At 45.7% G+C, this 144,179-nt stretch overlaps 4 protein-coding genes and 1 long non-coding RNA gene across 6 annotated transcripts in view; 4 read left to right on the top strand and 1 right to left on the bottom strand.

Annotated features, from left to right (window-relative positions):
- Window positions 1–16,076, bottom strand: part of Mps1 (dual specificity protein kinase monopolar spindle 1) — a 134,547-nt gene extending 118,471 nt beyond the window's left edge. For both annotated transcript variants that reach the window (XM_075695494.1, XM_075695502.1), the window contains exons 1-5: window positions 15,780–16,076; window positions 14,384–14,464; window positions 13,808–13,886; window positions 13,635–13,738; window positions 6,996–7,178 (exon numbers count right to left, since the gene is read on the bottom strand). In XM_075695494.1, coding sequence (XP_075551609.1) covers window positions 6,996–7,178; window positions 13,635–13,738; window positions 13,808–13,886; window positions 14,384–14,451 — 434 coding nt within the window. In that variant the 5' untranslated portion in view covers window positions 14,452–14,464; window positions 15,780–16,076. The remainder of the gene's footprint in view (window positions 1–6,995; window positions 7,179–13,634; window positions 13,739–13,807; window positions 13,887–14,383; window positions 14,465–15,779) is intronic.
- A 24,915-nt stretch (window positions 16,077–40,991) lies between these two features.
- On the top strand, window positions 40,992–69,198 carry LOC142586005 (collagen alpha-1(V) chain-like). The gene is made up of 13 exons (XM_075697251.1): window positions 40,992–41,172; window positions 46,457–46,648; window positions 48,171–48,378; window positions 56,879–57,044; window positions 59,115–59,300; window positions 61,780–61,851; window positions 63,413–63,475; window positions 63,908–63,982; window positions 64,675–64,746; window positions 64,838–64,894; window positions 67,867–67,920; window positions 69,052–69,105; window positions 69,178–69,198. Exons 1-13 carry the CDS (start codon window positions 40,992–40,994, stop codon window positions 69,196–69,198), a joined length of 1,401 nt encoding a protein of 466 aa, XP_075553366.1.
- Window positions 69,199–69,473: 275 nt separating this feature from the next.
- Window positions 69,474–71,572, top strand: LOC142572116 (uncharacterized). Its single transcript, XR_012826004.1, has 4 exons — window positions 69,474–69,528; window positions 70,563–70,616; window positions 70,730–70,783; window positions 71,531–71,572. It is a non-coding gene; the product is annotated as an uncharacterized LOC142572116 (long non-coding RNA).
- A 3,995-nt stretch (window positions 71,573–75,567) lies between these two features.
- On the top strand, window positions 75,568–108,817 carry LOC142585880 (uncharacterized). Its single transcript, XM_075697000.1, has 13 exons — window positions 75,568–75,588; window positions 92,483–92,536; window positions 94,446–94,553; window positions 95,379–95,432; window positions 95,782–95,835; window positions 96,865–96,918; window positions 98,465–98,509; window positions 100,913–100,966; window positions 101,876–101,974; window positions 104,142–104,195; window positions 104,290–104,343; window positions 105,042–105,095; window positions 108,740–108,817. Exons 1-13 carry the CDS (start codon window positions 75,568–75,570, stop codon window positions 108,815–108,817), a joined length of 783 nt encoding a protein of 260 aa, XP_075553115.1.
- On the top strand, window positions 105,047–140,541 carry LOC142572109 (uncharacterized). The gene is made up of 29 exons (XM_075680980.1): window positions 105,047–105,095; window positions 108,432–108,485; window positions 109,535–109,624; window positions 110,847–110,900; window positions 112,091–112,144; window positions 115,293–115,346; window positions 115,833–115,886; window positions 117,177–117,230; window positions 117,844–117,897; window positions 121,517–121,570; window positions 122,476–122,583; window positions 122,782–122,889; window positions 123,895–124,002; window positions 125,789–125,896; window positions 126,644–126,697; window positions 126,817–126,870; window positions 127,580–127,633; window positions 127,940–128,047; window positions 128,141–128,194; window positions 128,755–128,808; window positions 129,812–129,865; window positions 130,605–130,712; window positions 131,975–132,028; window positions 132,336–132,371; window positions 132,483–132,518; window positions 132,609–132,626; window positions 134,229–134,704; window positions 137,065–137,356; window positions 140,290–140,541. Exons 3-29 carry the CDS (start codon window positions 109,613–109,615, stop codon window positions 140,425–140,427), a joined length of 2,412 nt encoding a protein of 803 aa, XP_075537095.1. The 5' UTR covers window positions 105,047–105,095; window positions 108,432–108,485; window positions 109,535–109,612; the 3' UTR covers window positions 140,428–140,541.
- The last annotated feature ends 3,638 nt before the right edge of the window (window positions 140,542–144,179 follow it).

The raw sequence follows: 144,179 nt of genomic DNA, 5'->3' as shown, positions 1-144,179 counted from the left end.
TCAATAAAAGACACAGCATCCAATGGCAAGAAGCTTCATAGCAAACGTTGAAGCAGCTAGGCCTAGCGTAGTCACCGTGGTGGCTACAGCTGCCAACGGATCTGCGTGCAAGAGCGCCGGTTTGAGGCGGCAAGGTAATCAAAAGGGCAGCGGCGGTGGCTTTGATTAATGCCGTTTCAGACCTGCGGTCACAGCGAAACCTCCTGAAAATTGCACAGTGAAGCGTTCTTACGCTTGAAATTTGAGACATTCTGATACATTGACTCTATGGGGTGCGCCGCGAAGCTGTCCAAATTATCGGGAATACGGAAAGTCGGTCGTTGACTGTACACTGGGCGAATCCTCCAACCGACTTACGATTCCTGTCTGTTACTCGAGCCAGCATTACCTCGACTTTCGACCCTTTCCATAAAATTACAGCAAATTTTCGCTGATAGAAGCACAAACTCCCCGAGTTTTCCCTGAGTTTTTCCAGACTACTCAAAATCCCTGAGAATTCCCAGTTTCCCCGGTTGGTAGACACCCTGATTGAGGAATATGGATAGGAAAAACATTGTACAAATGTGTCACGGATATTTCCTTTAATGTGCACAAGATGATCGGTTGTCAACCGCCCTTCTCTGAAGCCACACTGATAATCTCAAGCATTTTGTTCAGTGCAAGAAAATGTATAAGGCACCGATTAATAATTTTTTCAAATAGCTTACAAAGGCAACTTGTGAGAGCTATCGGGCGGTAACTTGCCACCGAGGAAGGGTCTTTACCCTACCTCAAAACAGGAACCACAATCGCTTCTTTCCATGCGCATGGAAGGTATCCGGTAGCCTAAATAGTGTTGAAAAGTGCGAGTAAAGTAACTTGTGTGTCAGTGTGTAAGTTTTTGATCATGTCATACATGAATCTGTCGGGTCCCAGTGCAGAGCTCCCACATGCGATGAAGGCAGCTCTCAACTTGGCAATACTGAAGGCCGACTATATGGTTCGTCCTGTCAGCATTTACACACGACTGGCTCACATTCTATTTGTTTATGTTTAAGGACGGATTGTGAATAATGGGTTGAGCTTGACACATGCTCAAAGTGCTCCCCAAGAGCCTGCCTAGTCTTGTAACGTATTTCCTTGGTCGTTCAACTAGAGGAAATGGATGGATTTGTTGCCCTTTAATCTTTCTTAAGCCATTCCACACTTAAGCCTCCTGTGTGTATCAATTTATACCCAAGAGGAACCTCATCCAGCTTTCTTTCTTTGCTTGATGCCTTGTCCGCTTTCCCTGTGATTTAATATTTATAAACTGAATGAGATTTTCTGCATTTGGCGATCTATACAATACGCCCCATGCCTTATTCTGCCTCTTTCGCGCCACTCTACAGTCTTCGTTCAACCAGGAAACACGTCTTGTAAGTGAACCACCATTCATTTATGGGATAAACTTTTCAGCTGCATCAATAGTAACAGTGGTAAAATGTGCAACAGCATCAACTATACTAAAATTGTCTATAAAATCTCATGGTAGATAAGTTGATTCTTTAAAATGCTCCCAGTCAGCCAACGCTAATTTCCATCGAGGAATATGGGAAGGGTTCCTATGCAGAGTTATCAGGTTTAAAGTTACAAAAGGTGATCACTTTCAAAAAGGTTATTGATGACGTTCCATTCCAGGTGGAGCAAAGGAGAAGCAAAGCGAATTGCTAGATCTATGGATGAATACGAGTTGTGTTGGACGCTGTAATAGGTCGGCTCCTTCTTATTAAACAGGCAGGTACTGGAGGTTGGAAGAAAATGTTCAATGAATTGACCTCTCGTGTCACATAAGTCTCCCCACATCGTGTTGTGGGCGTCAAAACTGCCCACGAGTACGTAGGGGTCCGGAAGCTGATCAATGAAGTTATAGAGATCACTTTTTCCGAGATGATAGGAGGTATGTATATAGAACATACATTGACCAGTTTATTAAAAGGGATTGCCCGAACTGATATTGCCTCAAGGGACGTCTGAAGGGCGACATGTTGACAAGCTACAGACTTGTCAGCAACTATTGCTACACCGCCGGAGGCATTAGCCTCGACACAGCCTTTTTGGAAGATGGTGTAATTGCTAAGAAAGAACACACCTCAACTTTGGATTATGTCTGTGTAGCAGCTGAGGTTATGAGGAAGTCCTCTAGCATTCCATTGCAGCATTTGTGTCTCCATTATGATAAATGTGTTTTGAGCTGTATGTTTAAGAGACGAAGATTTGCTCATGGGCCTTTTCCAGGCACCATGCCGTGAGGTTTGCCATTTTTGAAGTGATCGTGAGAATCTCGCCATTCCTTGGGCGCTGGCACCGCCGCTTGGCTGGTCATTGTGTCCATCGCCTCTTGTGAAGTGCTGAACACACGCTCTTGTGAGCACCATGTTTGACGTGAAGGCCTTGACATGTCGGACGAGATTTTTGAGGCCACCGGCTTGGAGGACCATGGCCCCTTTTGCTGAGGTGGTGCAGCAGTGCCTGCTGCATCCGCTGGGGGGTCAGATAGCATAACTGCCGACTCACTGCTTGTGGGCCAGACAGCCGCCGGAAGCAGTCGTGTTGCTGCCCCCTGACTCATCCCCCTGACTCATCACATCGGCAAAAGTGTTCTTGGGCAGGTAGGATACCCGCCTGTGTGCCTCCTCGAAACTTACATTTTCCTTTACTTTAATTGTTACAATTTCCTTTTCTTTTTTCCAGGATGGGCACGACCGCTAGTATGCTGCATGCTCCACATCACAGTTTACGCAGTGGAGAGAGTTTCCAGACGATTCATATGTATGCTCATGAGCACTGCATTTCGCACAAGTGTGGCGGCCTCGGCAGTTCTGTGAACTGTGGCCGAAATGCTGGCATTTGAAACATTGGAGGGTATTTGGCACGTATGGCCTAGCACGAAGCTTGATGTACCCGGCCTCGATGGACTCGGGCAGGACACTTTAGCCGAAGGTGTGTATCAGGTGCTTGGTCTGGATTTTGCCATCCTGCCTCATCTTAATTCTTTTGACATTGATAACATTTTGCTCACTGAAGCCCTCCAAGAGTTCAGCCTCAGTCAGCATTAGCAAATCATCGTCTGAGACAACGCCCCAGGTGGTATTCATAGGGCGGTGCGGCGTTACTGTCACTTGAATGTCCTTAAATGACACTAGACTAGGCAGCTTTTCGTACTGTTTCTGATCATGGAGCTCCAAGAGATAACCACTTGCCATCCTCGATGCCTTGTAGCCTGGTGCAAGAGCATCAGTGAGAGACTTGGAAACTAGAAAAGGGGAGGTAGTTTGTACTTGTTTATCCGATTTTCCTGATAAATGACGTGGAATCGTGAGAAGCTTGGTCTTTGACATCTAAAGAACTGAAACACATCTTCGGTGTGCCCTCTTTCTTGAGGGCTATCAGAGGAGTGGAGGGAAGGAGCTAGCCACAAGGATATGCGGAGATTTTGGCAGCAACGCAAGCAGCCACTCACCGTGGAGTCCTACAAAGGTACGCTGCAGGACCTGTGAAACACGTTTTGCCAACGCCAGCTGTGCATTACCACTATAATCGAATATGACATAACCTAGGTAGGCTACTCACACAGGGTTAACGCTCGCTGCCTAGAAAATCGGAAGTAATGCAGAAGAAAGCAGAAGACAGGAAAGATTAAAAGTGAAAGAGAAAGACAAAGATTAGTGAGGAGGATAAGAAAAGGCAACTACCAATTTCCCCAGGAAGGGTCAGTCCAGAGGTGCCGTCTACGTGAAGCTGAGGTCAAAGGGGTGTGTTGCCTCCGCCGAGGTGCCTTAAAGTCCAAACACTCAGCACTGGCTCAGCCCCCAGGATCCCCTATTCCCCAGACACAGCTGAGCCGTGCATGGTTAGACACGGGAGTGTTCAACCCTCATGTGCTCGGGTAAGTGGTGTCGCAAAACAACAACCGCCTGCTGACGCAGACTGTGATTTGACACCACATCATGTCACCAAGCAAAAGCCAAGGGGGAAAAAGAAGGCTAGGAAAAGCACATACTATGAACATGAAAGGCAAAAATTTCGAGTGAACCTAAGAAAAACGCAACATAACTTACAAAAGTGGATAAGAAAAAACGACTGCATTTGCTTGCAAGCAGACAACCTTCCTGTCGAGTTTTCAACTGATCTCAGCTGCCATCTTGTTTGAACAGCGAATCAGCCTGCACCATTTTTTACTTGGGTGCAGTCATTGCAAAGCTGTTTTCTTTTTTCTTGCTGGCTTTATCAGAATTGCAATGAGACTTAAGATGGCCGCTGTCCACTTAGCTGTCTATTTAGACATCGAAGTATTGGAACCCAGGCCAAGTTGGCTTTCTATTTGGAAGCCACATACCTCATTCTAGCCATGCCTACAACTTGACTAAATTGAGGCTTTTAATTCCATATTGTAGCCACAGCTGCAGCCAAATAGCGATTGCACATGTGCATGAAGGTGGCGTTTTGAAACTATTTATTTATTTATTTATTTTATTTATAACAATACCTTCAGGGCCAACAGGGCCATTACAGAGGGGGTGGGTGGAAAAAGAAAAAGACTATACATAAAAAGTACAAGCAAAAAGCAAAAATCGTGATGTAGATGCCTGTTCGATGATATGCTTGGCGATGGATGTCTTGAAGGATGGCTTGTCTTCAATGCAGGCAATAAGGGGCAGAAGGTGGTTCCACTCTGCGCTAGTCTTAGGTAATAAAGAATCAAAAAGCACATTCATTTTGCAGCTAGGGATGGCAACTTTATACGGATGGTCAACACGTCATGATATGTATAATGGGATTGAAAAAAAATTCCTGTTTTAGTGTCTGTTTATGAAAGAAAATGCTTTGGAAAAGACTAAGGCATGCAATTTTTCTACAAACTGGAAGATTAGTTGGACCAAGTTTTGTCTTCATTAAAGAAACACTAGCTGTGCAAGAATAATTCGAAAGGATGAAGCAAACTAAGCAATTCTGAACAGATTCTACAGTATTCATTGAAGTGAGTTGTACGGGGTCCAATATGGATGATGCATATTCTAGCTTAGGCCGTATTGGTGTTTCATAGAAAAGTAACTTCAGATGGGATGGAGCCCGAGAGAAGTTTCTGTGCATGTAGCCAAGGGCACAGTTCGCATTGTTAGCGACACATTCGATGTGCATGCACCAGTATAGGTAGTTAGTAATGTCAACACCAAGACAGGACACTCCCTAGTGAAACTCCATTAATCTTGTAATCGAACGTTTTGGACAGATTAGATTGGCGTGAGATGGACATAATTTTACACTTAGATGGGTTAAGAACCACACACCGTCACTTACACTAATTAAATACATTCTCAGGATCACACTGAAGAGTGCAACTATCGTTAGGGTCATTTAGTGCACGAAAAAAACACAGTCATCAGCAAAAAGCTTAAGGGGAATGTTAATTCCAATCAGAAGGTAATTCATATAAATTAGGAAGAGTAAAGGACCCAAAACATTGTCAAACATCGACCCAAAACATCACCATGTTACGACACGTGGCGATGATAACGAGTTGTTAGCCAATACAAACTGAGAGCAGTTAGCCAAGAAACATTCAATCCATTTGAAAAGATTAAAGTCAACATTCAGGGAACTTATTTTAAGGAGTAATTGATGTGACACCTTATTGAAAGCTTTAGCAAAGTCTAGAAAGATACAGTCGGTTAGTGAACCACTATCTAAAGACGATGGTAAGATATTAGTGAAAGACGAGAGTTCAGTCACGCAAGAAAAATTCTTTCGAAAACCGTGCTGAGAAGAATTGAGTAACGAGTTGCTTTCAAGAAAAGAAACGAGATTAGAACATACAATGTGCTCTAGAAGATTACAGGGAATGCTTGTTAATGAAATAGGCCTGTAGTTAAGAGGAGAATTCAGATTACCTCATATGAAGAGTGGAACCACCCTCGCTACCTTCCAATCGGCCGGCATTGAGGAGCATTCAACAGACTGGGTGAAAGGTGCGCTAAGTATACGCTGGAATAAACAGCAGTATTTTTCAAAACGTTGAATTAATGTTGTCAACACTGCAACTGGACGACAACTTCAGGACCTGTATCAATGTTGCAATACCTGTAAAATCGATGACAATGGTGTCCATGGGAAAAAAATCATGCTTAAGCATTTCTAGGGCCACATCAAAAGAACGATCGGTAAACGATTTGGCAAAGGCAACGTTCAAGGCAACACAATGTTCATCACTTGTCATAGTATTCCCAGCGCTATCAGAAATTTAATGACATTTCGTTCTTTGGGTGTGATAATGCTTGCTGGAATGCACGAATAGTGCATATTTTGAAGCGACATCATGAAGTACTGACAAATTTTGAAGTTGTATAAACTCTACCGTACACTTCTTTCGTGCAAAAGAATCACACTTAGCAATTGCAAAGGCTTGGTCTCAAAACGCCAGACCTTTCATCATCAAGCTTATGGTGGCGTCATGACTATGTGCAATGGTATCGCTCATAGAAAAATTAACAAGGGTGGTATTCCCTATTTAATTTTGGAGATACACTGTCACTTTCACAAGATTTCCCGTAACTAGAGCCAGACACATTGGCACCTATGGGCAACAGCGTTCATGGAACACTGCCGAGTGTGTTGTCTAGACCCAGTTCCAGGAACACTGTTGCCCATAGGCGATGACGTGTCCAGTGCTGGGCAAGTGAAATCTTGCGAAAGTATCTTCGAAAGTGACTACCTGAGAACACTGCCCCAAGAGCACTGTGCATGCTCATTCTCGCTGCGCCACAGAAATTACAGAAACAGAGCCAACCACTGTATTCCGACATTGCAAAGCATCCACCTCATGGATGTTGTAAGTGAAACTGGTTCATAGAAACAAGTGTAAATTACCAAAGGTGCTCTGGCGCTGTGGTTTACAGCGTGTGGACCTTCATCCAGAGCAAATAAAAATGACACGTCAGAAACATAATGTCAGTACTCTTAAGCACTACACGACATACCTGGACTGTGAAGGCGGGTTAACTGGAGAAGGTGGCTCTGGAGTCCTTGAATGGCCACTGGAAGAGTCTCCTGCTGTCTCAGAACGACACGGTGTACTCATTCCATTGCCTGTAGCCAATGCCATCTGAAATCCAGAAATGCTAGACACGCTCTTTTCTGGGGTAGTCTTCATGTTGGCGTCGCTGAAAAGGAAATATAAAATTAGGCACTACTGCAGAAATAACTATCAATGTCAGACTTTTCTTTAACCTGATTAACATGTCCATCATTAGGTGCGAACACTCCAGCCCACAAAATTTGCAGCAAATTAGTTATGAATTTCTTTATTTTTCTGTAAGATAAAAGCAATGCTATATTGCCATCTTCGCATCACTAAAGTGATGCAAAGTACTATATACTATATACATTACTTATATTTAATACCGATAGTCTACTTTGGTCATAAATCACCCGCCGTGGTTGCTCAGTGGCTATGGTGTTGGGCTGCTGAGCACGAGGTCGCGGGATCGAATCCCGGCCACGGCGGCCGCATTTCGATGGGGGCGAAATGCGAAAACACCCGTGTGCTTAGATTTAGGTGCACGTTAAAGAACCCCAGGTGGTCAAAATTTCCGGAGTCCTCCACTACGGCGTGCCTCATAATCAGAAAGTGGTTTTGGCACGTAAAACGCCAAATATTATTATTATTGGTCATAAATCAGTATAAAACTGACTGAACTCTGCTGTGTGCACAATTCTTTATTACCCTGTTTGACTGCATGAAATCTGATTGCCTCACTTTTTTTTTCTCATCAGCTATCTGCTCAGTTAACTGGAATTAACAGGCACTTAAACCATTTCTTCATACAAAATAAATATTATTCAGGTTTAAAATCTCTATACATTCTCTTAAAAAGATATGCTATCACTATCAATATGCACCCCAGTATTTTTCCCTGCTAGTCGATATGAGAGAGAGAGAGAGAGAGAGAGGGAAACGTAGGACCATTTGGGTACTTCGTATCTGTCTCCCTAATATTTTACACCGGTAACAAGTCATAAGCAGTGCAGACTGGCATGAAAAGGATACACATGATTTGCACCCAAGACTGACCTTTACATGTTTTCACACTAGAAAGTGCTACTGAGAGGCAAGTTCTTTGATTGGAGTTCTGTACGTACAATCAAGATTGTGATTAGTGCATCCGAGCAGATATGCCATAGTTTCAGCAATGACAACAATTTTTAAATTTTTTTGTACCTCAATGGCCACACAAATGGGGTATTACATTATGGATGGGCTGAGTAGTGAGCAGTAACACAAGGACAGTCTTGAAATGACGCCGGTTGGAGGGGTGCACAGCATAGTTAGGTAGACTGTTTTAGTCTTCTCTTGTCGCAAAAAATTTGTGTAGGTGAGTGGTGATATGCACCAGGCGAGGATACATGGATTTACCATGGTCTATGTGGCTAGACAGGCAATGAGCTGGCATTATAGCCGGAATTGGAATCAGCATTTGATAAAATTTGTGAAAAAGGCAGTCTAGAGATATCAAAGTGCGATTCTCGATTATCAAGACTGGCATGGGATTTAATTTTGGAAATGCTGCGGCATAAAAATATTCAGAAATATAAACGGGGCTGCAGAATTTTGATTTAATTCAAGTGTACGATGAGCTAAGCTGATGAGAATCCCAATAGAGCATGCATATTTTAACTGTGTTCAAAGGGGCCTGGTTGGTTCATCTTTAGAATAAAAAACAAACAGCGCTACACAGGATGAGCGAGTAAAGAGCACAGGACAGAGTATTGTTCTATATATATATATATATTAAAATATTTTAACTTAGGATGGACATATGTAAGGCAAGCTAGTGATTTTACTGATGGGGTCGGTTAAGTTCCGGTGCAGAAAATTTAGAGTTCGATTCGTGGCTTTGGCTAAGCTTATTACATGATGTGACCAAGTCAGATAGCTTGAAATGATTGTGCCGAGGTATCTATACGACCCTTTATAATCCTTTCTGTGTCAACAAAAAGTCTCACCCGTCCAGGAATTTCCTTTTGCCCTCTAGCTACCAAAGATATCAGGCAGTTCCTACGTCATTTTGGTGGGAATGCTGTACAACTAGATGGTGCCAGCTTCTCAGAAAGCCGACTTTTTGTGGGTGCTGCTGGTATAATGCAGCAAAAGTATGTCTTCGCCGAGTTTTAAAAATGGTATGCAACTGCAGTGATGACTGCCTTTTCCAATGCCGGAATCATGGCATTTTTGGATGTTTCTTTGCCTGAAGTAAGTAATTAGACTTGGATAGCTCTTACGAGTTGTGTTTGAAGCTTCTACATAGACCTGACGATTGCAATGAAGCAGTTGGACCTCTGGCGACCTCTCTCACATGAACGCAGTTCAAGACAATCACTTTGCCACTGGAGCCTGTGAGATTTCTTTTCCTCACACCACTAGGAATGAAGCTTTGCATGGAGGATAAGAAAAGCACACTTGACTTCTTTTCCAAGAAATGTCAAGCTTTATGCAGGCTGTTTCTGTGGTCAATTTTTTATTAAAAATTGGCAAAAATTGCAAATTTTCAGAAAACGAAACTATGAAGTTTACAACTCTCTAACTCGGCAAGCGAAAATGATATCAATTCTGTGAATTGCATCTGAGGGTACATCTAACGCAGACAAAATTGATATGTTACACATGAATCTAAAAAATTGAGTAATATGTAAATACAGCTTTTGCAGAACCCTTGTACACAACGTAACAAATTCACGTAAGATATAAATTGACATATAGAATTTGTCTGCTTTGAATGATCTAGTGGATGCCATTTACAGAACTGCAATATCTGTTTTTGATACAGAGATTTTAATTTAGAAACTTTGTGCATCTGTTTTCTTCAAACTTTTGAAGTTTCGAAAATCCTTTTAATAAAAATTCAGGCCCTAAATCGAAATTCCGCTTCCAACAGTGACTAGAATTTAACATTCTCTCTCAAATACAATGAATTTCATTAAAATCGGTCCACGGGTTATCTCAAAAAGAATTTTTGCATTTTCCATGTATTTGAATAGGCCGCGTTGGAGTTGGGCCTGAGCTAAAGCTTCCTCTTAACACAGCCTTTTTCTCTGTACTTACTAATGAGACCAACTCCAGACCTACCCACATCTACTAACATAATTGAGCGTATGTCATCAATTATATTCTCTGCAAACAGCATCACCTCGATCATTGACAACATCAAGCTTTCATCGTCAGCAGGTGTGGATGGTATTAACTCCAAACTTCTAAAATTAAGTTATGGGGTTTTACGTGCCAAAGCCACTTTCTGATTATGAGGCACGCCGTAGTGGGGGACTTCAAAAATTTTGACCACCTGGGGTTCTTTAACGTGCACCTAAATCTAAGTACACGGGTGTTTTCGCATTTCGCCCCCATCGAAATGCAGCCGCCGTGGTCAAGATTCGATCCTGCGACCTTGTGCTTAGCAGCCCAATACCATAGCCATTAAGCAACCATGGCGGGTAACTCCAAACTTCTAAAAAATAATAAACACGCATCTGCCGCCTACCCAACTTTGTTGTTTTCACAGTCATGCTCCTCCAGCATCTTACCATCCGACTGGAAAGTGGGCAAGGTTGTTCCAGTCTTCAAATAAGGTAACAGTGACACCCCATTAAATTATCATCCTATATCTTTAACTAGAGTCCCCTGCAAAATCATGGAACACGTCATATACTCGTATATCATGAACTTTTTAGATTCAATCTGCTTTTTTCACCCTTGTCAACATGGATTTCGAAAAAGATATTCTTGCGAAATGCAGCTCGCCATTTTCCTTCACGACCTGCATGTTAACCTTGACAGTAACCTTCAGACTGACGCCATATTCCTAGATTTCGCTAAAGCATTTGACACGGTTCCTCATAAACATTTGCTACTAAAATTGTCTCAGTTAAATTTACACCCTGATGTGGTAAAGTGGATTGAAGCATTCTTGATTAACCGCTCTCAGTTTGACTTCGATAATAACCATTATTCTAGCAGACATCAGGCATCCTGCAGGGATCAGTCTTAGGACCGCTTCTTAATATATATAAACAATCTACCAACGGATGTATCATGTAACATTCACAAGTTTGCAGATGACTGTGTAATCTACCACACAGTTACCAACACACTTTACTACACATTCATCCAGAAGGACCTTAATATGTACAACAATGATGTAACCATTAGCTAATGAGCCTAAAACCTAACAAATGCAAACTTGTGTCTTGCTGCCGTAACCACTTCAGAGTTACCTATTCCGTCGCTAATGTTGCAATCGAATAAGTCCAATCATTCAAATACTTCGGTGTCATTCTGTATTGTGATCTGTCCTGGCACTTGCACACTACTATCATCATCTCAGCTGCTAATAAATCACTGGGATTTCTTAGGAGGCATCTACGTCGTACTCCACAATAAGTAAAAGCGGTAGCCTATCAATCATTTGTAAGATCAAAACTTGGAGTATGCGTCTCCCATCTGGAACCCACATCAAACTTGCCGTATTTACATGATTGCAAATCGACTCGAATGGCTCCCCCCCATATTGCGTGTGACGGGGGGGGGGGGGGGATAAAGAAAAAGAAGAAGAGCGTACCCGCGGGCGCATTCCATAAGGAAAATTTATTAGTAGCTGGCATGGTCAGTTGACTACTCGTCCTCACTTGTGCCATTGTCCTCACTAGTGCTGCCATCATCATTGCTGCTACTGTCCCATAGCATGTCGTCGTCCAGCGAAATTCCACATTTGCAGCGAAGTGCATTTGCATACATAGATAAGTCCAGGCCAAAAGCACACAACCACATGCAGCAGTCAGGGCGGCTCTTTTGACATGTCCGGTTGGCGTAAGTTCATGGTCTTCTGCCGCCAGCCACTCGTACTCAGGGCGGAGCAGGTCCTTAAAAGGCAAACATTCAGGCTTGTCTCATGACCATGTCGCACGTTGCTGGCACGGACCGATCATGCATTTCAGCAATGTACGCCACTAGCTTGGCCTCCAGCTTCGGAAAGCATCTCGACTTCGGCCCGCGGAAACCTCTTCGCTTGCCATCACAGGTAAAAATTTTGCTTCGCTGCAGTCGCCACTCTCGCACCACCCATACAGAAACATCGAACTTGCGGCCCGCTGCGCAGTGATTTGTTTCCTCGGCGTAAAGGATGGCAGCCCTCTTGAACGCTGCTGTGAACGAGTGCAGAATGTTTAGTGGACTTGGAGCACGGAAGTAGCACGTGGCTGGCAGTCAAGTCAAACGCATGAAACTAAAGAGCTACTGGGAAAAAGAAACACGTGAGCGGTGTCTGCTCTTCCATGAACTATCGATACTCCCCGCAAGCGCTGTTGTTCTGAGGGTGCTGCTGCAAATGGAACAGCGGCACTTCCATGAACTATCGACACCCCCAATGAGCGCTGTGTGCACTGTAAAACTCTCAAAAATGTTGAAAAACCCTTCCGAAAAGTGAGCACAGGATAGCGGAAGGCTACGGGCTAGGGCCGTAGAGCAAACAAAATTATAACTACGTTGTAGCTCCCCTGATATCCCGTTGGACTCGCTTTTTTTGCGGCGCCATGTTTTGGTTTCGATTTTAAGTTGACCCCCCCACTTCAGATTTTCAAACTATAAAAAAAAAAAAAGGTCAACTTACAATCGTGTAAATACAGTATATCATAAACGCACTCGAGTGACTACAAAATTGTGCTACTAGGTTTATTCACTCATCATATTCATATGATATCAGCATTTCATCGTTGTAAGCGGAATCTGGCTTGGCAATGCTCTCTTTCCGTCGACAGATTGCCACCTTCTCTCTCTTCCGTTAATTTTTTTACAGCTCCTTAATCACTTACCGTACATCGTGCCCCCTTCATACGTATCTCATCGCACCGGTCATCTGCTTCAAGTTGCACGCACACGTGCCTGGACCACCACTTTTCAACCATCATTTTTTATTCAAGCAGCAAGAGACTGCAATGGCCTTCCACACGCTATTGCAGCCATCACAAGCCCATATGCCTTTACCGAAGCTATTGCAAGCCATATTCGAAAATAAACACCTGTTTCTAATAGTTACTTTAGTAATCACCCCTTATGTAATACCCCTCCAATGGGGTTTTTAAGGTAATAAAGTGAAGTGAAGTGAGTAGTGTTGAACATCGTCAAATTGCTAATCTTTAGTTTTTTGTTCTTGTATGCCCAATTCTATGCTGATGAAAAGTCTAATTAGTCTGCAACATTCTTGAGAGTGTCAGTTACAGCAGACAAATTGTTCATACCTGGATAACTTTCAGTTGTATAAGCAAAGACAATGGACAGTCTGGTACTGCAACTCTCATGCATGTCATATCAATTGTAATATACAAAGATGGATCATATGAAAACTGAACACCCAGAGTCGTGGACATTGTATAATACTTTGTTTAAAGTTGAGTATCATTATGAAGAAGTGCTGATAGTGTCTTTTTCTTTTTGCAGGTCCATAGTGTCCATGGGGATTATGTTTAAACAAACACAGTTCATAAGATTTGCTGAGCACTGCTCCATTTTAATTTGATCCACCCTTAAACTTGTAATGACAAAAGTGCTTATGGAAGAAAAAGGAACTCACAAAGATGATGGTGACCTAATTGAGGATGGAGTCCTGAAGAGGCCATGCCGTGAGTCAGCATGTCCAGTGTCTGCAAGTCTGTCCTTTCCAGCAGGTGTCCAATACTGGTGAAGAATATTTTTGTTCAGCACAAGAACACTCTAACAACCCACTTGACACACAAGCTAGCTCACCTGGAATGGATGTTGCAAATGTGACAAAGAACTCATTTTTTTAAAGCCATAGTTGCTACTGTGCTTGGTTTTGGATGACCTGGAAAAGAAGGTGCTGGTGCTGAAACTAATATTCACATATCGACACAGCCTTCGTAATTGTATTTCTGCTGTCAGGCTTATGCCACCTTTTTTTTTCCTGGCAAACAATTTTTCTTCATTTCAATCATATGAAATGGTCCTAGTGACAGGGCAAAACACATGCTGTTTCACAAAACAGCACTGCAGCAAGACAAGCAGGAGTTGGAAGCTGCACTATATGAATTATTCTACATGGCACTGAATATTATAGATAAAAAATCTACTGAAGGCATCACCAATCTTATTCCCCTGAGCCAGATTAAAAAGTGAGCGCATGCATGTTCCTGGGCAGCAGCATGTCCAGTAGGTCCATACAGCCTCTAGCTCAGCAGTACAACGTTTTGAAGCAAATCGGGCCCCTTCCTTCCCACTGTAAAGATGATCAAAACATCAAAAATGCCCAACGTTTCCAGCTAATAATCCACAAGTGCTACACAGCCCACCCTACTGTGTTACCTTGGTTGATTAGCCAGCAATGATGAAGGCGAAGCACGGCCTTCAGACAGAGGAGTGGAAGACCACATGATCTTGCAAAACCTACAAGTATACAAGGCAGCCCAAGTGAAGATCTTTGCACAAGAAGAGAAAAGAATGCATCACTAAACTAGTTGAACCAGTTGTTTTAGCAACACTAGGGACAACTCAATCACTTTCAATCGCTGATGGGAAAGAACCAGTCATGGTAATAGCAACAAAAAGTATTCGGATATAGCCGTTCGGTAACTAAATTTGTAAAGCATCGTTGCAAGTAGTCCAGACAAGGTGACACTCTTAAAAATGTACTCAAGAATTCTGAAGTATAAATTTCAAGACGATTACAAAGATTAACACAAGTGGCCACAGAGCTGCACAAATCATTCACATTCTTACAGTCAATGACCTCTGCAACTAGCTATCAATGACTTGTTCCATTGAAGGTATTTCTGCCATCAATGGCACAGAATATTTGTCAAGAAGCTACACCATGAGCTGGCTGAAAAATCGTATTACAAGCTCTGTTTAAATATTAGCAATGGTTCGTGCATTGGTATGAGCATCTAACCACAGTCAAATGAAGCCGTTGCACTAAGTTGTCAAATTCGGTACTCGGCAGCAGAATGCCTCATCTTAAGCATAAGAAAACGTAAGAGCTAATCTATTCAAATACTAGAAAACACAGTAGTAGTTGCGTGCATGATTACCAACAAACAGGCACAAACACAAGTTTCAGATTCATAAATGCAGCCCCTTGGGCAACATTATGAAACATCCGTTCCACAACTTCACTGCCAACATGGCAGCACACATACTAGCCCACCTGGCCAAAAACGAAATGGCCGCGCGTTCCATACAGCGCTCCTACAAGGTGCGGATCGATAGCTTTGGGCTACACGCTAAATACTGCCAGCTGGCATGTCTCAGGGACCTAAATTTTGGGGATACGTTTTGACCCGCCGGGGCTCCTTAACGCGCGCCCAAATATAACAGGTGCATGCTATTTGAAAAAAATTCAGTGGTACCAGAACAGTACGAACCACTCATTTTTTGAATTAGTGCTTTAAGCACCCGGACAATATCGAACACACCAGCGGGAAGGAATTAAGTGATTATAACAGGTTGCTGGCCACTGAATTTTCCAAATCTCGAGCCACGACAAGTTCCAACGTTCAGATATAAGCAATCCAAACTCTCAAGCCGTGTGCGGAATTCCAAGCGAGCACATAAGGGCAATTTCGATGCATCTACCACAGAACGTGCAGAAAATATTTCACTATCCAAGGAGGCGCAAATTGTTTCCAATTCTCCTGTCCTTATCCGTCTAACAAAGAAAGACAGTTTTTAAGAGCAGAAAAGTATCATGAACACGACGTACCGTCAGTGGTTTCAAGCGCTGCCGTCCGCAGAAGCCCAACAGGCACGCGCAGTGCAGCCGAGCGTTCCACGAACGTGCAGTGCGTGCAGCCCCAGAAGCACGTAACTATAAGGTTAAACTCGTTTCATACAAAAATGCACGTCAAATCGTCTCCTAGAGCTTATCTACACTGCGAAATAAAGCCAAGAACATTAGGCTGTCCAATGAACCACAACTACAAGGATTTGAAAACAGACGCCACTATAGACGCCACAACCACAAACGCAAGTAGGTCCCGATGATGATGATGGTAATGTGGCCATCCTTTTGTATCGGGTTATGGTAACCGGGTGGACATGGCAACCACGCCCAAGGCTGGTTGATGCTCTACGGCTCTACTGCCTATCCATTAGAGCAAAGCAAGCGCTTTTGAGGGTAAACGCCACGTATGGGTGGTATTCAATTCCACGTCTCATAGGGGGCGCCGTCAGAAATTAAAACTCAAATCTTAAAGGCTGTGTTTTTACTGCTTGGCGGAAGCGATTTTAGGAGCCGAAAAGATACACGTCGGGTTGCGTTCGAAGCCGTTTGTGGATTTCTCATTGTACGAGCACAATTATTTAGATATAATATAAAATATTACACAATTAAGAAAAGAAACTAAAACATTGTGTGTTTTCGGTTCTAGAGCGTGCATTCATAAAAAGCATAGTCCTCGAAATTTGTTTTCCCTACTCTGAGGGAGCCGTCGCTGGAGCAGGCTGGATCTGGATTTGAAGAATTTGTACCCTCATAATGTGGGTAAAGTGTACTGCGGGCCCGAAACTTTGCGTTTATTATGTGTTTTCGGTCCCGAAACTACGTTTGGCGCATGCAGCAACAAAAGAATGACATTCAAGATCGGGTTTTGTTATGCAGAGAAAGCCGTCGCTTGGAGCTTGGATTTGTAAGCGGTGTCAAATCCACGCCTTGGAGTAAAAAAGAAGCAAATCTCGAAGGCTATGCTTTTGCAAAGTGGAGCAAAAAACAATGTTTGGTCGCTATGTTTTACACACTTTCTTTTTAAAAAAAGTTCATTGGAGTGCACTGGTAGGGTAGTTAGCGCTGGCATAGACACTGGAAACCAACGTTACAGTACACTGTACCAACGTTCTTAGTACAATAAGAACTCACGGCCCGCCGCATAGAGTTTCTAAACACGTACCCTAGAGGGAAATGTGGCGCTAGTGTCTACGGGCTTCAAATACGCAACCCGGTGTGGACCTCGTGGTCTGCCGCAGCGCAACGCCATGCCACTGAGCTCTCGCGGCGGGTGGCTAGCGTGATGGACGGTATATACCACGGAGGTATATACCGTACACATATATACACATAGGTTGGGAGCTGTGCTTCGTTGTACCGCCAACGACAGCGCGATTTTTCAGTAATCTCAGTGTATCGAAATGCAAGCAAAGCGACCGGCGGCACACTTGTGAATTGCTTAATACGGTGTGAATGATGAAAACGGGAACACGTATACTAAACGGCTGTTTACGGGCGCAGATGAACAGTAAGAAGCTGCCCTCAGGAGTATACAGTGAGGGTCCGCGAACCTTTCTGCATTTCGTTATGCGGTTTAGTTCGGCAGACGCGCGTAATTGCGTGGCAGGCAAGTAACATGCAGCGACGTTATTATGCCAGGTAAGACACCACGTCTTCAAGTAAAGGAAAAAAAAAAAGCACCCGCATTTTGATACTTCCACTGCCGTACATGTTACCTGAGTGAACGTCACTTCGCGCCCGCGGCGGTCGCGTGCTTTGGGTTAAAAAAAAAAAGCGCCGTCGGCACCATCGCGCTTGCCGCGCAGTTCCTGGTCCGGCCATCTGGTAGACGTCCCCGCTGGATTTTGCCGACCTCGCCGAAGAGGCTGTCCCGCTCTTCACTTCGTGGATAGCTTGCAGATGCGTGACGCCGGTTGAAGAAAGCTGTCGGAAAGAATGCGGGCACGCGCACGCGTGCGGAAGTCATGCAGGACTGTCGCGTGGGAGACTCCGTGTCAGCGGCGGCATAATTTGAGAGCTCGCTGACTGACTGGCTTGATGCTGGTCCACAGAACCCCTACAATGACAACGTTCACACGGAATGTCAAAACGTTATTGACTGCATTACAAATGCGATAGAAGAATCGCGGTACGCTTCACGACACAGCTATGATTACGCCGTATGTCCGTGGATGAATGAGTCCATACTTGCCCTGCTGAAAAGGAAAGGCTACTGTTATAATAAATTGAAACATAACAAAACTAACAACTGCTACAAAAGCTAGTTTAAATTTTTTCTAAACAAATCAGTTATGCTCATTCGCAACTCAAAGAAGGTCTATTGTACGAACTTGATTAAACGAATAAAGGGCAATGGTAGGCAAATGTGGAAAATAGTAAGAGGTGTAGTAGGATTACAGGATAAACAGTATGTTACTCCCGAAAATCTGTCCCCTCAGATTGCTAATGACTTCAATGATTACTTCTAAAAAATTGGTGACAATATATCTAAACAGTCTGTACTTGGAATTCCCACAACCAGGATCCAGAGAAGTGTCGACAGGGATTTTTTGTTTCGTGAAATAACTCTTGAGGAAATAAAAAGTATCGTAGGCAAATTATCGGCTAATAAGGTATACGGATTTGAAGGTATTCAGGTTAAGATGTTGAAAAACAATATTGATGTCTTATGCGTGCCCCTTTGTCACGCGTTTAACCATGCGATAAGTAGTAATGGTTACCCAAATATACTGAAAGTGTCAAAGGTTATCCCTGTGTACAAAACTGGTGATTCGAACCATCCGAGTAGCCACAGACCTATTTCAATTCTTAGCGTAGTTAACACACTATTTAAAAAGCTAATTGTACTACAGTTAAATGCATTTCTTTTAAGCAATAACGTTATCTGCCCGCAGCAGCATGGCTTTGTTGCAGGTAGATCTACATCAACCGCAGTTTTAACACTTTCGCGTTCCCTTAACTCTGCTCTTAACAAGAATAACGTTGCTGTGTAAATTTTTTTTATATAAAAAAAGGCGTTCGATACAATCTGTCGCTCCGTACTGTTAGAAAAACTGGAATCTTATAGTATCGGTGGAAACGCGCTTCAATTCATCCACAGCTACTTTAAGGCACAAAGGCAACAAGTGGTAATTAACAAACATCATTCTGCTTTCACCGATATCGTATGCGGTGTAGCTCAAGGCTCGGCCTTAGGCCCTATTCTGTTTTCATTATACGTAAATGATTTACCGGACGCACTTGTCAAAAGTTTTGATGTACGCTGACGACACCACCTTAGTGTACTCAGGCGACTCCCTCTCGTCATTACAAGACACGATATCTGGCGAAATGCTAAAAGTAGCTAAATGGCTTTCAGAAAATAGACTGGCTCTAAATACTGATAAAACTAAGTATATCATATTTCACTCTAACAGGAAAATACTAGACTACAGTGAGTTCACTTTGACTCTAGCGAACCGAACTCTGGATCGTGTTGATACATTTAAATATTTAGGTGTTACTTTAGACTGTCACTTGCACTGGAGAGAACAAATTAGCGTAGTCTGTAGAAAACTCGCTTTCAGCTGTTACACACTGGCCCGAGCCCGGCAATATTTTCCTCTTGCTTTGCTTCGATGCATATACTTTTCTTTGTTGCATACCCACATAAGCTATTGTTGTGAAATATGGGGCCTAACCTATAAAACTTACTTAACACCTATAGTGCAGTTGCAAAAACGCGCCCTAAGAATAATAACATTTTCCTCCGTTTATCACCCAATTAGCATTCTGCTTACTGACCTTCGTATTATTTCTTTCACGGCGTTAATAAATTATAAGATCACTTGTTTAGTTCACAAAATACTCAACACCAACTTTCCCTTACCCAACACCATATTTAACTTCCCACGTGCGAACACCAATCAAGCAACTAACTTTAACTTAAACCTTCCTTATTGCAGCAATGTTTACGGTGAACGATTATTAGAGTTCTTTGGCGCTATAACTTGGAACACTGTGCCTGAGGAAATAAAAGTAACCAGAAATTTTGATCTTGTATGTAAACGCTTTTTCTTGTCTAGCCAATAGCTCTTCCTTAAAGAAAAGTACTTGTTCATGTAAACAATGTTCTTACTCATTGAGCAGATATATACTTGGTTGACCTGTATCTGTACTTTTGTGTATTGGACCAGCTACTAGCCACATAGGCTATTGCATGGTCGAACTATTTTGTACGCATTCCTTGAATTGTTTAAATAAAGCTCACTTTTTGATTGATTGATTGAGTGAATGCGAATCAGGGACACGGTTTGCCCCTGATTGTGTTTTTGTCCATCGCTCAGGGGAAAATGGCTCGAAATATTTATTATTTCACCGTACGCATGCACTGCCGAATTAGGCCTGCTGGGCGGCATGCAGTGGAAAGTGTAGCTCAGCAGACAAGCTTACGCGGAATTTCCTGATCGTGTTTTGTACAGCAGGTAACAATGCGGATGCTAGGGATGCGACACCAGTAGCGAAAGAAAAACAAACAAACAAACAAACAACAACAAAAACAGCACACAGGACGCCTATACGCGAAATTTGTTTGTCAGTACAAACTTCACTAATATTCTGGGTCATTTAACGTAGTTTTACTATATATAGTACATTTGCGAGAAGAAAGAAGGCAGGGCCACTGTGATGCAACCATGCCATTTCATGCATTTAATTTTTACCACAGAAGCGCTTTTTCTCGAGGTCTCCCGCCGACTTCCGTGCGTCATTTCCCGACATGGCTCAACGAAGGACAGGAATGAGTCGTCGTACATGTATAGCCGTCTGTTACTACGGGTGCGCCGGTCACCGCACTGTTCCCTGCGGAATTACGCAACGAAACAACAAGCACTACAAAAACATCATCACTGCAACAAACATACTCGTCAAGCGCATCGTTGGTTTAATAAGCTGAAGCGATTTGTTTGGCGCTTTCAAAAGTTTTATTTGGCTCTCTCGCCCGGTTTCGTACTCGGACTTTCTCGGCTACGGCCACGTGATATATCGCGCAACCAAGTTGCCGGGCGCCGTTCTTCACCGAACGCCAACAGGCTCTTTGAGGCGTCCGTGCGGTCGCTCTAGAGCCTTGTGGTGTCTGCAAGTTTTGATGCTGTGGTCGGCGGTGGCGATCTGTCCTGCTTCTCCGCCGCCGAGGCATACGATTTCGGGGCGCGTTTGCGTTTACTATCGAATATAACTATATCCGCTGCGTGTATATTGTCGAGGTGTGCCGAAATAGGTGATGAATGGTAATAATCTTCCATAGGTAACACACATTTAAAATGTTGTACACTTGCAAACCTATTTGCGGCTACTTTTACTGTTCCTCTAGCACCCGGAAGCCGTAGCTTTTGCGGTAGCCTAGTTTCTGTCAGAAATCAACTACAGTTAAAACTCCATCTAGCGAAACCCGATTTTACGAAGTTCCTGATTTAAGGAATAAATTTCCATTCCCCGGCAAGTACCCATAAGGTTCTATGTTGTCATCAAGCCGAATTAACGAAACTAGCTTGTTATAACCCGATTTAACGAATCTTTTGCAGAAATAAAGGAGTAAAAAGAGCTGTGAATTCTTTATAATTTTGACGCAGGCGGGTTTTCATTCGAGCGCGCGCTCTAGCGCTATCGCGTTAAAACATGTAGCCACCCTAGTCACGGCCCTAGCTTTATACTGACGAGGCTGCACGCCGCGCCCATGCACGAAACAACGTACTCAGCAGTCTGTAGCATTCTTACGTACCAGATGGCGCTGGAGGCGGTGGTAGCTGGGCCGCCCTCGCGGACGCTTTACACGCGCAGGCGTAGGTTAGCGTCAAATACAATGCCGCGGTACCTTTTGGCTGTCGCTACGTTACGATACTAGATTTCGAAGGACCTAAAAATTCCTTAGTCGATTTTCTGAACTTACCGATTTAACGACATAATTCGAGCGAGGTCATCACTTCGTTAAATCGAGCTTCAAATGTAGTCAATTTTTTTTTTGCAATAAAAGAATCTATACCCCGCCACACTCGAAGTTCGTGAAAGTGGGCGCGATAACTTATAGACAACAAATGAAACTGATTTCATAGTTTCTGTTGATCCCAGCATGATGCAGGATATAGAAGTGTTAGGTAGGGTAAAGTGCAATGATCAAAGGTTAGTGAGGCTAGTATTCATCTCAATTTGAAGAGAGAAAGAGTCAAATTGGTCGAGAAGAAACAGGTCAACCTAGAGGCAGTAAGGGTAAAAGCAGACAAATTCTGGCTGGTACTTGCTAACAAATATGCAGCCTTAGAACAGAGAGATGAAGATGACATAGAGATAATGAATGAAACCGTAACTAGGCTGGCTTCAGAGGCAGCAATTGTTAGTTATAGGTAAGGCACCAAGGCAACCAGTAGGTAAGAGAGAGAGAGAAAGGCAAAGGAAAGACAGGGAGGGTAACCAGAGATTATCTCCGGTTGGCTACCCTGTACTGGGGGAGGGGCAAGGGGATGAGATAGGTGAGAGAGAGAAGGATAAAAAAGGAAAAAACCTACACACGCACGTACACGCACGTACACACGAACTGTTTCTGTGGGCACTGTCACGCAGCCCGCAAAGACGTTCCCAGTCTTACGCAGTGTCACCGTACAATCCTACGTCACACAGTGTACAGTCACAATCTGCAAAAAAGTCCCGTGCCTTTGAGTACGACAGCAGCACCTTCATAGCGGATCGCGCTGATGTTCGCGTAGGCCAATTTCTAAGGATCTTGTTCTCTGTCTGTCATTGGGCGCTTGTACAGTTTGTCTAGGGTGGCTGAGAGGACTGCTCTTTGCGGGTTGAAACGAGAGCACTGACAAAGGAGGTGCTCAATTGTTTCATTGCACCCGCAGAAGTCACCAAGTCGGCTGTTGGCCATTCCGATAAGAAAAGAGTACGCATTTGAAAATGCTACTCAAAGCCATAGACGCACTAGAAGGGTGCAGTCACGTCGTGGAAGCTCGGGCGGAATACGGAGCTGTAAATGAGGGTCCAGGGTATGAAGGCGTGCACTTGTGAACTCAGATAAGTCTACTGAGCTAATGTCAGGTCACACGCAAGTGCGGAAAGTTTTTTTCGCTGCGTCGGCTCTCGAAAGAGGAATGGCAACGCAGTTGATGCTGTCATGGGCAGATCGGGCAGCTGCGTCTGCTCGATCATTGCCATGTATTCCACAGTGACTAGGCAACCACTGATATATTATATCGTGTCCTTCGTCAACTATGCGATGGTGTACTTCTCTGATCTCTGCGAAGAGCTGCTAATGTGATCCATGGCGCAGTGCTGAGAGTACACTCTGCAGGGCTGCCTTGGAATCACAGAAGACTGACCATGCATGGAGTTGTTCCTCCTGAATGAAATGAAGAGCCGCACGCAGGGCTACCAGTTCAGCAGCTGTCGTTGATGATACATGTGACGTTTTTAGCTGTATTTTGACGGATCTTGTTGGTATCACCACAGCGGCAGCTGAACTTGCAGATGTGACTGAGCCATCTATGTAAACGTGTACGCGGCCACTGTGCACCTCATGTAAAAGTTCTGATGTGGCTTGCTTCAGGGCAAACGACGGCATGTTGGCTTTCTTCATGATTCCTTGGATGGTGAGACGTATTTCAGGTCTGTGCAGGCACCATAAAGGTGAGGATGGCCTTGCTGCAGGCACGTGGTTCGATGACAGTGAGGTACGATTGGCGACAATTATACGAATGAAAGTTGCGTGTGGCCTTTCTGCGGGAAGAGCGGCAAGATGGTGAGAAGGTAGTCGGGCAACGTGCCGAATATGCGCCCTGAGAGCGTCGGTTGCCAAGTACGTATATATTGGGTGATCTCGAGCTATGACAATCGTTGCCGCTGTAGACGCACACCTCGGAAGTTCGCGACACGTCCATAGGGCTTGAGATTGTAGTCCCTGGAGTATACGCAGGTTTGTTTTGCAGGTGTTACCAAGCACAGGAAGGCTGTATCTCGAGAAACCGAGGAACAAGACGTTATAAAGCTGCAGCATTGACCGCACCAATGTGCCCCATGACTTTCCGCCGAAAAATTTGAGGAGATGTATTATTGTCATTAACCTCTTCTTTAGGTATGAAACGTGCGGGCTCCATGATAGGTCGCGGTCGATAATTACCCCTAAGAAGCGGTGTTTCCGTGTATTTGCAACTGCTTGTCCATTGACACTTACAGAGTAACGCTTCGTTGCCTTCCGAGTGAATGTAACAAGGCAGCATTTCTCTGAAGACAGCTCTAAGTTCGGTTTCCGCAAGTACAGTGATGTTAACGTAGCTGCCTTTGGAGCCGTGCTCGTACCTGCAGTCGTGTTACAGCAGACGCCCAAATGCAAATGTTGTCGGCATATATTGATACTCGAACGGTGTTGGGCAAGCATCTGACTAGGCCAACGAGCACTATAGGTTGAATAGCGTCGCGCTCAACACTCCGCCTCAAGACTCCACGGAACGTTTGGTGTTGAGTCGTGGCGCCATCCTCGGTCATCACGAAGAAATGCCTGTCAGTCAAATAACTATGCAGCCACTGAAAAGTGCGGCCACCGATTACGGCTTCAATCAGAGGGATGGCATAATGTGCTATATTATCAGTACCATTCCAGGCACGTCAAAATCATTCTTTCCATTATTTTCCCTACGCAACTGGCCAGAGCGATGAGGCGGTACGATGACAAATCTAATGGTGATTTACCAGGTTTCAGAAGTGGAACCAAGCGGCTGCATTTCCATTCGCGTGGAACCAAACCGTTGAGCCAAGACTCGTTGTATTGATTTAGCAGCATGAGTCGTGCTTTCTGCCCAAGATTGGCGAGCTCCGCATAGGTAACCCCGTCCGGGCCAGGTGACGAAGAGCGCCTGCAAGTCGCCAGTGCCGCTTCAAGCTCCTCCAGCGAAAAAATTACATCCATACGGGAATCCCGTGGCACAGGAGTGGCACTGTAATTGCGCGTTGGAACTGCATGCTGGAAAGTCTCGAGCAAAATTCTTCAGCAACGTCAATTTCGCTGCGACCTTGGTGCAAAGCGAGGGATTTGAAAGGAACACGCTGTTGTGGTAATACGCGAAGCCCACGCACGGTTCTCCATATCTGAGATAATCGCTGACGTGTATCCAACGCAGGAGCGTTGGATCCACGAAACGTTTCCGCAGAAACAGGACTCAGAGAAACGTTTCCATATTTGAGAGCGTAGCGCATCGATGCGGCCTTGATTCTTCTTTTGCGTCCGCCTTGCCTCTCAGAGATCATGGATGGATTTAGTTCTCCTGTATCTTCTTTCAGCCCGTCGGCGAATTGCTCGTAGTCGCTGCAGTTCGGCTTCAAATTCTTCATATTTCGGGAAAGGCTGAAAACTACGTGCAGCCTCTTGCATGGCCTTTTAAATTTCGTGTTCCAGACTTTAATGGTTTCCTTGCTGACCTACTCCCTCCATGTGCGACCGAAACGCCGACCAATCAATTCGCCGGAGGGTCGTGAAGGAGTATTTAGATAGTCCCTTGATCTTCAGGTACGTCGGAATATGGTCGCTTCCATGTGATTCGAAGTCCGGAAACCATTGCACGTTTCTTTGAAGACGCCGAGATACCAGGGTCAAGTCTAGGCCGCTGCTGTACGTAAGCCCGCGTAAGTATGTCGGACTTCCATCGCTGAGGCAGTAAAAGTTGTGCTGTGTGGCAAAGGATGCTAGTCTCCTTCACCTAGAGTCCATCTTCAAACTTCCCCAAAGCGGATGGTGAGCATTAAAATCTCCGGTGAGAATCGTAGAGCCGGGTGTCGCTGATAGCACGTCGTGCAGTCGTTTAGAGTCGAAGCCACATGAAGGAGCAATGTAAACAGCGACGATTGTGAACGTAAGCTTGTTCGTTTTCACAATTAAACAAACGTACTGGTTGTCGTCGTGAGGTGGGACTGGGTGCAACACGTATGTCAGATCACATCTAATATATACAGTTACCTTGCTCACAGCACCACAGGTAGAGGACATGAATGCCTCATAGCCAGAAATGCGTATAACATTCTGCACGTTCGGTTCGCAAATTACGAGGATGGGAAAACAGTTTTAGAAGACAAAATGTCTAAAATCTGAAATTATCGATTTGAGACCACGGGCAATCCACTGCAGTAGAGATGCTTGTTTGACTTCCTTGTGGAAGGGCAGCGAGGGGCGGGCCATGGTGCTATGCGATGCTTTCAAGTACTGGAGTCAGCGCGTCCAGCACTTGCAGTGCGCTACGAGCAGCCGGAGTGTCCATGTTTGTCAGTAGTAGGCGCATGACATTCGTAAGCGATTTCAGCACAGCAATCACTTGTGAATCCTTGTCTCGCATTTGGTCAACTGTAGTGACATATGACCTTAAGTGGCGAGTCATGTGCTATGGCTCTGGCGCGTGGCATGTCTTCGGCAGTGCTGGCCACACCTCATTTGATGAAGCATGAATAGCATGGCCGCTTTTTTCGTTGACATTCGTGCTCTTACTGTAGACAGATGGAACAGGAGGCGGCGTTGCCAGACGAGACATTTCTCTTGAACTGGAAGAGGATTTCGTAGACTTTCGTTTCCGGGAGCGATGTCGCCTTATCGCTGCAGAAGCATCTCTGTGTGACGATCCGTCTCTGGCCATTTTTCTCAAGATTTCTCCGTAGGTAAGCTCTCCCAAGTAACTAAGGACCTAATAAAAAACACAAAGAATGAAAGTGTAAAACTCAAGAGATAAGATATAATTCGCGGAACTGTCAAAACTGATCAACAAGGAGAAAATAAGGGATATTCGAAATATAACGTGAGAAAGACTGAGGAAGTAATAAAAAATGAACTCAGCATGAAATCAGTGAGAAGAAAACTTGGCATAGGACAAGCCAAGATGTACGCACTGAAAGATAAGCAGGGTAATATCATCAGCAATCTCAAAGATATAGTAAAATCAGCGGAAGAATTCTATTTTGACCTGAACAGTACCCGGAGGAGTCAGGACAGCTCAATTAGAAACAGTAATGAACAGGACACGGAAACGTCTCCTATAACTAGCGATGAGGTCAGAAGGGTCTTGCAAGACATGAAACTTGGAAGGGCGGCCGGTGACGATGGAATAACAGTCGCTTTAATCAAAGATGGAGGAGGCATAATGCTTGGAAAACTGGCGGCTCTTTATATGAAGTGTCTATGGACTGAAAGGGTGCCAGAAAACCGGAAGAATGCAAACATTACAGTAATACACAAAAAGGGAGACGTTAAAGAATTGAAAAATTATAGGCCGATTAGCTTACTCCCAGTATTATATAAAATATTCCCAAAGATAATATCCAATAGAATAAGGGCAACAATGGACTTTAGTCAACCAAGTGAACAGGCTGGCTTCAGGAAGGGATACTCAACAATGGATCACATCGATGTCATTAATCAGGTTATCGAGAAATCCGCAGAGTGCAATAAGCCTCTCTATATGGCTTTCATAGATTAAGAAATGGCATTTGAGTCAGCAGAGATACCAGCAGTCACGGAGGCACTACGTAATCAAGAAGTAGAGGAGGCTTACGTAAATATCTTGGGAAATATCTACAGAGATTACACAGATGCCTTAATCCTACACAAGAGAAGCAGGAAGATACCTATAAAGAAAGGGGTCAGACAGGGAGACACAATCACTCCAATGCTATTCACTGCGTGCTTGGAAGAAGTATTAGAGCTATTAAACTGGGAAGGCTTAGGAGTAAGGATCGACGGCGAATATGTGAGCAACCTTCGGCTTGCTGATGACATTGTTCTATTCAGCAACAATGCAGATGAATTACAACAAATGATTGAGGACCTTAACAGTGAGAGTGTAAGAGTGGGGTTGAAGATTAATATGCAGAAGACAAAGATAACGATGAATAGCCGGGCAAGGGGACAAGAGTTAGGATCGCCAGTCAGCTTCTATAGAGTCTGTCAAGGAGTACGTTACCTAGGTCAAATAATCCCAGGGAGCTCTGATCATGAGAAGGAAATTCATAGAAGAATAAGAATGGGCTGGATCGTATACGGCAGACATTGTCAGCTCCTGACTGGAAGCTTATCATGATCATTGAAAAGGAAGGTGTACAATCAGTGAATTTTACCAGTGCTGACATATGGGGCAGAGACTTGGAGACTGACAAAGAAGATCGAGAATAGGTTAAGGACCGCGCAAAGAGCGATGGAACGAAGATTGTTAGGCATAACGTTAAGAGACAGAAAGAGAGCGGTCTGGATCAGAGGGCAAACGGGAATAGCCGATATTCTAATTGACATTAGGAGAAAAAAAATGGAGCTGGGCAGGTCATGTAATGCGCCGGTTAGTTAACCGTTGGACCTTTAGGGTAACAGAATGGCTACCAATAGAAGGGAAACGCAGTCGAGGACGGCAGAAGACAAGGTGGAGCGATGACATTAGGAAATTCGCGGGGCGCGAGTTGGAATCGGCTGGGACAGGACAGGGGTAATTGGAGATCGCAGGGAGAGGCCTTCGTCCTGCAGTATACATAAAACAGGCTAATAATGATGATAATGATGATGAAAAACCAACACTTTCCGATAAGGCACGAAGTATCTCATTTACCCCACGTTTTGCGAATACGACTGTAAATTCTGCGGCGAGCAAAACACCCTGTACCACGTGGTATGGAAACTCGACCGAAACACCGACATTCCCTGATCCCCCATCCCACAACGGAGTAGTGGGATACTCAGCTCACCAGCCTCAACCCCGATAACCAGCGTCAGCTGGTGAACAGGGGCAGGCGGCCAGGTCACATGGCTTCCTGGACTGAGAAGGGCGCCCGCAAGGAAGGCGACCAAACAACTAGGTCTGCTCTTAATAAAGTTAAATCATCATCATTATAATCATGGAAACAATCATAACTAAACCTGAAATGTGAAACCTGAACGGAGCAGTGTCACAGGTGATGTCAGGTATATCACGTTGGTTCGCCTGTTTGGTTCTGAAAAGTTGAACCAAACAGGTAAGCAGCCAGAGAACAAAGGTGCTTAATATTATAGTCGTGCAAGTCAAGCCAATTTTTTGTTTCTCCTCACTGGTGGTACCTGCAGGGAAGTATCTTCTAAAGCAGGGGTTTCCGAAACTGGCCAACACTGTGATGTGTGTTACACGCGAACTAAGGTGAACTATGGGTACTTTGCCGCGAACTGCAAATGCGAGTATATATAGCGTCTTTTCCAATTTACTACCTAGTATACCTATCTCCAGTCTCCAATCTCCTATCTTCACTCCCCGTTCTTTGCTCCTATTAAAGCGAAGCTTTCTTTGCCTCTTCCTTCGACTTTTCCACTGATGCTGCTGCTGTCTTGCACGATGCGTTGGGACGTGGTTCAGAGCGCCACATATACATGGAAGGAGAGTGGCAGAGAGGAAAGGCGACGCGAGAAGTTCGTTTGGACATTTGCACCGCATCGCATGTGCACAATGCCTTCTGGGGCTTCCTGGGCGTCGCCACAATACCCTCTTGACGGCTGTAATTATGCGTGATCCACCGCCAAAGCATTGCAGAAACTGCAGTGCTTACCTTTCTACAAGGTGCAACCGGGGGGGGGGGTGGATAAAATGGTAGGGAGTAGGTAGGGGAGAGCAGACAGGACAATGGGTAGAACCGGCGCAGCCACGAAACTAGTGAATAACAGCCTTGGCACCCTTCGCTCGCAACTCGCATATATAAGGGGAGGGCGGAAGAGGGAAAAAGCGACGTGAGAAGACGAGGAAACGCTACTACTAGACACAAAAGTAGTTGCGGACAAACTGGATAAACTTAGGTTCAAGGTACAGTGCTGCACGTTTCTGCTATTTCTGAAAAATAAACACCATTCAAATTTGTCAAATGGACAACTTACGCACGGTGTGCCAGACTCAAAGCCGCGTAAAGGCACCGTATACTGCCTAGACGACATCGTATAGCACCGTAGCATCTATAGATTTCCATGTCATTTCCACACTTCTGTGCCCACAGTGGTAGTTTTACGGCTATGGCATTGTTCGAGGTCGCGGGTTCGATCCCGACCACGGCAGCCACATTTCTGCGGGAGCGAAGTGGTCGCGAAAGAGCCCCAGGAGGTCATAATTAATCCGGAGTCTGCCACTATACGGCGTGGCTCATAATCAGACTGTGGCGTTGGCACGTAAAGCCCCATAACACAACTAAAGCCTAAAACACTTCTGCCATGATGCGATGCGCCGTGTGAGGGAATGAGAGAGAGACAACATTAACCTTCTCGGAGGTTATGAAGCATGGCGCACAGCAACGCCTCAAGCGAACACGTCTCGTTGTGTGTTCTGTGTACTACGCAGACAAACAGCAGTGGTGCACGCAAGGTAACACTTAACATCAACTTGCCGCCTTCGTATTGCACTAAACGCTGAAGAAATTAAACATTCGCCATCAACGTCACCGCCAATTATCGTCAATAAAACTAAACAGCTCAGAAAGCTTCGCTTACTTCGATTCCCACAGTACGTGGGATCCGCATACTTTTTCTTCCTTGCTCCTCTGTTGCCCCTTATTCATATGTCTGCCGTAATGCTGGACAGTTGCAGTGCGTTCAGCTGGAATTTCTTCACTTCCCAATTTCCAATGTCAGTATAATAAAAAAAAAAAATCCGAGGACGCCTAAGCACTTCTTATGAGTTGTGAATGCGAAAGCATTAAGGTCCAATTGAACGCCACTGAGCGGTCCTTCGAGTTATGAGCTCCTCGTGCGCAAGCGATTCAGTTGAGACGCTTGGTGCGTTTTGATTTGGCCTTACCGAAGCTTGCGCCGACAAGGAACGCGCGGATAACACAGACTACCGAGAGTGAGAGCGAGGACGATGTGGTGCCGCGGCGATGCCCTCTCCCCTCGCGAGTCTCGCAGATGTCTCGTTTCACTGCCTCTGCTCCGTCGAGACCCGAGCCAGCGAGCGCGAGCCAGCGTCAGGAGCGCGCCAGATAGGCTCGTGACGTGGCTTCGCAGCCAATGGGAAGTTTCGCTGCTACAGACGCCGCCGGCTTTTTTACTCAATGGACCATTTGACGCTTTCGCATCAATAACTGCAAGAAAACTAGGTTTCGCAGAATCCAGTGGTTTGGGGTTCCGCGAGCGGGTAAATTTGAATTCAACTGCCTCCATCACTTTAATTGACAGGGATAAATAAGGAGATGCTGGCATCAACAGAAGGTGCCGGCTACTCCTTCTCACATGGGTGACATGGAAATCCATCCCACAATATCACAAAGGTAAAAAAGAGATTATAAAATGAGAGATAAGTGTTGCAAGTACTGCATATAGTGCAGATACACAAACTGACACAAGAGAGAAAAGTGAATAAAAATGACACAATATGAATGGTCCCAAACACTGCAAGCGCAATACAGGAACACAAATTGTCACATTAAAGAAAAGTGCATGCACTGTCCACGTATACCTGGTGTTTGTACGTAAATCTTTAGACGTATTTCAAAATAGCCATTTTGAAATAAAAGTCTAAGCGACGGGTGATACGAAGTAATTAGTCATTAATTAAACAAACATCTAATAATTAACTTAGATTTTTAGGAATATCAGCGGGCTCATCGTGATTGGCAAACTGAAGCGAGCTCTCTGCACGAGCCACCCTTCTTTTTAAAGCAAAGCTTTCTTTGCCTTTTCCTTCGACTTTCCCACTGCTGCTGCTGCTGCTGCTGCTGTGGCTGCTGCTGTCCAGCACACCGCGTTGGGGGGTGATTCAGAGCCTGTATACATGGAAGGAGCGTGGGAAATCCCCCCGCCCCCCCCCCCTTCTCGTTTGTCTGTCACGAGGCGTCGGGAAAACCGCGAGAGCTCCTTATCTAGTATGGCGTGTTCACACTGATTATGCATGATCAGAATGAACAAAAGAAAAAAAGATCACCTCCCCTTCCAGTCCGTGAAGATGGACGAACAGCGAAGCCGTGTTAGTTCCCCCGAGTGTTCCACCATGCGAGTCGAACTTCGCAAGCATTCTATATTGTAAATATTTTGTTTCACCATGCTTTCACCTCATTGTCGCTTTTGCGTGCTTCGCGTGGTGAGCATGCTGTAGCAGTGCTTTTTTTTTTTTTGCGGCATTTCTGGCATCTGGCATTAGGCATCTCTGGTGCACAGCTCGGGGTCGACCCTACGACGACGAGCCCGTTCATGAGCCAATTCTCGCCGACGCTCGCGGTAGGCATCTTCTTCCTCAGAAGTATGCACTACTCGTGGTTTTCCCATAGTTGTAGCTGGGATGGAATGTGCGGAACCACTAATCCAAAGCTCCGTATACTGGGCGCAAGGCCTACCACTGGAGATGCGGGCGCTGCAATCGTTCTGACGATTGGTTGGATTGGTTTGACGATTGACGCGCCTGGCCGCACTTAATTCTTTCTGGCGCAATAAGTGCCGGCAGCCACGCGCTCCTAGTATCGAGTTTCAATCGCTGGGCACTGTTCGTTGGCCGCAAACCGCCAGCATAACATTTGTTTCTTTCGCGGTAGGGTGGAATCAATTGTCGATAAATTCGATGCCGATCTGGCTCGATGGCCGAAAATGCACCGTGTGACAACCGTATAAGATTCGCGTATGCATGAGATAGCATTCTCACAGGGGAAAGGGGGTCACTCCTACCCCTTTCCCCCTGTTGAGCTCATTTTTTACCCTCTCCCGCTAGGTCACGTGGCCCCTCTTTAGCAAAGTCCGACAACGACGGCGCAGGCTACGCATAAACAGCTTCGCTGTAAAAAAACAACTTATTTCCGATTGTAGGCCTCTTTCGCCATTAGCCCACCACTATTGGTCAACATCTTTTTTTTCGGCCTGCGCCTACTTTGCCTGTTTGTCACGCGACGTCACAAAACCACAAAAACTCACCGCGTCAAAGTGACGTGTACGCATTGAAGATACATTAATATGCCGAATGAAACATATATATATATATATATTTTCGGAATAGCCAGAGAGGCTATGGGCCCTATAACGTAAAACTATTCCACTATGTTTTTATTCCAATCTCCTGACGACAAATTTACGCAACCACCGACGCAAGCATCGGGCGGTAACCACCAGCGTTGTTTGAAAAGCCCATCAAATGCGCTTCTCATTTATATGTCACTTTCTTTTGATTTCAAAGCGAATAGCATTGCCTATACATTGAGCAGTTTTTCTTATCTAACTGACGGAGCCGGGGAGAGGAGCACGCTCTAGTAGAGAGAGTTTCGACAGGCCCGAGCCAGCGCAGTGAAAGTAGATAACCGGATGAGGAGGGTGGTGCCGGCGTCTGCGTTTGGTCCGCTTCCCCTTACTTAGCTCGCGCTGGCTGGTCGAGAATCACACCGGCGTGCAACGGAAGGTTAAAAATGTCGCTAAGACAGATACTCAGCAAAGTAGAGTTGGCAGAGAAATGTGGTATACGTGCTGAAAGGTCTCGATAACGTTATACGGCCACGTAAAATCTTTTTTAATACCCAAATAAAAGCGCATACTCCCCGGCAGCGCCGAGTAGCCAGTGCCACAGCGATTGACAGGCAGCGATATTCTACTCCTTTCGGAACGAGGCAGTGCCCGGCTACGCAGAAAAACTTTCTGTTTTGTTCGGCGTATTAATGCGTCTTTAACGCGTACACGTCACTCTGATGCGGCGAGTTTTCGCGGTTTCGTGACGTCGCGTGACAGACAGACAAAGTGGGTGCAGCCCGAAAAAGTTTGACCGGTAGCAGTTGGTGAAACAACGCCTTTTTCGTTAATGGCGAGAAAGGCGTTGAATCAGAAATAATTATTTTTATTTCGTTCGGTCTAATCATGCATAATCAGCGTGCACATATTATATCATATGGGGCGTTTTTGCGATTTTCGTGACGTCGCGTGACAGACAGGCGCGGTGGCTTCAAAATTTTTTGACCGATCCTGAAGGGCTGATTGCAGAATTGGAATAGAAACGTTTGGAATAGCTTTACGTTATCGTGCCCTATACTCCGTGCCCAAAGCAATAGAAGATGGCTGCCCGCCGATCACTCTGGCACTGGCTATATATTCGGAGCTGCTGGTTAGAATGGATTTATGTAGGGGTAATAAAAAATCTTGCGTGGCAGTATAACTTTGTCGAGCCCTTTCGGTCATACTTTACCAGCTCATCTTCCCTGAGGATTCGTTTTAGCGGCATTTTCAATTTTCCGTTGCACGTCACCGCAACTTTTTTGACCAGCCAGGCCGCAAGCCACATAGTTTCATTAAATGATTACTGGAAGAAGCTCTGGCGCTAACGTCTATGCGAACCGCAACCGGGGTGGTTCAGCCAACATGGGAACGATGGGTAGTACATGGATTTGCCAAAACTCCAGCGTTGAAACGGCTTCGCGACTTTGTGACTCATTGTTTTGAACAAAGTACTGCGTAATACATAAGTAAATAAGCGTCAATAATATCGTCCAGCAGCAGGATTCGAACAGAAGACATCTAGCACAGAAGCTCGATATTGAAACCATTGCGTTACGGACTCTTGTATCGATCGACAAGCGTCATAGAACACTCTTATGGATTTCTCGTGGGCAAGCGAGAGCGTAGAGGCTTGGGGCGTTTCAATTTGGCCCCCTCGACAGATTGAACCGCTCAAACTAGTAGCGATTGTGCGTGTTCGCAGAGTATTCTGCACTTAGACAAGTATAGATAACTCTGAAATGTAGGACAATGAAGGCAGATAAAGCGTAATAAACAAAGCCAACAGAACAAAGATCAGGCAAATCCATGTACTACCTATCGTTCCCACGGTGGCTGGAGGATCGCAGCGCCAGAGTTCCTTCTAGTCATTGTTGTACGAAACTCTATGCTTCAAGTTAAGCAAGTAGAAGCGGACCAATCACAGACGCCGGCACCACCATTTTTATTCGGCTATCTACTTTCCCTGCGCTAGCTCGGCCCCACCAAAACCCTCTCCACTCCTGCGTGCTCCTCGGCTCTTGACAGCCAATTAAATAAGAGAAACCCGTCTAAGTAGACAGTGCTATTCGCTTTGAAAGCAAACAAAAGTGACCGCCTAAACACGAGAAGAGCTTTGGATTGGGATGTTCAAAAAAACGCTGCGAGCCATCGTCCGATGCTTGCGTCGGTGGTTACGTAATTTGACATCAGGTGATTGGAATAAAAACAGATTGGAATAGTTTTACGTTGTATAGGGCCCCAGCATGTGGCATCCTTCTTCTGTTTGTCTCGCTTTCAGGTGAAAAGTGTGTCTATATTTGAAATACGTGTCTGGTTCATATCTTGGCGCATCAGCAGTGGGTGCCTTCATGGGCCATCGATGTTGTCCACAGGAGTGAACGCACTTCTGAGATTGTTTCCTCAGAGCCAAACCGTAAAAGTCTGGCAAATATCCCGAAACGGCCACGAAAGAGTGTTCACATTCCAAAGCTGGGCGTACAGTTGGCGTGCGGAAGGGCAGCAGCAGCGACAGGAGCCAGCGGCTGGCGCGAACGCCATTGTGCTCCACTTCGGCTGAAGGTCTCTTCGGATGCAAGTCCCGTCTCTTGCTTCCACGCCGTGCACGCGGGGTCGGCGAGCGACTGCGGCCATCAACGTACACAAGCCGTAGACGAAGAAGAAGGCGACGCAGCGCTCAAAGCGGTACGATACGAACGATGAGTATGGAAAGCATAAAGTGCACAACTGGCAATCGCCGGCGGAGGCCTGCAAGGCGGAAGAAGAGGGAAGGGCTCGGCGCGAGTCATCCACTGGTGCGCGAGAGCGCGCGCCCGGCGCTGCGGGGGCACGAAGAGAAGCGGACGCCACTGCACCCGGGAGTGGGGAAAGAAATCTCTGGCACAGCGCGGCAGGCCCATGTCGTCGCCTCGGACGCGTCGCCGGCAACGCAGCGGCCGAGGTCAGGCCACAGGGGTCAAATCCGCGCGCTCTCGAATGCGCGATTCGTTGACGTTGCCTCGTCCTCGCTGCTGCGCCCGACGCTGACTGCCGGCCGAGGACGACGGCCCCTGAAGCCGAGGAAGCCCGAGGCTCGCCGACTGCCCCACGGGTAAGCACGCCAACGTGTTGGTTAGCGAGAGCCCAAACGTGTCTCAATGGTGCTAGTGTGTGTAGCGCGATGAATGGAACGAAAAGCTTTGGTTCGCGCGGGTAGCATTCAACGACGTATATATTTCACTCCGCGAAATGCGACGCACGTGCAGCGCTTCCGTCCTTGCAGACGGCTTCTAGAAAATAGGAACGAATTCCAGCGGACTCCTTCACGCAGCCAGGCGCTCTCCGGATATGTGGGCACGGAACCGCTTCGCGCAGCTTCGCTTCCGCAATGAAACGAATGTCTCTCCGACATTCTTTTCACTGCGAGAAACGAGTTCTTTTCTTTTTCTTAAATTAGACGTTTTGAGTTACGATATCTGCTACTTCAGCAACAATATGTGCGTTAGTTTAATGACGCATGATCACGGGGCTATGTCGGCGAAATCTGAGTGGTGCCTGGCATGAGCTAATTTCCCCAAAATTGAATTCTTGGCGCCATGCAGCACTCCAGGCAAGGACAAACAGAAACTGACTCGCATTTCCCAATTTTGTTTTTTTTCTGACTCTGACTGTTGCGCGTGCAGTGGCTGATTCGAAAGCTCGTACTGAGGAAGCGGTGCAACTAATAGTCCGCAGTTCGTTTGCACTGCAGGCTCCTCGCAAACCCCGAAAATACGTTATAGATTTTTTTTGGTGAACATAGGCGGCACACAGAAATAAGGCGAGCGAGCCATTCGAGCTCCTTCTGTATACCGTGCTCTGTTGCGCTCGCGCTGCTGGTCCTGAATGAAGCTTACCACAAGTCATGTGGTAAGCTTACTATAACATTGGCTGATCGATTCTGCGTTTGCCGGGTTCTTTCCCGTACAATTGGGTAGAAGGAAATAATTCAAAAACTTATCGCGCGAATTATAAAAACGCTGATCGCGGCTCGCCCCTCTCCTCTACTTTCCAGAAAGAAATGATTAAATCAGAAGCGATGGAATTCATGGAAATCATATCACGAGATAATATATAATAATACGCTCAACCTATATGGGAGATGAGAATTTTCACATAACCTAGAAGTTGAGCATCATTAGTGGGTGTCAGCGGTGATTCACTATAACGCAATATGAGTGATGTTACAACAATACAACATTCGCACACTGCATGACGACAGCTTGCGCTGGGAGATATTTATAGCAGGAGCCATTCTCACCTGAGAGCGGGCATGCTCAGAGTGTTAGCCAGCGCCACACAAAGCAATTGCGCTGGCTAACACTCCCAGGGCTAGATATAGTAAACATATATATATATATATATATATATATATATATATATATATATATATATATATATAGAGAGAGAGAGAGAGAGAGAGAGAGAGAGAGAGAGAGGTTGCACACCACAAAAAGACAAACTCCTAGCGCTCCCCGATAAAGAATGGTTTCATAACATGGATGCAAGTTTTTACGTTGCCGAAATAGCACGGCTTAAGTTCTGACATTGCTAAGGCGTGATGCCACTTCGCATGAACTTATGCTATCACCTTTATGATATTTTTGAAAATGATGATATTAAAAGAGGCAGAAATTTTGTTTACAGATTTATGCATTTATATAACACGTGTTGATGACCTAGTTAGTACATGACTTGGAAAAAACGAACAAAAACGAGACATTGGACTGTACTGTGTCTTCTTGTTTAGCCCCGTTTTTAGCGCTTTTTCCCCAAGCTTCTATATAAGCAGCAGCGTTTACAAATCCGTCAACGCAACCCATCGGGGTTCATCCTTTGCAGATATACATGCGCGCGCATGCACGAAATATGTATTTTCCAACCAGAATATTCTTGTCCACAGACTAGCAGAGCAACCTATCCTTACCATTGAACAGCTTCACCTTTACCACTCCGAAACTCACTACTCGATCTTCTAGGTTTTGGTGATGACAAAAGCACTTCGATCACAACTATACATATGCTCCCGGCGGCTAGGTGGGGGGAGTCGGGAGCCAAGATGACAACAAACTTTCCCAGTAATTCTAAAGCCTTTGAGCTTACGCTCCTCCCCTTGAGAGACCGCACTTAGAGGGATGAATAGAGTCTGTGAAGAACGGCTGAACTTTCGGTTGGAATTGCCAGTATCCACGAATTGAAGAATAAATAAATAAAATACCAAACAAATGGGCAAAAGAGCAAACTAATTGTTGCAGATGGTCTAGAAAAACCCGCCGTCCATCCGTTTTTCATGAACTGAAAAAGGACAGCTGTTTCTTTTAATGATTACTTCGCGCACAAAAAGTAAGGAGAAAGAAAGGCGCTGGAAAGAAAGGCGAGGAGTAAGAAGAGACCTGGGGCGCTATAACGTAAAACTATTCCAAACTTTTCTATTCCAATTCTGCAATCAGCCCTCCGCGATTGGTCAAAAACTTTTTTGGACCACCCCCACTTCATCTGTCTCTCACGCGAAGTCACGAAAACCGCGATAGCTCCCCACCTGATATGACGTGACACACTGATTGTTTAGAACGACAGAAAGCTGAGCTAGTTGGTAAGGATTCATTATGCAAAATAGAAGTGAGGCGTGCAGACAGGACACAAGAGTAGAGAAGTCGGCGTTCGTGTTGTCCACTTCTCTACTCTTGTGTCCTGTCTGCACGCCTCACTTCTATTTTGCACAATGAACACTGATTGTGCATGATTTCACCAACCAAAAGAAAAATAGCTATTCGTGATTCGACGCCTTTTCGCCAATAGCCCTCGGCCATTGGTCAAAAGTTTTCGGGCTGCACTCACTTCCCCTGCCTGTCATGCGACGTCACAGAACCACAAAAACTCACCGCGTCAAAATGACGTGTACACGTTAAAGATGCATTAATATGCCGAACAAAACTGAATTTTCTTCTGAATGGCCGCAGGCTTCCCCGATCCGAAAAGAATAAGAGATGACTGCCGCCGATCGCTCAGGCACTGGCTACTCGCACCTGCCGGACAGCATGGGTTTATTTGCGCATAATAAAGCTTTTTGCGTGGCCTTGTAACGTTTCGAGCACTTTCGGCACGTTTACGACCTCGTACTGCCAACTCTTCTTTGCTGAAGATCAGTTTTAGCGGCATTCTTAACCTTCCGTTGCACACCATCGCGATTTTCGACCAGCCGCCGCAAGCTAAGTAAGGTAAAGCGGGCCAATCACAGACGCCGGCACCACCCTCTTCATCCGGTTATCGATATTCAGTGCACTGGCTCGGCCCCATCGAATTCCTCTCCACTTGAGCGTGCTCCTCGCCTCTTGTCAACGAATTAGATAAAACAAGCCGCTCAGTGTAGGCAATGCTATTCGTTTTTAAAGCAAAGAAAAGTGACCTCCTATAAACGAGGAGAGCGTTTGATTGGTCTGTTCAGACAACACTGTGGGTGACCGCCCAATGCTTGCGTGGTCGGTTACGCAACTTTGACGTCAAGAGATTGGAATAAAAATATAACGGAATAGTTTTACATTATACGGCCCCTGTTGCAACCCAGGTAACAAAGAAGATAAGCGTTGTTTTCCAATTAGACCTTCTAGTGAGTGGTCCGGCCACTGTTACGTCCGGAAGAGGGCGGTCACTATTTTGCAAGTCACCTATCACTCAGTGGCGCTTCCGTCGTTGTGGGCATGCTACACTATTCTACATTTAAAATACAGGAACGAACCTTTGCGCTAGAACTTGGATAATACCATATGATGCAAGTTTCACTCACTATCGGTGACCTGCTGTCCGACTTGCTTGAAAAGATGCTTGGAGGGAATTCTTGCGATCGTGGTGTTGTAGCCCTCACCACGTGAGGCGTATCATTATTTGATCACAGTATAGTGAATCGATGAGGCAAATAGTCCGAAGCAGGGCTGCTTTCTGTGTTGAAGCCTTTGTTAAAATGACGGTATCTGTAGTTAGCAGTAAAATAAAGGACGGCAGCTCTGAGAGATTTGAAAGTGTCATGTTTCCGGACACCCGCCTGTTCTGAAGACTGCAGAGAGGTTTTGTTAGGATGGGCTCTTCGCAGCAAGCAGCACGTTTTGCGATAGGGTATATAGGTTAACCTCAGCTAGGCGACCGGCGATGGCCGTCTGGGGTCGAGGTTTCGGGCAGTGACGAGACGCTCTTCCTTTGTCCATAATTTTTTCGCCAGCTTCGTTTCTCGACGCATAAAATGCGTCGAGAAATTACGAACGTAAGTTTTTAATCAACTAGATTAAACCGGCAAACTAACAAGATCCCTTGAAACGGTACACAGAATAAGATAATTTGGGAGCTTTTAAATTCAAGAAGGAAAGGAAGCGGCCCAGCATCCTGATTTAAAAAAATGGTCAAATAGCGTCACGTGCGGTTGATGTCACCGAAAGCTGTCTGGTTCGCCTTTCTGTCGTTCCCCACTTCCTGTCTGCGCTTTATAGGAATGGCTAAATCAACCGTGAGTGTTAGCGTGTGTCACTCGATATAGGAATTGGTGTCAATATAGAACGTCCACCAATAGTGCGGGTTCTATCTGAAACGTGGCCAAAGTCAAGGCAACGAGGTTTGGCGCAGTCCACGTGTCGTCTCAGAAATTACCTATTCCACTCTTTCACTCAGTAGTTACAAACTTATTGCTGTGAGGTGTGTGCTCACACGCACACTCATGAGCCTCTCATGTGCATACGGCCCGTTGATCCATCCACCAGATACAGCGAAACTTTTCGTATTCAACCTCCAAAATTTTGTTCGTATTATGGTTTATTGATCCACTGCGTACAAAATAAGGGGCGAGCGCTGTGCTTACATAGCTGGCGGCGCTGTGCACGGTTCTGCGTACAAAGCCCACGTTGTTGCACACGCGCGCATAGACCTAACCCGAAGCGAACAGTTGCAATCCAGGACACTTTTCGCTTTGTACAGGCCACTGATGTACGCAGTGTAAACAATAACTGGCCACATCCGATGCAATCAAAACGGAAGAACGTTTCTTAGAGCTTGTGGAATGACGCTTGCGCGTTATGATGTTCGCCATAAGCGCCAACCACAAATCCCCATCTGGCATGGCTGACCGCAGAGTGCCATAAAATACGCTAGCGAGAATTGCTTTGTCTTGCATGTGTGGCCCCGCTCAAGAAAGTTTGCCCTAAACGCAGGCCCCTCTCTGCCTTCGAGGGAAAATGAGCGGCGAAGCCTGCAGCTGCAATCCCAAGTGGGCGGACTCGGAGAGCTGGCGTCGGCGGCGGCACCGGTCAACCCGGGACACCAGTGTCACTGTTTTAGTGCGATCGTCTGCGACCGTGGCCGTGGCATGCCTCCTGCTGCACACAGCAGGAATATTCTCGGCGCAGCTTGTACCAGGCATGTATACATTCCTCTCGTAAGAAAAAAAGCCTTACATACAAGCAACCTGATCCTTGCCATCGCTATCACAGTATATGTTCGACTCAGCCATGCGCTGTGGCGTTGGGTGAGCTTGATGGGATTCCTTGGCCGTTGTTACAATGTGGAGCAGAGCTCCTAGTGCGGAGCAATCTAGGTCGGCCAGAAGTAGAATAAGCAAGGTGGGATGTGAGGGTGAGTAAAGATATGAATGCCGAAGAGGGGTGCGAGCGTTTTTAGAGTGTGTACTACCCCAAATATGATACTCAGGTTTGTCCCGTCTGTTCGCAATGGGCTGCACGACATCGTTCGGTATTGTATATATGTTTGCGCGCGCTACACGGAGGGAAGGGGAAACTGATTGTTTTATTGCGAATAGCATTACCGGCACAGTCAGACCAGCTTTCTTTCCGACTATCTAGCTGTCCACCAATCCCAACAAAAATATGGAACGATCCTGAAGATAGTGCAGTGTGAAAATGTGGGCCCTTCGCAAGGATAAGTGCCACTGGTTATGTGTCTGTGTTCAATGACCCTTATTGACTCGGGTGAATGTGCATGTGTGACTGGGTATGGGCGGATTTCATTCAGACTTCAGAATGCGCGTTCTCTTCTGAGGGAAACGCGAGAGAGGAGCCTGTCTGCAGTATAAGCCTCATACGTGGCGCGTTTCGGCTATTCGCACACTTGGATAGCCATCGTAGATGAGTTCTGCCTGAATTGTTGAACTACCTTGAACCCGTTACGAGGTAGATTTCGATGTACAGCTCTAAACTTTCCGAGACTGTATGACCCTGCTCACCTAACGGGGTCGCGCGATGCGGCTGGAGCTTGTTCGCTGCCACCTCTCTTTATGTGACCCAGGAAGCCGCTGAATTTATTAATTCACACAGTCTCATAGTCGGCTCTTTAATGCTTGCGGAGCTTTTGCCTACGTGATCCAAACGCAATGATGATATATCAGATTTCCTGTGAAATAGATACAGCTGCGTCATCAAGTCATCAAACATGCGTGCCAGTATAACAGGCAACACCGAAGCCGACAAAATTGCTAAAGAGGTGCATCATTCCAGAGGCTTATAGCGCGTTAAAAAGACAAGGACGAAAGTGAGACGTGACACACACAGGCGCTAACTTGCAACAATCTTTATTTCGAGCAAGGGACCCATACATATATACAACTTTTTTGCGTACATCATACATGCGCTGCTTGCAAAAAAAACCCTTACACACTATTGCGCAGGTACGATAACTCTGCGGGAAAGGGCAATTGATGGTTTAGACACACAGTTATCACAAAGCCTATCAATCATTTCTGCTTCTATAATTTCGCGAGTTATCCTACCTCGGGCTTTTCCCACAATGGAACAGTCTCTGTATGCTGGAGCACACGTCGAGTGGCCACCATCATCCACCCCGGCGACAGTGTAGCTGCAATGCCTGCAGTGGGCGTCAAGGAACCCACCCGGCTTTTCTGCTACATTATACCGGTGTTCCTTTAAACGCTCGTTGAGGCACCTTCCGCTTTGCCCCACGTAGTCCTTCCCACACATTAAAGGAAGGTTGTAAACAACTGCTTCTACACATTCAACAAACGGTTCCTGGTGTTTCTTTTTGCACGTGCGCTTATCAGAGAGGCCTGGTCTGGTTAGTCTGCACAGGCATTGCAATTTTGTAGAAGCTGAAAACACAACCCTAACATTCGCACGTTAGCCTATTTTCTTTAAACGGTGCGATAAGCCGTGGATATATGGAATGACAGCAACGCTCCTCTTATTTACACAAGGCACGCTGGCGGAATTATTTGATATCTTCGACTTGAGCAGACCCTCAGCAACGCTAATAAGTACATGTGTAGGGTAACCTGCCAATCGAAGACGGAGGATCTGATCCTCGATGCTTTCGGTCATCAGCTCCGGGCATGACTTACATAATGCGTTTGACAAGCATGTATTTGTGATTCCCCTCTTAACCAACTTAGAGTGCGCCGACTGATGTGGGAGCAGTGGCTTGTTCGCACGTGGCTCGTACTTCCAGCGTACATGGTCAGTGAAGAATAAAAACTTAATGTCAAGAAATCGGATACTTCTGTCAATCGGCAGTTCATGCGTTTAGAGGAGATAAACCCTCGCGTATAAAAGAAAGTGCATGAGTGGTTAAAAAATCGAAACAGTTAGAGCTGCAGTCAAGTAGAACTAAAAAATCATCGACGTATCTAAAAACTTTGAGAATCTTAAAATCTGCAAGCCGACCGCTTATGTTCTTGTCTAGTTCAGCTAAAAATATATCGCTAAGAATGGGAGCTATACATGATCTGATGCAAATTCCCTCCTTCTGTATAAAAGGCTGCCCTTCCCACTGAATGAAAGTAGACTGAAGATAAAAGCTAAGAAGTCCTAAGAAATCGTCATTCGACATCCTGGTGGCGTTCGCGAAGGCAACGTTTCCAAAGGGGTCAATAGAACTCTGAACACTGGAGAACACTGGGTCTGCTCAAGTCGAAGATATCAAATAATTCCGCCAGCGTGCCTTGTGTAGATAAGAGGAGCGTTGCTGTCATCCCATATATCCACGGCTTATCGTACCGTTTAAAGAAAATAGGCCAACGTGCGAATGTTAGGGTTGTGTTTTCAGCTTCTACAAAATTGCAATGCCTGTGCAGACTAACCAGACCAGGCCTCTCTGATAAGCGCACGTGCAAAAAGAAACACCAGGAACCGTTTGTTGAATGTGTAGAAGCAGTTGTTTACAACCTTCCTTTAAAGTGTGGGAAGAACTACGTGGGGCAAAGCGGAAGGTGCCTCAACGAGCATTTATAGGAACAGCGGTATAATGTAGCAGAAAAGCCGGGTGGGCTCCTTGACGCCCACTGCAGGCATTGCAGCTACACTGTCGCCGGGGTGGATGATGGTGACCACTCGACGTGTGCTCCAGCATACAGAGACTGCTCCATTGTGGGAAAAGCCCGAGGTAGGATAACTCGCGAAATTATAGAAGCAGAAATGATTGATAGGCTTTGCGATAACTGTGTGTCTAAACCATCAATTGCCCTTTCCCGCAAAGAGTTATCGTACCTGCGCAATAGTGCGTAAGGGTTTTTTTGCAAGCAGCGCATGTATGATGTACGCAAAAAAGTTGTATATATGTATGGGTCCCTTGCTCGAAATAAAGATTGTTGCAAGTTAGCGCCTGTGTGTGTCACGTCTCACTTTCGTCCTTGTCTTTTTAACGCGCTATAAGCCTCACGATATCTTACCAACAAGCCCAAATCAGTGCTTTACAGTACATCATTCCGCTCCTGTCACACTAACTCAATTCACGAGGGATAATGCTAACATTAAAACAAAACGATTGTGCAAGTCTATAACACAAGTTTACCCCTTTGACGCCAATTCCATGAACAGCCTTCTGTATATAGTTGACGCCCACCTACAGTTTCCGATCTCTGTTGGTGCTGGCCGTGACATAGACCCTCTCATTCGTCATATCAGGTTGTAAGCGGTGCCTATGCAGGTAGATAATTTGGTATCGTACGCGACGCTCAGCTATGCCTTACCGCATGTGCGACAATTCACGGGAGAACGTAGAACGCGTTCTATTAAGCTGCTGTAAGTTTGAACAGCAAAGATGTGCTTTGAAGGCAACGTTGATGATCCTTGATAATCTTTCTTTCAGCATAGGAAAGTTGCTTGCGCCATGGAATGAGACATCATTACAGCGTTCAGCTCTGAAAGGTTTAATACGTATCCTCTTTGCGGAAAGTGACATTGTATCTATGTATTAACACTTTGTATGTCATTGTGTGTTACTGTTATGTCGCAGCATTCTGTGTGGGTCATAGATTGATTAGTGTGCTGTTTTTCTTTTTTATATTGACTGTTGTTGTTTAAGCACGTCTACAAAATACAATTAACGTCGCACAGTTTGTTTGTTTTTCATATCCCCTCATATTATAATTCTTCACTCATTAGACAATCTATAGCTTGTGGCGAAGCAGGCGACGCAACTGTTGCTGACATTTCCAATGTCATCAGAATAAAGGACTCACTCTTCTCACTAACGTTTCCTGTTCACATTGATGGGTTGCAGTCGGTAGGATAGGCCAGTAGTGTTATTCGTGTAGTCGATGACATTTAGTCAACGGCATTTTGCATCTCACCGCGAGATCACAGAACTCGGGGACTGACTCCCCAATCGGCGCGCGTACAAAAGCGTTCACGCGCGCTGCGATTCAATGAGGGACGCCACGGCTCGCCGCAGTTCCGCTCGTTGTCGCGGAGGCAGCGATACTAGAACTGTACTTCAGATCGTAATACATATAGAGAAAAGCGCGGACGCCTGTATAATATATAAAGACTGCGATTTTAAACAACACATATGGCGCACTTAAGAGCCGACTTAGATGCTGTAATCAGCGGTCAGCATCCAACTCTGTTACGAAGGTTTGACCGCAAAGCAAGGCGACATACCATTTTTTTTCACGATTTCCCGTGTTAATTTAAAATTATTCCTACCTAAACAGCATACAGCGCACTCAATTTTATCACTCTAAATCATGGTCTTTTCATTTCCGTCAAGATCTCATGATACATTATGGACGGTCATGACACTGGCCAATGACTGAATAAAGAGAACTTTAGCGAGCCTAGCCATACACGTGCGAGAAGAACATGCTATAACACCCGTAATGTGACTTAGTTCATATACTCTTAGCGAAGCCTGCAAATGCCTCGACTGCGCTTTGCAAAATTGGAGGAATTCCGTCCGGTTTACCATCGAACAGCGGCGCGGCATGTGTATTGTTGTTTCAATGCTCGCGGTGGGGCTCTAACCAGGGGCTCAATAGAACTGAAAATTATCCAAGAATCTACAACGTGCCTTCTCAGCCAGCAGGCTATGACATTTTTGTCATGGCAGCTACGACATTGAACGGGTCAGAGCGGCATTCGTGTACTCGGTGCAGGTAAGTCATTATGAAGCTTACGTAATTACGGAAAGAGCGATGAGCATTTACTGACTCGCTTCAAATATTTAATTACACTGAAATAATCAGTATAGACGTGCGCACGTGTGAACCATGCGCATTCCAAGTGAACTCTCATTACAGAACCCAATTGAAGTTGTTACAGGATTCGTAGACGCGCCTGTTTACACGTATAACGTTAGTTTTGCCTTACTATCTTTTAGGCATTCTTCGTGCAAGTAAAAAAAAAAATCTCAATTGGTCATCAGAACAGTGTGGTGGTTGGACTTGTGTGCCCAGATACTGTCGACCTGGTTGGCCGCGTTGACCTGGGTCTGCTCCCTCCCGGTGTCGAGGTGCGGCCGGGCATCTGCGAGCAGCGGCCGGCTTGGCTGGACACGGACGGCACACCCATGTTCCTCGGGCCGGACACCGCTTACGGCATCTCGCGCGGCGCCAATCTCTCGGTGTCCACGCTCGAAGCATTTCCATGTGCGTGCCGCTGGCTGGCAAGGATTTCGCTCCTTATTTTTGTTTATGGCTAGGCAGTGCGCTCAAGATGCATGACCTGAAACAAAGAAAAAAGAGAAAAAGAGAATTCGGATAGAAAAAAAAAACAACAGGTCTATGCTCCCTAGTTCGGTCACAAAAGACGAATAGAAACAAACAAGGTTAGGAAAGTCAGGATGCTCTTTCTATATGAAGCTATATCTTGTCAAGACCTATCATTTGATAGGTGGACATGGCTTTAGTCCTTGGCAAAGATGACCTGTTCTCCTGTTCGAACAGGTGGAACTACCAACATACTTAAGAGGATAGAAGCTCTAGCTCGGGGCCAGCTCTGACTTTCCTAGTACACGTACTACACGTAAAATGCAGAAATGTTTCGGCATTCAGGGCGTTTCATTCGTTGAGCATTCTACACAGACACTAGTGATGAGAAAAATTGAATTCGGACTTTTCTACAGAAAGGCACGGGCAGCCAGCGATTCCTCCTTAAAAAGAGTTAAACGTGTGCTTACTCATGTACTAAATCAAGTCTAGATGAGTTGCTTAATCGCAAGTATTTAGAAGGCGCTAGGCATAAAGATGGCGCGAAAGCTCGTTGCACGATAGTAAGACGCTCTGAAGAAGAGCGTCACCCGCAGCAGCACACTATATTTCACTATGAAGGCGTAATAATCTCGATGAAACAAACTTGAAACAAGCGATGAAACAAAAGTCAGAACCATCGTGGACTGAAACAAAATGTCCGCAAAAGTGCCTAGACTTTTGTAACGAATATAGGGTGTACTAAATCAACTCACGCAGCTAGTGATAGCGGTTGGCGATTTTCTTTAAAGGCTCTTCGTGGCTGAAAAAGTTGGAAGAGCTTGTGCAGCGATTAAAACAAAGGCTAGTCAGCAACGGGTAAATGTCAGTGCCATGTAAAGCACTGAAATCCTTTCTTAGCCTGTGTTAAATATCTATCGCATACTTCTTTCTTATAGAGATGTTTACACTGGCCAGACGGGATGTTGTTTGAATGAATGGTTGCGGAATCATTACATGCACGATTGCAACACCAAGGTACGCCTTGCTCGCATCTGTCTGCCCATTCTAGGTCGTGTGGTTGCAAGCCTTTCTCAGAGCGCACGCGTGTGAAAACAAGACATAAAAGTTGGAAGGCATGCGAGATCCCCCCCCCCCCCCCCCCCCCATGCAGACCTTCTATAACAAAGAAAAAAAAAGCACTATCGATAATTGGCCTTGTCGGTCCTTTCCATTTCCCATTTTCCGTTATTCTTAATAAAAAAAAATATCAGTTGTTAGCGTCTATCCAGCGTGCTTCGATCTTGTGCGCTGCTCAGACCGACATCTCTCTGCCTTTCAGTAAATAAATTTCTCTCTCATCTCTCTTTCTCGTGTGACCACGTACCATTTGCGATGCAATCAAAACGAAAGTCAACCAACGCGTGTACTTGTGCCAGGAAGGGAGTGCTTGATATGCATATTCTTTCCGTGCGTCCTGCAGTCGGCTTTCCGCGAGACTTCTCGGTGCTGGCCACGTTTCGCATGGAACAGAACACGCGAGGCTACCTGCTCTCCGTGTACGACTGGAATGACGAGGAGCAGCTGTCACTGCACATGGGCGAGAATCTGACGTTTGCGCTGCGTTCCGCCAACGGCAACGGCAGCACCGTCTACTCGGCGGTCTTCACCGAGCCTTTCAACGACGGAAAGCGAGTATCTCTTTGTAGTCTAGTTCTCGGAGTGAATTTCACCGTTCTCTTTGCTGGCTCGCTTATCCCCTGCAGAGATCAGGGTTGCGATTTGGCCTTGTTGGTATGTAATCGCGAAGGCATTTAATGCAGCACAACTAGTGCGTAAATGGACACACACACACACACACACACACACACACGCGCACACACACACACACACACACACACACACACACACACACACACACACACACACACACACACACACACACACACACACACACACACACACACACACACACACACACACACACACACACACACACACACACACACACACACACACACACACACACACACACACACACACACACACACACACACACACACACACACACACACACACACACACACACACACACACACACACACACACACACACACGCACGCACACGCACACGCACACGCACGCACACGATTTTAATTAGTCATAAGAAGCCGACAAACAATGACAGCGAGGACAGCACAGGGGAAATTGTAGTTTTTAATTGAATTAAAGAGATGATAAATAACTAGAAATGAAGGTGGATGAAGAAAATGCACCGACGATTACGATACTATAATGCGAAATTTGAGCGCAGCGCTATGCGTGTTTTCATTTTGAGATATATTGACTGGCGCGGACAATCTGCCTTGTGCGGCACTTTGCAAACGGAGTGAAGTGTGGCGCGACTACTTCGCTAATCGGGAAATTGCGAGAGACAGTGGGTGGGTGACGCGTGGGCGCGATTCACAAGCCACCGCAGACAGACCTCCGCTGATGCAGCGCTTTGTTTCCATATTTCTGACACGCGCTACTCTGGCGCCATCTCGCAGTCATCGCCGCCGCAGAACCCGTCTTGCGTTGCACTACGCTTTTCTTCTCACGCTTTTGCCATACCCTCCTCCTCCGGTTTCCGCCTCATGGTTACGCTGCACCCTGCTCCCGCCCTTTCCTCCTTGCCTCTCTACGCTATCACCGTCTTTCTTCTCCGCGTTCACTCTTTCATCTTTCATTGCACTCGGTCACGAGGGACGCCAAGGCACGCCAACGCTCAACGCAGGAACGGGCACCTAAGAGCTGCCCGCTATAACTGGCCGCAGGTGGGATACGAACCCACGTCTTCGCATTACGCGTGTGAATGAATCAATCAATTTCGGGCTTTTACGTACCAAAACCACGATTTGATTATGAGGCATTTCGTAGGGGACGACCTCGAAAATTTGGACCGCCTGGGTTCTTTAATGTGCACCTCCACCTAGGTCCCTATAACGTAAAACTATTCCAATGCGTTTTTATTCCAATCTCCTGACGTCAGAAGGGTTGAAATCTGGGCCAGTTGGTACATACTTGAACGAAAAAACCAGTCAAAAACACAAAGGACAAGAGTAGAGGTTCACACCACAACGACTGGACTATCAACTGAGGTTTATTAGAATCGGTGTAGTCCCAGCAAGGCCAGCAGAGCATGCGCAACTGCATCATCGCTAATCACATAGCATGAAAAGACAAGAAACGCTTCTATCGTGACCGACCTAGAAATTCAAATTCTTTTTCAAGTAAGCGCACCGAGGTTGTACTAACGCAGTCATCACCTCATAAACTGATGTAGTACGCTTCCAAGATTTCTCGCTCTTCTTTGCCCTTGCCCCTACCAATCAACTTTAGGTGATGACTGCGTTAGTACAACCTCGGTGCGCTTACTTGAAAAAGAATTTGAATTTCTAGGTCGGTCACGATAGAAGCGTTTCTTGTCTTTTCATGCTATGTGATTAGCGATGATGCAGTTGCGCATGCTCTGCTCACCTTGCTGGGACTACACCGATTCTAATAAACCTCAGTTGATAGTCCAGTCGTTGTGGTGTGAACCTCTCCTCTTGTCCTTTGTGTTTTTGACTGGTTTTTTTCGTTCCTGACGTCAAATTTGCGTAACCGCCGACGCAAGGATCGGGCGGTCACCCACAGGGTTGTCTGAATAGACCAATCAAACGCTCTCCTCGTTCTTAGGAGGTAACATTTGTTTGCTTGAAAAACGAATAACATCAATTGCCTACACTGAGCAGTTTGTCTTATCTAATTGGCTGACAAGAGGCGAGGAGCACACTCAAGTGGAGAGGGATTCGATGGGGCCGAGCCACTGCACTGAAATTCAATAACCGGACCAAGAGGGTGGTGCCGGCGTCTGCGGTTGGTCCGATTTTCCTTACTGAGGTTGCGGTGGCTTGTCGAAAATCGCGGCGGTCTGCAGCGGAAGCTTAAGAATGACGCTGAAACGGATCCTCAGCAAAGAAGAGTTGGCAGAACGAAGTCGCAAACGTGCCGAAAGTGCTCAAAAACGTTACACGGCCGCGCAAAACGTTTTGTTATACGCAATTAATCCCATGCTCTCCGGCAGGTGCGAGTCGCCAGTGCCTTTGCGACCGGCGGCAGCCATCTTTTATTTCTTTCGGAACGGGGCAGCCTGCGGCTATTCCGAAGAAAATTCAGTTTTGTTCGGCATATTAATGCATCTTTATCGCGTACACGTCAGTTTGACGCGGTGTGTTCTTGCGGTTTTGTGACGTCGCGTGACAGGCAGGTGAAGTGGGTGCAGCCCGAAAACTATTGACCAATAGGCGAAGGCTAATGGCGAAAATGCGTCGAATCAGCAATAACAATTTTTCTTTTGTTCGGTCCAATGACGCATATCAGTGTGTACGCGTCATACCACATAGGAAGCCACAGCTGTTTTCGTGACGTCGCGTGACGGACAGGCGAAGTGGGAGTGCTTCAAAAAAGTTTTTCGCCCATGGCGGAGGGCTGATTACAGAATTGGAATAGAAAAGTTTGAAATAGTTTTACGTTATAGCGCCCCTAAGTACACGGGTGTTTTCACATTTCGCCCCCAAAGAAGCCTGCGAACACACGCAAAGTGCCTCGAGTGGCAAGTCCCGCGGCAATTTTGCGTGCATTTGCGGACTTCTTTCACGCTCGGAAGAACACTTTTATGCAGCGCGTATTCAGCAACAGAAAGCTGTATCGGGAGCTTTTAATGTCACTACAATTTTCTCATTTACACTTTTAATCTAATTATAGTATTTAAAAAGTTGATTAATAATTTGAGGCTAATTATCTAGTTAGGCGGTATGAGAAAAATAAGTTGAGTATCTATACTAGAAAGACGCCGGACTCGAATCTTATTGATTTGAAAATAATGTTGACGCTCTCCAAGCGACAGCAAGCAACATTACCTTGGTTCTGCCCAGCCACGTGGCATTCGCATATATTTGAACCTGTATATTTGAACCATATATATATATATATATATATATATATATATATATATATATATATATATATATATAACTCTCTGTGTGTGTGTGTCGTGCTCTTCTTTTGCTCAGGTGCTACTACACTGAACGCCTTCGCATTATAGTCTCGTGGTTGATTGAATGTGAAACGCTATCCTTGGAAACATAGAATTTCTCACTATTTTACCTACAGGGAAATATGGCGCTGCTGCGCTGTGGTATGCATGGGAATGCCGGTATATTGTGACTTCGGATTGGCATCGTCCTCATAGAACCAGGACACCTGCCTGGCAAGCAGCGTTCAGTTTGTCACAATGACTCATTATTTACTAAAACCGCACATAAAAAGCTGTTTTAGCTTTATTATTACACAAAAACATGTTCTATTTAATTATGAAAATTTGTTAATGCATGTACAAATATATGAAACGTATAAAGTATCAGCCGGCCGCTAAAGGGGGAGGACAGACGACAAAATTCGCGCTCGCTTTGGAACAATTTGTTCTTTTTTCTTTCTTTTCATCGCTTATTTTTGCATTGTAGGTGAGTAAACGTCATTGGAAGATGTAATATGGTTGAATGAAAACCTTTTATGAAGATTTTACTTTAAGAACGCGTTATTTGTGTAGACATATCCACGTTTTAGACGAAGCCTCTTGCAACACCAGCCAACACAAGCCTCGCAAACTCATATATATACCGTCATTCCCATGACGGCACAGCGCCCCTTAGGAAACTCCCATAGGCGGTGGCGCCAGATTTCCCTCTAGCTGTTACAGTGTGAAACTCTATGCTTGGAAAGAAAACAATCTCACGGTTCGCGGCATCGTCTGCTCAAAAGATAGGTCGTCCGTCGATGGGCGACTATCTCGAAGACTTTCGTTTGTGGTGGCTTCTCCACATTTAGATGAATTGTGGGGAGAAGTCCTTCTTTACGATTCTTTTCATTTTGCAAGTGCTAGCTTACATATTACCTGTAAGTATGTAGATATTGTCGCCACCCTCGTCATTCTCTTTGAGTGTTGTAAGGAACTTATATTGGGGATGGATTTCTTGAGAGAGTACGGTGCAGTGATTAATGTCCGTGACCTCGTCGTCCCATTTTCTACGAGCTCAGACGACGTCGACCCCGCGGAACACCAGCGACCCCGCTTACGTATCGCCGACGACGACGTCACGCTTCCGCCGCGAAGCTGTTCCCTCGTACCTGTAATCTGCGTCAACTTGAACACCGGGACTGGCGTCGCTGAACACATCGACGCACTGGTACTGAGTGAAGGGGTTTCCATCGCCAGGGCCGTAATTAACGTACGCGACGGGCATGCTGAACTCCTGCTGACGAATTTTACCAGGGAACGTCGAAACATTGTTAAAGGCACGGCTGTTGCTTACTTCGACGAATTTACTTCAATACAGGACTGCCTCTCAGTGGAGCACGCGACGTCCACCGTGGTTATGCCTGCCCCTGTGGTTGACATCAGTCCCACCTTATCGCCCGTGGAACGCAACAGCCTTCTTGAGCTCATCGATGAGTTTAAGAGCTGCTTCTCATCCACGTCACGAGTTAGCCAGACGCCGCTCACCAAGCACCGTATTGCCACCGAAGCCGACGCCAGACCAATTCGGCAGAATCCTTATCGTGTAGCACCTAAAGAGCGCGAGGCAATACCAACACAAGTGAAGATCATGCTTGAGGACGGAGTTATTCGGCCCTCTGAGAGCTCTTGGGCATCGCCTGTCGTATTGGTGAAAAAGAAAGACGGCAGCCTGCGCTTCTGCGTCGACTATCGAAAACTCAATCAGATCACAAAGAAAGACGTTTATCCGCTACCGCGTATCGACGATTCACTGGACAGGCTACGAAACGCACATTACTCTTCGTCCATGGACTTGAAAAGCGGCTACTGGCAAATAGGAGTTGATGAGAGAGACCGTGAGAAGACCGCTTTTGTGATGCCCGACGGACTTTATGAATTTCAGGTGCTCCCCTTCGGTTTGTGTTCTGCGCCGGCAATGTTTCAACGACTAATGGACACGGTACTCTCAGGCCTCAAATGGCAAACCTGTATGGTGTACCTCGACGACGTGATTGTTTTCTCCATCACGTTCGTGGAACACTTACAGAGACTAAAGACGGTCTTTGAAGCAATACGCTCAGCCGGTCTAACTTTGAAACCTGAAAAGTGCCATTTTGGTTTTGAAGAACTTCAATTTCTCGGTCATGTTGTTAGTTGTGAAGGTGTCCGACCTGACCCTGATAAAATCTCTGCCGTCGCTAATTTTCCAACGCCATCAGATAAAAAGGCAGTGCGACGTCTTCTGGGCCTTTGCGCCTACTACCGACGGTTTATCGCGGAATTTTCGCGTGACATTGACATTGACATTGACACATCTTACCAGAGAAGATGTCCCCTTTGTGTGGGGTGAAGACCAGCAACGGGCTTTTGATGACCTACGGCAACGGCTGCAGACGCCTCCCGTGCTCGCACACTTTGATGAAGACGCCCCTACGATTCTTCATACCGACGCTAGTAATGTCGGCCTTAGCGCAGTGGTTGTACAGCGGCAGGACGGCGCCGAAAGAGTGATTGTTTACGCCAGCAGGACGCTATCAAGCACGGAGGCTAACTACTCTACTACAGAAAAAGAATGTCTCACACTGGTGTGGGCCGTCCTCAAATTTCGGCCATATTTGTATGGTCGGAGTTTTGCCGTTGTCAGTAATCATGATACACTTTGCTGGCTGACTAAATTAAAAGATCCAGCTGGTCGGCTTGCGCGCTGGAGCCTTCGGATCCAAGAGTTCGACTTCACGGTTGTATACAAATCGGGGAAACGACACGCCGACGCCGACTGCCTTTCTCGGTCTCATGTTGAGACTGCCGTGCACGACGATGATGACGCGGCTTTTCTAGATGTGCTAGATACTGTGGCTGTTTCACGCCAGCAACGCGAGGACGCAAAACTTGTTCCTATTTTCGATTACTTAGAGGGAAGAACAAGCAGCGTGCCGAGGTTATTCGCCAGATTGCTGCCTTCATTCTGCTTACGCTACGACGTTCTCTATAAAAAGAACTTTTCACCTAGTGGCAGCAGCTACCTACTCGTCATTCCCGCATCTCTTCGCGACGAAGTCCTACATGCCTGTCACAACGAGCCGACCGCTGGTCACTTAGGCTACACTCGGACATTGACAAGAATTAGGCTAAAGTACTTTTGGCCGAGACTTGCGTCGATCGTGAAACGTTACACACAGACATGCCTGGATTGCCAGCGCCGCAAAGCCCTGCCCGGCAAGCCAGCTGGACTGCTGCATCCTGTTCAGATACCGCAAGCGCCGTTCGAACAAATTGGCATGGACCTTTTAGGTCCGTTTCCACTGTCGACTGCCGGAAATAGATGGATAATCGTCGTCACGGATTACCTTACTCGATACGCCGAAACAGGTGCTATCCAACGTGGAACAGCAGCCGAAGCAGCGCGATTTTTCGTCGAAGCCGTCGTCCTAAGGCATGTCGCTCCCGCTGTGGTCATAACAGACAGAGGATCTACGTTCACGGCTGCGCTTCTAGATACCGTGTTGCGACTAAGTGGTACCACTCACTGAAAGACCACGGCTTATCATCCCCAAACCAATGGGCTCATAGAACGTATGAATAAGACTCTGGCAGACAGGATGAGTATGTACATCGACGTCGACCACAAGTACTGGGACGATATTTTACCATATGTTACATTTGCGTATAACACGGCTCGCCAAGAGACAACACGCGTGACGCCTTTCAACCTCGTTTACAGACGCGAAGTGACAACGATGTGGGGCGCAATGCTGCCACACGAGTGCGGTGACGACGAGACTGGTGCCGAGGAGTTTACGCAACGCGCAGAGGAAGCCAGGCAGCTTGCGCGTTTGCGAATCAAAGAACAACAGGAATACGATGCCCGACACTACAATCTTCGGCATAGACCCGTCACATACAACGTCGGTGACCAAGTGTGGGTCTGGACTCCGATTCGTCGGCGGGGGCTGTCTGAAAAGCTCCTGCGAAGATACTTCGGCCCGTACACAGTTCTGCTCCGCATCAGCGATGTGAATTATGAAGTTGTCCCCGACAGCCATAACTGCTCCAAACACCGGCGGCATCTGCCCGAGGTTGTGCTCGTGCTTCGTATGAAGCCATACATTTCCTAATAAAGGAAATGCATTTCCTGCTCTGATAAAGTGCTTTCATACGTCCTCTACGCCGGCTTTCCCGTCTCCTACTAGGCTGCGACAATATGTGCAACCGAGAGCGTTGCCATCGCGACGGTATAAGCGTCATTATAAGTTAAATGAGACAGAGAAAGTGTAGGTAAAGTAACATATGACAAAGCAAAGTAAAACAACGTAAAGTAAGCTAATATGCGATAAAGTGAGGTAACATAAATCAGATAAATTTACGTCTGCCGATATCGAAGTACGGTAATCTTTATTCTGAGATCGGCGCTCACGCCGACTGCACCAAGACGCGAGGGACTTTCACACGCATATGAAGCCGCACGGCTCGGCTAGCGGTACGCACCCCGTGCACTGAAGGCCGATGGGCTTCAACATGGCAGAGTCACCTGACGAATGGGACGTGTTGACAGAAGACAGGACAGGCGCGAAAACATGGACGGCTATCGCCCGCGACACTTATCTGATAGGGTACAGCTATTAATCCCGAAAATTTTCGGTTTACCATGACATTCTCCTCATTACAGTTAACCTCCCTTGCAGAGCGCCCAGAATTGAGTAGAACTAGAATGAAGCTGCTTGACCCAGCTATCGAGCTAGCGGAGCTTCGCGCTTGAATGCTATTATTAATCCTCAACTTTGCTTCTTCTAAACTGAAGCTTGGTGTTTAAAAGCACAAGGGACTAACGCTGAGGCTATTGTTTTCATAGAGCGCGAATACTTGAAGCAGAATTGTGAGCTAAGCAGAATTGTGAGCTACCGATTCAATTTCTTAAGTCTATGTCTGCGTACTGGCACTTAATTCTCCGTCGTGTTTAGCGATAAAGGTGGCACAGGCGGTCGCTCCTGTTTTGTAAAAGCTGACGCAAAAGAATGAGCTCATGTGCACCAGAATTTCGAGCTCGCGTGCAATGAACTGCAGTGTGGGGCCAGCTCACAAAGAGTGATGCCCTCCTGTGATCCCAAGTGCAGGTGGCACCGTATGGCGCTGAGCGTGAAAGGGGATGCGGTCACGCTGGTCAAAGACTGCGTGGTGCGCGAGACTGAGGAGATGGCCCGCTCCGACGACGTGCTCGTCGACACCTCCGGTGTCACTCTGGTCGGACAGGCGTTGGACATCAATGTCGACCCCTTCCAGGTACGGTCATGTTCTTGTCACCGGATGGGTGTACCGACGCCTTTTTTTGGACGCTGCAGCTATCTCGATATCACACATAGTATTAGTGACACAAACATTCAACGGTTAGCGATTAAATGAACGTCTGCCACGTCGTCGGGGGCCCTCAGGTGTCAAATGCAGCCGTCGTCGGGAACATATGCTCCACTCGACGTGTAACCATGGAGAGCTGATTCGCGTCGTCTGGCTTCGCATACCCCTTACCTCCGTCAACACAGCGCTGAAAGCACTGGAGAGAGAACGAGAGTCTTAATTAGCTAGCAGTTATACCGGGCCATAGAAATGGAATAGGAGGCCCAATGGACGGTTTGGTGTCCGCTCTGGTCACATGTCGAATGGGGCACATGTTCTTCCACAGAGACTGCGATAGGCGTTTCTCAGCGTGCAACATGTTATTTATGCACGAATGCTACTGCAGTTGGGCGCGAGTGGAAGGTGGCTGCCAAATATGTGCGAGCGCGAGTGAAAACACTTCATTTATCAAATAGAAAATAAAGCCGAATCCCTCAGTAAAGGACCTCGATGGCTCTGTCCCTTAGTGCTGCCTTGATAAATTCGGTCATGTAATTTTGGTCCAGACAGGTGATGGCCTGAGTCAGCCCCTCAGCTGTGGATCTGGAGGGGGTGAATGAAATGGAAAGTGGGGGCTGTGGGAGTAGTGAGGCAAAGCCTCGTAACCTCATTTCTCTATATTGTAGACATGTTACCGTTCTCCTGGTTTTATTATTCCACGCCGCAGACTTTTTCCAGATTATGGCATGTTATGGCTCGTTGGACGTTACGCAGTAGTACACGCTCATCAAGTACTTATCTGCGTTGCGGGAATGAATTTATGGGAATCACAAAATGGGTTTTGCTTGCGCTTCCATGGCGAATAAAAGTGAAATGAGTGCGGTCATAGGCATGTGCACGCGAGAAACGCCAGGTCACGTTTATCTTTTAAACTCGACACCATTACTGCATAATCTTCTATGAGAGCCACAGATAATATATGCAGATAGATGACTGGTTTCGAAAAGTGAGCCTCTTTATACAGCACTCAGAGCGCATCGTGTGAACAATACCCTCTAGGCGCCGAAATGACGGGGTGATCTGGTCTTCGACAGGCTACCGTGCGAGAAATGCGTGCATCAACAGTGTTTCACTCCCCCAGTTTAAAAGGTTGTCTAGAGTCAATGAGACACCAGCAGATGTTGCCATACAATGCCGGATGCGCACATCGTGTGCACTACTAAGACAAGACTGACAGGCCTGTACAGACTGACGAGACATACAGTTCCCAGGGAGATCAGTCATCTGCTAAGGAACAGTGATGGCTTGATTTTTCGTGAAAGTGAATATACTGAGGGGAGGGTAACAGCGCTAGCCAGACGTTAGCAGTTTTGCCATCTGATCGCAAAAAAAAAGAGAAGCCACATCAGATTATACACTACTTTGAGAACAGACCAAAGAGACATACAACACCCCCTTTTCCCCATTTCCCCTCAGGAAGTAAAGAATACAAACGCACACACACAACAAAAGAAACTAAAGCTGGTCGCAGTGGGAGCGATTGCTGATTAATGGAGTTCCGCGTCCCAAAGCGAATATGAGTTATGAGGTGCGGCAGTGAAGGGACCGGATTAACTTACCTGGGGCTCGTAATATGCGCCGAAGTTTTGACACACTCCGGGAATTCCTCTATTTTGCGCTTTCATCAGAATACAGCCGACGCGACCGCCGTATCGAACCAGTCACCTTGTATTCAGAGGCAAGACGTGCCTCTGAGCCAGGCTGGGTGGATGTCGTGATGCTGTTTATGCAGGCGCGAATTGACACATATACAGAGAGACGGACAGACAAGACGACCGCTTGCTTTGTTTGCCCTTCTGTGTCCTATACACTAGCCCGACAATAAATACTTATACGCAGCACTATTGCATTGAAACAGGGACGCACGCTGGGAGGTACCTTTAACATACGACATAAAAAAAAAACTTTTGCATCGATCGGAGCGTGATCGCGGCGTGTGGCGCTCGCGCGTGCCTACAGGGAGACCTGCAACAACTGCTGGTGGTGCCTGCGCCGGACTCGGCCTACGAGTTGTGCAACAGCTACGTTCCAGGATGCGCCATCCCGCTGCCGCCGCTAGACGCCGACTACGGAGACCCGCTTTTCAATAGGACCGATCCTGCTGAGAAGGCGCCGCAGCCGGGTCGAGCCTACTACAACGAAACAGTCAGCTGCTTTATCTTGCTCACTAACCCACTTACCTCGCTCACTTGTCTCGCTCACTTATCTCACCCACTCACTTAATCTCACTTTCTAGCCTTGAAGTATAATTTTGGTTTTCAAGTCTAAAACGACTCCGTCATCATCACAAGCTAACTTTCATTTTCAATTTGTAAGGTTCCTAATTTGTGAAAAGTGCAACGAGGACTTGCCTGATAAGTTTTGAGCTCTTATCGTCTGTATCTTTACACAGGACAGATAAAAAAGAGCACTAGCGGCAGATAGAGCGATTCCGCTACTTCTGGCGAATTACTGGAAGAAGCGACAGACTTTGCCTGTACGACAAACCACAATCTGTAATTAGTTTGTTAGTAAGGCACCACGAATTGTTTTGTAGTTATTTTCGGACACGTGTTGCAACAGCGGCAATGAAGCCAGGTATTTAGGCAATTATGTTCATTTTGAAGGATTTCTGAGACTGACGCCAGCTTAGAGACATCTGTGCCCAAAATGTGTTGGGAAATGGATTGGCGTTTCACTTAGTTTTATCCCGCAGTAAGCAAGCGAGGCTTTGCAGATGAATAACAGTGTTTTGCATCACAGACACTTTATCCGCCTGAAAGCCGAACAAGAAGAGTAGGAGAGTTATGTATAGCCTAACAACTTCCAACGTTCGATTGTCATTGACTCTTTCCTGCCTTCATGCTTAGATATACCACGAGCAGTTTCAATGCCACGGCTGCGGCATGACAGCCTCGTGCAGTGTCTTGTGGTCCCAGTAGCCCTCGTCGCCGCTGGTCTCTTGCTTTCGCAGTCTTCATATCGGCGTTTCAGCTGGACATCGGGCGTTCTTTTTATGTATAGTGCATCGACCTCCATTCATGATCTACGACGGTTAGGTTTACGTGCTGCGTACTAGGATGATTTAAAAATAGCAAGCGGCGTAAAGGCATCGTATTTTACAACTTTACAACCGAAAAAGAACACCGGGAAGAATATAGATCCGGAATACCAGCAGGGCCGGTGAGAAGAAGATGAGGTGCTTCGTCTTGCGCTTTTTCTTGCTCGGTGATTCTCAGTGTACACAAACGAACTTGTCATTTAGCGCAGCATGTATAGAGCGGTTGTCAGTTTAGAGAAAGTGAGTGAAAGGCGAAATAGCTTGACAGCGTCACGTACAGAACGCGCGCAAGCACCTGATGCTTGTTCGCGTGTTGCGTGCGGTGCACGTATATGCAGGCTTGCAGTGACCTGCGTTTATTGTTCCAACAATTTTAAGGAATTTAGTGCTTACTGCTACTCTGTCGTCACTCACAGTTTGCACCAAGGCTGCATTTTTTGGTCCGCATCGTTAAACAAAACAATTGGAACCGTTGTTTGCCTGGTTCGCGCTCCACAGGCAGCGAAACTCCACGTCACGCAGAGGCTCTCTTTTGCGATGGCGAGGTGCGCTTACGGCAGTTTCCTAATATTTCTTTTCTGCACGTGCCGGAGAGACAAAAATGTTGGCTGTTTCACTGAACGATTTACATTTAAAAAAATCAAGCTTACTGTGAAGTTTGAGTAAGAAGAGGGCAGCGCGGCCTGCGCTAAGTATTGCTTTTAAATTTGGTAGAATGGAAACGTATGCCACAGTGTATCTTATCACGACTTCTTACGAACGATACAGATTTCATAATAAGACACCCATGTTAGTTGGAAAAGTATGGGAGAGGCCTTTGCCCTGCAGTGGGCGTAGCCAGGCTGATGATGATGATGATGATGATGATGATGATGATTGATGATGTTGTTGTCGTTGTATTGGCACGTAGATGTTCATACTGCAACACTTCATTATCTGACAGCCCACTGCCACGTTTCAGGAGATTTTGCAAAGGGAATCCAACGACGACCATGGCTAACGAAAGGGTGGAAGTCGGGGCCGATGCGATCAGAGGTCTGCTAGCAAGATGGCCGCACGTAATTCGTCCAAACATTCGCGCATGCGCGTGAGCGCCGGTGATATTGGTCTACAGCTATTAATCGTCCGTTGGCGGCGAGCAATTTTCTCCACCTTGCGTCGCTGTCTTCGATCCCGTTTATAGCGTCGAACGTCAGTTAGCGCTTGTGATTTGCTTGAAACGATCAGCTCAGCGTTCTTCAGCCGAGTACCAGGATTTTGACACTGAACATAATGCTGATACTCGTCGCCGCAGTTCATTGCTCCTATTCGCCGATATCTGAAACTTTCAGATTCCTGAGCAACAAGAATAAAGCCTTAGCAGGAAAAAGAAACAAATCATGCCGTGAAAATCCCACTCCAGCGTGTGTTTTAGCCAAATTTGCGCGATCTGTGATGAATTTTAAAGACCGATTGTTTAACCTGCAACAATAGACAAGACTGAAACAAAGGATAAAACTTCATTGAACGACTTGCTTGATACTTATTTTATCTGACTGGTTCGGTTTGTAGGAGTATATTTTTTGTGATTGAACCACTTTGCAGACTCCGTATTATCCGGAGGGAGGGGTAACACCGATCCCACCCTACTACCCAACGATCAGCTATCCCACTGAGGTACGTTGCGCTTTTAACTTATGTCAACGTACGTGTATTTCTCCTGGACAATTTAAACAGTCATCATTGCTCTTTTGGCCGATATATGAAATATTCAGAACGATTATCCTTCAGAACGTACGTCGTATAATACACAAAACGTATGGCTCATACGACCAAACTTCTTTGGTAAGACAGTAGTGGTGGAGCTCAAGTTACTTCGCGAAACATCGATTACAAACAACAGGGAAACCTTTGGGTTACTTGCCTTATCAACACCTACAGCGCAAGATTGAAAGAAAGCTTGCACAGGCCAATGTAAAAGGAGCCAATGACAATGTACATTTTAAGAAATTCGCCATACGATGTATGGCGTTTCGCTCAGCTAGAACCGAGTCTAAGAAAGAAATGGCACATCGTAAAGGAGTAAGCGGCCACCGGCAAGTTGCTCGCCGTTATAATGTGGCTACTAGGAATGTTTTCTGTTGCCCTTAGATTACATCTAATCGGATAAGTTCAATTAGTTCGAATCTTAATTATAAAATACTGACTATCAATCTTTGGATATAATTTGAATATATTTAAATATGTAGAACGTGTTCGGAAACGACCGATGGGGTCGCTTAGTGACGTCACTTTTTACGCACTTCCTTTTCCCGGACTGTGAAGAAAGTCCGAGAAGTATGAGAACGGGACGTCGACACTCGTTTGTGGACCTGGAATGTTGCGTTCTCACAATTTTTTTCCCAAAAGGAAATAATAATAAAAAAAGCGCCTGCAGGCCTCAACGAAGCAGCTAGCTGGCTCTGCCATCCAGAATAAACCATAAAGCCATGTCACCAACTTTATTTTAGCGGAGCGACGACCGCAACGTATAAGCGATAGGCCACCGATGGAAGCCCATTGAAACATTACTGTTCGCTTATTTTTCTCCCATCATGCGGATGTCGTTCACAGAAAATGCATTTGAGCGTTGCAGTCCAGGTCGTACAAACGAAAAGTGAGGCTCCGACTTCCCCCTCCTTTATTTTGTTGCATATTTCGCGTGTTTTCTTCAACGTCCGGAACAAAGTACCACGTAAAATACTGCCTAAAGGAAGAAACTCCAAAGGATGATTCCCATAAACGTCGCATATAACAGTTGCAAAACAGAATTTGTGCTCGCACGTTTACGTATGACCATTCCTGTCAATCTACAAGTTTCTTTACGTACGTCCCCTTGGTCTTACACTACTGTAACGGATTGAAAACTGATATTTTCCTTCTTCTTAGATTTCTTGCATTTCTTCCTTCTGTCCTTTTTCTCTCTCTACATATTTGCTGAGTCTCAGCACATGACGACGCTGCTCATTTATGCACGCAGCGGCAACCGAAGAGGACCAGAAGCGTATTACTAACGTGGCTTAACGTCGCCCCCTCCCCCCCCCCCCCAAAAAAAAAACAACAACACCAGAATAGTCTGCAATACCAGATATCTTGTCTTTATCGTCAGTGACTTCGGCAGAGTGATCATGCTGAAAGAATTGACGGTAATAATTGTGTGTCCTGAAATACCCCCATGCCTTTATGCCACCATACTCAGGGACCACCGGGCCCTCAGGGTTTTCCTGGTCCTGCTGGATTTCCTGGACTTAAAGGCGACAAGGTAAAGGAAGCGTAGGCAAGTGCCCGGTCTGTGGCCCTCCGCCCCAATGATGGCCGTCTTCGTCAACTGTCATTGGGAAAAAGTTCTTTTTTTTTAAACTTCATTTCTGTAGAGGAGGCGGAAGGGGTTATCAAGGCTGAGCAAATTTCTTTTTGTAGAGCTTCGTTGCAGAATGATGTATTACGTTATGTGACGCAAAACACCGAGTTTATTTTACTAGACGACGAGCCCGAAACAACTACTGGGTGAACACGATTTAGATTACTAGTACTGTACACCCTATCACCGTTGTAAATAGTGCGCGTTCACACTAACTGCATGCTTGCTTGTTGAACGATGCTCCTGGTTTGCGAGAGTTGGGAATTATGCATGCCAACATGGCATCGATACGCAAGTCTGTGTGTGTGTGCCGCATTTTACGCGATTTTGCAGGGAGACCCGGGAAGGGACGGACTTGCCGGCACGGCGGGGCAGCCTGGAGCCCCTGGACACATCTTCATGATACCAGTACGTAGATGAGAGCGCATGCCGACAAAGTAGTGATTCTACCGTTAATGTCGCTGGTTTTGCCAGCATTACAAAAAAAGTCACGTCGCCAGGGATGGCTAAATTGCTCGAGAGCCACAGGTTTAATCTGTGATCTGTAATCTGAAAGCCACAGGTGAATCTTGCTGCGGAGCAATGGACTTTGACAGAGCCTACTTGGCTCTACTGAATTGTTAACGGGTAAGCAAAAACTTCATTGTAATTTAAAATAACCAATCACTCAAACTCACAAGTTTCGAGAACTTTCACTTCCCCAAAATAAGATAAATACGAGAATATGCCTTGAAGTGCGCGACAACAGACTTACGGGGGGGGGGGGGGGTATTCGCTGATGTTTCTGCGCGAAATTCGCCAAATGGAAGTTAGGACCTCACTTCTTTCCTGTAGTAATTAACCAAAATTTCTCGCTGAATGAATGTAACTGGACTTCTGAAAAAAAAAAACGTGCTGAAAATATGAAGTGATCCAGTTTTTCTCTTATATTGTCCTTCCAAACATATTTGTCGATATGGTATCTTCGACCATGGTAATTGAATACGATGCGGAGTTCTCACTGTATTCGTATGCCATTGGGTAGTAAAAAAATACAAAGCGATGAGGAAAAAATAAACTAGTTGGAGCCGCTGTGAGTTCTCATCGGCGTCTCCTTTCAGTACCAAACAGCGGCAGACACCAAAGGTCCCGACAACACCGAATCGCTGCGACAGATGCTCAGCCAGCACATGGTCAGTTCGGTGGCTTCGTATGATTGAGCCGGTGTTTTGCTGCTGCTTCCAGCACGATTCCCATTGCCAATGTATTGTTCATTCTTTTCAGCTCGCGATGCGGGGCGCCCCTGGACCAATGGGCTTGACTGGTCTGCATGGGCCAGTGGTGCGTATACCTCAGTGACAGCACTTTTTACTTCTTGTCTTTCTTTCCCCATTCTCTCTTCTTACACACACACACACACACACACACACACACACACACACACACACACACACACACACACATATATATATATATATATATATATATATATATATATATATATATATATATATATATATATATATATGAGTGGCTCTGGCTAATGCACTCAGCGCTACATCTAGTATACATAAATACCCAGTTTAGTGGATGGATTAATGGCCATCGCTGTAGCGCAATTGGTAGTGCATCGCACGATTAATGCGAAGGTTGTGGGTTTGGTCCCCACCGGCGATAAGTTACCTTTTCGTCCACATTAATTTACCCTTTTATTCATTATTTTATACATTTCAATTTCAACTGCGGCTAATTATACCTCGATGCTTTCCTTGCCTTCATTGCCTGCTGGCTTTATAGGGCCGCGATTAACAAAGAACGAGCCCCTATGTTTATCTTGTTCTCGTTCACACACACACACACACACACACACACACACACACACACACACACACACACACATATATATATATATATATATATATATATACATATATATATATATATATATCTTCCATTAACGAGGTGCTGAACACCCAAACAGCTTGCTATGTACTTGTGAAAAGTAAAAAAAAAAGAAAATGTGCCAGGTGAACAACTTTTCGACCTAAATGACATAAACTTGCGAACATCAAGAGAGAGATAATTTAATTGAAAGAAGGCTGAGAGGCCGGCCTGAGCTAAGGCGCTCTAGCCTGCTACTCTGCACAGGGGGAGGGGGAACGGGGACATAAAGATGTGATTAGGGATGATGAGGACATAGCAAGAGGGATGCGCAAAGGTGAAAGCAAGTTCAACACTCTGATGACAAACATTCACAAATGTCATCCATGAAGCCACAATCAGGCTTCGCATCAACTCTGTAGTGACCAATTCGAGTGCACTTAAATATAGAGGCGCTAGGACGAAGTTGGTGTGTGGGCCTCCCCTGCGTGAAAGCACAAGCGCCAAAGAAAATCTTTATAGCATATAAAGAGCTGCGATAAGCGGCTCTAGCACGGCGAGCACTTGTAGGGCACTTTTAGCGGCCGGAGTCTCGAGACCACCGAGAATCACGCGCATTGATTCTACTAGGTGCTTCAGCATTTTTTGTACACTCTCCTCAATCCCACGGAGCAATCAAGCCTAAGGGCTGAATGGGAGGCTGATTAGTCAACTTCCAACGTGCGGCCCGTTTATACGAGCGTTCAATGGCGCGTCTTCGCGATTCGTAACCATTCAAAGAATGAACGCGAGCGATCGCTCTGCTCATGTCTTTATTCCGTCTCTTCTTTGGTACTTTTAATAGTGTGCAGGCAAGATGCAGCTACTTTTGAATACGGAAAGACGTAAGTGCAAATACGAACACAAATAGAACGAAAAGGACAGCAACGCTTCGTTCTACTCGTGTTTGCACGCCTGCCTTTCAGTAACACGACCCCCCCCCCCCCCTCCCTACCTTCTTGCTCAGCTTTCAGTCGTACTGAAGAACGGAAACTAAGGCACATGGTTAGCTTTTGCCGGACTTTCCCATGCCTCTCCTGCTTCCTCATACGCAACGTTCCGTTTGATGTAGTCGTCGCGGATAGATCTTGGGGTGATGGATGATGCGAGCGGCCTATACAAAATTACCTAAGGTACATTATATTGTGCATATTTCTACTCAATGTGAGCCTTTCTCACTATTTAATTTAGGTTGTATTGCATGAAAGAAAGTCACGAGTTTTACGTGTTTGAAGCCGCGCATTTATTTATACGTATTTATTTATTGCCTAATAACGCCGTCACTACGTGCACTCGGACTTTGGATTGCGTCACACGGTCCTTTCCGTTCTGTTTAGTGGGGACATGCACATTATATTAGCACTGTTATGGCTGCCACCTGTTGTTACTGGGACGGGGTCTTCAGCTACCTTGAACAGCGTCTGCTTGCAGCTCGAACCAGAGTGACCATTGGAGAAGATCCCGCAGGGAAGACGAGATGATGTAAAACAAATAACATTAGTTTAATACATCGTTACGGGTAAGCGGTGCGCTCCAAGACAAAAAGTACAGAAACGTTCGGCGTGCGTGCTTCTGCACGTAAGGGCAGCGAAGATCTCTGTTCGTGGCGTCTCACTGGCCTTCTTATACCCTACACCATCCGGGCAACCTCATTCTCTCTTGCTCCTTGGTAGAGGTCCTTGTCAGCACCCTGGTCAGAGCACACAGAGAAATACGGAGAGAAACCACTATCTGGCGTATAGAAGGGTTGAACGGAGGACAGAAGAGAGTACGATTCGCATTGGTGCATAATCCTGTCGCACACAACCGACAGACAAGTATTTTCATGTTGACGAACTTGGCGATTAAGTACGTCGTGTCTCAGGCGCTTGGCATCCGTTCCATTCATCGCCGCACACAGTGAACCGTAACAGCCCTCGTAATTGAAGAGACATTTGGTGATGCTGAACTGAGAAATAACTAAGCCATAAAATGAAAAGAGACAGAAACATAGTGGACGAGTAGAACGTGCGCTAAGCAATGAACTCGCATTCCAACATCCCTGCGTCGTTGCTACAGCATCCCAGCGATACACGCATTTGTGTGCACTGCGCCACAGACGTGCGCCAACGCCTACGCATGCACGCAAACAATGAAAACGTCAATTTCTAGCATTATTTAGGATGGTAAGTGCGGCCCAATGAAGTTAGTTAATTCAGACTGTACGACGTACAATTGTAAGAACGAATGTCGAAGTTGGCGAAGAGTTGGCGCTGGAATGCGAATACCAGTGTAGATTGTGGCGGTATAAATGTAGTCACTAAAAAGGTTGTCTCAGGGCCTGCTTTCCGTCAAATTATATGATGGTAATAACGCCATGATGTGTACCAGCAGCATGTGTTCACTTGTTTCAGGGCCCCATGGGACCACAGGGCGACAAAGGAGAGCGTGGGGAGCAAGGGGCTGTGGTGAGTAATTAATTACGCGATGTGAATATTTAATGCTTACGCCTTAAACGCCATGCATGCTACTATAATATCGCAAGTAGTTCGCTGAACCCTATCGCATGCCGGCCCTATTGTTGCACGCAGTGCTACATATCGATTGGGGCTTTTCGAGAGTATAAAAAATGCGCGTTTTGCCCCCGAACAATTGCGCCTACTGCAACAGGGCCGAGCGCCGAGTAGGGCATCGGGTCACTGATCAACTCGTTGAAGTTCACCAAATGTTTGCCGCGTGAAACGCAGCACGTGAACGGGAAAGCTTTCAATACATGGTGGCGTAGTGAGCGATCGCATTTCTGGGAACGAACGTGCTTGTGGGTGTCGCTTTTCGGAAGAATCTGGGGTCAAATTCACGAAGCTTTTCGTTCGTAAGCGCTGTTTTTCATTGGCTGATCGCCTTCGCTAATAATATGTCCTACATCACTATTGGCTGGCACGAAGGCTGCTAGAGTAAGAACGTTTTGCGAATACGGACCCTGGTCACGAAAGCCTAGCTCAAGGGTTCCACTGCGGCGGGGGACTGCGCGCTGTAGAATGAAAAGGCGCGCCATCAAGCTCATGTTCGCCATGCCTCCAACAGCGCAAAAGCAGGAGCCAAAACAAAGAGAGGAGCTATTAAAAAAGACGCGCGACATCCTGGATAGGGAACTGTTGTAATTATTTCTACGTGCTGACAAATAAGTTCTCTTTTATTATGGAGATAAAGGAATTAGTTAATTGAAAGTAGAAGCAATGCCCATGAGCGCAGCAGCCATCGGGACAAATCGGGACAAATTTGCCTATCAGTGTGCTCAAACTAAATAAAAAAATGCAAATGTTCGCGTTCGACATCGCAAACTTGGCAGAATAAGTTGTAAATGTTGTGAGCTTCCCACGGTTCTTCGCGCCTTCTGGTGTGTCTTATTTGGAAGCCACGACGAAAATATGTACGAACAAGTGAATGTAAGGAGAAGGCAGACTGAGACAGCAATATATGCACCACCTCGCTGTGAGCTTGGCGGCAGTTTATTGGTACGTATGTAGACACACGATTGAGCGAGCCGCCGAGATGTTTCAATGCAGTGTGCGTCGCACACTTGGTGCGGCCGCTCGCAGGGACCACGAGGAATGCGGGGCCAGCAAGGAACATCTGGAAAGCCGGGAAGACGGGTAAGCGCTGTCGCAGGGAAGTCCTGTGTTCTGTAGCGCCTGGCGCGATTTTTCTACTGCGTTCAAATGCAGCGTGATAAAAGCGGAACTTAGCGCTAACAGCTGAGCGTCAGATTTAACCAACAACGAAAAGCAGGTTACAATAATTGCGAAAGCCTAACAATAGATGGAAAATTGGCTGCGAGGCTGATGATAATTTAACAATGAGTATTGACTGATATTTTCTGCAGTAAATAAATAAAAGCGCTATGCGTATGTAAAATAACCATGAAAAAGTCGCTCCTTTCTAAAAGCGCTAATGAGAACTTGTCAACTTTCGAGTGATCACTCTCCTTGGGGGCCTGATTTGTGACTGTTATTCGGCCGCAGGGACGAAGTGGCAAGGACGGGGAACGTGGCAAGCCAGGGCCTCCAGGGTCAAAGGTCAGTGCCCAAAAGAAGCATGTCATTCTGCCATGTAGGGAATTTGCAAAAGAACAGATATGTAGAATATGATTGTTATTCAACTTTCCCTCATGTACATTAAGGCGAGTTGGATTGAAATAACACGGCTAATTTTATTCGAAAAGTTAGATCCAGTGTGAACAGCAATAGTTTACTATGTGAGCAGTGAATATATCAGAACGAAAGAGCGAACAGATAATGTAATCTATGTGAACAGCAAAAACTATAGAGCAGACAGAACAGGTGATGAACCATCGTAATATAATCGGGGCTATTCAGTGCTGTCACCTGAGTGCCTAATAGCCTAGGCGTTTGAAATGCCACGCCTGCATTTTCCTGCTTTGTGCCTTCAAAGAAGCCTTGTGATTGCGTTTTCAAGAGGAAAGGATGAAAAAAAAACCGCATGGGATACGTGATGCACAAAAATCACTTCTGCTTTGTTCATGTCATCGTTGGGTGATGCAAATTTGTTTTGTTCGCTTTTTGCGAATTCGGTACGTCCCTTAGGGATGTCCCCTTTGTGGCATTGTGTTTCCAAGAGGGGAGTTCCCCACTGCATCTTTAAAGAAACGTCATGTTTTATTAAGCCTACCATAACGCTGCTCTATAGTTGAGCGCGCACCGGTTTCTATTGGCTTAGTCGTTGTCGCGTGTCAACGGTCATGTGACTGTGAGCCGGCGAAACACTCCCTTTAGTGGTGAAGGGCCAACGAATGCGGCTGAATGTTGAGAAACTGGGCATAAAGGTGTGAAAGGCTTAGCCGTTTCACATCGACGATACAGCTTTCTCTGGAGAGTGAATAGAAATTAGGAAGAATCGCGGGAAAGGGAAGCGTACACAAAAGCAAGGACGAAAAAAAAAGAAATGTTGCTTCGCGCAAGCTCTAACTTGGGGCAAAGTGTTGGCTCTGCGTGGAACTTTGCAACTAAGCTACAGATAAGATATTTCGTAGCCCGACGTAGGTGTGTCCTGAAGTTTAATTTTTTGCTTCTTTTTTTATTTTGTGGCACAGGGCGATGTCGGCCTGCCGGGTCTTCCAGGCCTGCCGGGAGAGAAAGGTGAAAGGGTCAGCATTGCATCAGATCTATTCGACGTGATGTTTAGCATTCTGATAGGGCGTCTTGAGATGACGAAATGTACACATTTCCTGGCCAAACTACGCCTGCCTTACCCTTGCAGGGTTACGTCGGAGCTCCAGGTGACCAGGGGCTGGTTGGACACGAAGGGCCTGCGGTGCGTAGTCTTCGATTTCTTGAGTATTACTCGTTCAAGGCAGACTAGTCTATTGAAGCGGCCCATTAATTCTTTGCTCGAAAGATGGGAGCAATTGAAGAACGTTGAACACTGTTCTACGCATAGTCCACGTATTTGAGGGAAGCGGGGTCCATATTCACAAAGCTGTTGATACCCTAAAACAGTTGTAAGAACAGGCGCCCACCTAACAATGCCAACTTAAATATGATGACAGGCTAATACCAAGGCGTTCTTACGAAGGAAGAGCTTTGTGAATTTAGGCACAGTTTTTCTAACACTGCAATATTGAGTCGAACACCACGTGGAATCCGCAAGAAGATTACAAATACTGATGGTTACTAGTGGTTTGTTGTGGAGTACGTCACTCTACTAACTTATTCAACGTCTCCAGGATTCGCGCCTCAGGAAGATGCGTTCCTTACGACGGACGTAAGTGTCTTAAGATACAGTTTGTACGGCTATGTTCATAATGGACCCCGCAACAGGATTTCTGCACGAGATACTTTGTATTAGCCATACCACTTAATGATCGTTTGTTCAAAATGATGACGTGGCATGACTCCATAATAATGCAATTAACTGTTTTACTTCTCTATCCCCTGGCAACGAAATAAACTCCTTAGATCATTATGAGGGTATAGCGCGCCCATTATTGGTGAAGGAACTCCATATATATGTTTGCAACAGTGCTTAACACTTGCTTTTCTCATCGGCTGCAAAACACAGGGTGACGATGGAGCTACTGGGCTGCCCGGACTTCCAGGAGAGATGGTAAAAATTCAGATTTTATTCATCCTTTTATTTAAGCTTTCTGCTTTCACGCAGCGCGTGAAATTTCAATCATTTACGGCCAGTGCTTGTTGCTCATTGCTCTGTCCAAAACTTGGGCGCAAAGGAGCCATTACTCAAATAGTCAACATTTAGCTTTCGTGCGTACGCTTCTAAGCAAAAAAAAAAAAAGAGGATTAAATGAAAAGCGGAAAGTGAAGATACGAACCAAAAAGCAGGAAGCAAGAGCAGCGTATTCATGAGTTGTTAGTCATAATTACTACAGTTTGCATCAGCAAGAATCGTGGCAGCAGTCACTGAGCATCTCCTTCACACTTTTTCTCAACGTGCCAGAGTCAGATTTTCGAATTTGAGCGGCTAAAAAAAAGAGAGAGAGAGAACGCTTTTAAGGAACTTGACTCCCGTCCTCCCACATCTCCACTTTCTCTCGTCGCTGCCCGCTTGTGTAGTCTGTTGAATGCCTTGCAGCGTAACTGAAGGCTCTTATGGTACAGAGTTTTCGTAGCTTTCACCGTGTCTTTAGCGTTTAGACTGAATGCACGGGTTAAATACTGCCTTCCCGCAATAGAAATTCTGACATGTTGCAGTTCCTGGCAGCACGTCTATAAAAAAGATATTGCCTGCCACACTGTGACTGTGCGACCACCACATCCTGGCCGTTGCTACTGTGTATTTGTGAAACATCGCGTGTTCATATAAATTGCTTATGTCTTGCTTACAGGGTCCACGAGGATTTCCAGGCCCCCGGGGATTCGTAGGGCTTCAAGGACCACCTGTGATTACTGACACATCTTTGTTATTCTCTTAGCGGTATCGAATAACAAACAAAATGTCAAAGCTGAAAGTTCAATCTTTGTTATTTTACAGGGCATACCGGGATCCGAAGGGCCTGTGGGACCGAAGGGTAGCACGGTACGATGAATGGCAATTTGATTTAGTTTTTTTTTTCAATTCTACTCTACCGCTTGCTTGAATTTCATTTGAAGGAATGAAAAAAGAAAGTTGGTGCTTTTACAAAGATGCCAGTTAAAGTAAGAGGACATAACCTGAGGCTTGAACAGGTGCTATGAATAAAAATTACTATGTCGTTTAATTTTTAGAATTCATTTCTGAAATAACAAATATATTGCTTACCGAGGGAATATGTTTGGTGCATGCAAAAAAAAAAAATGTTGCAGGCGGGTACGGCGCTATCTTTTGATCTCCGAAGTATTTTCTCATGACGTAAATGAATGCGGCGATGACTTATAAATGAAATAACTTTCGGCTTCAAAATGTAATGAAATTCAAACTGACAATTTCTTTGATGTTTTCTCGCTGATTAAAGGCATATCTAGAAAGGTCGCGAAATCTTAGTAGTAACACGATGATATTATCGACGCCGCGAAGTTGACACGAGAGAAAATGAGAAAAGGAAGTTGTACCTTCAGTTAGTGTTTACTCCATTGACAGGGTTTCTTTTCTACGCAGAACAAGCAGTGGGGGAATTTAGAACGATTAATGTGCCAATGTATCCTGAGTAACGAAACTTGCTTAAACGATATCGCCGGAAAAAGGGAACAATGGTATCAACTTTGGTTGGCCGCCCGCAGGTACAATGTTAGAAAACTTGGGTTGACCGAAACCCATCGTTTTTTGTGAATATCGGTTAAACACAATTTCAACCGAAACTACCGCCCACCCCATCGGCGTATGGAACAGGAAAAGTCAGTCAAACACGTGAAACGGTGAAGATATAATGAAGAAAATCCAATCCATCAAGCAGTTGCGATAACGTTAACGCGAATTAAAGATTTTGAAGATTCAGTGGCGTCTTCATCTTGAAGACTTCACTAATTATCCTTGTGAGGAAGGTAGCACTATACGGAGTTGGTAGTATATTGCAGTCAGGCTGCCACTACTGCTTCGTTTGCACCGCCAGGCATAAGAGTCCTCAAATGATGCCTTTGTTACCAGCTCTGAGGAAACAGTTGAAAATACAGTCGGTGAAATTCGTGGCGAAGGCATAAATGTTCCTGTTCCAGTGTGCGCTATCGTTTCGAATCAGACGACAAGGGGTGCAGTTGAAAGCATGCATTATTATTTTGAACGCGGGGACTGCGTTGAAATATTGGGGATACTTTCGCCCATGAACACAATTAACATTGCGTAAAAGAAGCTACACCATTAGAAGCCGAACGCATGTAAAGCGTCTTTTTTCCCCCACAGTAATATCAAGGCACTCAAAAGCTTTTCGAAACCGATTCTTGATTATTTTTGTGTCTGTCGCGTAAGTGAAACTTCGGATAAAAGTTATTTTTAGCCGGAGTCTACTGCACTTACGCGGCTTGTGTCTCCAGTACCAACATTTGGTGATTCAACATGAACAAACGGTGCCTTGTATACGAAATACTGACTTTAATGATGTTATTTACGACCGCAATAACTCTGGCGAGTAAATAAGAATTGGCTAACCAAAGATACTCCAATTTCAGGGTCCTCCGGGTGGACCTGGCCAGCCAGGCCAGCAAGGGATGCAGGGCGCTGTGGTAAGCATTCGGCATCTCGCGCCGTTGGTCTTGCCTGCTCGTTCGGCAGTGGCTTTGGCATATGCGCATATGTTCCAGGCATCTGCTGTAGCCTTCGAAGTTGTGGTGAACTGGAGGCACAGCTGCTGTTATCGCGCAGCCTATGGCTGCCCCCTTTTTTACCTATTTTGCAATGTAACGCGTCGGTGGAAGTTTTAAGCCTCCTTTTGGCTAAGTGCGACACGTTATTTGCAATTTTGTGTGCTTGAAATTCAAGATTTAGCCTTTCATGCCGACGCAGAAAGCCATGCAGAGACTGCGTTCTAGACTTTATGTTCCCATTATGTTTATGGAATGGCTTACTGTTCCGTGTGAATTCGACATGATTTTCGTAACAATAACACAGAATGCATGTGAAGGTACTTCACTGCACGTGACATGTTTCTCTAGGGAACACAGAGCTTAGAGGCTTACAATCGGTACGGTTTTGTCAATATAATAGCGAAGTATAATACAAGCTGAACGTTTAGTCGTAAGAAAAGTTTACTTGACCCAAGTTCGCAGTATGTAATAAGTACAGACCTGGGGAAAGAGGGTCACAGCTTCTGTCCAATTTTAATACAACACAATTACCGCAGTATGCACTATGCTTGCTACAATATGTCACCGCGTATGCGCACTTCTTTTCTATATTGATCCAATATACCTTCTCGGAAAGCTTTAAAGATTCACTTTTCGACACAGAAAATCCGGAATTCACCAATTGCCTCAAGTGTATATATGATTATCACGTTCACTCGCAGATTACAGTTATTTTTATTCTCTTTTTCCCCCTACTCACCTGTGGAATCTTTTAATCCACTTCCCCCTCCCATACAGAATAGCATGCCAGTTGTTATATTCACGACGGCAAAAATCTAGTTTCTCATAAAGAGCTTCTCTCTCTCGCTTGTTCAAAGCTGTAGTCCAGTGCGAATGAAAATGACGAAGTCAAGACTGTTTTGCACAGCTTTGTCTTTCCCCTTCTCTACGAAAATCAGAATTTTATTTTAATATTTTTCAGTAGCTTCAGTCACTTATATGCTGCGATTTTTTCTTCTTTTCATATCGACCTGCCAGTGCCCAACTTGTGTTTGAAATTATTTTTCCTTTCGATATACCCTGACAGCTCGCATTCGTGATTCCTGATTTTTGGTCAGTCCTCCAGACTGGGTGTGTTGCACTGTCACATAATTGTCTACTCTACTCATCTGCACTGTTGATGATCGGGGAATTCCTGCTATGAAGTTCTATGCTGGATTCCGAAAGCTTCCAATGTTCTATTGCAGGGATCGCCAGGCCCTCAGGGATCTCCAGGACCACTGGGACCACCGGTATGCGGACTGTTTCAAAACAAAATAAACAGTGAAAAGATGTGATAACTTGATATTTGTTGCTTATATTACCCTGTACCGATTCTGTGGATTAATGACGTACGGCATGAAGAAGGTGCGTTTTGATCAAGCAGGCAGGCAACCGTTGATAGAACAACGTTCGTGGTTCAGCGCTAATATACACGATTGCCAGATAACCGAACGAGAGTTAATTACATTGGCTTATGGATGCAGACTACTACAATATCACTGTCTCTGCGCCCTTTAGGGGCCAGAAGAGCATGTATTATTTTGTGATTCGGCTCTCTAACGTTTAAATCACTGGCTAATCTCAGTGATAGGTAGGTGATAATGTAGCATGCAGTGCTCATCCAGAGCAGGAAGTGAAAGTTTAGGACGTGACTATGGCAGGTATCGGAGTTATAACTTCATAACGAAAAAAAAATGTCGCTTTTGTATTCCTTGATAATCTGACAGTTGTGTTGGCATAGGGAGAACTCTCATATAGTCAGATTGCGACAATATTTTTGGAGAGCATAAGTCAGGTACAAGTGGCATACTTGGGTTTAATAGAAATGTTAACTTACAACTGCTTTTCAGGGGCCTAGAGGAAAGCCAGGCCTTCCAGGTCTCCCAGGAGCGGATGGAATGCCCGTGAGTAGTTGAAGGGAGAAACCCGGTGAACAGTATGCAAATTTGTTTCTTAATTGAGCTTTAGCGTGCTGCCGGTTATGTTACTCTGCTTGCATGCAAAGACAGAAAAGAAAGACAGGTTTAGCTTTTAGGCTGAGGTTTAGTATCATTTTCCTCCTCTCATTGGTAATATTTTTGGGGTATGGCACAATTTTCAGTAAACGGCCGTAGCAATAGGTGACCACTATTATATTCGAGTAGAGTCCCACCCTGCCCGCTTCTATATGGCTTCTAGAAGTCAAGTAAAGGACGCTGACTCTGCTGATTTGTATTTCGAAATGTGAATTCAACGATAATTGACGGGGACACAAATTTGGTCTTTTCCTGAAGAAGTAGCAACACTGATGTACAAGTTGTCTTTACTGGACGGCGGACCACATATACGTCAGTTTTGGCACAGGACCACTCGAACGTACGTATAGAGCAGCTACGTGAATTTTCGCAAAACTAAACACAACGCTTAAATGCTACGCCGAAGCTGCTATCATGCTGACAGCTCGTGTACTGGAGTGCTCTGTGGAAGGCAGTTAGACTCTGTCGTGAGACATGGTGAATAGGTTTAACCACTATGTTTGACATTGAGCCCCACTGCCTCAGCCTACTGTTCAAAAGCTTGAAGTTGAGGCCCTACATCCTTACGTACTGTTTATTTAATATTTGTTCTTGGAACGCTCAGGCCCATGCTGTGTAACGCTGAGGCTAGTCACAAAACGAGTTTATGTTTGAAAGAGCACAAGGAAGAATACCGACATGCTGTCGACGGTGATCCACGCTTATCGTGAACGATACGACTTCTGACAGTATATAAAGACAGTGTTTACCAGAAGAATCAAGTTCACGCTAACAACGACCGCAAGCCAAGTTTTGAAACTTCTCGTGGTAGCCGTGGTTGCACATAAACTGAAAGCATAAAACCAATACCGCAGCCCTCAAATAAGTAAGTGTTCATGCTGATTGGCTTCTCACAAGTTTGAGTTTCTAGGATGCTCTGAACCCTACTACGAAAAATGAGTCCGAAACTTGAAAGACAAAAAGGGAAAGGCGCATGAAATAAAATGAATTTGGGCACAGTCGAAAGCGCCTATGTAGCATGCTACTTTGCCTGAAAATTGCTGATTAGGTCTTTTTGAAATGTTGCAGGGACCACCAGGAAGTGCTGGTTCGCACGGCGGAAAAGGAGATATGGTAAGAAGTGCAATGTAGTTACACCTGCACGCGCGTGAGGAAACAGTCATATTTTTCATGCTGTACAGAAGCCTCGTTAGTTCAGGACAGAAGCGCTTGCAGGACCAGGACCGTTGTTTTGTAACGATGCTTTCTCCTATATTCTATGCCACTCTTATAATCCACCGTTCTCGGCCAGTTGATCGTATTGATGACGCGGGTGGAGCGTCTCTCTGACCACCGACGAAGGAATAGCATCGGAAAAGGCATCACTACAAAATCGCCGCCCAGAAGGGCTCTAAAATGCCCGCAGAACACTTGCGTGGCAGATAATGCAGCACCGGTGATAGTGCACGAGGAAGTGTTGTGCATTCTACTCACACTTCTGCGAGCGACTGAATTGATCGACTCAAGGTCGCATATATTCATTTCATGAAGAGAGACGCTCAAGCAGAGAAATTGCCTGTCAAGTCTGAGAGGCCAACCTATGCCTAGCACACGCGCGAGCGTCATCCACAATGCCTCGCCTTGCGCAAACATGTTGATCTGGTAACGCTTTGCGCAGCATCAAACGAGGCTACCATAGCCAGCTACCCGCAAAATGCCTCGTATAACAGTGATTCGCACACTGTGCGTCATCTGCAAATTGTAAAGGAGTTGTATTAACGAAGAGCCGATGACGGGTACAGCGATTCACCGAGCGCCGTCTCCAAGCTCGAGCGTCTGCTGCACGCAATGCTTTTTCAATATTGCTGCCTCTGCACAGGTGTTCTACGTCTTCGTTGAAATGTATATTACACATATTTTAAATTACCAGTATACGGCGGCGACCGCTTCTGACTGAATGACGACGAACTCATAAAGGAACCTTAAGCCACTCCGAGCTCGAAAAAAATTTTTTTTATGTATAATAGGAGCTTTTTACGATGAACATATGGCCGCAATACCTTTTTTTCTCTTTTTTTTTTGAAATGCTGCAATAGCAAAGTTGCAGGCGTTTGGTTAACGACTACGCGGCCTCCGCAGTTTCTCTCTCACCATCGCTACTCTTCCCTCGGGCTCCCTTTCCTCACCGCGTACTCTCACTCACTCTCACCAACTCCACGCAGTGCAGGGAAAGCTCCAGATCGCACGCACCAGCGCTTTAGAAAAAAAAAAAACAGCCTTTAACTTGGCGCTAAAAAGACGTGAGACAAGGACGAGAAACACAGAGAACACGACGCTGGAATGAACAAGCCGAAAAGGTGGACGAACAGGGCCCAATGTGCTAGAAAGTAGCACTGTTACAGAAGAAAGTTGGGCTGTAGTAGGTGTCTGTTTCCGAATTGAGACATACTTAACTAGCGCTAAAAAGACGAGGGACGACAACGAGATGTACGCAGGACGATAGCGTCGTGTCCTGCGTTCCTCGGCCCACATCTTTTACAGTGTAAGCTGTTATAGGGGCTCTAGCCGTTTCGGTTGGCGATGCTGTCCGCCGCCGCCGCCTCCACCGCCGGCGTCCGTAGCAGCTATCGTCGGTAATGAAAAAAACCACAATAACCAGATCTGGCCGGGATCGAACCCGGAGTCACGCCAGCGCTTGCTAGCATGCAGCGGAGAAAAATTCGCCGACGATTACGATACTCCCTAATGCGAAATTTGAGCGCAGCTCTATACATGCTTTCATTTCGCGTGTCACTATTTTGTATTATTATTATATAGGTACGCGGTTTATATTAGGAAGAGAACGCGGTGAGTAGCGCGCTTTGTTTCCATAAAGACGACGCGCGCTACTCTGGCGCCATATCGTAGCCATCGTCGCCGCACAGCCCGTCTTGCGCGGCACTATACGCTTTTCTTCTCACGCTTTCGTTCCGCAAACGACGAGAGCGGCTCTTTGTCGCGGGGAAGTCGTGCCGCCAGTGTCAGCGGCGACCTTGGAGAACAGTTATTTTGCTTGTTGTTCAAGCAGCATGTCTCTCGTGTGTTTTCCTGCGCATAGAGTTTTTGTAAAACGCAGGCGAAAAAGAACGCTACGCTTGCTGCTTGCCGATTTAACAAATAAAACATATCTGCCTGTCATATCTGCGCCCTGTTGCGCTGTTCTTAGATTTACATGAAGTATACTGAGAGAAAACAAAATGGAGCGCAACATTCCGTTAATGTTTGCGTCTTGCTCGCGTAACCGAATGCGGAGTAATTGGTACAGGATCTTTTATTGGGTCGGACCTTGGGCGCCAAAAACGGCTTTATTTAACTATTATATATTCTAATCTTTAGCCCGTAAGCCGCGTTCAATTTTCTTGCCTGTCCATACCTCAAAAAAAAAAAAAGGAGGAGGAGGAGGAATAAACTTTATTAGTTGAAACGAGCCGACGGTAAAATCGTCCGAGGTGGGCGGCGTCCCTAGTCCAGGATGCCGTGGGCTTGAGCTGATAGCTTGGCCCTGCTCACCAGGCGATGCTGGTCTTCAGGGCTCGAGCTTATCAGTTGGGCCTCCCACTGCTCGACGGTTGGTCCGGTGATGGGCGGTGTCGATGGATTTTGTTGACATTCCCATACCATGTGGTAGAGGGTATTAAGCGTAGAGCAGAAGGCGCATTTGTGAGTATAGGTCGTAGGGTACATTGCGTGTAGCAGGGTGCCGTGCGGGAATGTGCCGGTCTGTAGTTTTCGGAAGATCACCGCCTCTTCTCTTGTCAGCTGGGGATGCGGGGGTGGATAGATCCTTCTACCCAGTCTGTAGTGGCTCAGGATATCGGCGTATCTTTTCGGGACGCTATCTTGTTGGTCTACCGGTGCTCGTGAACCTGGTGGGATAGCCCGGAGAATGTGATCTCGGGCAGCGGCATTAGCCGCTACATTACCCGCCAGGGACTCGTGTCCCGGGGCCCAGACAATGTACACCTCTGGAAAATTGTCTCGCTTTTCGAGGATGCTCAGGGCTTGTTTGGAAATGCGGCCCTTTTGATAATTTCTACATGCTGTTTGTGAGTCGGTGATGATCGTGATTAGATCTTCCTCTCGCTGGCCCGTAGTGGCCGCCAGGGCTATCGCCGTTTCTTCCGCGCAGTCGATGTCTGGAGTGCTTACCGAGGCCGCTGCTACCTCTTGTCCTTGGCCGTTGATCACGCTGATAGCGTGGGCTGCTCTGTTCTTGTACTTCGCCGCGTCGGTGTATCGGACTTCTCCTTGTTTTGGTCCTTCGTAGGCCTTACGCAGAGCTTTCACTCTCGCTCGCCTCCTTTCTCTGTGGTATTCAGGGTGCATGTTTCTCGGGATGCTGGCCACCGTGATCTTCTCCCTCAGGGGTAGAGGAACCCGCTGTTTTCTGGACTCATATTCGACTGGGTAGCCCAGTCTTATTAGTGTGTCCCTACCCGTGCTGGTGAGCTTGAGTCGCTCTATCTGGCTCGTCTTGTGGGCCTCTACTAGTTCCTCCCAAGTATTGTGGATGCCCAGGCTGAGTAGCTTCTCCGTCGACGTCGTCGGTGGAAGCCCCAGTGCCAGCTTGTAGGTCTTTCGTATTAGGGTGTTCAATTTGTCTCTCTCGCTGTTCTTGAGACCCAGGTACGGGGTGCCGTAAGTGACTCTGCTGATTACCAGGGCTTGTATTAATCTGATTGTGTCCTGCTCTTTCAGGCCGTGCTTTTTGTTTGTCACTCTTCGCACCAAGTGCGCGACTTGGGTAACTGTCGCTTGCAGTTTTTTAATGGCGGCGAGACCGGCACCGTCCTTCTGGAGAGTGAGGCCCAGAATACAGAGTGTGTCCACCTTGGGTATGTTGATTCCATTTAGTGTCAACGTTGGGTCAGGTGTCTCCTGCGGAGGCCGCCCTCTTGTCCTCTTTTTGAGGATCAGGAGCTCCGACTTTTCCGGCGCGCATGAAAGACCGCAGCGGTGCAGATAATGCTCGGTCCTGTCGATGGCTTCCTGCAGGGCGTCTTGTTGTTCGCCCGCCGATCCCGTGCACGTCCACATGGTCAGGTCGTCTGCATACATTGCGTGACGGATACCCCTGATGTTCTCCAAGAGGTTCGGCAATCCCCTCATCGCTATATTGAACAGCAACGGGGAGATCACCGACCCCTGGGGGGTTCCTTTCTGCGGTATTTGGAACTTCTCGGTCCTGAGATTCCCCAGGCCTATGGTCACCGTTCTACCCGTCAGGAAGTCCCGGACGTAGTTGTATGTCCGCCGTCCGCAGTTGGTGTGTTGTAGGCTGTTTAGCACTGCTTCGTGTGAGACGTTGTCGAAGGCTCCCTTCACGTCGAGTGCCAGGATGGCACTCTTGTGGAATGTGCTGAGGCCGTCGATGACTTCTTCTTTCAGCTGAAGTAGAATGTCCTGGGTGGAGAGGTTAGGCCGGAAACCGAACATAGTGTTCGGCAGGTGCCCACCTTCTTCCAGATAGGGCGAGAGACGATTGTGGACCATGTGCTCGAAGAGTTTTCCCGCGCACGACGTGAGAGAGATCGGACGCAGGTTCTGTAGGTTGATGGGCTTGCCGGGTTTCGGGATCATCGTTACGTCCGCGTGCTTCCAGGAAGCCGGTATACTGCCGTTCTCCCAGCTTTCATTGATAAACTTTAGTAAACTCTCCGTTGCCCCGTCGTCCAGGTTACGGAGGGTCTTGTTGTTAATTTTATCCCTGCCGGGCGTCGTGTTTCTTGTGAGATTTCTTAAGGCTGCCACGATCTCCGACTTGGTGAAAGGTTGGTCTAAATCCGGATTGGGTTCCCCCTCGTACTCCGGGTGAATGACCGGCTGCGTCTTCCGTTGTTGCTCGTCTCCGATGTATTTCTCGGTGATGGCTTCGAGCGCTTCTTCTTCAGTTCCCTGGAAGTTGTGTATAAGTCTTTGTATGTGTTGCCCCGTGACAGTTTTTGATTCCGTCTTCGCGAGAAGGGTCTTTAGAATGGCCCAGGTCTTTCGGTTGCTGAGGGTTCCCTGTAACTGGTCGCACATTTGATTCCAGTTCTGACGTCCGAGTTTTTCAGCATACTCCTCCGCCTGCCGCGAGACTGCGGCAATGCGGATCTTGAGTTTGCGGTTTCTCTTCTGCTTCTTCCATCTCTTCAAAAGTCCTCGCCTGGCCTCCCAGAGGTGAAGTAGGTGTGGGTCGACTTCGGGATTGTCCGCAGTGAGTTGGATGGTCTTTGTGTACTTGGTAACCAAGTCCATCACGTTCTTGGTCCACTCCTCGATGTCCTCTAGGCTTCTGGGGTGTTCGTGGCGCGGTAGTTTAATTAGCGGCAATAGTGGCTACAGCATTGAACTCTTAAATTGCAGCTCACGGGTTCAATCGAGGCCGCTGAATTCGATGGGGACGAAATGTAAAAGCACTCATGTACATGAATGTGCATGTTAAAGAGCCCTGCGCGGTGAAAACTCAAACGCCGTGTGTGCCTCATAATCATATATAGTTATTTTTCCACGTAAAACCCCAGAATTTTTTTATTAAAGAAAAGACGGTATCTGTGTCCTTAGGCTCTTTTCTAGGGGTCTAAACAAAATGAAATATAAAAAAATAAATTATGGGGTTTTACGTGCCAAAACCACTTCTTGATTAGGACGCACGCCATAGTGGAGGACCCCGAAAATTTCGACCACCTGGGGTTCTTTAACGTGCACCTAAATCTAAGTACACGGGTGTTTTCGCATTCCGCCCCCATCAGAATGCGGCCGCCGTGGCCGGGATTCGATTTCGCGACCTCGTGCGCAGCAACCCAACACCATAGCCACTGAGCAACCACGGCGGGTTGAAATATTTTTGAGTCGGATTTCCCAGGAAAAAAAAAAAACAGGTTGCGCTTATATTTCAAACCTACATGTAATGCCGTTCCGAACTGTACGCCAGCTCAACTTAGCAGCTCGTACCTAAAAACGGCTGCTTTCAGGTATCCGGTGCACTAGCATAACGACAATAATGACGCAGTTAAAGGAATGACATGTCTCGGATACCCATGGAGATGCATATCAGATTTGCTTTGTTCATTGAAGGAGATAAGTGTGCTATAACATGCGCCACTCAGTTTTAATGGGATATGAAAACATGATGTAACTATAAAAAAGAAGAGTCCTTGCCTGAATCGAATTAGCAGATTTACAGACTGCCCCGAAACGGGGTGTTTATATTGTTTGGCAGCTAGGGACGTGTTAAGCAGAAGTCGTCAAATCCCATGCATTAATTCGCTCACGAACTGGTGGACCTCTGCGCAGCAGTCGCGGCTCGCCAGCAACAGAATCATTCGGAACGCTCCTCAGTTACATTGGACACACCCTCGAGAATCGAAAGTGCTGTTATGCATTACACTAAAAAAGAAACGACTATTCGATCATGTTGACACGTGTGCTTGTTTATCTTTCTCTGGTGACCACCGCTGATCGGCTAACAAATGGTAAACATTATCACTCAACACAAGACGCGTCTGCATGATTTGGAACTTACGCGAATGCTATCGTTCACTCTACCCGTTGCGCATGTCCTCACCGAACCTTGTATTATCACATTGCATGCACGACACGAATTATACAGTAGTTTATGGAAACCACGCATGCACCAGCGATGACACTAGAACATTCGCCGAGTGATGTATAAAAGTCGACGCGCTTGACCCGCTGATGAGATCTTCGACGATCGCCGACTGTGTTCGCCGCCATCGCTTCACGTTGAATGTTGCTTTCTTATATGGGCACATGTTCGCCCAATAAAGAGTTCGTTTCATAATTCACAGTTTTGCTACGGTGTTCTTGAGAGCCAGTACAACATGACATTTGGTGGACGTGCTTCTGCGTTCATGTAACAGACGTCCCCGTCAAACCCAAGCCATTCTGCAATACAATGAATTCAGGAATCGCATACGATCTGAACAGCAAATAGCATTCGACGAGACTTTTCTGTGTCTACTTCATTTCGCTTGCTGGCACATTGAAGAAGATTGCCAGCCCAACCATGGAGATCGAATTGCTCTTTACGTCCCAGTGGCCCCGATTCAGTCTGATATATGTCATATCCTTTCTCTAACACGGCTGTTCATATTAGCGTCCAATCATTGCCATGATTCCTTCTGTCGGAAAGCTCATTTGCGCACTTGGGGTCACTACCATCTAGAGTGCACTAGGATTGTACACTATAGTTCCATCCGTGATAAAGATCCAGCCACAGGCAGTCGGTCGAAGCTACCGTGCGCGCTCCCAGAAAACGGCACCACCATGAAGAAAGCTATGGTGGTGCCGCGTTTGTCACTCCAAACACGCTTATTAAGGTCGAGAGTTACCACTTTTTCAATGAGTGAACTTAAAGTAGCTGACAATTTTTCTATTATATGATGCTGATGATCATCAGCCTATATTATGTCCACTGCAGGACGAAGGCCTCTCCCTGCGATCTACAATTACCCCTGTCCTGCGCCAACTGATTCCAACTAGCGCCCGCAAATTTCCTAATTTCATCGCCCCGCCTAGTTTTCTGCCGTCCTCGACTGCGCTTCCTTTCTCTTGGCACCCATTCTGTAACCCTAATGGCTTACCCGTTATCTAACCTACGCATTACATGACCTTCCCAGCTCCATTTTTTTTCTCTTAATCTCAGTTAGAATATTGGCTATATCCGTTTGCTCTGATCCAAACCACTCTCTTTCTGTCTCTTAACGCGATGCCTAGCATTCTTCAATCCATCGCTCTTTGCGTGGTCCTTAACTTGTTCTCAAGCTTCTTTGTCACTTTCCAAGCTTCTACCTCATATGTCAGCACCGGTAAAATGCACCGATTGTACACCTTCCTTTTCAATGATAATGGTAAGCTTCAAGTCAGGAGCTGACAATGTCTGTCGTGAATGCTTCAACCCATTTTTATTCTTCTATGAATTTCCTTCTCATGATCAGGGTTTCCTGTGCGTAATTGACCTAGGTAAACGTACTCCTTCACAGACTCTATAGAGGCTGACTGGCGATCTTAACTCTTGTTCCCTTGCACCCCCGGCTATCATCATTATCTTTGTCTTCTGCATATTAATCTTCAACCCCACTCTTACACTCTCCCTGTTGAGGTGCTCAATCATTTGTTGTAACTCGTTTCCGGTGTTGCTGAACAGGACAATCGCATCTGCAAACCGAATATTGCTGAGATATTCGCGGTTGATCCCTACTCCTAAGCTTTCCCAGTTTAATAGCTTGAATACTTCTTCCAAGCAGGCAGTGAATAGCATTGGAGAGATTGTGTCTCCTTGTCTGGCCCCTTTCTTTACAGGAATCTTCCTACTTTTGTTGTGTAGAATTAAGGTATAGCTGTGGAATCTCTGTAGATATATTCCAATGTATTTACGTAAGCAGTCTGTATTCCTTGATTACGTAATGCCTCTATGACTGCTGGTATCTCCACTGAATCAAGTGCTTTTTCTTAATCTATGTAAGCCATATAGAGAGGCTGATTGTACTCTGCGAATTTCTCGATTACCTGATTAATGGCATGGATGTGATCCATTGTAATCCCTTCCTGAAGCAAGCCTGTTCCCTTGGTTGACTAAAGTCCATTATTGCCCTTATTCTATTGGATATTATCTTTGTGAATATTTTATATAATACTGGGAGTAAGCTAATGGGCCTACAACTTTTCAATTCTATAACGTCTTCCTTTTTGTGGATTAGTATTACGTTTGCATTCTTCTAGTTTTCTGGCACCCTTGAAATCGACAGACACTTCGTATAGAGAGCCGCCTCTTTTTCAAGCATTATATCTCCTCCATCTTTGATTAAATTGACTGTTATTCCATCTTCTCCTGCCGCTTTTTCCCTGTTTCATGTCTTGCAAGGCCCTTCTGACCTCATCGCTAGTTATAGGAGAAGTTTCTGTATCCTATTCATTACTGTTCCTAATTAAGCTATCCTGACTCCTCCGGGTACTGTACAGGTCAGTATAGAATTGTTCCGCTGATTTTACTATATCTTCGAGATTGCTGTTGATATTACCCTGCTTATCTTTAAGTGCATACATCTTGTTTTGTCGTATGCCAAGATTCCTTCTCACTGATTTCATGCTGCGTCCATTTTTTACGGTTTCCTCAGTCTTTCTCACGTTATAATTTCCTATATCCCTTATTTTCTCCTTGTTTATCAGTTTTGACAGTTCGGCGAATTCTATCTTATCTCTTGAGTTGGACACTTTCAGTCTTTGTCGTTTCTTTATTAGGTCCTTAGTTACTTGGGAGAGCTTACCTACTGAGAAATCTTGAGAAAAATGGCCAGAGACGGATCGTCACATAGAGATGCTTCTGCAGCGATAAGGCGACATCGCTCCCGGAAACGAAAGTCTACGAAATCCTCTTCCGGTTCAAGGGAAATGTCTCGTCTGGCAACGCCGCCTCCTGCTCCATCTGTCTCCAGTAAGAGCACGAATGTCAACGAAAAAAAGCGGCCATGCTATTCATGGTTCATTAAATGAGGTGTGGCCAGCACTGCCAAAAACATGCCACGCGCCAGAGCCACAGCACATGGCTTGCCACTTAAAGTCATATGTCACTACAGTTGACCAAATGCGAGACAAGGATTCACAAGTGATTCACAAGGATTCTCCTTGTTTATCAGTTTTGACAGTTCGGCGAATTCTATCTTATCTCTGAGTTGTACACTTTCATTCCTTGTCGTTTCTTGATTAGTTCCTTTGTTAATTGGGAGAGCTTGCCTACTGGTTGCCTTGGTGCCTTGCCGTCTGCTTCAATTGCTGCCTCTAAAGCCAGCCTTGTTACGGTTTGATTCATTACCTCTATGTCTTCTTCATCTCTCTATTCTAAGGCTGCATCTTTGTTTGCAAGCACCAGCCTGAATTTGCCTGCTTTTACCCTTACTGCCTCTAGGTCGACCTGTTTCTTCTTGACCAATTTTACTCTATTTTTAAATTGAGGTGAGTCCTAGTTCTCACTAACCTATGATCACTGCACTTCTTTACCCTATCCCTTCTACATCCTGCACTGTGCTGGGATTGGCAGAAAGTATGAAATCAATTTCATTTCTTGTTTCACCATTAGGGCTTCTCCAGGTCCACTTTCTGTTGCTACGCTTCCTGAAGAATTTGTTCGTTATTCGTGGCTTATTCCTTTCTGCGAATTCTACCAGCACCTCTCTTCTAGCATTCCTAGAATCGACGCCGTAGTTGCCAATTGCTTGTTCACCGCCCTGATTTTTCCCAACTTTTGCATTGAAGTCGCCCATTACTACAATATACTCAGTTTGAACTTTTCTCATTCCCGTCCCCAAGAGTAGGGTAGCCAACCAGACGCATTTCTGGTTAACATCCCTGTCTTTTATCTCTTTATTTCCTCCTCCTCCCCCTCCTCTCACCGCTAATTCAACAACTTCATAAAACTGATCTACTTTATCACCATCATGACTAGATGTTGGATCGTAGGCTTGTACTGCCTTTAATCTATACCTTTTATTTTGTTTACGACTACTGCTACCCTCTCATTAATGCTGTAGAATTCGTCAATGTTTCCCGCTGCGTGCTTATGGATTAGGAATCCTACCCCGTATTGCTTCTTATCTGCGATACCTCTATAGAAGAGAATATGGCCTTTAGTCAGCATTGAATAAGCCTCACCAGTTCATCTAATCTCACTAAGGCCAATGATATCCCAAACAATGCCAGATAGTTCCTGGAAGAGTCCTGCTAAGCTAGCCTCACTTGACAAAGTTCGGGTCGTAAATATGCCTATGTACCATTCGATTTACCAAGAAGTTTAGTCGTCCGCTTCTCTTCTTCGCACCACGCACTTAATAAACCTGATTTATTTCGCTATAATATTGCTTTCTTTGATTATTGTCCGTGCTGTTTAATATTCCATTTACAAGAAGAAGTCATGAAACAGCACGATGAAATTTTTCTCACGTAATCTCATGTTGCAGCTCGGTGACTGCTGTGACAAAATTATCCGTTATTTTTAGAAATCTGTGTTGGAGGCAGCAGTTCACCGGGCTAAAATTAGAATTCCTAACAGCCGACAAGGGCCATGGGCGCATGAAATCAAGTAAAGAAATAAAAAAAAAAAGAAAATGCTGTACACGCTCTCAACAACGAAAACAGGGCGTCCACGCAACGAACGCGCGCTCGCTAGCAGACGACGCACTTCATAATGACCGCAAAATTGAAAACGTCGTGTTGTATAATCCATGCCTTAAACATACATATTTCGCAAAATGGTGTAAACATAAACTTGCAGTTTAAACGAAGCACTATTTTAAGCGCGTACAGTGCGCGATTGGCCTCGGCGCCCTAGCGAAAGTATCCCAATGGATGGATAAATGATACGAGCGTGCCCTTTGGAACGGGACTCTCGCAGCACCCTCGCGCAATACTTCCACACGCGGCGCCTCGACCGCGTGTGTACTCGACCTCGTTCTAGTACACTCCACCTCAGTAGCTGACGCCGCGGACGAACGTAGCCCTCCCCACCTCACGCCACCCTGCCCCTGCCCCCCCCCTCCCCACCTCAAAGCACAGATGAGATCGCCCACGCTGCGGCGGATGCCATGGCCGGCGGCAACTCAGCGCATGCGCAGGTCGTTTCCTCTCCGCTACTCCTCCACTTTCCGCCTCATTCTTTCTCTGTAGCCTCCTCCAGTTTCCTCCTCGCGCGCTCTTCTTGCACTTACCGTGGCGCTCCGCGTTCGCTTTCATCTTTCGCTGTGCTCGTTCGTTCGGTTACGACAAGGTACGACACCGAGGTACGCCGTGGCCACGGAGCAAGAAACATTTAGGAGTGGAAACTCCGCTGTTTGCGGCGACCAGAAAAAGTCACATGCCCGCGGAGCCGTTATCGTGCTGGCGGCGCCTGGCGGCCTGGAAAGAAATCACCGCCGTTGAGAGCGCGCTGGAGCCGCCTGCCCGGGCGCTGCATTTTTTTTTTCTCGCTGCGGCTTCTACGACGCGCCGCATGGCGCCGCCACTGTATATGGCCCCGCCGGCGCATATAACAATTGTGACCTTATGTGGTCGCCCGCGCTCGCTCGCGCTGACGGGAGTTTCACCTCCCAAATGTCTTACTCCGTGGCCGTGGCACGTCAACTCAACGCAGGAACGGGAGCCTAAGTTCTGCGCCCTAAAATGCCCCATAAACGCGTCCTAGCGCGCGAAGAGACACGCAATGTGACATGCGCGCCGCGTACCGTTGATACGTGCACATTTTGCACTGCTGTCGCCTATTATTGCACCAGGTAGAATGCCATGTAGCAGATGCACAGGAAGCGGTGCAAGGCAATTAAAGAAGGTTTGAGGAAGAAAAAGAAGTTAAGGAGATGTATACAAGAATGCTAGAAAAAATATATATTGCGTACCTGATTAAATCAAGCTGGCTTGGTGACTATGCCACCGCCGCGTTGCAAAGGGGTTGCCAATAAATTATCATCATCGCCATCATTTGCATCGTATCGTGCCACTTGCATTCCGATGTGACATGCGCGCCACGTAGCGTCTATACGTGCGCCCTTTTCATTGCAGTGCATATTATTACACCAAGTAATACGCCATGCAGCAGTCGCACGGGTAGCGGTACAAGACAACTAAAGGAGGTTTGAGGAAGAAAAAGAAGTTTAAGGAAATGTATACAAGAATGCTAGAAAAAAAAAATATTCTATACCTGATTAAATCAGGCTGGCTAGGTGACTACATCACCGCAGTTCAAAGGGGATGTCACTAAATCAGCATCATCGCCATAATTAGCATCGTATCTTGCCACTTGCATTCCCATGTGACATGCGCGCCGCGTAGTGTCTATACGTGCGCCCTTTTTATTGCAGTGCATGTTATTACACCAAGTGGCACGCCATGTAGCAGTAGTATAGTGTCCCTGCATATGCTCCTGCAGGCGGTAGCGTATACAGGGACACTACGGTGGCGAGGGTAGCGGTAAAAGGTAGATAGAGAAGTCTTGAGGAAGAAAAATGAAGATTATGGAGATGTATAAATATTCATGTACTGGAAAACATGTATGACATACTTGTTTAATTCAAGCAGGCTAGGTTACTGTTTGTCACCGTCCCGTTTCAAAGAGACTGCCATGAAATCATCATCATCATCATTAGCATCGTATCCTGCCATTTGACACGCGATGTGACATGCGGGCCGCGTAGCGTCAATGCGCACAAACTTTGCATTGCATTAACCTTATATTTCACCAAGTGTACCGGAATGTAGCAGTTGCATATGCCATATGTATGCTGCATGCAGCTGGACCTGGTTAACTCAAGCAGGCTAGGTGACTGCTGGTTACCTCCCCGTTTCGAAGGGAATGCCAATAAACCACCGTCATCATCATCATCATCATCATCATCATCATCATCATCATCATCATCATCATCATCATCATCATCATCATCATCATCATCAACAACAACAACAACAACAACAACAACAACAACAACAACATGTAGTGCCACGGGTCGAGGGATGTCACATCTGCGCTACGTAGCCTGGATACCTGTTTGGTACGCCTGATGGCGCCTCCTCGCAAGGTACGAACCGTTGCTGAAGAAGCGAATCGTTGAGCTACTCGCGCCGCTGCAACCAAGCTACGCGCGCCGCTGCAACCAAGCAACATTAGGCAACATCGGGCCCGGTAGACCGCCGTGCAAAGAGCAGGACAAGCCGCAGCTCGCCGTAGAGGCCGGCGGACAGTCGAGATCGTTCTCGTGAAAACGACGAGACGAGGCTTCGCCGCGAAGTTCCTGTAGTGCGTGGTGTCGAAAATGGAGCTCCTATGAAGCCGCTCCTCCAGCTTACGCTGTGACGGCGCTGTGCATGCCGCGCAGGTGTGTGACTTTTTTTTTTTTTAGCGCTCTTTTGTTACATACCTGCATATCTCAATTCTGAAATAGACACCAAAAAGCCTAACTTTATTCTCTGATAGCAAAAGTGCTCTTCCATTGCCTGCCCCTAGTCGCTGAATCGAAGCTTCGCGGAAGGACCAGTGATGAACAATGCGCAAGCCAAGCAGGTTAAAAAAAAAAAAAAGGCTCTGGAGTGGAGATCACGTCTCGAAAAAGCCAGGTCGTCGCAATCGTACTCAAGGCCCGAATAGACATCAGGAAATAGTGGAAACTAGGAAGCACATTTTCCCACTTTTTTGTGTGTTTTAGACGGCTAATTGCGCCGTACAGATCCCACAGAATTGCTATCTTCATGTCAGGGAAAACACGGGGAAGGCGGAAGATGACAATTCAAGACGATCAGCAGAACGAGCACAAGGTAAAAGCGGGAGCCAATGTTTCGACAAGTAGATTTGTCCTTGACCTTGAAAAAGACAAGTCCACTTGTCGAAACGTTGGCTCCCGCTTTTACCGTGTTCTTGTTTTGCTCATCATCTTCATGTCACTGGTTTTAGGAGGAAGTCTGAACGACGTGGCACATTTTGTCAGAGATCATGACGCCGCTGTACTCAGTCAAATGCAACATTTAAGCTAGAAACAAAAAGATTTTATTTTCCAATTACCCTAGCCTGTACATTATCAAAACAAAAGCACTAAATGACTCCAGCTGGCATGGCGCTCTTCCAGATGTTGAGTCAAGGCGAGAGCTGGCTTCACCTCTGCTGATAAGAAGTTGCAAGAGCTGCCACTCCAGAATTGTTTTTAAAACCTCACTGGGGCAAGGCCGCCTTCTATTTCGGAGCACACAGCCGGCTATCGTCACGTTGGCGCCATCGTACCTCGTCGACCGACCGATCGACAGGTTTTACCGTGGTGACGTCACGCGCAAGGTCCTGCTCGCGTCACGATGTGCAACGAAGGGACCGGACAATGTCGGGGAGGAGCACGTGATCGCTTTCTCGAATTTGTAGCTTTCATGCAGCGCGTGTATGGCGCTGCCACGTTCGCCCTAAGATGACCGTTGCGGTATTTTGTACAACTTGCGCGTGTTTATTTAAAATATGTTCAAAATCTCAGAAATGGTTTAGGGGCCCTTCAAGCGTGGCCAGCGCGTGCATTAGCTCTATTTACTACTACTATATATACTTGCCTCATTTTTTTCGCCATTTCGCACTGTAGCGTAGCCAACAGGGTTTAGCCTTGTTAACATTCCAACATGTTTCCCTTGTCACTTCTCCCACCCATTCAATAGAGGCGGTAACATTGTGCTTGCCGTTACACGTCTGATAACATCTCCAAATCTGTGCGCAGGGGCATGCTGGACAGCAGGGGCCCACGGGATTCCCAGGTCCTCGGGGCGTCAAGGTATGAGCATGAGCACTCTGACGTCACTGGTGAGCCCGCTCGTTTTCATTCCAGCGCCGAATGCCTTGGTTTCTTATAAAAACAAAATGTGCGAAAGAAGCAAAAGTTTCGTCGCTTATGTCATGTACATGCAGTGCTGTTTTGCAATTCAAGGCCGACCGATAGGGTAGCTCGTTTAGTGGGATCTTGACAAACGCAATAATTAAAAGAAAAAAAAAAGAGAAACATGAGTACATTCGTGTGGGACGTAGATTGTGCAGTAATTTAATATTAAGTGACGGCTTGAAGCGTTCAGAAAATGAAATACACTGTAAATATACTTTTAACTATGAACATTATATATCACGTTATATTAGCCCTCACATGTTGAGCTACACCAACAAGAGAGAACGTTGTACAAATCAGTGCATTAAATCCGTAGAGCGCCCGAAAAGAAATCTAGTTATCACGAAAAAAATTAGTTGCTCCATGCCATTGCTCAGTGACCTCTTTATTTGTGCAGTAAGTAATAATCTTTTACACAAAGTAGATTTTCCACAACAGTGAAGTGTGGTTAACGAAGGACACGCATCGTCCCGATAGGCAGCTTCTACATGCACAGCCCCTTTACCAGGTAGGCACGCCACAGTATTCATAACAACTCTGTATCTTTGGCGAGAATCGAATATTCGAAGCAAACTATATCAAATACTGAAATCGAAAACTTTGATCCAAATGTAAGCTGTACGCTTTACACTCGAAATTCTCGAATATTCGCCGTCTTAATAATATCATTCCTCAGTACTCCCATTCTTTAACTATTTATTTTACGTATTAAACGATATAATGAGGATCCGATTATATTTTTCTAAAGTAAGGAACATTGCCCATTGCTTTAAACGTTTCGCACGAGGAAAAAAAATATATGATAGCGTGTTTTGCATTGATCATTTTCCTTGCGGCCGACCCCGATATTATCGATAGAATGGAGACATGCGAGCCAGTGACACAGGTTAAAAAAAAAGAGAATCTAACAAATCCTCACAAAATACGGCCCCTGCATTGTATGTTTATGCCTCCTATATTCTCGTATTTTTTTCTTTCTTGAAATGCAGGGTGACGATGGTCCACGAGGGCCGCTAGGTGACAAAGGCGATAAGGTTCGTGTTTCGTCACACTTTCACGCCGAGTACGCTTGTTCGTGCACAGTTTCTGTCTTTCCGTCACTGTGGTACCAAGGAAGTGCCAAATATTACTGTTTGGGCTTTAGCAGAAACAGTCGAGTTGCCAGACCTAACTCGATCATACAACTGGGCACCCACACTATAGAAGGCTCTCAAGAAGACCGGCAACTGGATTGCATGCAATGGCTACTGCGCGGTCAACAAAGTGACCGTGCTGTAGACGAAATGATGCGGAGGCCATGTCACTGTCACTGCGACGGTTGTTGTAGCTGAGCATGTTTTCGCCAAATCACACAAACAGAAGAAAACAAAGAGTACATAAATAAAGACCAACGTGACGTTGTAGGTTGGTGTAAAGAAACCGCGACGAATTTACCGCTGCAGACGCGCAATAATTTATCATCGTCATCAGTCTATTTTCATGCCCAGTGCCAGGACGAAGGCCAGTCCCAACGATCTCCAACTATCCATGTCTCGCGCTAGCTGGTTCCAACTTGCGCATGAAAATTTCCCAATTTCCTCACTCCATCTAACTTTCTGTCGTCCTCGACTGCACTTGCCTTCCCTCGGCACCCATTCTGTATAACTCCAATGGTCCACCACTTATCTGCCCTACGCATTACATGGCCTGCCCATCTCTTTTTTTTTTTCTCTGAGCAGTAATTTCTTGGTTCTGACTAGGCAGGCGCGTCTTCGAGGAGTGAGCGCGCACTGTGTGCAAGTGCGCGTGACAGCTGTAATCGCAGGGCGCACCGGGCGTGGACGGTCAAAAAGGTGACCACGGACTTCCTGGTGACGGGGGTCCTCCGGGTACCGAAGGCGTCCAAGGAATAGAAGGTCCGGAAGGCCCCAAGGCAAGTATGCGTTGCGCCTAAGGTGTATGCTCCCACGCGTACAGGTAAAATAAGAAAAAAAAAATTACGCACATTGAACGCACATTTTGTAATATATGTGAAGCGATTAACTGAGTGATATAAAACTACTCATCCTCAGCAACGCGTTTTGCAGCATAGCGATTGCGTGCCTTCCTGGCAAATCAGCAAGACGGGGAAATCTCGGCTACACGCGACCTGCGTGATTCTCGCGAGTGCAGATTAAATTGCCTCCGGGATCGGCCCACTTTTCATCATGCAATCTCTGGGATTAGCCCAGTTTACTGTTGCACTATCTCCAAGACAGACCCACCTCACTGGGCAAAAGAAACCTACCGAGCAGGCGCGCTAAATCACCTGGAAAGAAGGCGTGGAACAGTTTCGCTTCAATAAAGGAACTGCGCGCGTGTGAGACGCATATCTGTTGCACCGAGAATATTTAGGTACCGTTAGTTTCTTTTTTAGCTGCGTAATTCCAAAAAACGCAGAGTCGGCTACTGGCGCATCTCTAGGGCTATAGTACAGATGGGGCTGCACATAAGGCGGATTCGTTATATGAGTGCTGTTCTTCGTGCAAGCAAGCCAGAAAGGCAGCAGCAACACTCATAAGCAGCAGCCATGGTCAGCAAAATAAGCTGAGGGTTGAAAAAGCAAGCCTCGCTTAAAAAAAGAAAAAAAAGGTACGAAAGAAAACGCATGGCCGTGAAGCTTGGTGAAGCTCTAATAGTGTTGTATGTTTGCGTTGTTTTCTTCTCACATGCGTGTCTAAAAGCTGTGCGCTCTTTAACTCCTTGAAAACTCGCGCAGGGATTTGAAGGACCTCGAGGAGAGAAAGGGCCGCCAGGAGCACCGGGTGAAAAGGTTTGTTGTGTCCTTATGATGTAACGATCCAGGCATCGTAGTAATATATACACAAGGCGACGAATGTTCTGATAACATGAAGGAGAGTGTCATAACATTTCTGAATCGAGCTACTGAAGGTCCATTGGTTTTTAAAGGAAAATCGGAGAACAACTGCAGCCTGTGTTTTTACACCAGATATGCCTAAGCTGCTGTTTTAACGTTCAGTTCCTGTTAAAGACCGCTTCGATTCCGACATTCGCTCGTTGGATATCGTTCTGCTTGAGAATGATCGTTAAGCAAAATGCCTAAATCTTTCTATCTTTTTGGTGCTTACTGTTGATTAATATCTCCTCGTTTCTCCATCCAGGGTAAAATGGGCATTCCAGGATTCCCAGGATATCCGGGAACGACAGGACCGAAGGTGAAGTAGCCACATATAGCAGGAACTTTAGTAATAAGATCACATTGGCTGTAATTAGCCGCGGTAATATTTTGAACGCGTGCAATGTTTCTTGAGAAACGGCGCACTGAGATAGAGAAATGCAGGACTTCCCGCTAAACTATTATCACTGAAGAAAAAAAAAAGACAAATAAACATAAACAAACACGTGTGATTGATACCATAATACACTGCACTGACTTCATTTCAAGTGCATTTTAGTGTACCAGGTCGTTACACATTACTTGCGTCACTAGCTTAGCTTATCGGAAACGTTAGCATTAGAGTGACCGTCAAGCCTTTGTTAATAGGTTTGTATTTAAATTTGGCCTTCAGGAGAAGACCAAGCCTATGTATACCTACTAGTTGATTGAGCTTTTTGAAAGCTTTTATGACCACTTATATTGTAGTCCCGTTGCATAGGTCTCCCAAATAAACGTCAATATTGTACATAGCCCTACCTTATTCTAGGAGATACTTATCACACTCTATACGTGTCCTCATATATCTGTCTAGTGTGTGAACTTTCTTTTCGTAATCCACGCAAAAGAAGTGTTCGCCATGTACCGCGCATACCTATAGGCTCCTGTCTCCCCTGAGGATTAAACCTGTTGTTCTAGAAATTCAATAAGGTAATTTTTGTTGGAAGAAGCCACTTACTTTGTGAGAAACGTTCAGGTACAATTCGTGCCCTTGACCAATGCGCAATGAGGATTGAAATTGATCTTTGTCAGCACATGTTTAGAATTTCAAAGGACAAAAAAAAAAAGACAGGATAAACTTAGAGGGTGCATATGCGCTTTATAGAGCGGCGCTTGCTTCGTTAGCTAAAGACGTGTCCTTGAGCGCTCGACGTGTCTTCTGTGTCTGTCCATGCTTTTTTAGTTGTTATTCTTGCCTCTTGAAGTTCGGAACTCTCTGCAACGGTTTCCCTCAAAGGAATGTCACTGATACTGTCAGTGTGCTAAGGCTGTTAGCGCCCTACCCGAACTTGAGAATGTTCCATTGCAGGGCGAAAAAGGATTTCACGGAAAGACCGGAGAGAAAGGTGACAAAGGCGACCGGGTACGTGTGTGCCTTAGACTCACGTTCTTGAGGCTTATATTCCAATATACGCATGTTACGGAACTTTCGTACTTACGTACACTCATTACGCCTCCATTACGCCTCCATTACCATCCATTCCACCTATCACTTTCGGTTCTCACCGCCTTCCTCCAAGTTCATGTTCATCTTTTTTTGGTATTCTACTTGATTGTAATTTCAAATATCACAATCATATTGCTCACATAAAAAAGAAAATAGCTCATGGTATACGCATCTTAATTAAAACACGCCCTTACTTCTCACGTGCCACATTACTCTCACTTTACCACTCTTTTGTCCACTCTCACATTACTTATGGCATAATATATTGGGGTAACACCTATAATACTCATACTGCATCTCTCCAGACAGTTCAGAACCGAGCCATAAGAATAATTACTTACAACCCACGCTTTTCTAATGCCACTTCCCTACTACACGAGAATAACATTCTTACCATATCTGGACTCACTAAATACAACCTAGGTATTTTTTTCTACAGATTTGTGAATAATGAGCTACCATCGATCCCATTTTCGCCTTCTAACCTGATGATTCATAGTACCACCAGATTTGCGTTGAATAACAATTTTCTTTTACCAAGAATCCGTACTAACTATGGTAAGCAGTCTGTAGAATTCTCTTCCATATCAATATGGAACACGCTTCCTTTCACAATAAAAAACTCAAGATCTTTATCACATTTTAAAAGAGAACTAAAAATGCATTTTTTATGGACAGATTAACGACAAGGATTACTGTAGTCGGTCATTGTTCGCTTTTTTCTTCTCTTTTTTGTTTTTCTTTTTTTCCCTCTTTTTTTCTTTTGTTGTTGTAAATAAACTGCTGGTATTTTGTTCGCGCACAATTTTGCTGCTACCACGAGATATGCTAAACCTGGTTATTTTTTGTAATCAATCATGTATTTTGTTCTGTAACCGTTCTTTTCTTGTTGCTTGTATACTTCCTTATTGTATGCTGTTGTTGCCTTTAGATGTTAACTACAATAACCGTTCTTGTACAGGAGGTCCCGATACAGTCTTTGACTATGGGACCTCCTTCTGCATACTAAGTACTTGTAATTGTGACCCAACTTCTAATAATAAATTTTTGATTCTGATTCTGATTCTAGTCATCCGACTTAATTTCTACATCAGAGTCACAAAAAGGATAATTTCTTTATACCATCTTCCACTTCTAGTGAACAAATCGGTTACCAAATGAATAAGTGGTAATCAGAAGAGCACGTAACACGCATAAAGGACCACACTGTTTAGCTTCATACTTGTTCTTATGAATCTCGAAGAAACACTCCCACTAGGCGCGTAAATGACCGTAGAAACACCACAGCTCGAACACAAAAGCATTAAATCAGATGCTTTGAGAAAACCTTTAGAGCAGAAATTGTTGTTAAGAGCCAAAGACATTACACTATAATTCATTTTTTTCCTTTGTTTGTGCAAGAAACTTGAAAAGTGGTGGCACAATAGGGGAATAAACGTGTCGTCTTTCTTTTCTTTTCTAGGGACCAACCGGGCCACACGGAGAGCGAGGACAAATTGGACCGCGGGTAAAAAAAAGAACGATACTATCGAAATTTCTGTCGTGTGCTTGCACTAGCTCTTGAATTCACTTTACAGGCGATGAACCACGAAAAAATTAGATACATAGAGCGAGCAGGCATTCATGACCTGCTTTGTAGTGTGGTGATGCATATGTAGAATGGGGGGGCGGGGCAGGGGGAAAGGTATTATTTACATGGATTAAAATAACCAGGTGTATGCATTGTATGATGCTAGTCAGCTTATAACTTTTAGCGGACCTGCAGTACGTATTCACTGAGGTGTTCCATGTAGCCTGTGGCGAGTACAGCCACGAAAAGGGTGGGGAATACCTCAGGGGATCCCGACGGCCTTGCAGTGGACATCGTTGAACGGGATGGTATGCTGATTCTTTTTCTCTTCGCCCTAATGTTCAGCAACTATCGTCAGAAGCTTCGCCATTGTCAAAGGTCATGGTGTCGTCGGTGTTAACGCTGCTTTCGTCGTCATTGCACTTCCGTATCATCCATGAGTCGATGCACTGGTGCTAAATGATGTAAATGACGTCAGAATCAACACCCCCTGGAACATCCTGGCAATAAATGTGGAACACGCGGCCGCATTAGAGACCTTGCAGCAGGTCACCAGCCTCGAGGGTATGCGAATCTGCTTACCAGTGGTGTAGCCAGAAATGTTTTTCGGGAGAGAGGCAGGTACTTGACAAAGGGCGGGGAGCGTGAGATGGGGGGCTTGGCTGGCCTCACACTACCATACAGATTTCAAGTTGAGGGGTGGGGGTGGGGAGGTACATGTACGGTGTGTCACCTCCTGGCTACGCCACTGCCACTCACCTATTCAACCCTGCAAGGAGGTCACCACTGGTGTTATCTACGACATCGACGAGACCATTTCAAGTGCTGATTTGCCGATACTCATAAGGCCAGCTACAGATGAACCTGTTATCACACACTTTTCTCGCATCGGCAGATCACGTTTTGTGAAAGTTACTCACTGCCGGCACACGTCGAGGTAGGCCGTTTCCGGCATCTAGCCCGTCCTGTTACACGGTGACCATTCCAATGCAAGAAATACACGAACCTTGAACGCGTAAGCAGCGTCTCTACAAACGCGACAGCATGCTCCCACTGCTCCGAGCTTCACAGCACTAACAGCTGAAATGTCACCCTAGCTATTTTTCAGAAAGAAATGGACATCTTAAAGCATAGGGTGAAGGACCACTCGTCTCACGGAGAAGCGGCCGACGTATTTCGAAAATGACGCAGACGGCGCTCCTGTCACAGACATTCATCAAGGTCTACTACAACTTATAGGATGCGTAAGCGACATCCGTCGTCGCCGCCCCAGTGTCTCCTAGGCCAAGCAGATCTGGCGCCATGGACAAGGAAGCCAACGAGAAGGGAGCTGCGGAGAGCATGATTGCCTGATCCATGGTCTACATTCCAATCTCTGATTTGCAATCCACAACGATAGCATGAAAATTCCAGGGCACGACGAACGCGTGGAATGCCCTATTTGTTCTTGTGATATTGCCAGAGCAAGACCGGCAGGTTGTCGTCATACTGCAGTCATTGGTTGATGCTCTTCCTATGCTTGTTACTAAGCTGCACTGGCCAGCCGACCGTCAGCTCAGAGCCAAGTGGAAAACTAGAGACACCATGTTCCGTATGTGATCCTTACGCCGGTGCAATCTTAGAAATCGGCTTCCAACCTGATCGATATCCTTCCATTACACTACCTGACTACGTAGCTGATTCTATCGCACGTGGAGCTCTCTCAAGCCCTAAAAAAATTGAAAGGACCTAAAAAATTGTTCAACTAAAAAAGGAGGCCCATTCGCTGAATATTCAATAACTTTGTATGCCGCCCAATGAGCCCTGCATGATCAAGAAGCTAAAGCGCTCGGAGACCACACTACTTTTACGAATCAGAACGGTTTCGGCGTACACGTCAGCTTAGTAATTTTAGACTGGGAACAAGGATGCCCCAATACGCGCAGACTGCGGCGAGATCGGCGATGCGGAGCATTTTTATATGTGGTCCTGCTGGCGGTACAATGAGGAGCGAAACTTTCTACCTGACACCATGAAAAGGAGAGGATTTCGCACGATTGTGCAGATCGCCTCGTGTTTCCAGAAGGTCACCAGACCATCTGAAGAGAAGTGCGTGAAGGCCATCATTCTTCGTGTGTAATCACATAGGACGTGATTTTCGGTGGAATTTAGCACTGTTTTTGTAAACATAGCGCTTTTGAGAGTGTTCCGGAGTTCATGTAACATTGTTAAAAATTATAACTTTGGGGTAACCACTGGCACAACGTTGTTCCAGTCATGATTCAAATCACGATTCAGTAAATTGTGGCGAATGCTTGCTGTTTACTAAACGTGCTGTTCATCTTCTTTTACTCCCTCAAGGGGAACAGGGGACAGAGAGGAAGAGTCGGAAAAAGAGGGGCGCCCGGAGAAAAGGTGACCACTGCAGATCTTATATAGTTCAAGTCGAACGCTTTATTTAAAAAAAAAATGTTACGCCAGCAATTGCTGTAGTCTTTGTTTCTACCGAAAAACTTACTGAACAAACTCTTACGTTTTCTGTTCAATCGATGGTAATTACCGACGATGCATTATGTAACGCCGTAGGCAATACACAGGAATTACGAATTAAATGCTGAATGAAAAAAAAATTTACTGTGCGGTGTGCTGAAGTGCAATATGCGCGGCAAGTTGGTGTAGCACTCTAGGAAGCATGATACCTAGTCAGTTCAACATGTACTACTGAAAATATAACTGAAAAAAAAAAGATTTGAAGGGTTTCTTAGTGTCTGCTTCCTAGTGATGCCATAAACTTAGGGTGAACAATCATGTGTGCATCTCACGTGCGCGTAAGTTAAAAAAAAAACTGCGTGCAGCGCCGCGGTGTCACTATCGAAGGAAAAATACCTACGGTGATCAAGGAGGTTATTGTGTTTTCGCTTTTAGTGAATGTTGGAAACGTTTCAAAAGGATGATGCACAAGCCCACTTGCGGTAAATGTTAAAGTGGCGTTTACACGTAAGACGCATAGGAAGTAAGACGACGGCCTTGGGCGTACGTACAGCAAAACTCCCCCTCCATTAAATTCTCATTACCACAACTTCATACATAGTGAACCCGGATTTTGGTCCCATGGCAAGACAAGCTGGCACTGGTTCTAGTTAAATTTATTTTTTACATTTTCGCGCTGCATTGCTGAACATTGTTGCCGTGTTTCACCGTCATGCTTGCTTACTGTTTCTGTCACACGACTAGCTGGTGGCCATCGCAACATTTACGTATGCTTCGATGGTTTGGTGCTTTATGCTTCTCCAGGCCGACCTGATATGCTCTACGCCATTTCAGGGCAGCACCGGAGAGCCGGGACCTCCCGGTATTCCCGGCGAGAGAGGGCCCCAGGGCCCTGAAGGCGCCAGAGGATTCGTGGGAGTGCCAGGATCGCCCGTGAGTTACACCAACGCGTCCTCGTTCCAGCGCGTGTGAGAGAGGAAATAGAAATAAAAAAATATTGGGTCAAAAATAAATAAAAAGAAGGTAGAGAGGTTGTTCAGAGATGCTAAGTCTTTATGCTGCTATTCCGCACAAAGAGAAGGTGGACGGAGAGAAAAATATGAAAGTGTGGTGGTAGAGATGACGAGTAGCTACGTATACACGTGATGACCGGCTGCGTACACATGTTCACCATGCTCCAGTTTGTACCATCTACGCACTTTAGCTCATGTCTGACAGTGTCGGGCTCTAGGAAATATAGCCAGGATCTAGAGTCGAAACCCGTATCCCAGAGAGGCAGGCAGGGGTGTACCTATTTCGCACTTGGCTCGGTCGTTCTCGCGCTAAGCTTCCAGAATCTTTTTGTTTGGAGAGGAGGCGGCTCTCCTCCTGTCGTAGTCAGTTGCCGCTTTATGTCTGTCCTGTAATGACTTGAATAACTGAGAAAGATATACGCGGAAGGGGGCCGATGCTTACAGGTCTATAACTTTAATAGGCTTATAGCCTACATCGAAGCACCACCTCCCAAAGCCTGACTTTTCCGAAAGCGGTGTTCCGCTTAAAAAATACACGGATATAAAAATTGACGAAATGTGAAAAGAACAGTAGGACAAAACCCGCAGGAATTAAAAGAATATATTCTGCAGCCACAACTGTAATTACTGTAATGTACTGCTGTGGTTACGTACGTCGACTTTATGGTCTATTCTTTTACAAGCCGATTTTCTATCAAGTTCCTCGTTTCTCTTCATATAGGTTTTTTTATCTGCACCAAATTTAAAAAGAAATGCCTGTGGCCGATAGCACTATTTTAACCCTTTATCTGAGTTACTCCATGAGGCGGCCATTACTTCTACGAGAAAATAGACTGCTTAACTGCACATTAGCATAATTCTGCAACTTAACTTTTCGATTGATTATTATTTTAAGGCACATATTTTAGGCTAGAATTGTAGCTAGTGAGTTCGCAAGACGTATTCATTCAGAACAAGTTCTCTGGACTGCAACAGCTTTGAGATATTAATGTTCAAAGTGGTCCGACGAAATTCAACGGTGGTCGGGTTACTTTTGTGCTTCAGTGCGTAAAATAGCATTTTCTTAAAAATGGTAATTGGAACGCGAATGCATTTCGTCGGACACTGGGGAAATTAATACCTCGAAACTGGTGCAGTACTGAGAATCTGTTTCCATTGGATACGCCTTGCGAAGTCACCGGCTAGAATTCGTAGACTGAAACAGGCGCCGTAAAATAATTACGTAAAGAGGTAATTAGCGTAATTATGTCAAGTATTCAGTTAAGTATTTTGATTTCTCCTTGATTCTAACCCTTGATTTAGATGAAGGGTTAGAATTGTGCTATCTGCCACAGGCAAATTTTGAACAATTGGTGAAGCTAAAAAAAATGCATCCTGTATGGTGTAGCTATCCTTGAGTGCAATGGGGTAAGTTTAGGCAATGGATAAGCTTCAGGCAACGTCCAGCACATCTCGCGGGATTCAGGTGCAAAGAGTTCAGTTGACCTACAGTAAGTACAAGGGAAAAGGCTCGCGTGCATGACGTGACCCTCTGCCAACATCCCGCGTGGTGGTCAGAACTTGTTGCTCGTATCGTAGGCATATAGGACGCAGGTCTTCCTCATTCCACAAGAAAAACCACGGACCACGATGTGGCGTCACCGTAAGTCTGACGTTAGAAGTTGAAACATTCCGAATTAAATACACCCAACGCGACCTGGTGTGCATTTTTTTGTTTACTTCAGACAGCTTGTATTGTAACATAAACTGAAATCTGGACAGGCCATTCGTCTTAGACATTCAAAGATGAATAATCTTTGGGAATCGCGTTTTTGTGTGTGTGACATGTATGTACGCTTTCTTCATCAGATACTCGTTAGTTGCGAGTAACGCCGGTGTCTGTCAGTCTCCATTCTATCTGCGTCTATTGGCACTTTGATCTTAAAATCCTGTTTTATTTGTTGGTGACATTATAATGCCATCCCTGGAAGCGCTAGTTCCTAACGATTTGAGAGCTGTTTGCGGCTCTCTGTAGTCTTGTTTAAGAAAGCAGAATCTACAGACTCGGGCCGATGCCTGCTCTTCTCTTTCTCGCAACCACGACGCAGGGTGCGTCAGGAAAGGATGGGCCTCCGGGACCTCCAGGGGAGCGAGGGCCACCCGTAAGTTTCCGGTGTCTCAGTCGCGCCGCAAATTTACTTTTGTGAGTTACTCAATTTTGGCAGGCACCAATAACATTCCTTGTACCGTTTTCAGGGTGAAACCGGCACCGCGGGACCTCCAGGCCCACCTGGCGTCATCGGACCGGCGGTACGCCCAGTGCCATTGCGTTCCCGCGTCCGCCATTAGTAATTTTCTCACTAAACTTGCCACCGTACCTTAAAAAGGCAGTCGTTTTTCTATCTCTATAACATACGCCATCTACCGAGAGGAGCATGCTTGTAAATGGCGTCAGATGCTATTGACACTTAATAACACAATTTCCAGCAGGGGCAAACACTCCAAATTTCTCGATCTGACAGTCCGCAGCGATATATAGCTATAGCTCTTAGCCTGTAGTCGGGTTCGTAGTGTCCATGTCCGAACTACAATCTTTTTTTAAAATTTTGACAGTATATATATTAACTGAAGCATGCATACTAAAAACTTCGGCTATTAGGAGATATTCTTCCTTTTCCTATACAGAAGAAGCAAAGCATACCTTCACCATTATTTATTCACTAACGCTTCCTTTACAATTTCTTCCTCACTTTATATACGCGTACTTCGAAAGTGATTCCAGACAGTGAGTACAAGTTGGCTGACACGACACGAGGCATTGTAGTCGCGATGCAAAACATGAACTGGCTCAGGATTTCTCGCAGCGTTGTAAGTCTTCGCAGGTAACAAAGACATGACAAATGAACTCGTTTTTTCAGTTTAGATACTTATACATTGTGAGCACATGACCGGCGCAATTGTGCGCGCTATTTCATTTGTTATAGAATAGGTTTTCTTATTTTTTCTAGGGGCCTCCCGGTGAGACCGGAGCATCCGGCGACATCGGACCTCCTGGTCGTCCGGTGAGAATATGCTGGGATGTAATGCTGCCTTGTATTACGATAGCAATCACGCAGACCTTCGTGACGCGTTTTCGTCGCCGTCGCTGGCGCCGCCGTCACCGCTGTCGTGCGGTTCCGAGTACGAGGCGCATGCACAGCAGTTGCGGCCTAGCTCACCGAGTCGCCTTGACTCGCGCGCCTCGTGTTGGAGCCTACGCGACGGTTGCGGTTGCGAGGGAAAGTATGCGAGGGTGCGACGAGGAGCTTGGTGGTTTGATGCGCGCCATCTTCCCGCGCACCCAGTGATGGAGGTCACGTGATCGTGCCCGCGCTGCCCGCGTGTTCTCACGCACACAATTCCCGCGCACCGTGTTTGGAGGTCATTTGAACTACGGGTGCCAGGGCGAAGGGCGGCTATGAAAGTGCGATCCTTTTGATAAGGGGCCCTCTAGCGTAAAAGAAAGACGTTTACGTTAAAGGACTTAAGTTTGGCCGTGTTTCAGGTGTATAACTGACATGTCTAGACTCATTTTGTCTCGATAGCAACTATATGAACCCTCCAGGCGCGTTTCTGCCGTATAAAGTCCAAGGGCGATAACATCGTCACTGTGCGCCATATGCTGCATGTGCGAGTGAAAGCCGGCCAGGGTGAGCCGACAATGGCGGCTCAATCTCATGCGCACAAGAGAGGAAATCGGGGAGGAAGCGCACCATGTGAAGCACGCCGTCTTCCGCCACGCGCAAGGCATCGGGGGAGGGAGGTGTCCGGCGGCTGCCGCGTATGGCGCGGCCGCGCATGGCCGCGCGGCCCCTATTTTGAAGGCGAGCTGCAATGTGGACAGAGTGCGCCGAGTGCTCATAGCTTCGTGTGCGCTGTGTTCTCGCCGCTTAGTTTACGTTGATGCGAATGGCAGCATGAAGGTCAATGCACTTGCCGCTGCTGCCGCTCCTCCTCACGCCAGCATTTTGACAGCGAGTGTCCGCGCTCATCTAGTGAGATGCGTTTATATTTGCCTCCGCGCGTGACACCATGCTTGTTACTTAGTAGGTGATTGTTTATGAGTTTATACGGCCTATCAAGCTACTGTTTTTACTTCGTAGATCTGTCTACTAATTTGCTAACTGTTCTTCCATATGACTGGTGCGTGGGAAAGACGATTCCAGTTCACAAATCCGGTGACACACTTACGCAGCAACTACAGGCCTATCTCACTAACAAGCATTTCATGTAAAATTCTTAAGCATATAAAATATTCGCATTTGGCTTAGTTTTTAGAATCCAACTCCTTTCTTGACCCCTGCCAACATGGTTTCCCTAAGTTCTTTTCGTGTTGAACACGGCTCTTACCATTTATTAACGATCTTTTTGAAATTTCTGATCTAGGTACCGACATCGACTGCGTGTTTCTTGATTTCGCCAATGTTTTCGACTCTGTGACCCATGATTTACTTCTTAAGTCAAGTTGACTGAACTTAACCTTAATGTAAAGGTGCTCGAGTGGATAAAAAACTTTTCTTTCTAACAGGACGCACTTTGTAAACGCCAGTAACTGTAATTCTTGATTTTCTAATATACCAGCAGATGTTCCTCAAGGCTCAGTCCTGGGTTCACTTCTCTTTCTAATCTATATTAACGATCTTCCGAACTGCGTTCTTTCTTCTTCCATAAAGCTATTCGCGGATGACTGTGTTCTCTACCGTAAAATTACTAATTCTTCTGATTCTTAAGAAATGCAGGACGAACTTAACCGCGTAACTGAATGGTTTACTAATTGGTACATGCAACTTAATTCAAATAAATGTAAGCCCACGCAAATATCTCGGAACGCTGCCATGCACACGTACTTTGGTGCTCCTGTGACGTCACTTACCTCTTAAAAGTAGCTCGGCCTTCACATATCAGATAACCCTTCTTGGCACTCCAATGTTGCCTATGTTTTATAATAACGCTAACTGCATGCTTGGGTACATACGCCGTCATTTTTGCTTGGCCTCTTCGTCCCTGAAGTTGACTCTTTAAAAACCTTTATTTCGCTCCAAATTGGAGTATGCTTCAGCCATTTGAGATCCGACTCAGTCTTCATTAGTTTCTACTCTAGAAAGTATTCAAACCGAGATGCACGCTTTATCTTGTCTAATTATTCTGACGATGCAAGTATCTCATCAATGAAACGAACTGATAACTTACCTGATCTTTCGTCACGCCGTAAATATTCCCGTCTCTGCCTTTTTCACAAAGTTCATTTGAACTCCCCTTTTTGCCCCTCCGTCTTACATTTCGTCCCGCACTGACCACAGCCTTAAAGTTGGGTGCCATGGTGCCGTACAAACCGTTACAATGACTCATTCATCCCTAGGACAAGCACGGATTGGAATCGCCTTTCTGCATCAGTCGCACTGAACACCGACTTTACCAGCTTCAAGACCGCTGTTCAGAATGCCGTTTGTTAATATTTTTGGTTGTGTTTTTACAGCATTCTTTTGTTACTCTACTCCTTTACTGTAGCGCCTTCAGACCCTGAACGTATGTGAAATAAATAAATAAATAAATAAATAAATAAATAAATAAATAAATAAATAAATAAATAAATAAATATTTCGCCTGTCAAGCAAAACTGCGACTGTTTTTGTTTCCCGTCAATTTCTTTTTGAGTGGATTCCCTTCAAGCTCGTTTCAAACATCAGACATTGAATGTAGCCTTCAGTGGTGCACGTTTAGTGAGCTCCGCCAAATATTCGTATTCTATACACCGTACCGAGCTCAGAAAATCAGTTTCCCTTTAGTCGGCGTGTAGATCGCATAATGTCAAGGCAACTTGACTGACTTAGCACTGTTGCAGGCACAATACAGTGCATTTCAATCGGTTTTAATCCGTTCAATGTTAGTGTCGTAAAGAAAAATTAATGCAGGAAAGCTTTTGAGGGGAAATTATTTCTAAACTGCATTGCGTTAACCGCGGTTATAGATAGATAATTCGAGACACTTTTTAAAACTTCTTTATGGTATTGAAGCCCTAGCGTACAGATATTAATGTTTCTCAAGCCGTAACTGCGAACATTTCTCAATAGTGTAACGGCTCGGGCTAGTTGGTAATCCTTGCCTCAGTGGCTGTGGCGTTCCGCTGCTAAACCCGAGGTCGCAGATTCAATTCCCAATGCGTGTATCACCCTTTCTGCTCCGCTACGCTAAGACTTTATCCAAATGCGGATGGCGTACTGCGCCATGTGTGCAATAAAGACGCCAACCGATTTTCTTGGGTTTAGAGCCCGTTTAGTCGAGTAATAAGGCCCTGTGACTTTATTTTGGAATGTATGCCATTTTATTGCTACCTTTCTTTTGAACTGTCTGTTGCCCAGGGCGTTCCTGGTGAGACAGGCTTGCCCGGACCTGCGGGAAAAGAAGGTCCAACGGTACGTTGCTCACAGCTACACTAATCGCAGTTTTGTCGATGCAAATTCATTGCTGCCTGCAATCTTCGAAGTTGACCTTCGCCGAAATTGTGGAGTTCAACGTTGAATACGGCGAAATAGGTTGTGCTGTGGAGAGGAGTGTTGTGTGCGCGCTGTGGAGAGGAGTGCTCATTACATCTCCTAGCTTCATGACCATTTGTAATAGCTATGCACTCAGTACTTTGTCAGTTGGGTTGCACGTGCGCGCGTTGCAGTTTGCATTTGCGGCAGCTTTACAGTCCGAAATAGGCGCAATGATGTTCGAAAGAGATGAGGAAGACTGTGTTGACTGAGAGGAGGCTATTAGTGTTTGCACTACAAAGTCGTGAGAGTTAGAACACCATTTCAGTCAGTAAAACCAAAGTGATGTTTGCAAGGAATTGTTGCATTGTCATGGGATATCGGGCCGTTTATGACGTGCACGTTAGACTTATTTGCTTGGAAATTTCTGAGTTTCACGTACCTGATCATGTGAGCAACCACTTTCATAACTGTATAAATATGGTTTGCAAGTGAATTCTAACTGCTGCATCTAGCGTCTTCACTGCATGTGTTTGTTACTCATACGTGGAGGTTCGTCCTGTACAAAACTGCAAACAAAATTAATACGGGATCTCCTTGCTACATTTTAAAGGAGTTATTACTCCTTTTTTGATACCGGCCGAACTATTGACTGATGAAGCTAATTGACCAGGGAAAGGCAAACAAGAAAAAAAAGAGAGAGAGAGAGAGAGAATCTGCCATAGCGCCCATGCATGCACCTCTTAGTACTATATCTTGCAAACCCTGACTTATGCCATATGTCCCACTGGGAAAAAAGAAAATCTAGTGCAAGAAGAGAACTTGCATGTAGAACGACATCATCGCGATAAGTTGCGCTGCGACAGGTTTAAGTCGAGCTAATGCTTTGTGTTACGGTACGTTGCTGAATTTTCTTGTACACGACGAATTATATTTATAATTTCATAATCGTTCTGTTCTTTTTCTTACTTTTGTGTCTGTCCTCTCAGGGTCCTGTTGGCCTTCCGGGCAACAAAGGCCCTCCTGGGCCTCCAGGCCCTCCTGGTTTTCCGGGAGAGAGGGGAAACATGGGGCCACCGGTGAGTGCCGTGACTGCTTGGAAGCACGACGAGCACCCGACGTAGCGGCGAACTCTTCGTTCGTGCGCCTGTAAAACCTATTTTAAACCGACTAGCCGCCAATCCAGTAATATTTGGTAACTTCGTAGCCACCACTCTGCATATTCCTGTCGATGACGCTGTATAGAAGACAAAATGAAAACTTCCTTTCCTGCGGCCGGAACAGTACTGCGGACGAACAACACGGCCAATACTCAGTAAAGCCAAATTCAAGTGACGATCGTCTTGATTTGTGTATCCAGTGACGTAACCCGGCGTCTGGTCTGGACCGTATGCGACCTACGAATCGGGGCTCGTTACGAAAGCGCAAGCAAACCTGCCGCACTTTCATTACTTCCTGAGACAATTGAGCCTCTACAGTTTATTACGCTCATTTTCTGAAGGAAGGCGAAGCGTCTCGAGTGGGCAGTACCGCTTCTAGTTTTCTTTCACGTTCCGCTCTGAGGCCAACTGTCGAACCAACTAGCCCATCAACTCATGTTGGTATAGTTCAGTTTGTTAAAAAGGACCGTGCAATATTACGTGCGCTTATGCAGGCGGTTATTGCGCTGTGGATTCAGCTGAAGCGTTTATTTCCATATGTGAAACATGACACAGTAAATGCAACGAACAAGCGAACACTTGGTGACATTTAATACATATTACAAACTCTTTGAACGGTTCATACATTTTATTAAGCATTCAGCGCTTTGTACGTGTCAAGAGATGTGAGTTCAGCCTGCGGCGTATCACAAGTAAAGCATTACCTTGAACTTTGCAGAGAAGTCGCGAATAATAGTGGAGACAGTAGAGCAAGATGCTCCGTTGTGGTAGACAATATCACGGGGGAAAGCGCAAAATTTTGTTGCGGATTATACTGTGGCGTGATAAAAGCTGAAGTAGTTGAATGAACTCTTCACGGTAAGCGAAAACATAGTTATCGATTTACGAATTATGCTTGGCAAATGATACCTCTGGGTTTAAGTCTGCAAGCAAGTCATATGAAGCCACGGATGTTCGTCCTCTGTAATTATAATGCTACAGTAACGTGATTTTTATTTCCGTACGGGTTAACGTAATCAGTTATCCCGCTTCCAATAAGCTCACGCGGTATTACATACAACGATGATGATGATGATCTCGGGTCGAATCGGCGAAAAAGGTGCCCACGCTCTTGACCTATTGTTTTCTTTTTTATTGACAGGGTTTCCCTGGTCCTAAAGGGGAAATTGGGCTTCCAGGAGCGCTCGGGCCACCCGTGAGTATACATCCATGTATGCCATCGTGTAACTCGTCATATCAATAATGTATGGGAGTGTGCGCGGCATTTTAAAGGACACCCCGACAAAAGAACTTATTTGATGAAAATTAGATAGAAAGCATCACATAACCATGTAAGCCCCGTACTAACGGCCTAAAACTGGGCGTGTCACCCACTAAACGGCCCAATTTTACCTGAGTGTGTGATAAGGGAGTTGAAACGCAATTGTGGATTTGAAGAACAACGTTTATCTCGAAGTGAACTTGTCAGCGTAGAGGAATTGGGACAGAGCACGTTCTAGCTCCATGGTCGGCCTTGCGTGGAGTATGTGATAGAACTCGACTTTTTCAAAAAAAAAAAAAAAATTCTTTTCTCATGAATGTAAGTTGTAGCCACACAATTGTCCAAAGAAACTTCAGTGAATTACGAGCAAGACTTGCATACAAATGATGTGCGTTGCCCATTTTACAATGCACATGCACGGTGTAGGTGCTCCCCGTTGTGTATAGATCCTTTCGCCAGAACGGATTTGTTCGGGAAAGCATGAATTTATCGTGATACCGCGCTGTGTGTATCTAAAAATGAATGAAAGAAAAGAACAGCTTGAGGGCGCACGTTACTCTAGAAACCGGATTATTTCAAGACGAGTATTTAGAATAATTGTTGCACGCCAGACATAGTCCTCTATAAAGTTTCCTTGACTGTATGGAATCGTTCACCGCACGCCATCGGAAGTGAAACATGTAGAGCTGTGGGCGACTATGGCTGTGCGGGAAGAGCGCGCTTGAAGCAATCTAAATGTAGGACAACTGGCTTCCATGAAACTCCACGGTGCGCAGAGACCTGACGCAGTTCAACCTGATGCGCATACCTGACGCAGACCTGATGCGCTCATGGCCCACCGCAGGAGAGGAGTAACTGTTTGAAGCCATAGCCGGCGCTCCGGGGGATGCGGTTAGATACGCTTTCATAGTGTCGTAAGAAGTGTGGGGATTAGGCGGCGTGGTGCGAAACGTGACGCGAGCTGTAAAACGTAGCTTGCTTATTGCAGTGAACGTTGTCTTTTGGTATGTGCCTGCTAAAGGTTGCATTAATTTGTTGGAACGCTAGTTCCTGATGATGCCTTCCCTCATTGGTGATTCTGTAAGATTCACATCGAATAAACATTTATGCCTGTTTTCTTGCAGGGCGAGAAAGGAGACATTGGCCTACCTGGTGACCCCGGACCTGCCGGTGAAAAGGTTGGTATCTTGAATGCTATCACCGGTAGCCAGATAATTAGAAAAAAAAAAACACCGCATGTTGCAACGCTACAAAAATATGCCAGAAACGATAACAGTTTATATATATATATATATATATATATATATATATATATATATATATATATATATATATATATATATATATATATATAAATGAATAAAGTGCGTCATTGAATTCCACTTCTCGGTGCACGTGCAGCCAGACAGACAAGTGACTTATAAAACGTCACACCAATTTTAGATTGACTATTACGCACAAACGGGATGGTCTTTTTAAGCTGACACGTTTGAAAGAAGGAGCGAGCCTTCGCATAGACCTTTGTCCTCCTTTATGTACTCGGTAACATCGCCGGCATGTTACCTGAAAAACTAACCGTTTAGGTAAAAGCAGTGCCCCTTTAGAGGGTAGTTGGTTATTATGCATCATTTTGGCAACTGATAGAGATTTTGAATGAAAAGATAAATCTTAACTATTCGCCTACAGGTGCTGCAAAACTAAAAACAACTATTTCTACGTTTTTTTTTGCGAATCTATTACTATTCTCCGAAATACATTTTAAGCTGAGAAAAGAGCCAGAAGACGCGGTACTCTGGTGTTACCAAACGCTATAGTTCGTGCGAAGAGCTGTTTAGTGTTGCGATGCATTGTTTTGCTGACCCCTATCAATGATGGCGAGTCCCGAACGCTATAACGGCCAATAAGGATACGCTCTTACGAAAACGTAGTTTTTTTTAACACTGATTTTTTTTATCACTTTCCTGTACAGAAGTACGACTGTTGTAAAGAGGCCATGGTATCGAGTATCTGGCCTTGGGATGTTCATGTTCCAGTTCGGCCAGCGTATTAGCTGGCCATAGGTATACGTGGAATGAGAAACTACACAGAGATGCATGATTTCGTCCATCCACTTTTTTCTCTCTGATCTCTCTGATCTCTGATTTTCTCTCTGATCGTCACCCAGCTTCTTTGTACCCTTCGTTTCTTATCGTGCTGGTTCCATACTTCTATACTAAAAGTTCTTAAACTCAAAGCTCACATTTCTGTACACTTAAATGCAGTACGTATACTCGTATTTGTTTCCATATTTGTTATTTAGAATATTGATTGTTAATAGCTTGAACGTTTACATCCACGTTGAGAGAGTAGAAAGTTGGGCTTGTTATGAGGCATCATTAGAAGCTTGAGAAGCCGTTAAGCACCGCTCAAGGAGCGACGGAAAAGAAAATCACAGGCCTAACTTTAATGGCGCATTCACATCGAGAACCTTCGCATCGCGCGAGGCGCCGCGTGATTATCGGCGACAACACGGGCGCACTTTAGACCGGATCTCTGGCCGCATGCGACGAAATGTTCGTTGCCGCCGGCCAGCTTCCACGAGGCGCGCTAAAATTCCCGAGGTCACTTCTCGTAGGTTTGTTTAGAATCTATATGCTTAGTTCAAGAGTATTTCGTATGTGTCTACAGCATACATAAAAAATAAAAATAAAAGCACAACATACCCTGCACACGCAGGAAACGCAGACGTTATATTACGTGGAATAATACGGCAACGTGCTTTAAAAAAAAATTACGAACCGCACTCACGTCTCGTTGGGCACAGTGCCGTTTCAGCATCGCATACACTCGCACTGTAGCTACAACGACGGTATACACTAGCCCACAACATCCTGTTGATCGCGCTCACAGCTACAGCGCGTGCATGACTGTACTGCCGGTCTCGACTATTCTCCACGTCGGGCAAGACGGCGTAGTGCTTACCGGTTGCATTGCACCATACATACATACACATATCGCGCGACAAACCGCGTTCTTTTTCGCAGACCTATGCATCTTGCAACGGGCTGGAAGGATCACGTTAATTTTCTGCAATGTAAGAGAATAGAGAGAAAAAAAAGTATGCCACGTACTCACGGTGAAAGCCCGATTCGGCTCGTACCAACGTGGGAAACACACACGCACGCTTAATCCACAGTTATTTTAATGCACATAACGTCCACGTACTGCACAGTACACGGGCTCGAGACTTCTCTTCGCACGAAGCACGGCACAAATGCAGAAAACACCAGCAAATATACTTGGAAACAACGACGTGACCGGTCACGCCAGCGCTATTGGCAAAATAGCTTAGCGGATGTTTACAACTAAGAGTAGCTTCCGGCCCTGTCGCCTCCATTATCTCGCAATCCTGCGTTCTCATTGACTTGCGACAAGCGACGCCTTTTTTTCTTCCCGGCGACTAAAATTTGTCTCGGATCTATAGCCACGACGAGGGTTTCTTTTTTTTTTTTCTGTCGGGCGATGTCGCTTAACGTAGATTTTCCGGTTGCCGATGTTTTCGTCAATAGGACATTTCCCAGTGTGAACGCGGCATAAGAGAGGAGGAGACGGCGGTATGGTTTAGAGAGCAAGCTGGCGTAGCTGATATTCTTATTGAGATTAAGAGAAAGGAATGAATCTGAACAGGTCGCGTAATGCATAGAGCTGATAACTGGTGGTCTATCAGAACAACAGAGTGCGCGTCAAGGGAAGGCAAACGTAGTCGAGCACGGCAAATGATTAGTTAGTGGGATGACAGGAAATCTGTAGACATAGGATGAAATCGACTAACTTAAGACAGGCGTAACTGGGGACAGATTGCAGAGACCTCGTCTGGCATATGACATCGGATACAGTGATGATGATTATGAACAGCAATAAAGACGTACAGTATAGGAACACAGGACGGAAAGGGGCAAACGCGTGTGCTCACCGGTCCATTTTGTATTCCTGCGCTGCGGGTGCATATTATATTATATTATATATATATATATATATATATATATATATATATATATATATATATATATATATATATATATTATGGTTTACTTTTTTATATCTGGATTGGCTGCTGAGGCCATATAATGCGGCTCTCATCGTTTACTGCCGGATTTCTGTTCATGATTTTTTAGAGTATTGCAGACATCTGCAATACTTTGCGAAACAGGGTAGCTAATACCTTCGAAGAGTCTCATGTGGTCATGTGGCAACACAACGTGTACATTATTCTTACGGCGTCCGCCTTACTTCCCCCACAGAAGTGTCGAAGCTCTAACCACGCACTGGCCTTCTTTTCCTCTACAGGGACGCAGCGGTCCTGTCGGTCCACTAGGGCCAGCGGGCCCAAAGGGAGACAAGGTAAGGAGGCGTGTCCGGCTAACTTCACCCCTCTCGTGGTGCAGACAATTTCTACTCATCAACTGCTTGCGGTGATGCCATTCCACCAAACACCCAGGGTATTCTTTTTTTTCTTAAATTGATAATGCTTCTCCATGGGACGCGGCCATCTTGCAAATGAAGGACCATGGACTTGGTTAAAAGAAAGTGTTATACAGAAAGACATTTCTTGGAGAAAAATAACAAAAAAGCACAGGAGGTTCGCTGGCATGTGTGCTCCAATGACTTTCTTTTTTTTTCTTGGACGAAATCGTATTTAAGAGGTTCTTAGACATGGTTCAGATTACGCGTGATAAAAGCAGCCATTGATGAAGCAGCGTGTTTTCGCAACAAATTTCATTTGACGCGCATGCGACAATATTATAATTTATGTCACAGCGAGAATCTAGTGACGGCTCACCACGTGAGAACACTGCTACGTTTTTCACATCATTTTTATTACTTCAGGGTGACCTGGGAGGTCCTGGTCCCCTCGGCAGAGACGGACTTCCGGGAGCCAGGGTGAGATATCAAGAGTTTATATTGTATAACTGGTGCAACTTTTGGAATGACCGATAACGTACGTTTAATTCCTGGTTCCGTTACGACGTCATTGAGGTATTTAAATTTGCTATTGTGTGTGTGATCATTTGTACACGTCTTGCGCCGCGTATTTTGTTCGAGTGTGGTGAACGTCAGTGTGGTTCAATACAAAGATTTGATGCATTTGCTCTTTTTCACGGTGTATTCAGTATTGTTTTCAAGTAGTTAACTCTAAGAACTATAGTTCGACGTCCATCTTCGAGCCTCTTTTGCAACTTTTGTAAAAGAGACCTTTATAACAATATTGAGTGAAACAATTTGGAAGTTGCATGTGGCCCTTTTACTAAAACGACGCATTCAAGACAAAAGACGTCAGAGACTCGTTATTTCTCATGTTCTCCAATTCATCACTTGCCTGTTAAAAAAGAAGGGGGGATACCATCATAATGAGCACTTTAGGACGGAGCACATGGCTGCATCACGTCTATAAGGTCCAGTGCTGTAATGTTTTCGATTGAAAGGGCATCACAAGCTCGCACATATCCTAGTTTAGGTGGGTTATAATATACATGCGCATCAACGTCTACAAGCCGTCGACAATAGCTCGTCCAGGTCTCTATCTTGGGCCCGCTAATTCTGTGATTATCCAGGTGATAGCCGCCATGACATACTTGATGCGGGTCTCAAATCTTCCCTGTGTGTGCGTGCATTGGTGCATTGCTCCATGAAAAGTGTTCTTCTAAGTTGGCTTCTCCACAGTAAGAATTTTTATGGGGAGAAACGCGCTTCAATGAGCTCTTGACCTCACAGTTGGCAGCCTGGGTTTTTGAAGTGTATGTCTGTGTAGTACGTGAATGGGAGAGCTGCGAACAGGGCTGTGATGAACGCCGCTAGGAAGACCCGAACAAACAAAATCGCACCAGCCAAGGTACCTAACGACGCGCTAGTGATTGCGCCGTCCCGACACCGGGTATTCGTACGCGCTAAGACCATCTAAAGTCTCTTGGGACACTCGGCTCTGCACGCGCGGTGTGCTTATCGCTGATGAAGGTCGCAATATGCAGTATCGCGGCAGTCATGTGATTATCGCTTGTAACAATAAATATGTAGCTACGAAAATGAACATAGGAATATACTCGCTTCGGCCAGAGTGAAGTTCACGACCCGAAATACAGTTGGCGTTCATTGTTCATGAACCTGCACGTAGACTTGCTGTTTTACGCTGACCGCCTTCCCAATTAATGCCGCTACTTCTTTGGCCGACGGTAGGGACTTCCAGGACCGCCAGGACCCGTTGGACCACCAGGAGAGGACGGAGACAAGGTGGGTAAGAACGAGAGCCCCGTGTTACTCGTAAAATCTTCTAGCGTATCGAGCCCCCTTTAGTTTCTGGCACTTTTAGGCGTTGCGCACACAAGGAGTGTTTATACTCGGCAATGTGTGTTTCTCGCTGTGCGCATTTCGACGTAAGTTCCTCTATACGAATGTTGTTTCTAGCTTCACGAACCTGTTTCTTTCGGAAAGATTCATGAAGCTTAAACCTTGAATGTACATGTTTGATGAATATCTTCATCTAATTCAGATCTCTCGCCATTGCCATTGACATTTCGCCATTGCTATCCTAGCGCTGTATTTCCCGAGCGCACCCATACAAACATCATCCAGATGTTTTTTTTTCTGCATACGGCACAAAACTGGAACGACCCACACCGCCATGTAAAAAGATGGCACCTACTTTAAAACAGCCGTAGAGAGTCATTACTTCACATGTTAACTGAGAACGGCTGCCTTTTTTTGTCGCTCACCTCTCACGTAATATCTCTCTTGGGCACTCGAAATATGAATAAATGAAAATAAATGAAATGCTTGTCCGTCCAAAAATTGAATTGAACCTCGCCCGTTAAAACACTTGCTGTCTTTTTTCATCCTTATGCAGGGAGACTCCGGCCTCCCTGGTCAGAAGGGCCTGAAAGGTGCGAAGGGTGATACGGTAAGTTGCCTCATCCAAAGGCCACATTTTATTGCTCGCGAGAGTACTGGTGATAGTAAATGAGCTTCAGTGCTTTTGGATTGCGGTCTCTCCGTACTACTGTGCTACTCAATCCGAGGACGAGAATGCCAGCCATTTTCGATATGTGATGTGAACTTAATCAAGCAGTTCGCTAGCGCGCGAATTTCAGTGCCATCTAGAAAAAGTTTCCTCGTCAAGGAACTGATGTTACGGGCTTGAAATTGTAAAAGAACAAAAACAAAATCGCCATCGTATATCATAGCTGTGTTTGCTTTAGTGCAGTACAATAAAGGAACAGATGTTCCTCGCGATATCATTGGATAAAATTACAAATTTTTTGGAAAAAAAAGAAAGAATTGCAATGAGACGGCCTCGGAAAGCGATAAACAAGATATTTCTTCACAAAGGGAGATACAGAAAGAAAGAGATAGAGAGAAAACGAGAAATAAAGAAACAGCACTTAGTCTGAGGTGGTACAAGGAGGTAACTAGCGTTCTCAACCAGTCCTCGTGGTAAATTTTCAGAGTTCTTTTTATGAAAGTTCTGTTTGGAAGGCTTAGGAGTTTTTGTTCGACACATTCGTTCCGCACATGTGCTCTACATGTGATAGTAATCTTAAATGTAATAGCTCAGTCGGCGACACATTACTCGTGTGCACCACCGAGGTAGCAGATGGCATCGTAAGCGACACATATTACCGTTGCACTTTTGCCTTTTCTCTGGGAAACCGCACAGACTGACAGGCTTTCTACTAGACTGCATGTTTGTGTCACTCTGCGCCGACCAACTGCTTTGAACATGGTATCGTTTAAGATGCTCAAACGGAGGCTTCATGATGCTCTCTTCTATTCTTTGGAGTGCGTCTGTGTTGGACATGTTTTACTTGAAAAGCTATTTGATGACGTTTGTCACGAAATTCTATATTGAAAATTTTTAGCATACCGCAATTCACCGTTGTCATTATGGCGGATATTCCGCAAGATATCATATAACTTACTTATACTACAGGCTTTGTCTAGCTTTACAAGGGTAATATAAGAGTACAGTAAAAAAAAAGTTACCGACGATTACGTTACTTCCTAATGCGAAATTTGAGCGCAGCAAATAAGCTGTTTCACCTTTTCGATAGATTGAGGCAAAGAAATCGAGCAACACATGTATGTGCTATCACAGAATTTTTTTTTTATTTTTCACACGTATTCCTTTAACAAAGACTCCACTAACAGTTCTTGACAGTCATGAAGGAAGCTTTGTGGTCGGAGAAATAGACTGATATATGTTCGACTTGGTACACCAATGCTTGATTCTCAAAGACGAGATCTATACAAGTGCCTCGCGAGGTTGTCACAGCCGTGGGACGCGTTACGAGCGAGAGGAACGGGATGTTCTCCCGCATAAGTGTTAGGAAATTGCTGTTTGTCTTTATGTCAAGCCGCCACCGATCTGGCTCTCTGATTGCCACCGCACAGGGCGAACGGCAGCGGCAATTTCGGCTCGGGCGGTGCACATATACAGATCCGCCGCCACCGATCTGGCTCTCTGATTGCCACCGCACAGGGGTTGCATTGGAGGAGGAGCGAAGAAAGGAATTAAGTTCGAGCCGGCGCTTTGACAACCGGAGACTCGCAGGAAGAGGGGGGAGGGGGGCGGCGTGTACACCCAGCGGCAAACGATGGGGGCAGAAGCGCGCGCAGCAAGCGGACAACACGATAAAGGGAGGAGGGAAGAGATAGCAGCGACTGACTGATGCCGCTGACGCCGATAGTGAGTCAACCCCAGCTGCGGAGTTGGTTTCAGGGACAACGCCGCCGATGCCGACACAAACAATATGATACCTCGCTTCCGCAACGCTAAGAACCAGGTCTAGCCGTGGGAAGGTGGTCACGTATTCGTCGACGTGCCGGGGCCTACGTGAAATAACCGGCGCGTCGGCAACTGAAGAGCACCCTATCCGCCACACAAGAACAGGGGGGGGGGGACCCTTTCCTCCTCTTTCTGCATGGCGGCGACGGTGTTCTATCATCATCATCAGCCTAGTTACGCCCACTGCAGGGCAAAGGCCTCTCCCATACTTCTCCAACTACCCCGGTCATGTACTAATTGTGGCCATGTTGTCCCTGCAAACGTCTTAATGTCATCCGCCCACCTAACTTTCTGCCGCCCCCTGCTACGCATCCCTTCCCTTGGAATCCAGTCCGTAACCCTTAGTGACCATCGGTTATCTTCCCTCCTCATTACATGTCCGGCCCATGCCCATTTCTTTTTCTTGATTTCAACTAAGATGTCGTTTACCCGCGTTTGTTGCCTCACCCAATCTGCTCTTTTCTTATCCCTTAATGTCACACCCATCATTCTTCTTTCCGGTGTTCTATGCAGTCACGGTGTTCTATGCAGTCACGTTATCTTGACTCTCTAGCGGCGTCAGCGGCATCCAGCGGTATCAGTCGGTCGCTGCTAGCGCTGGGGGGATGAAAGGGGGGCGGAGCTGGTTACGAGGCCGACGACAACGCCGACGACGACGCGAAACCCAGGAACGGACGCCAAAGAGCTGCGCTCTAAAATGCGATGGATATTTATGCGGCGTACACTGACGTTTGACTTGTAGTATATTTGACAAGAAGTTTCCCAGATAAATTTATACTATGCCGAGGGGCTGTAAGAGGCCGCGGCAAAATGCGCGTTGGTGGCTATCGTATGTATGAAGTCGAACTGTTTCTTGTGTTCTGCTTAATTGCATCATTAGTGAGGAATAATTAACCAATTTCACAAGCATTAACCTTAGAGCAAAACTTGCAATGACAAAGTTGTAGAGCGCTTTAGCAAATATTTAATTCAGCATATTCAAACTTAATACTTAGACACGTAGTCCTTGTTTTCTGCTTCCTAAAAGAAAGCCGGCGAAATATGACCCCCCCCCCTCCCTCCCCGAACAAAAAAATATGAAGTGCTCGTTTGCGAGGACGACGAATAAATCGTGGCAACGACGGCATGATGACGCTAGTTCGGTGGCTGGCATAAGATAGCAAAGAGCTGCTATCTTTGTGAGAGGAATGCTGAGTTTGGCTGCTGCGCGCCGAAAGCCGCGTCGTGAACGGCTGCGCCTCACTGGGCCTCGAATTAGCGCATTTCACTATAATTGAGACTATTATATTCATTCCCGCAACCCTGAATACTGCCAATCCCACCTCCAAATATTCGGCTCCGTGTATCCCATAAAAACAAATTCAAGCGCGCCCTTAGAACGCTACTATACAGTTTGACGCTACGGCTACTATAACTCGGTTACCTCGCATACTATACTAGCTACTACCTATACTATACTATACCATACTATACTCGCTACGGTTACCTCGCTACTATAACTCGGTTAACTCGGTTACTGTGGTACGGCGCGCTGCGCCGTACCACAGTTGCCAAAGTCTGCTCGTAACCGGGCTGTCGCACATTTGAAACACGGTTACCGTTCTCCTTTATATTCGAATCACCCCGAGGTACTTTAAGCAGGAACGAGGTGCACTACCGAGTGCGTACATTCTTCGCTCAGCCCAGCTGTGACGCGTGACTAAAATACTCCAATATGTTTCGTCGATTCTTTCAGGGACCCCCCGGTGTGGCTGGGCCTCAAGGACTGAGGGGAGAGCCTGGCGTACCAGTAAGTTCGCGACGACGGCTTAGCATTTTTCCATCTGTGCGCTGAGCTTCTAGGAAAAAACAACAGCTTTGCTTTGTGCTACTGAGAACGGGGACTGCCGGCCGCAGTTGCCGCATCCCTTCGCGAGCGGAATGCAAGAACGCTCATGTACCCTGGATTGGGGGCCCACTTCGAAGAACCCCAGGTGTCCGAAATTAATCTGGAGTGCCCCGGACCGGCGTGCCTCGTAATCAGGTCGGCATTTCGGCACGTAATATCCCAGAATTTAAATTTAACAATGCCCTAACTGCAGGTAGTACTTTTTTGACAGTAGATAATAAAATTTTTTACAGGAGTAAGATATTTCTAACTAATGATTTATATCTCTAGTGAATGCATTGTGCGGCATGAGCGCATACAGTAAGTCAGTGGCTATACTCAAGCGTCATAAATTGAATGCAATGACCTGCGCTGCCACCATCCATACCACCTATAGGCTTCGATATGCCGTATTGTATGCTGTTTAGGAGTCAGTGCTACAATGTACATGTTCCTCAGATGTAAGCAGAAGCCTGGAAATCCACGTAATTTCCCTACTTACATCCACCTTGGTAGGTGGTATGAGGCTTTAATTCACTCGTGCAAGCCGTGGATTTCCTTTATCACGCCGTTAACGACCGAGACTATAAATAGGGCGTGTGCGGAATACAGAAAAAAAATTTAGCCAGGCTGAATAAACCCTTGGTTCTTGTTTCGATAAAGGTGAGCTACCTGCTGCTTCATAAGTTCATTTTGCTTGACTTAATATTTGCAGAACCACTGGCCGCATTAATGTTTATTTTTTTGAAGACACTTCGTTGTTTGAACGAGCAGCATGAGCTTGGCCTGTCAACGAGCCTTCCCCTTCGCCCACCATCACCGTGCAGGGCGCAGAAGGCGAACCAGGTCCTCCGGGTCCCGCCGGACCTCGAGGGAGCAAAGGAGAGGATGGTCCCATCGGAGCCGTTGGCACTGCCGGGGCCCCCGGATCACAGGTAAGGCTTTTCGTGATCCATGCTCCACGAGTAACGTGTGGTATAAACCTCCCTTCTAGGCTAATGCTCTTTTTTTTTAGTCAGTAAAGCTTTAGGGAGAACATTGTGTGCCAGCGTTAATAATCGCCAGTTGCTTATAAACAACGGAGGAGCTTTCTCTGTCGAATACTGGTGTCGAACGTGTCCGTGGCTCTACAGGGCCTTCCTGGTCCCCGCGGTGGGAAAGGTGACAAGGGAGACGTAGGCAAAAAGGGGCCTCCTGGACTGGCGGGAATGCCGGGCGAGCAAGGCCCTGCAGGAGCCAAGGTGAGAGCCTCGGTGCCTTTGTCCTAAGCTTCTGCTGAATGCTCGCTTGTTGGGCACCTGGGCTTTCGTAGTAGAGTGTGTGTCAGGAGTATGACCAAGATAGGTTGCTAAAGTCAAAGTAAAACAACAACAACGCAATATGCAGATCCGGCGAAAATGTTGGAATCTACGTGAAGCGTAGCTTTAATCAGATGGTTAGTTAAATGCTGTACAACAAAATGCGATGCCTACAAAATTTGTGTTTACCTTAATCTCGTGCAACGTGTAATCTCATGCGATGTTTATGTTTATGCACCCGACAAGTTTATTCTCATTCAATGTCGGTGTCTATGCATTACACCATTCCCAAGATATACGGAAATCAAACACCAAATCAGGTGAATGACTATGCTGTGAAACGTTCACTCAGTGATGTCACGAAGCCGAAGACGATGTATGATGCTTGTCGAGGGAAGAATGGTGAAAACAGGTGCATACGCAGAGAATTTCAACATATGTCTAGCTACATTTACGGATTTTATATCGTTTCTGTTACAGGTGGCACATACCCAAGCATTCTGAAGAGAATGAGTTTAAAGAGGAACATTATTTTACAAAGGGCTGCAAAACGGCAAAGAAAACCTTGCTTTAGAAAGGCTGTCGACGCTCTTACTTTCATTATTGTAACACTTAAGTCACTTAAGTCGAAATGTTTCTTAAATCTAGCATAGGAAGTTTATTATGGCAATCAATGGCCCTTTGCATTAGCACACAATAACGCAAGCCTAAGACATCGCTGTCTGACTTCAGAAAGTGATTGTTTGCGGTGAGAGTGGTGCACGTTTCGGAACCCTTGCGTGCTAAGCCGATGTGCGATTATTTCGCGTAGCGGTGTTCAACGGATTTGCGCCAACAAACAATGAACTCACATATTCTAGCTCATTAAAATGTGTCTTGGTACAGGATTTACTTTAAACAAGGCAGTTTTGTAAAAGCGCAACACCACGCAAATTTTCAATTAAACAGGGCGGCGAAGGCATCCCTGGTTCCCCAGGACCCGAAGGTCCTCAGGGTCAGAAAGGTGACGACGGACCACCCGGCCTTCCGGGCTCTCCGGGCAAAGACGGCGAACTGGTGCGTACTGGAAGTGCCTGTTCGATGCGCTCATTGTCATTTTGTTGTTTCTTGCTTCTTCAGCACTGTTTTTCTCAAATGTAACCACTACCACATACGTGCCGTGGAGATTAGCAGACAGAAAGAAGCAGAATTGGGCAGTTATTGCACTTGTGCGTGTGCCCGACACCGTGATCATCTAACATTTCCGGCTTGCCACCCGAGAAACTCAATTTATTATAATATTTAGTTTCTTCCTGGTTCCCTTGCTATCCAGTCTTGTGTTTCCAATAGTGCGCTTTCCTAAAGTCGGTTCACTTTTTGTGTATATTGATAAAAGGGTGTCTCTGCTTGAAATTCCATCATGTTCATCGCGTACGGTTGCTAAACAGCCATTTCTGGAGTAGGACGCTCTGGAATTCACCCGTGATATGACCGCTTTGGTCTTGAGTATAGGTAGCACTCTCTGCTCGAGAAAATCCTCTAAACAAGAAAAAGAAAGTATTGATTCACGGAAACACTTAATCCATAAAAGTAATAAATATTTTCCTTCAGTCCCCTTTCTCTTGCATAACGACTACTAGAAATATCCGTGCACAGACGCTTCGCGAAACATTGGAAAACATTTTCTTTGCTTCTGCAGTGTAACCCGCTGCAGACATCCTCTTGTCCGCAGGTTGTACTTTCCTTCTGGAAACTGCGTCATGTTAAACATTGTGAAACCAGACAACGGACGCGAAAAAAAGAGAGACGTAGGCAAGTGCTGTCAACGTCCCCATTTTTTGCGTCCTTTATCTCGTTTCGCGCTGTTTAACCAGATGGAACGCCAAGTAGCCCGGTCTCATACCTTACTGGAAATTGCGGATGTGTGATTTTATTCGTTGGATTTTCAAAGCTTTTCCGGAAAGCCAAAGTTTCACAAGAGCCTGAAGCTGCCTGAAGTTAAATGGATGTTTTTATTTAGCTTGAAGATAAGTGCAAAATTTATGAAAGGCAGGCGGGTTACTTGGACGCGCACACGCAAGTGTAAGCTGACTACTACACTTTCTCGGCTAAAGAAAAAAAAAGAAATTGTTCTTCACTGGCTTCTGGCTGGCATATTCTACATCATTCATTGTTTAGCAGTAGTCACTTAGAACAGAACAATTTTCGAAAGCATCGAGCACAGCAATAAATAAAACGCAAAGTATGTTGGGATCTCTCTGTTTGATAGCGACAGTATAATGCTCGTATACTATAGAGACTATTACTGCCGATTGAAATCATTCCTGCTGCTGGTAGGGCTTAGCAGGAGGGGCGACGCTTGTAACAGACGACGCTCGAATGGCTACTTTATTCTAGCCTAGATTGTGATGGACTGTATTCCTTCTACTACGTCAATTTCGCATCACGGGTGTTGTGAGGCGAGAATAGTCAAAGACTAGCAAGGCCGTTCTCGACGCGCTTGATGTTATAGACAGAGCTACAGTGGTTAATGTATACATAAGCAATGTGTCGGATAATTATAATTTCTTTTAAAAGCGTAACGCTTCGACTCGGTCTAGAAACCGCAAAGAACGAGCGCAAAGAAATCCTTTGCAAAGGCGAGTGAGAGACACATCTCGAGTGAAAAACGATGTTGCGGCAAGCTTAATCTGAAAGGAGACATCGAATAGAACTGAAGTTTGCCATTTCACTCAAAGGCGTCTAGCGTTACGTCAACGATGAACGTTGATACTATGAGGTACACGTACAGCGCAGTGTGCGTATGTTGCATGCCGGACAATTTGCATTGTCCTGCACGTAAGTGGCGATTTTTCCGTTTCAGGGACCAAGAGGTCCTCCGGGCCCAAAAGGCGAAGAAGGGAAGCCCGGTCTTCAGGGCGTGCCTGGTGTCAAGGGACCTCCAGGGCTCGAAGGGCCGAAAGGCTCACCCGTGAGTCGATGCTGTTTTCCTTGACCTTCTTTGTCTGTGTATCGATTTCATTCTCGTCCAGAGCGCGAGGAGCGCGGCGTATTTCAGACTGCAGGGCGCGTGTTGCGCACTTTGTGCGTCTTTACGCCGCAATTCTGGGCAAATACAGTCACTGTCAGAGCTTTTGTCGAAGTTCATCGATAAACCTTTGTCTGAAATGCTTCTCTTGGGATTTTTGGACGGACTCTCACTGTCACCGCGATATTCTAAAGTCTATCCTCAGATCCTCGCACGAGAGTGGCCAGAAGTTGAGATTTTGAAAAGTCTGCGCGGTTCATGTTCATTTACGACCATTTTCATCCCCGTCTTCAATATTTTCCAATATTTATCATTTTACTCATATATCCCATTCCCAATTCTGAGTAGTAGGTCAGAACTTTGATTAAAGCCGACATCCCAGCTTTTCAATCCTAATAAGTGTTTTTCTTTCTCTTTCTGCTCACCAAAGGCGAAGAACACTTCTCTTGATGAAGAATAAGAACTTTACTCTCCCTCTCTTTCTCGCCATCTTAAGCTACATGCACACACACACACAGACAGACAAAGAGAGAAAACATGGGAAGGGATAAAAACGCCTGCTGGCATGTTTCTTTTTTTTACTGGTGACAGCCATGTACGTACGTTCAGTATGTTTATCAATCTACCGTGCAGTAGCGATTGTCCGTCCTAGAGTCGTTTGCACTTATTTCTCTCTGAAACTAATTGCAGGGTCCTCCGGGCTTTCCGGGGCCTCCGGGTGAAGCTGGGCTGCCGGGGATAAAGGTGAGATGACAAAATGCGCTGGTTGGGCGCGTCGTGGTCAGTCTCGTTTTATCATGGTTTTCTTTTTCTAACAGCATGCATACCTGCTCATATTTTCTTTTGTTTCTTATCATTTAAAGGGCGAAAGAGGCATTGACGGAGTCGACGGCCAGCCAGGCGAGCCTGGCCCTATGGTAATTTTCTGACCCATTTTTTTTTTGTTGTTGTTGTCCTGCGAACACGTCGTGAAAGGTTGGTGCCGCGATATCTTTCTTTTTCTCACTTTTTTAGCAATATAAATTCCTGACCTCATGATATCTCTGGAATTGTGGGCTGGTGGTTATGGGCTGACAGAGCTCCTTTTTGCTTTTCGGAAGCTGGACTGTAATGTCATTTTAGCTGGCGATCCAGCTAAAAGAGAGGCTGTGCAATTATCGATAGTTTTTCTCAAAGCTAGGCCTGCCTGGGACTATAGCGTTACTTCTACTTTTATCACCGGTTTCTTTTTTTTAAAAATAACTTTGGGGGCACTTTACGGAAAAGGGGAAGGAACTGTTCTTTCAGTGTTACTTTACTTTATTACGGAACACAACGAGACCCCAAACAACTAGCGAGTAAAACGATTTAGACACAAGGAAAACATCCATTCAGCACAAAAGTCCATCTCAGTGTGCACGTTACGTATAGGCAGCGTTGCGAAATAGGTTCTTCGTTACGGGTACTGTTTGGTATTTTTCGATGCGCTTTAACGCACCTAATAGATCATCGTTATGCCTCAACACTTTTATAACGCTGTTATCCTCCGGATGGGCTTACAAGTCTTTTGCGTTGTTCAGTTATTTTTTTGCGTTGCGGAATTGTCGCGGGAGTAATGGATAATCTTAATCTTCTCGCATTTTTCAGGGATCAAAAGGCGAAATGGGCAAGATGGGAACACCCGGAGCACCTGGAAAGCAGGTAAGGCTGCACTTGCTCTAGAGAAATATTTCCTGTGCCGGGGGGCCATGCACCCATTTCGTTTATTTGCACTCTGCTCTGTCTAGCACGCTAGGTAAACGTTCCTTTACTCAGTTTCTTCTTTTTTTAATGCAAAAAACTTTGTCGCGTATGCTAAGTGAATTGCACTTAGTTTTGCTGCTGCAATATGCTCTTCCTCGGGTGGAAGATAAGTGGGTCCTCTCACTGTGTACTACGGCTGCCCAACGATGTGGTGTTATCTGCTGCGTCACTAAACATTCACTGTCGCTTCCACCTGCGACCCAGGGCCCGATGGGTCCAGCGGGCCTCCAAGGGGACGTCGGTCTTCCGGGAGACAAAGGTGACAAGGGCCAGATGGGGCCACTGGGACTACAGGGCCCGACAGGACCACCGGTTAGAGCTTCCTATTTCTTGGTCGTTCCAACTTTGCTATTCGGGAATCGATTATCACGTGAGAAAATTAACGTTTCTCGGTTCTTATCGCAGGGCCCACCCGGACCAGCGGGAGCACCCGGCCTGCGAGGGTCACCGGGCCCTGCAGTGAGTATGCCAACGTTGTGCGTCATAATTTCGTGGAAGCTGTTTTGATTTCAAGAGAACGCGGTTCGGATGCGGCGATTTTGGGGTTGCCAGGTGTGCACGAGAGCCTTAAGGAGTTGTTATATAGTAATGTGGAACAGTATGTGGGCTGGGTTTTAGTGCTCAGGGGAGAGGTATTTCGGCTTTTTAGCGATTGCGAGGGCTAATGACAAGAAAGCTTAATATATGCCATGAGTCGCTCCCGTTGACTGTTCAGGGAAAACACGGGGAAGGCGGGAGATGGAAAGATGGAGATTATATATATATATATATATATATATATATATATATATATATATATATATATATATACACACACTGTGGCGAGGAAAGCATATGTCGCCTTGAAGAAGACAAGTCCACTTGTCGAAATGTTGGCTCCTGCATTCACATTGTTCTCGTTTTACTCATCGTCCCATTGACTGTTGACATGTATAAGTGCATTTGTACCCCTTGAATTTTCGTGTAAAGAACGAGCGAGCGGTTGCGTGTTCTTACAGGGCTCGCATTTTCTTTTATAGGGTGACGTTGGAGCGCCTGGCTTAGTGGGGCCACCTGGCCAGCCCGGAAGTGTGGTGCGTATATAAAGCAGCCAAAAAGTATCTGTCCACGCTTTTCTGAACCAAGTTCATATAAGAGACCGTTCTCGGAAGAAAATATATCGTGTTCAGAAAGGTGAAAAGGTTGAAAGCAACCTGGGTCTGCGACCACGTTTGACGGTTTTGCTGAACCTTTTTCTACGCTTCAGAGCGCCATTCACAGTCTATATTTCCCTGTTATCATCTAGTTTTCCTCTCTTCCTGCTTCCGTAGTGTGATCTATAGGAAGCTGGACGCAGTGCTGTTTAATCTCCACGCCTTTGAATCTCTGTCCGTATTATTTATTTGTCTGTTCGTTTGTTTCCTACCACTGAACCACCGACGCTGTTTGTTTACTTATTTGTTCATTATGAATTGGAAAGGTTCACCATAGACAATATGTCGCCGGCTTCTCCACAACTTTGAGTTCTATTCAATTTTATTGACAAATATTAACAATACATAAAATACCTAGTGAATTGGTAAAGGAATGGACGAAAATGATTAGCGAAGTTAAATGTTTCAATAATTTCACAGTTCAGTCAAACGCGAGGCCGGGACTTGCAAGTGGAAGGAAAAAAAAAAGGGGAGAGGGGTAAAAAGTATTATATATCACATTCCTCACGCGCTGACGTATATAATGTAAAAAATCTTCGCGTGTTCACAGACTTTCTACGGACACTTTACAGACAGTCACTTCAAAAGAAGAAACACACAAAAGAAAGAGTTTTTGGCGCAATTTTGCAATACCACACGGAAAACATCCTACATAACCAGCGCTCCAGTGTACTAAGCAAATCCGACAGGATTCATCGTAACCAGCGTTCGAGCCCCAAAAATAAACGCGCATAAATAAATAAATAAATAACCCGGGACCTTGAGTAATGTGATCGCGGAAGATAATTTTGTGCTACACAACGCCACTTATAGATATTTTCTGCACTATGCGCACATTGACTTGTCCTGACCTCTAATTGTCTGATTGGAATGTTTCTTTTAGGGCGCACCGGGCGACAAGGGCATGAAAGGTGACAGAGGAAAGCGGGGCCTCAAGGTATGATTCACGCAAGCAGTTCTGCCATGTCAGACGAACAAGAAAAACTAACTCTGTTCTCTAGATTTCTTTTTTCCACGACCCGTTCACTTTTGGTTTAAGGGCGTAAACGAGTCTGGAACGTGGGCGCCCGCCCGTTTTATCAGCCAACAATTTTTTCCCCACTCGTTTCGAAAGCACTGCTTCGAAAGTGCTGGTACTTAAAAAAAAAAGCAACAATAACATCGCGACAATTCGTTCTTTCGGACTGAGCGCCTCTGCATACACTTTCGCGGCATTATCTGTGTCTCACAAAATCGAATGGCGACTGTAAATGTGTCAATTGCCAGTCGAGACGTTGTGTTAATTTGCATAACAGTCTGCGTGCAGTTAAAGGCTTCTGTGAGCAGGTTTAGGCCTGTTTCGTGTAAAGCGCACGCCAAGTAAAAACATTAAAAAAATGCGCGCTTTTTACACGAATGAATATAGTACTTCCACGCGAGAGATTCCGAGGTCGGCATTAGCCGAGCGCAATCTCGAAAAAATGTAACCGCCAGTTCTTCACGTGGACAGAGATACTTATGTGTAACTAGTGTTAATTCAATGTGTGCGTCTTCAGATATGTGCCACCTACTAACGCAATATAACTGCTATATCAGAATTTAGCGACTTAATCTGTCGGGAGCGTCTGACGCGTACAGATTTCTGCCCGCTGTTTCTTTAGGGCTCAACTCTTGAGATCTATATTGCTAAAATGCAGGGTCACAGTGGCCTGCTAGGAAGGACAGGCGTCAAGGGCGACACCGGTGAAAAGGGAGAGAAAGGTCAACGCGGTGACACCGGACCTCCAGGACCTCAAGGACCCCAGGTCATTACCAAGCACCCTGTACTTTTGTTACTTGATTCACTTTTACTTCGTGTCTTCTTTCTGTCACAACAGGTGAACGCAACTTTTTTTTATTTTTTTCAGTGTGTATATGAGCTTTATCATTGTAAGGAGTATCGGTTGGTTTACGAGACATTTTCACATGTTACAGAAAAAAAGAAACGATTAAAATTACAGTTACTTCATTCAAAATTGTAATTGATAACAGTTACTAATTACTGTCCCACGAAAGTAACTGTGGAATTACTAAAAGTGATCGATTACTTTTACGTTACATTCTTTCACGCTTTTATTGACATTGAACAGATACAATAAACAGAACCAGCTGGGCTGACACTTTCAGTGCATCCTTTGCAGTTATTCACACATTGCTCATCTTCAATAATGATTGCATTTAAAAAATGTCGCCAGTCGTCTTCCCTCGTTTGTGTTGGGAAGACATCAGCAGCGACACTGAAAACTCGCCCGATGTGTGCGCTGAGTGGTAGAGCGGTGTTGTAACGTATACGGGTCTCGTTAACGTATACAGTTAGCATCTGGCTCCTCTATGAAGCGCAGGGCTTCATTGTTGCCGATACTTGAAGAAGACGCTCCCGGTTGGGCCAATGAAAATTGAAAAAAAAAAGCCATCCGTATTTTACTTACCGGCATTTTCGTCATATAAATGGCCGTCGCTAAACGCTGCATACCAGCACCGGCTCAATTCGTCGGCTAGAATTTGGTGGAGCTCCGAGATGAGAAAATAAATGCTCAGCTCCTCAAGATCCGCGAGGCTGCTACGTGGCACGATCACGGCCACTCTACTGTAGTTCCCGCCGAATTCATGTTCTCAAAGCTTTGCCGCTTGTTAGAGCTTGCCTCGTCAGTAAAAATAACTAGTTACATGTAATTGGTTACTGAAATAAAAGTAACTGAATTACAGTGAGCGTTACCGAGTAAACAAGGTAACTGTTAAATTACACAACTGCCGTAAATGTAATGGATTGCGAGTAATTGATCACACGTAATTCGTTACGTACAAGTATGATTTATGGTGACAAGCAGTCGCTTCCATAACCTCAATAATAGGTTTTGGTAACTCCCTGTTGTCGATGTTCTTTAAAAATATTAATCGCTGAATAAGGAAGATTATCAGCGCTGCATTCTCGCATGAAATGCCGCGGTAGTTTTCGTTATATACGAATGGTTACAAGGGCTTTCTAACTGACATGTGGGCTAACACTATTTATTTCTTGTTTCTTCAGGGACCCATGGGAATGGAAGGAACTAAAGGCTCGGACGGGCCTCAGGGGGAGCCGGTACGTGCCGAGAAATGAGCACTTTGGTTGTGGCGATGACAAGGCGTACATGTAAGGTCACCTATAAACGACGAATCCGCAGTATCCTATGCACTGAACATTTGATAGTACTATGTGCTGTGGAATCAGAAATTTGTTACTAGATATGACTAAGCTTGTAAGCGCGTCGTGACAGAACAAGTAGTAAAAAAAATAGCTTATGCAATGTTGGGTCTTTGAATTTTGTCCGATATATGGACCCGTTGGGTAATGGCCCTGTTGGGGAGGATGGGTAATCTCTTGATATTTTCTGAAACGCCATTTGCAGGGACCCGAAGGAATTCCGGGGCCTAAAGGTGTTCAGGTGAATAAGAAAATTACGTGGTCATAAGCGCATGGGTGTTCTTTTTTCTTTGTTGTTTTTGTTCTTTTGCCCTACCGTCCAACGTAATAATACTTATTTTTGCTTTTACAGGGACCAGCAGGAACGAAGGGTGAAACAGGACCACCCGTACGCAACGAACACATTTTTCTTTGAGACGTATCATGTATTACTAGCCTATAGCGTTCGTTTCTAATTTGAGTTTCTGCTCTCTTTCAGGGACCTATTGGACCTCCTGTAAGTAGTATGTTGCGGAAATCTACATAGCCGCATGCTATCAGCATGCGCCATTAGTTCTGACTTCCGATGAGAAATTGTGTTTAAACTTCCCCCGCTTTCTTTTAATATAATTGGGGTGATTGACGTCTGATGACCTTACTTATAACTCTTCTGCACCTCTTGAATGACAAAAATGTAAATGCTATAGAGGAAATAAGTAATCCAAGTTTGAAGTGTAACCTTGCAAAATCACTGTTCACATTCTAAAGCGTTCCTGTTGAGCTCTTACAGCTTTCAATAAACATTGTGCAGGAAAGCTATATAGAACTTCAATCAGAACTTTTATAAGGGATATCAGCCGCAATCTTATAGTAGCAACCTTTAGTGAACTCACGCCTGAAGAGTGTTGTTCCAGAAAGCGTTTGCGGAATTGCGTCTGATGGTTACTGCGATAGCTCAGTTTAGAAATAAAAACAGAAAACGCGTTCAATGGGGCGGATCGACATCCTGGGCGATTTGGACTGCCTCTCAATTGACTCGTATATTTCGACAACGTCAGCGGCGTGACATAAAATGCTTAACATTTCAGTCCTTGCGACTTATTAGTCTTTAACTCTTCCTTCTGGGTCACTTAAGCCTACCTGAGTCTTGATCAGGAGCCCTTTGCCCGAACAGCAGCAAATCATTTGGTGATTGAGATCCACTTCTCTACCAATCACTACAGACGGCAAAGACTGTAGATACTAGTTGCAAGTAGGTGTTTGAAGCTGCAAAACTGCACATTGGATCAGCTGTTATAAATGCGGACGAAGGGTGGACACAGTGGTAGACTGAACAAGCAATCAACCTTCATCAGAGCGGCTACCTTGAATATCCTAATTATAGAGCCCAATACCCTCTCAAATGCAGTGGACCAGCGAAGTAAAATGCAAGACTGCGAAGGAGACTTCTTGGATTAGTGAAAGCATCCACGTCATGTGCAAGCACCACTTATATAGCCTAGTGCTCTAAATATTTTGCCGCAGTGTCCTAATATCTCTTGGTGAACTTTACTCAAGTTAACATCGTTTTGCCCGCATGTTTAAGTGGTGCACTGCCACATTGCAGGCCTGCGTTTTAAATTAAGAAAAAGTATGTTAACTATAAAAAAAAACACTTAGAATTATGCATGCATTTCAAATCAAATCACAAAGATTGGGGTCAGTTTCCCAAACACACGCTGTTCTTTAAAAGAAAAAAAGCATGCATTACTGTTTGTTTTGAAGCTCTTGTCCACGTGCCTAGATAACCATGAAACAAAATATGGAGTTTGATATGACTGAGTGGCCACGACTGCAGCCGTGGCAACACAAGCAATCGTGCTTGTGCAGGAAAGATCGCTCGTATTGCTTAGACACGGCGTATTGCCTAGAATGTTAGGGTCATGATGTCGCCACTTCGGCGGTGTCGGCCTTCACGTCCTTCTTAAACGTCACGAGAGATGGCTGCTGTCAACCAGTGACTTCGGTGAACATGGGAAATGCACGTTGATTTTCTCGTGTTCTTCGCCTTGCGCACCGTGTCCATACCGCATAACATGCCAAACACGCTCCTGATTTCCATTCCGTATCCATTACACAGGGCCCGCCGGGCGAGGGACCCCAGATACCTCCAGAGATGTTGTTCCAGAGGGACCGCCACAACAGGTTCAAGCGCAGCCTTGAAAAACTCGACAACAGCAGCGTCGAAGACGATCACGCCGTCTCCTCTGGTGACAGTGACGACGACGATGAGCACAACTCGACGATGACAGCGGAACCGCTTAGTGAAGCATCGTTCGAGAGGATCAACCGGACGCTGACGCACATCTTCGCCAACGTGTATATCATGCGGCGGGAGATTGAACATATCCGGAGGCCCGTGGGCTCGCAGCCCAACCCGTCCCGGTCGTGCCGTGACCTGAAGCTTGCGCACCCGGACACCCCCGACGGCTGGTACTGGGTGGACCCCAACCTTGGCGTGCCGGACGACGCAGTGCGCGCCTACTGCGGCATGCGCGCCGGCGGCGAGACCTGCGTGTTCGCCGACGGAGGCGAGGACTCGGTGCGCATTTCCAGGTGCGGAGGACCCGTGTACTTTGAGCCATAGTCACGACTGAAGCCAAGCAGGTCATGCAAAAGGCCGCACGGGTGGAAACGTCCTCAGAGGGCTATAAATGCTCTTACAAGATTTAGTTAGCATTACCGCTGTTGTGGCGGAGAGCGCATTTTCGAAATTTGGCCATTCAGGTTAATTTACGTTTTGCTAATGTGTATTTCTATTAACGGACACTTCTGGTATGGAGTGGCCCCGTTTTTGTAGAGTGGTCAAGTGTTATATATTTCAGCAGCACTGTTCATTGGGGCCTTTCAATAGTTGCAAGCTATAGTGTTTCTACTTAATGAATCTAGGACACCCCTTTCTTTCGACGTCGCCACTTACTACAAGAACTAATCCCTTATCATTTTTCTAGACTATGCTGTCTGCACTGTGCCACTGACCACTCATTAAGAAAAACCTCTTTAACGTCGCCATGAAACATGGTGCAGGAAACGTAATGGTCGCTGAGCCCATAGGGAGGAAGTACTTACTATGGGTGCCGATAAAGACAACGGAATCATGCTTCACGAACGGCCCGAGGGTCCCCACATTTAGACAAACAACTACTATATAAGGGCGAATCAGAAAGTCTTTGTCCCTATTTTTTTTAGCCAAATCAAGGCTTTAATTGCGAAGTCCACATATGCATTCCTATATAGTGGTGGACCTTTCTTGGGCCGGCCCGGCGCTGCTGTCAGTTGTTGAAGATGGCGGTTGTGCTTCACACGCCACCGGCGTGCTAGCAACGAAGTGTGATTCGTTTTCTATGGAGCAAGGGACGAACGCTCATCGAAATCCACAGGGAAATGCAGCCCACGTATGGGAAAAGGTGCCTCGCCTTGAGAAGTTTAAAGTGGTGGTGTTGTGAGTTCGCAAAAGGCCGTGAAGTCCGACGGTGGTTTTACAGTCAGCCGGACGAATTCTACCACAGGGGCATCTCAAGTTTAGTGCTGCGATGGAGCAAATGCCTGCACCGTTATGGGGACTATGCGGAAAAATAGTGTAAAGTATTTAGAATAGTACGTATATCTGTAATTACCTCTGCCTACCTTATATTGGCTAATAAAAATAGGGGCAAGGACTTTCTGATGAAAGCGGAAAGGAAAGCAACTCTTTCGTTTACTATCGAATGATTATAGGAGAATGTTTAATTTCTAGTAAAAACCTTAATGAACAGGAAGTAAATGAAACTGGTAGAGGCAACGTGCCGTCATTGAGAGCTGTACGTACAGGGTCCGTAGGGCGCGTGCGCTACTCCGGCATACTAGCATGAAGCGGTAGCATTATAGCCCACTTGGCTCTCTGGTTGCTCAATGTCACTAAAAAGAGGAGAAAGGGGGACCCGAGTAGAATTTGTGTACCGTCTATTATTAGTGACGCGTTAAATTCAAGAGACAAATGCTTTATGACGACATGTATACCAAGTTTTCCTGAGCATTTTTTTATTTAAGTTTCTGTTTGGAACATCATGGCCTGTGTTCACAAGGCTTCTTACGTCAGAGCGTTTCGTCATTGGCCTGCGTTAGGCAGTACACCAATAATAGTGATCATTGTGATATCTCCACAATCGCCACAGTCATGACCAATCGCCAATGACACTTACGCAAGAGAAGTATTGGTAATACAGGCCTATAGGTTTGTTTATTTCACATGCTCCAAACTCACGTTTTCGATCTTCTTGCATTTAGAACACATAAATTGTATTTGAAGATACTTTGCAATTTTGAGGGTTCTCTTGAAGAAGGCCTTAAAGATGCGACACGACGCGTAACTTCCACTGCAGGACGTTACTGGACCGTAGCAGGCTCCCGGCTCTGAATTTCATTCCAATATGGCGCTTAATTATAACATTCCTGCGGGATACAGGTCTGATTGACACTTCGTAAATAAACTTGTGTGCTAATGAATTCCGCGCACGTTTATCTGTTAGCACGTGCGTCTTTTTTTCTCTCATTCCCTTTCATCCCTCACTACCTCTCCAGCAGTAAAATGCAAAGTCCGTCGCAAGGCTAACCTCTCCAGATGACGTCGAACTTTCTGCTTCTTTAAAACCTCAATGCATTTAAACTGTCCCTTAAAGCAGCAGCCAGACCTCGTGCGCACAACTTTCGTCACTGAAGTGCAGGACGACGCAGTTGAGTGGAACTGAGGCGCGAACGCGCTGTCTGGTGCCGCCTTCCGCTGAGCGCTGTGAACGAGCAACCTTCAGCATCGAGCTTGTCATCTTGATTGGCGCGATTTCAGTGCGCAGGAGAGCTTGCTTGCAGGATATTGTATGGGTTGACGAATTGTAAATCATAAAATTTCTATGGGCCACTCCTTCATCTCGGATGTGCAGGTGGGAGAAGCCTTCATCTTACGCCGCTGACAACGGCTCATCGTCATGGTTCAGCGAACTCAAGGGTGGCTTCAGGCTGGGCTATCGCACCGTTGGCGACGTACAGCTGCGCTTCCTCGGCCTTCTGAGCACCGGAGCCTACCAGAACTTTACCTTCGTCTGTAACAACGTGAACGCCTGGTACAGCCAACGGACCAAGGACCACGTTCACGCGCTCCGCTTCCGGGGCCGCAACGCTGCTGTTATCAGCGTCGAGAAAAACAGCCCAACTGTTCCCGTAGATGACTGCCAGGTACGTGTGAACGAACAATTTAGTTTTAGGAACATTGCAAATTATTGGTATCGGCATATCGAAAGAAGTATTTGCTGTGCTTTAGTTGATGCTACCCGATACGTCTCACTGGTGCACGCGTGTTCTTAAGGTTTACTTGTATTCTCGCTTTGCGATGTTGTTCTCTGAAAAAAAAAAAGAACTCAACACAAGTCGGCAGGCTAGTTGGTTAAACGGCAAAGTACATAAAGTACAGAAGATAAAGCACGATCAATGTAGGCAACGAAACAGAAGCCAAAAGCCGCTTGTGGTCATGAGTCATGGTCATGAGGTTACGCTATGGTCCCGAGTCAGGCTGACGGGAAAAAATTAATATCGCTAAAGAGACAACCGTTCTTGTTTTATTTTACCTAAACGTTCTTGAATAGATTTCAACCCCAGCTGTATATGTATGTAGTTTCTATCGCTTTCGGTTAAAAGCCGATAATTCTAGATTTTTGCACCCCGAACAAGTTTTATGAAAATCATGCCAAACTCGATCTCTCCTCGAAGTTCCGGCTTTTCGTAAAGGGTAAGATTCAATGTAGGTGTTACAAAACAAATGAACACTGCCCGCCTTGTGACGCGCACCGCATCTGCCTCACGTCGCGTGCACGCAGATGGCTGTAATGCGCTATAAGAACCGAACGCAGCACTGACGTTGTTCTGCGTTGCTATTTGCGAGCCGTAGCTGGGACGTTGTGAGGGCGTTTTCTCAACTAAGGCACGTTCAAAGGTCCGACATATGTCTAGGATGAACGCAGAAATGCTCAAAGTGCCAATTATAATGTACATCAACAGGATCCTTGTAAGATAAAGAAAAGCGTCACATATCTTGCGAAGCTTGCCCGTGTGCACTACAATTTGGCCATGTAGTTTTTTCCGTTGTTACAAGAAGTTCAGACAACAAAGGAAATAGGGGATCGCCAAGCCCGCCTCTATTTATTGCATTTGTCTGTGCTGTCTCCTTAGAAAGTATGGATAATGCCTGCCAACGAGGATTAGCATAAATAAGTCAGTAACATTAGTTGCGAGCAGCTTATGTTACTGACTTATCTTTGTCAATATGTGTTCCTTTGGGCGATTTTACTTGTTCATATTTGAAACATTTGTTTCCAAAAGAATACCATTGGCTGTGTTAATCGTTCGTGAATGTTACCAGAACAATCTCGGATTTGAGCTGCCAGACAATACGATCCCCTATTTCTCCCTGGTTTCCCTCTTTAAAAATAACACCCAACTTTTACCACTTAAACCAGGCTGGGCGCATTTCTAAAGGCTGAATGGCACATGAAAAAAAAAAGCGTTAGAAAAATAATAAAGACATCAGCGAAATATACCGTAAGCGGGCTTGCCTTTGGCTGCTGTGACGCTGCATGGCTGCAAACAATATGTATTTCCGGCAGTGAATCGTTGTTTATTTAGACAAACGCGAACGGCCCTCCTCAGCGGCTATGGATGAGATAGTCATCAGACGTGCTGCCGAGCTGTCTTGACCGGAACTTACCCCGTGTACTGTAATCAACGTTTTTCGTGAATGCAAACAGGGCTTGTGCGAAGCCCCTTGCGCTCCGAAACGCTCGCCAAGCCAGACCAAACCAGAAAAACGGTAATGCGCGAACTGTAACTGGTGAGAAACTAGACGCGCTCCATTGAATTGGCGTGGCACAACATCACAGCTTTTTTTTTTTTGAATTACTTAGATCGAGTTTTGCTTTTCTATCGTTAATTGAGAAGAATTCACGCGATATCGTTTTTCATTTGTCAGAAAGGCGCAGGGGCGAACTATTATGAACCAAGGCTGCTATTCCGTACGCATCTACCGAAAAGACAAGAGGATGGTGTGGAGCCTGTGGCGATCACACATAGCACTAAATGCTTAGCGCCCGCTCTCGTCGTGATTGCGACTGGCATAGTGCATGTGAGACCATTGACTAGAAACATAGCGAAACAAGATATGTAAACGCGAACGTACGTCTATTCCAGAAATTCATTGCATCGGCGTGCAGTACGCCAGCTTTCAAACAATTCTTTTTTTTTTTGGGGGGGGGGGGGGGTTACGTGCCAAAAGCCCGATCTAATGATGAGGTACGTCGTCGTAATGATGGACTTCGGATTAATTCTGACCATCTAGGGTTCGTTAACGTACACCCAATTGCACGGTGCGCGAACATTTTTTACACTCCTCCCCCATCCAAATGGCTGGGTCGAACCCACAATCTCGAGCTCAGCAGCGTAACGCCACAGCCGCTGAGCTAGTGCGGCGGGTAAAAAGTCTTTTAGGACGGAGTTGAAGTTTGTAAAAGGAAATAAATAAATAAATAAATAAATAAATAAATAAATAAATAAATAAATAAATAAATAAATAAATACGTGGAATACAGGTATATTTTCTTTCGTAGAGTTTCGCGATATTGTTATGTCTACTTCTCAGTGAAGTCGAGCTTCTTCAAGACAAGGTCATTTTGCGCGACAGGCAGAGCCAGTTGTTTAAAGCGAGGCCAATGGAGCCACTTAGTTTGTTCAGAGCTTATGCGGAGAGAGGCGGCAGCTTATTCGTGCCAACATAAATTTCTCTTTCCTTCTGAAAAAAAAAAAGCGTGGGCCTGGCTGATTTTCTAGTCAGCAGTCGTCCACGCAAACGTGCATACCTTAAAAACGTGATCACCACTGCTATTTTTAATATTTATTCGTTTGGTGTCTAAGCACCTGTCACTCCACATGTGCAACAAGTGTCCGTGCGGACGGTGACACAGCCGGAAGGGAAGACTCATGTCGTAGCTACAAGGCCTCTGTTTTTAGACAGCAGCAACTTATAATTGGGGTGTCACGGTGTTGTGTTGCAGACAGCAGCGGTAATTTAGGCCGTTTGAAATTTAAGCTTTTCCATTTAGCATTGTACTCCTCAATTTCAGTACCGGGATGGCAAGACGGTGTTCGTGTTCAAGACCAAGGAGCCAGCCACACTGCCCATTGTAGACTTCCAGCCATCCGACTTCGGCGGCGAACACCAGTCCTTTGGATTCGAGATCGGGCCTGTTTGCTTTCAATAAAGTGAATTTTTTTTTGCCTAGGTGTCCCAGAAATAGCATGTAGAACGACGTTGGCGACATATTGCCGTGAGAAAAATATCGCGACACCCAGAATATATTGCGGCTCTTTAGTTGATGTTTTATTCTCTGAGACAATTGCAAGCGGGGAAAAATGTCCATTGGGGGACAATTTGTAATTCTCATTATGAAAAAAAAAAAAAAAAACGAAAACACGGTACGCATGCTGTACGAGTTGCCTGTATTCATAATAAAGTAGTCTGAAGAGACGGAACAAACACGATATTTCCAGAAAGTTGAATCTGTTGCAACTTTTCAAACCATATCACCTAAGACAGTAGAATGCGGATAGAAAGCGCGAATCAGGACGCAAGCGTGATTCCATTAAGCGCAGCTATATGCTAGAAAGGATCTCTTTATGCACGTAGGACATGTGCATATAAAAGTGAGAGAAGGACAAAGAGAGCGGTACACTAATGAAGGACAACCCAACTGCAGCGCATCCCATAGGACTGAGAAATACGTGCAGTCATCTGTACTGCCTAAACAATTTCTTTTCATTTCGCTAATATCGAACAAAAAATATCGAAGCCCTAACAGAGAACAGTGGACGTATGTTGCTACTCATTCTAGCTCTTAAGTGAAATTAATACAAACACGAGCAACAGCGATCGAAGACTACTTTACCCATGCAACCGCTGTATCACATGCACTGCGGGGATACTATCTATTAAGGGTACGATGCTTCGTTGCTGTAATATAGCTTGACTGGGAGAGTTAGCAGCAATTAAATTTTAGTGAGCATCGACAGCTTCGTTTCTTTAATGGAATTATTTCAGCGAGGAATTGCAGAAAATAAGCAAGAATTAAGCCAACGTGAGTTACGATCATGACGAACTATATACACGAGCAGCAAAGAAAGAAGTTTGCCGTTATTTTAAAAGCTTTTTTTCTGTTCGCATTGTTGCGGGCGCAAGCCTGCAACTTCCGACCAGATACCGTTGGTGTTTACTGCCAAGCGCAGGCGGTCAAGATAATACAGAATACGATTACTTTTCGGAGACGAAAGCCTCTACGGAACGCTTATATTTCGCCGAGGGCAGTAAGACGGCACGGCTTCAGCAGTTCCCGGACCGAACCTTGCGTCGTTTGCGCGTGCGTGACGACCTCAGGCGCAATCCCGCCAGGGGCGGGTAGCAAATTGGGGCCGAAGTCAGCAGCACGCAGCGCGCTGCCCGTTCATGACGCGGCCCGCAAACGGGCAGGGGGCTAGCGCTCCTTTTCTATGTTTGGGAGAATAGGAGGGAACACACGAGGAGGCAAGCCGCTGACGTCAGAGAAGAGGCGGAAACCAGCGCACAGTGGCATCGGAAAGGCGGGCAGTGAGCTGGGAGGGGGGCGGTGGAAGAACGGTTAGGGGGCCCAGATTTGGGGATGTTTGACACGGCGGACAATCAGTGCCGGTCTCGCTCTCCCCCACCTTCGACTCCGCTCCTCTTCCCCGCTCCTCCTAGCACTTGGTGTCAAATCTACACAAAAGATCCGGGGTGAGGAAGCGAAATGGGCTCCTCGAACTCCACAGTATATACTCAGTGGCTTACGCCCAAGGGTTGCAATCACGTTTCCCAACTATTGCGAAGTGTGTGCAACCGCATGATCTACATTCATGTCAGAAGCTGTACACGCTTCTATTTCTCTTCTTTTTTTTTCTTTTTTTGTAAGTGAGGTTTGCGACAGTCTTCTAACACATTTCGCTTCAGTTGTTTGGAAATTCACTGTTGGTAACTGCAGGCAAATCTAGCGGGTCGCATCGAGTGTGACCTTTTGGCCCTTGTAGTAAGGCAGAAGCTGAGATTAGGGGACAGTTCCTGAAGAGCCTGCGTAAACTGCTTTCGTTGTGTTGCGCTGAGACGCCGAGCAGTGTGGGTATGTTCACAGCACATTTTGTCGTCAGTTCTGAGGGGTTGAAAGGTAGTTAATCATCGCGAACATTGTCGTCAGGGCTACGTTACGTTACGTCACGTTACTTATATAGATTTTTGACCGAGAACAGTGTTTACTTGAAAGCACGACGCAGTTCAGTGGTAACGATGCACAGTGATGTCAAGGAGCCTTCCGAATTTATCTTTCACGCCATCGCAGTCCAACGAGCCATAGGTGTTTTGTCGAGTACAATCGTACTCGAGAACTTCGCGAGGAAATTAGCAATTTTGAAAAGTGCAACTGCTACTAAACCTTAGATGCATTGCACTTGAGTTTCCGCACCCCTAATTGGGAGTCTATATATTCAGCAATCAAACGGCCCTGCCCCAAGGGCGTGTGTGTCACGTACGACAAAGAACTGCAAGATGAAAAGTGCGTTAATATCTGAGTGCACAAAAGCTGTAACGCGCAAACGCGCGCAAATACATTTAAATAATTGAGTATGCAGTTAACTCGCGGCTATTACGATTTGAGCAATGCCACGAAAACCGGACATCAGTACTAGTCCCCTTTCCACAATCGTGTACATTTACTCTGCGCAATTGGAAACGCGACCAGTGTGCGAGAGATTTAGACCGTGGTGCGAATATTCGCTGTGGTAGAAATCGTAGGTGTTGGCGCTTGTATGTTTTGGAACAGAGAGCTAGTAAACGCTGATGGTACACGCTCGTTTTCTTCCTCCATGTTCTATAGTATAGATAGCAATCACATGTTCCTATGCCAGTTCCTCTGCAGACAAGGAGGGCGGTATATACCATGAGGAGCCCCTTAACGCACCATATTCTCGTACAAATGGTTTGCCGCTGGGTTCAGTTCTTTGGAAAGTTGATTCGCTTGATTTCATTCTTCAGAACAGAACCAGTATTCACGTAACTGCTCCTGTACGTAACTGTCATGCGCAGTTGGTCATTGGCACGGCGAATGCTTCATTGAGACGCCAATCGGTATCATGTGTAATTGCTCTTCGAACACAAGCCAACAAGAAAACACCCTTATGTAAAGTAAGTTTTGTTTTCTGGACGATGATGCTGGCTCACAGGCTCATGCTCGCGCAGCCAACCGATATTCACCCCATGTAATAACAAGTGGTGGCCTTACCGCCTTGCTTGCTGAACTGGGCAAAAATGTGTCAAAACTGTAGTTTTGTGTTCGCAAGCAGGTTCCAGCATTCTTAAGAGAGATTTTCAACTCACGTGTTCACTTGAACTTGCTCCTAGGTAGGTGTCAGAGGTGAGGTGACAGTGTCAGGTGTCAGTGTCATGGGACAGAAAGGTGTCAGAGCTCGCCCTTGAAGCAAATTAATGCAAAAGTAGCGTGTTTCCTGCGATCCAGAGAGAGAGAGTGAACTTTAACGAGCACCAGCAGTTCAGTCGGCTGGGCTTAGGCAGAGCAAGAATGTATTTTCGTGCATGCCCCTTCACTCATTACATTTGCGCTCGACACCTGCATTTCTCGCCTCATGCAGTATAAGGTATATCCTCTCCATGCTTTTCTGGAAAGCACAAGGAATTTTGGGGTACATAGCTTAAATGTTTTGGCACTACTGCACGGCATTGAGCTTGTAAGAAGTAGCAGGAGTGCAATGTATGTTGTGTTTTTATAATCTACAGAGCGAAAAATTCATTCTTTACGTTACCTACATAAGGGAAAGAGCCTCGCGAGCAGCCCCAGTATACAGCAGCTGAGAAATATGTCTGACAAGGAGGAGCCAAGGAACCGGTCCGCGCGTCGGAAAACACTTTCAGATGTGCACGCTTCGAGGGCGCACATGT

This window comes from Dermacentor variabilis, chromosome 1 (genome assembly GCF_050947875.1).
Source record: "Dermacentor variabilis isolate Ectoservices chromosome 1, ASM5094787v1, whole genome shotgun sequence".
Classification (NCBI taxonomy): domain Eukaryota; kingdom Metazoa; phylum Arthropoda; class Arachnida; order Ixodida; family Ixodidae; genus Dermacentor; species Dermacentor variabilis.
This window is presented reverse-complemented; position numbering and strand designations above follow the sequence as displayed.

Excerpts from the sequence above, each read along its gene's own strand:
- LOC142586005 (XM_075697251.1), top strand. The coding sequence starts at position 40,992 with ATGAGCGGCGAAGCCTGCAGCTGCAATCCCAAGTGGGCGGACTCGGAG. Across the intron at positions 46,649-48,170 it reads CACGCTCGAAGCATTTCCAT|TCGGCTTTCCGCGAGACTTC; the intron begins GTGCGTGCCGCT and ends TGCGTCCTGCAG. Across the intron at positions 64,895-67,866 it reads CTGGTCTGCATGGGCCAGTG|GGCCCCATGGGACCACAGGG; the intron begins GTGCGTATACCT and ends CACTTGTTTCAG.
- LOC142585880 (XM_075697000.1), top strand. The coding sequence starts at position 75,568 with ATGACGTACGGCATGAAGAAG. Across the intron at positions 96,919-98,464 it reads AAGGTGACAAAGGCGACCGG|GGACCAACCGGGCCACACGG; the intron begins GTACGTGTGTGC and ends TTTCTTTTCTAG. Across the intron at positions 104,196-104,289 it reads CAGGGGAGCGAGGGCCACCC|GGTGAAACCGGCACCGCGGG; the intron begins GTAAGTTTCCGG and ends TACCGTTTTCAG.
- LOC142572109 (XM_075680980.1), top strand. Across the intron at positions 117,231-117,843 it reads CAGGAGAGGACGGAGACAAG|GGAGACTCCGGCCTCCCTGG; the intron begins GTGGGTAAGAAC and ends ATCCTTATGCAG. Across the intron at positions 132,029-132,335 it reads ACGGGCCTCAGGGGGAGCCG|GGACCCGAAGGAATTCCGGG; the intron begins GTACGTGCCGAG and ends CGCCATTTGCAG.